Below are 124830 nucleotides of genomic sequence, written 5' to 3' on the forward strand. Positions count from 1 at the left end.
CGAGCCGTGTCTGCGACCTACACCACAGCTCATGGCAAAGCTGGATCCTTTAACCCACTGAGCGAGGCCAGGGATCAAACCTGCAACCTCGTTGTTCCTAGTCAGATTCGTTTCCACTGTGCCATGACGGGAACTCCCAGGCTGACATAATTTCCATCTCAACGTATGTTTCCATGATCACTCTCAAAGCTTCCATCCAGAAATGTGGAAGAAAGACACCACTGCCACTGTTTCATAGAGCAAGTCACATGGCCGTGCCTGACTGTAGAGAAAATGTGGAAGGCAACACTTTTGAGGGCCCAGGAGGAGGAGCAACTAGCTGAAAAGTCCTAAAAAGTCCTAATGCCTACCAGACCCATAAAATTGATTCCATGACCACAAAAGAATTGTGGTTTTTTGTTTTTTTTTTTTTGGTCTTTTTTTGCCATTTCTTTGGTCATTCCCGCGGCATATGGAGGTTCCCAGGCTAGGGGTTGAATCAGAGCTGTGGCCACCGGCCTACGCCAGAGCCACAGCAATGCTGGATCCGAGCCGCGTCTGCAACCCACACCACAGCTCACGGCCAGATCGTTAACCCACTGAGCAAGGGCAGGGATCGAACCCGCAACCTCATGGTTCCTAGTCAGATTCGTTAACCACTGCGCCACGACGGGAACTCCAGAATTGTGGTTTTGAACCATAGTTCAGAGAGCACTAGTTTAAAGGTTCTTTTGTTGATCTTCGATCTAGCACACTACACTCAAAACACCTCTGTGCCAGAGTTCCCACTGTGGCTCAGTGGGTTAAAAACCCAACTAGAATCCATGAGGATGTAGGTTCGATCCCTGGCCTCCCTCAGTGTGTTAAGGATCCAGTGTTGCTGTGAGCTGTGGTATGGGCTGCAGATGCAGCTTGGATCCCGAGTTGCTGTGTCCATGACATAGGCCGGCAGCTACAGCTTCAATTTGACCTCTAGCCTGGGAACTTCCATATGCTGCAGGTGTGGCCCTAAAAAGAAAAAACAAACAAAACTCATCTGTGCCCCGTGCCTCAGAACTATTTAGAGATAGCATCTCTCTCTTTTTTTCAGTGACAGAGACATCTGTTTTTTTTTTTTTTGTTTTTAATGGCAATGGCCAGATCCTTAACCCACTGAGCAAGGTGAGGGATCAAACCGCATCCGCATGGACACTATTTGCGTTCTTAACCCACTGAGCCACAATGGGAACTCCACATTGACGGTTTAACGGATGGGGGGAGCTTACACGTCTGAAGCAAGGTTCTACAGCAACACCCCACCGTGTGGGGAGGACTGGAGGGGAGGACTTGGCAACAGTCTTCACTCCCAGGGGTAGGGGGAGGTTACCAGTTGTAGGGAGAGTTGACGTCAGGTTGCCTCATCGGTTACCAGGGCAGCTAGCAGAAGGGCACACCCCTTACCACTCCTTTGATAAGTCATCAAGGCAGCTAAAGTTAGAACATGATTGGGAGTTCCGGTCGTGGCTCAGTGGTTAACAAACCTGTATCCATGAGGATGCAGGTTCGATCCCTGGCCTCGCTCAGTGGGTTAAGGATCCGGCGTTGTGAGCTGTGGCGTAGGTCGCAGATGCAGCTCCGACTGGACCCCTAGCCTGGGAACCTCCGTGTGCCATGGGTGAGGCCCTCAAAAGACCCAAAAAGACCATCCTCACCTGGGGCCTGAGGCAGGCAGTAGGAGGCCAGGTGAGCAGGTGTAGGTGAAGCAGGCAGTGGTCAAGCAGGGGATGTTCAGAGAGCAAGAGAACAGCCACCTCCTGGCTTAGTGCCCCCAGTTCTTCCCAGGATGGGACCTTCAGCTTCCTCTCCATCCCAGTCACTCTCCGAGGCACACCCGACTTTGCCAGTGTGCCTCCTGGTGTGTCACTGCAAACTCCCGTCGGAGCGGCAGGGACATCAGGGCTCCCTTCAGAGAGGGGAGGGCTGAGGGAGCTCACGTACCACACTGACCTTCGGAAGCCTTTTCCATTGGGCCAGTTATTTAACTTCCTCATTTAGCAAACACTATTGGTAATCATATTCCCAGCAGGAGGCCTATGGAAATCTGATCAGGTTACTTTCCAGCTTAGAACTCCTGCGATGGCTTCTAGTTACTCTGAGCACCCACTCCTTCAGCGCGCGCTGGCGCTGGTCCAGTTGGCTTCCGCCTGCTCTCGAACCTCGTATTTCACAAGTATCCCCTTCTCTCCACGCTGCAGCAACCAGACCTCCTTCAGGTCCTGGAATATACTCCCTCCCATCTCAGGAGCTTCAGTCACATGGCCTGTTCCCTCTGCTAGAGGCCCCCCCTCATACACACAGCCACCTCTGCCTCACTAACACCGCAAGGTCAGGTCTGTTTAAACACCTCTTCCTCCAGGCTAGGTTAGCTTGTCCAGGTAACACTTCTCTTCGTACTTTGCTCGCTTGTGATTTGGTTGTGATTCCTTTGTAATTTCTTGTCTATCTTGACTACTAGACTGTCCATCCCTTGAGAAAAGGACCTTGTCTGTTCTGCTCACTCCTCTCTCTAGTATCTAGGAGTAGGCCTAGCACATAAGAGATGCTCAGGGTACCAACCACACTGGTGCTGGGGGTTAGAGATGCAGAGAGGAAGACTAGCTCCCCGCCCTGAATAATGCTCAGCTTGGGAATGGGGTGAGGAGCAAAAGCACACAAAGGAAGTTTCACATTCATTATACAGTGGGCTGGGGAAGCACAGAGACAGGAACTCAGTCTGCCTTAAAGGAATCAGAGGCGGCTTTCTGGAGGGCGTGGAAATCCAGGCAAGTGAGAACAGACAGAAAAGGGCACTTAGACAAAGACAATGTGTCAGGACGCAGAGGCAGCAGGGGACAGGTTATGCTTGGGATACACAAAGAGCTTGTGAAAGAAGGGAGCACTGGGGAATAGCAGAGATGAAAGAGAATCAACCACCAGGGCAGAGTTTGGACTTGACCCTGCAATCAACACAGAACAAAGGATTGTAAGCAGATAAATGACAGTCAGATTTGGGTTTTTTGCATGTGTCAGTTATCTGTTACTGGGTAACAAATTACCCCCAAAACAGTGGCTTAAAACAACTATTTTATTTGCTCATGATTCTGGGCATGAGCAAGCTAAGCTGGTCTTGGATGGGGTCATTCATGCAGCTTGGGTCATTTGACCACTTAATTGAGGTTAGAAGGTCTTATATTGGTGTCCATCACAGGTCTCCAGCACGCTGATCTGGGCTTCTACACACAGCAGTAGTAGGAAAGTTCCAAGGTGAGCATGAAAGCTCCAAGGACCTTTTTTTTTTTTTTTTTTGTCTTTTATCTTTTTAGGGCCACACCCACGGCATATGGAGGTTCCCAGGCTAAGGGTCAAATCTGAGCTGTAGCTGTTGGCCTACACCACAGCAGCAGTAACACCAGACCCGAGCTGCGTCTGCAACCTGCACAACAGTTCATGGCAACTCCAGACGCTCAGCCCACTGAGCGAGGCCAGGGATCGAACCCAGGTCCCCATGGATGCTAGTCGGGCTCGCTAACCACTGAGCCATGACAGGAACTCCTCTCCAAGGACTCTTAAGGCCAAAGCTTAAAACTTACACAATATTCTTTCCACCAAATTTAACTGGTCAAAGCAAATCATATGGTCAGCCCAGATTCAAAGGGTGAGGAAATGGACTTTGTGTTAGTGTAGGAAGTGGCAGTCACTGAACTGGGACAAGACATGCAACGTCCTGATACCAAGTATCATGAAGGATATGAAGCAAAGTGCTCGTCTTTGGGCTGAATCACCATGATCTATGGAGGAATCTGGAGTTTGGGAGAGCTCCAAAGACATTTGAGGCGTGTCCAGCAGCACCTGGTCATGAGATCGAGCCAGGCAAATAGAACCAGTTAGGCCAGGTGTAAACAGTCAGTAAAGAAAATGACCCTGGGGGAGTTACCACCGTGGCTCAGCAGTAACGAACCCAACTATTATCCATGAGGATTCGGGTTCTACCCATCAGTGCATCTGGGGTTGCCGAGAGCTGTGGTGTAGGTCACAGACAAGGCTAAGATTTCGAGTTGCTATGGCTGTGGTGCAGGTTTAAATAGCACATTAGAAAACCAATGCCCTTACCTTGGCCAAAAGTGAAAAACCAGACATCCAGATAAAGACAGCTTTTACAATCCAGCTGTAAACCAAATCTCTCTTCCATAATATGAAATTCTAGAATAGGCAAAACTATAGTGACAGAAAGCAGATCAGTTATTACCTGGGATCAGGGATAGCGGAAAGGGATTAAGCGCAAAGAAGCACAAGGAAACTTTGTAGGAGGTGGATTTATCATCTATATTTTGATGGTGATGGTGGTTATATTATTACACACAATTATAAAAATTCATTAAATAGTACATTTAAAATTGATAAATTGAGTTGTGATGATCATTGTACAACTATAAATGTAATAAAATTCAGAGTAATTTTAAAAAATTTTTTAAATAAAACTGATAAATTATATATAAATATTAACAAAAGTTTTATTTTTTATTTTTTTACTTGTTTTATTAACTTTTTAATTTTTATTACTCAAATGAATTTATCACATCTGTAGTTGTATAATAATCAAAACAATCCAATTTCACAGGATTTCCAAGCGCATCCCCCACCCCCCGAAAGTTTTTTTAAAAGGGCATCATGCTGCATTTAATCTTTTGGGACTAAACGTTTCATTTACTATTTTATTGCCAAGACTTATTCACACAGTTATGTGTTAATGTAGTTCACCAGTTTTCAACACCTGTAAAATAATCCATTGTATAAATGTTCCAATTTATTTGTCCACTAATGGGCATTTGGGTTTGCTTTGCTTTTTAGGGCCACACCCACAACATATGGAAGTTCCCAGGCTAGGGGTTGAACTGGAGCTACAGCTGCTGGCCTACACCACAGCTACAGCAATGTGGGATCCAAGCCGTTCTGTGACCTACACCACAGCTCATGGCAGTGCTGGATCCTTAACCCATTGAGCGAGGCCAGGGATCAAACCTGCAACCTCATGGAACCCAGTTGGGTTCATTACCACTGAGCCATGACAGGAACTCCTGGGTTTGCTTTTGTGACCAGGGCTGCTATGAACATTTTTGTATATGTCTCCTGGTGAACACATATGACTCTGTCTCAGATTTATCCCTAGTATTGGAATAACTGGGTTATAGGGGTGGGTAAATGTTCAATTATAGGAGAAAATCAAACTGTTTTCCAAAGAAGATTTCTGTTTTTTTTTTTTTTTTTTTTTTTTGTCTCTGTGTCTTTTTAGGGCCATACCCATGGCATGTGGAGGTTCCCAGGCTAGGGGTTGAACTGGAGCTACAGCTGCTGGCCTACGCCACGGCCACGGCAACGTGGGATCTAAGCCATGTCTGCAACCTACACCACAGCTCACGGCAATGCCCAATCTTTAACCCACTGAGTGAAGCCAGAGATCAAACCCGCAACCTCATGGTTCCTAGTCAGATTTGTTTCTGCTGCGCCACAACGGGAACTCTCCAAAGCAGCTTTCTGATTTTCTCGCCTGAGCCTGTCTGTCCCCCTCCCACCCCACCCCCACTTGGATTGAGCCCACAGGAGCAGAGGACCCCTCTCCTGTTGGATTATCGTGCTTAGCACTCAATTAGCACCAGCCTGGATACCCAGGAGGCCAAGGGCAGAAGCCCAGGCACCTGAGACCTCCCAGCCTCAGCAAATACCGAGTGCAGAGTAAAGAGCAGGCAGGCCACATACCACACATGGAGGCTAATTAGGATCCTACTCCCTGGAGCTCCATCTTCCTAGCTTTACTTGATTTTGAGTCTGGGAGATCTTCCAGGGCCCTCAGTTACAATGCAAATCCCAAGAAAGGAGAAGGCTTAACCGCTTGTAAAATCCCTCTCAGCTGATACCTTTAATACCCAAAGAAGGATTAGCAGGAAAGGCATAAAGAACAAAGGGAATGACAGAAAGAGGAAGAGGAGAGGTAAGGAAAATGAGAAGAACCCTTTTCTGCACAAGAATCAGTTTTCCAGAAAAAAAAATTTTTTTAATAAAAAAAGCAGTATCTGCAAGTGACCATAAGCAATTTTTAATATCCCTACACAAAGACAGCCTTCTTTGTGCTAAAGTTACAAAACCAACATGACTAGCAGTCAGGCATCGAATGATGTAATGTTGCCCCAAACACACACGGTGTGAGGTGAGACCCTGTAATGCTGGGAGGGGAGCCTGAGGGATTTGAGGTTTGGCCAGAGCACTGGCACCAGAGCTCAGCCATGGGCCAGGAACAAGTTAAAAACAAAGCAAAACAATGAATATAATAAAACAAGGCATTAGGCAATTCCTAGGCACTCAGAAAATAAGAGGAAAGCTGCCAGGCTGAAGTACGAAGAGGCCTTATTATTGCTCAATTCCAAATGCTACATCTCCGGTAGCTCCCTGGCCACCTGTCCTAGAGGAGCTGGAGGAATATCGCCAGAAGAGTGGACAATGGAAGAAACAAAAAGAGTATCACAGCTGTGTGGCAGAAGCAGCTTCTCCAGCCACTGTGGGCAGCAGCGCTGTTGACAGCAGGAGGAATGGCTGGAATTATTCAGCTCGAGAGCTTTCTCTGCGTAAGTAAGCAGATTATTATGCACTGGCTTAACATTTTTAGTTACTTGTTCCTTAGATTAGATCATGGGCCATATGGAGAAACTTGGTAGGCTTGTTTAGGCCCTTCGGCTACTCACAACGGAGCATGCAGAACTCACCTCAAGTGTGAGAGGGCTCTGAAACCAGAGGCCCACAACAAGGCTGAGGTCCCGGGCTTCGGGTACCTGGGAGCTAGTGCTCAGTAGCAGCAGCTGTGGTACAAATGGAACTAACGATACCTGGACGACACGAAGCCCCTCAACTACAGCCCCAGCTCCATGGACCTTCAACAGTTTTATTGGCTAAATGCTTCTTCCCAAGTTTACAGCTTAAAGAATGGGCCTGCACACTGATTCCTCCTTGGAAGCCCCTAATGGGGCAGGAACCTTTAGCACAGCCTCAGAGAGGGGAGGTGGGGTTGGAAGTAGGGTGTGATAAATAAGAAACCTGCTAATGCTCCACAATTGGAGAGCAGGGGACAGAAACACTCCTACTTCCTATTGCTGAGAACTGTCATAGAAAGACCTGAACAGGGTGGAGGTAGGCCAGAGTGCATCTCTGCCAATGGTCTCAGTTTCCGGTGCCTCCACAAGAGCGCACCCTTTGTCTTCCTAGACCAGGATTTCAGGAACAGGGGATGCTATGTCTTTCTACACATTTTGCAAAAGTACAGAGGCCCAAAATTGGCCGTCAGGTTTGGGATCACCAGCTCCCCAACCCGGCAGGCTGGGAAGAAAGCAAAGGTGTCCGTGAAAAGCTTTCGAAAGTGTGTCAGGTCTTCCACCTGAACCTCGATGCTGTACTGATTGGCCAGGAGCTCGATGGTGCCCTGCACCACATACTCGTTCTGCAAGTGGGAGAGTGAGCAGGTGGAATAGACAACATGGCCTCCTGGTTTGGTGGCAAGGAGTCCAGCCCTGTAACCGGAAAGAGAGAGAAGTAGTGACTAGTGAGCTTCCCAGAAGGAGAAGGGCAAGAGAAGGAGCTGGAAGGACAGGGGGTTCTGCGGTGGGATAGGGAGCCGTGCTGGCCTCTGAAGTCCTTCGCCCAATGACACCACCTGAAAAGTGGTCTCAAGGAAGAGAGCAACTCAACCTTACGCCATGGGCTCTCCTCCGGAAGCCTTCTTCAAATGGTCCCCCAAGCTTTGTCTCTGGTGACGGACAAAACCCTGATGCCAGCTATGGACTGAACCCTTACCCCAGTTCTACGGAGCTTTGACCTCAGTAATTATTTTTCTTTCTTGTGTGTGTGTGTGTCTTTTTGGGGCTGCACCCGAAGTATATGGAGGTTCCCAGGCTAGGGGTCCAATCAGAGCTGTAGCCGCTGGCCTACACCACAGCCACAGCCACGCCAGATCCGAGCCGCATCTGCGACCTATACCACAGCTCACGGCAACGCTGGATCCTTAACCCACTGAGTGAGGCCAGGGATCAAACCCACAACCTCATGGTTCCCAGTAGGATTTGTTTCCACTGCGCCATGACAGGACCTCCGCTCAGTAATTATTTTTCAAACTGTGCTGCTCACTGACACAGGGACTCGCAAGGAGGTCAGAGTGCGGCTTTGTAGCCCCTTCTCCTATGTATGTCCCACCGCATGGTGTTTTTATGTTCCAGAGGACCGTCCATGATGTCTGTCTCCTCCAGGCAGATTCCCAGCCGGAAGACCCCTCTGGTAACGATCCTGGCAAGAGCTTCCGGTTCCCCAGACCCAACTCCCCCACGCCCTCCCAGCACGCTGGCCCCAAGTCCTGAGTTTCTGTGTATCTGTTACTCACGCGAGAAGCTGCACCTGCAACACAGGCAACATCTGCCGTTCCCTCTTCCTCGACCGCTGAAAGATGTTGTTCTCCTCCTCATGGAGGGAGTGGCGGTCTGTGGTACAGGGCACATCCACCAGCACCTGCCCAGGAGGGTTCAAGGGTAAAGTGTTAAGACTCCTTACCAGCCCCTCCTCCTTCGGCCAAGGCTGTTTTGGGCGCCTAGCCTGGCCCCTGAATGCTCCCCCTGCCCATCCTCCCATTACAGAGTGCCTGACAAAGATCTTCACCTTAACCTGGTGAACAAGCAGAGTTCCCGTTGTGGCACGGGGGAAACGAATCTGACTAGGAACCATGAGGTTGCAGGTTCAATCCCTGGCTCTGCTCAGTGGGTTAAGTTTCCGGCGTTGCCCTGAGCTGTGGTGCAGGTCGCAGTGCGGCTTGGATCCCTCCCTGCTGTGGCTGTAGTGTAGGCCGGCAGCTGTAGCTCCGATTGGACCCCTAGCCTGGGAACCTCCATGTGCTGGGGCTGTGGCCCTAAAAAGTAAATAAATAAATACCTGGTGAACAAGTGTAAAACAGTAAGTGGGAAAGCAGTACACCTAGGCATACCCACGGCTGGTCAAAAAACCAAACCAACATAGGAATAACTATAATTGCAAACCTTCATATGCTGCAGCTGCAGAATTAAAATGACAAACGGCAAAAGACAAAAAATAAAACAAAAAAACCTGGAATTCAGAGGAGTTCCTGCTGTGGAGCAGTGGCTAAGAATCCAACTGCAGCAGCCCCAGTTGCTGAGGACACAGGGAGTCGACCCCTGGCTGTGCAGTGGGTCCAAGGATCCAGTGAGTCACAGCTACAGCTCAGATTCAATCCCTGGCTGGGGAACTTCCGTATGCTGCAGGTGAGACCATTAAAAAAAAAAAAAATGGAGTTCCGAGTCCACAGCAAGGAGGGAGCTCCCTTTCATGGCTCAGCAGATTAAGGATCAGCACTGTCACTGCTGCAGCCCTGGTTACAGCTGTGGCACAGGTTTAACCCCTAGCCTAGAAACTGCTGCATGCCATAGGCACAGCCCAAAAACAATACAAAACAAAACCAAAAACAAGACAGAGTCCACACCACGAAGTAGAAGGTCCTAGTAAAGAAACACCTCAGGAGTTCCCATTGTGGCGCAGTGGTTAACGCATCTGACTAGGAACCATGAGGTTGCGGGTTCGATCCCTGGCCGCCCTCAGTGGGTTAAGGATCCCGCGTTGCCGTGAGCTGTGGTGTAGGTTGCAGACGCGGCTCAGATCCCGCGTTGCTGTGGCTCTGGCGTAGGCCGGTGGCTACAGCTCCGATTCGACCCCTAGCCTGGGAACCTCCATATGCCGCGGGAGCAGCCCTAGAAAAGGCAAAAAGACAAAAAAAAAAAAAAAAAAAAGAAAGAAAGAACCACCTCATTCCTTGAGCTGGAGCCCCTGAAATTAAATACCTCAAGGTATAGAGGTTAACTGGAAATAGAACAGCCCTCCCAAACTCCAGCTTTGAATCAGCCTAGTTTCTGACTAAATTAAGAAGATCTGCTCTGATGTTAACTGCCAGCCTGAGGAAAAACAAATCCTCTCTAAACGAACATACCTAGGGGTCCCACTGTGGTGCAGCAGGACCAAATCCGACTGGGAACCATGAGGATGCAGATGCGGGCCCCTGGCCTTGCTCAGTGGGTTAAGGATCCGGTGTTGCCATGAGCTGTGGTGTGGGTTGCAGATGCAACTGGGATCCCGAGTTGCTGCGACATAGGATGGCAGCTGCAGCTCCAATGTGACCCCTAGCCTGGAAAATTCCATTTGCCAAGGGTTCAGCCCTTAAAAAAAACATAATCTAGAGCCTCAGTTTATCCCTACAGTTTTTTATACAAATGTCTTGCAATCAAACAGAAAAATTACTAACACTAGGAGGAATTCTGGAACACTGTGGCACAGCGTCACAGATGTGGCTCAGATCCAGTGTTGCTGTAGCTGTGGCATAGGCCTGCAGCTCTGAATGACTCCTAGCCCAGGAACTTCCATATGCCAAAAGTGCAGCCATAAAAAACAAAACAAAACAAAACAAAAACCCAAACAAGCAAAAACAAACAAACAAAAGGCTTTATCAGAGTTCCCGTTTTGGCTCAGTGGGTTAAGGACCCAACACAGTGTCTATGAGGATTCGGGTCCTACCCCTGGCCTCACCCACTGGGTTAAGGATCCACTGTTGCCGTGAGCTGCAGATGCAGCTCAGGTCCTGCGTTGCTGTGGCTGTGGTTCCCTAGCCCAGGAACTTCATTATGCAATGGGTGCGGCCACAAAAAGAGAAAAAAGGAGTTCCCATCGTGGCTCAGCGGTTAGCGAAACTGACTAGCATCCATGAGGATGTGGGTTCGATCCCTGGTCTCGCTCAGTGGGTTAAGGATCCGGCATTGCTGTGATCTGTGGTGTAGGTTGCAGATGCACCTTGGATCCTGCATTGCTACGGCTGCGGCGTAGGCTGATGGCTACAGCTCTGATTCGACCCCTAGCCTGGGAACCTCCATGTGCTGCAGGTGCAGCCCTAAACACACACACACACACACACACACACACACACACACACACACACAAAGGAAAAAAAAATTATTCTAATTGTTTTTGTTTTTTTGGCCACACCAACAGCATGTAGAAATTCCCAGGCCAGAGATCAAACCCAGGCCACAACAGCAACCCACTTCAGTGACAGTGCCAGACCCTTACCCCACTGTGCCACAAGAGAACTCCAGTATTTAAAACAGTCATGATTAATATGGAAAAGACATAATATTTTAGAGGAAAAGACATAATATTTTATAATTTTTAAATTCTACAGAGCTAGAATTTTTTTTTTAAAGAATCAGAAATTCTTGGAGTTCCCGTCCTGGCTCAGTGGTTAACGAATCTGACTAGGAACCAAGAGGTTGCGGGTTTGATCCCTGGCCTTGCTCAGTGGGTTGTGATCCGGTGTTGCCGTGAGCTGTGGTGTAGGTTGCAGACGCGGCTTGGGTCCCGTGTTGCTGTGGCTCTGGTGTAGGTTGGTAGCTACAGCTCCGATTCAACCCCTAGCCTGGGAACCTCCATATGCCATGGGAGCGGCCCTAGAAAAGGCAAAAAGACAAAAAAAAAAAAAAAAGAATCAGAAATTCTAAAACTGGAAAATACAATAACTAAAATTAAGAACTCAATAGATGAGGTGGGAATGTAAATAAGTGCAGCCACTATGAAAAACATTATGGAGGCGCCTTAAAAAATTAAAACTAGTTCTCTTGTGCTGCAATGGGTTAAGGATCCAGCATTGTCACTGCAATAGCACGGGCTGCTGCTGTGGTGTAACTTCCATCACTGGCCTGGGAACTTCCATATGCCTTGGGCACAGCCCCCCAAAAAATTAAAACTAGAGCTACCATATCATCCAGTAATTCTACTTCTAGGTACTTTTCCGGAAAAAAACAAAAACTCTTTATCTTGAAGGCATCGGCACCCCCATGATCACTGCAACCTTATTTACAACGGCCAAAACATGAAGACAATCTGCGTCCATCAGCAGATGGGTGGATGAAGAAAATGTGGCATATGTATATGTATATATGTATATGTATATATATATATAATTGAATACTACTGAGTCCCTACCACTTGGGACAATACAGACGGACCTTGAGGGCATTATGCTAAGTGAAGTTAAGTCAGACAGAGAAAGACAAATACTATATGAACTCACTTATATGCAAAATCTAAAAAACAAAACTACAACAAAAAAACCAACTACTAATAGACACAGAGAAGAGAGTAGTGGTTACTTGAGGCAGAGGGTGGAGAGTGGGCAAAATGGGTGAAGATGATTAAAAGGTACAAACTTCCAGTTATAAAGAAGTAAGTCCTGGGGATATAATGTATAGTATAATGACTACAATTAACAATACTATATTGTATTGTATATTTAAAAGTTGCTAAGAGAGATCTTAAAAGTTCTCATAGGAGTTCCCGTCCTGGCTCAGCAGAAACGAATCTGACTAGCATCCATGAGGATACAGGTTCAATCCCTGGCCTGCTCAGCTCCAGCATGGCCGTGAGCTGTGGTATACGTCGAAGACATGGCTCAAATCTGGTTTTGCTGTGACTGTGGTGTAGGCTGGCAGCTGTAGCTCCAATTTGACCCCTAGCCTGGGAACGTCCATATGCTGCAGTGTGGCCCTAAACAAAACAAAACAGAACAAAACAAAACAAAAAGTTCTCATGACAAGAAAAAAGCCTGTTGGAGTTCCTGTCGTGGCTCAGCAGAAAAGAGTGGCAACCATGAGACCTTGCTCAGTGAGTTAAGGAACCGGCGTTGCCGTGAGCTGTGGCGTGCACTTAAAACTAACACAACACTATATGTCAATTACATTTTTTTTTTTTTGGTGGCCTGGCATGCAGCAGCTTGATTAGAGATTTCAGTTCCCAGACCAGGGACTGAACCTGGGCCATGGCCGTGAAAGCGTTGAGTCCTAACCATTAGACAACTAAAGAGCTCCCGACATATTTTTTTTTAATCATACCTGTGGCATGCGGAAGTTTCCAGACCAGGGATTGAACCCATGCCACAGCATCAACCCAAGCCACAGCAGTGATAACACTGGATCCTTAACTTGCTATGCCACAAAGGAACTCATATATATATATATATATATATATATATATATATATTTTTTTTTTTTTTTTTTTTTTTTTTTTTTGTCTTTTTAGGGCCACACCCGCAGCATATATGGAAGTTCCCAGGCTAGGGGTTGAATCGGAGTTGCAGCTGCCAGCCTACACCATAGCCACAGTAATGCCAGATCTGAGCCACGTCTTTGATCTACACCACAGCTCATGGCAACCCCAGATCCTTAACCCACTGAGCAAGGCCAGGGATCAAACCTACATCCTCATGGATATTAGTCAGGTTTGTTACTGCTGAGCCACAACAAGAACTCTTCCGTTATACCTTAATTTTTAAAAAGACCTCAATAGGAGTTCCCTGGTGGTTCAGTGGGTTAAGGATCCAGCATTGTCTCTTGTGTGGCACAGGTTAGATCCCTAGCCTTGGATCTTCCGCATGCAGTGAGCGTGGCAAAAAAAAACCCCAAACAAAAAAAACACCCCTCTTGTTTTATCATTAAGAGGGTAAAAAGATGGAGTTCCCGTTGTGGCTCAGTGGAAATTTAATGTCCCTACGTGATAGACACCACTATTACCCTTATTTACAGATGAAAAAGCTGAAGCTTAAACCGAAAGGTTAACTTGCACAAACTTCTCTGGTTGGTGAGTGACGGAACCAGGGCTGCAGTCCGGCCAGAATCCTTGTACTCATCCAAACAACATGCAGTTTACAGACTTTAAGTCAGTAAGAGGAAGAACTTTCTAACATCAGAGGTGTTCCACCCCCGAGCCTCAGTGAGTCCCCATCAATGGAAGCATGAGCACGCAGGCTAAATAATGATGACGGCTGCTACCTGCCTAATCGGCACGGCCACCTGCTACACTAAGCACTTTCCCTGGAGGTGCTCACTGAACTCCCCCAACAGTCTGTACAGCAGTCTCTCCGATTTTACACATGAAGAGGCCAAAGTTCAGGGAGATCAAGCAGCTTTCCCAACATCGATAAGCAGCAGCCTTGTGACTCAAAAACAACGTAGGCCAACAGCAGGGGTCATGTTCTCTCCACTCTGCTCTGCTGCCTCTGTGCCGAAACAGCTGAATAGGAGATGCCCACACACATAGGAAGCAGGTCTCTCAAGGCATAAAGGATTCTATCATAAGCTTTGGTCTTTTAATTTCTTTTTTCTTTTTTTTTTTTTTTTGGTCTTTTTTTCTATTTCTTTGGGCCGCTCCCACGGCATATGGAGGTTCCCAGGCTAGGGGTCGAATCGGAGCTATAGCTGCTGGCCTACACCAGAGCCACAGCAACGCGGGATCTGAGCCGCGTCTGTGACCTACACCACAGCTCACGGCAACGCCGGATCGTTAACCCACTGAGCAAGGGCAGGGACCGAACCCGCAACCTCATGGTTCCTAGTCAGATTCGTTAACCACTGCGCCACGACGGGAACTCCTGGTCTTTTAATTTCTTAGGGTGGCTGAGGCAAGATGGTAAGAACTAGACGGATTAGATAAATGCGTCAGATGGCAACACAGAGACAATAACTATATATATTTTTTGGGGGGAGCGGTTGGCTGCGGTATATAGTAGCTTGATGTGGGATCTCAGTTCCCACACTAAGGACTGAACCTGAGCCACAGCAGTGAAAGCACTGAGTCCTAACCACCAGGCCACCAGGGAACTCCCGAGAAGTATGTGTTTTAAGTAATTTCTTTCTTTTTTGCTTTTTTAGGGCCACACCTGCAGCATATGGAGGTTCCCAGGCTAGGGGTCCAACTAGAGCTACAGCTGCCAGCCACAGCCACAGCCACCGAAACACAGGATCCAAGCTGCATCTGCAACTTACACCACAGCTCGTGGCAATGCCAGATCCTTAACCCACTAAGTGAGGCCAGGGATCAAACCCACAACCTCATGGGTATTAGTCGGATTCGTTTCCACTGTGCCACAATGGGAACTCCTCAAATAATTTTCTTTTTTGGATGCACCCACAGCATGTGGAAGTTCCTGGGCCAGGGATCAAACCCGTGCCACAGGTGTAACCTGCGCCACAGCTTAAATAAACACTTTTAGAAGGTGCCAGTTAAAAGAAAATACAAATAACTTAAAATATGAAATGATTTTCAACCTCATTCATAGCAATAAAGTGTAAATTAGATGGTTTCAGTTTGGCAAAAACCAAAAAGTTGAACAAAAGCAGTGGTGGCAAGATAGGAGGAAACAGTACTCTCTTTTTTTCATTTGTTTCTTTTTGGTTTTTTAGGGCTGCACCTGCGGCATATGGAAGTCCCCAGGCTAGGAGTCAAACTGGAGCCTCAGCCGCCGGCCTACGCCACAGCCACAGCAGCACCTGATCCAAGCCTCATCAGCAACCTGTACGGCAGCTCCTGGCAACGCGGATCCTTAACCTACTGAGCGAGGCCAGGGATTGAACCCACATTCTCATGGATATTAGTTGGGTTCTTACCCACTGAGCCACAGTGGGAACTCCTGAAAAGAGTACTCTTATTCATTGCCAGTAGAAGTGAAACTGATTTAGCCTCCAGAGAGTGATTTAGTAACCTCGGTCGATATCTACAGGGCTAGACCCTACCGCCTCTTGGCCTAGAGCCAGGATGGGGGATATCCACCTGGGACAACAGGATGTCCTAGGTCAGGAATCACTTACCCGGTCATAGGTGTCCCCTTCCAGTTCGCCCCACTTCCTGCCATCCCAGGATGTGACTCGAACTCGATTCCTCTCCCTGACATCTTGAGGCACGTAGCTGTGAAGGACCTTCAGCAGCCTGCCTGTGCGCGACGTGGAAAGATCATTGGCGGCGAGATTGCCTGTGGGAGTGTAAATTTTAGAATTGTTTTTTCTACTTCTGTAAAAAATGCCATTGGAATCTTGACAGGAATTGCATTGATCCATAGATGTTTGGAGTAGTATGAACATCTTACGCCTGAAGGAATAAGAAACTGCAGAGGCCACAGCACAAGAAAACATCCCACCGGCAATGGTGCTGATGGAGAGTCAGAGCGAGTCTCGGGCACAGTCAATCAATGTAGACCCCAGAGGGCAGAGGCTCAATTTCCCGCGCCGTAAAATATGAGGGCTGGACTTGGTAAACGCTAAGTTCCCTTCTTGCCCTAAAATCCCTGTCTCCTTGGGATCCAGAGTCACCTGAGTAAGGATGTGGAATGACGGTGAGGTGTTTGTAATTCAGGATATCTTAGAAAAGCAACTCTCAATACCTCTCCTTGGTCCTTTTACCGATTCTGAGTTCAAGTTCCTCATTGTACAAGGAACCCTATCTCATTCCTTCCCCCTTCTGACGGATTCCCGCAGCACTCAGTCAGATCAGCCCAGCCCAGCACACAACCCCTTGCACTGAACCCATTAAGCCACATCGACATCCCCCCCCCTCCCTCTAGACTTCCAGAAGGCAGAGATCCAATGTGGTACCTCTCTGCACCACTCACCCATAGGGCCTACCTTAAGGCTGGAAGTTAACTCAAACTGTGCAAGCTGGCTGATGAGAACTGGAAAAGAAAGGTCCAGGCCCAACAAAAAGGCTAGAACGCATGGCAAGTAAAGCCTGGCTGAGCTCCAGGGTCAGTATGAAAATCACAGCCCCTATGTGGATATTTCTCAGGCCCCCAAGGAAAAACTATTGCCTATATTAAAGCAGGATGTCAGCCAAAAGATGGCTGAAGTGAACTGAACACTTAAAATGTACGCGGCCCAGGCTGGGCTAGACTACCGTGCAAGACTAGGGCCTGTCCTCAAGAAATTCATGATCTTGAGGAGGAGGAATATGCATGCCCAGTAAAACTCCGATGTAACACTACTGTGATTGATGCCCACAGCGCGGGAGCAAGGAGACAGAGGTGCCACTTCTCAACTGGCCAGCAGAGGTCATGAGGGAAGACCCCCAGGAGGTGGCACACTTGAACTAAGGCTTGAAAGCTAAAAGGGGGAAGACCGGCTAGATAGGGTGGGGGTATTCTAGAGTGACCTGAGCAAAGAGGAAGGCTCATTCAGAGTAGGAGGGGAGCAGCAGGATGTGGCTAAAGCACCTAAAGCCTGGGGAAGAATGACACACTGAAGCTAGAAGGGGCTGCTGCAGCCAGATCTTATCGCTTTAGCTGGCAAGCTAAAAAAATAGAAGTTAATTTTAGAGACAAAGTAAACAGACACAGAGGAGTGAAAGCATCGTGGAGCAGATTAATCAGGGCCCTACTTTAATCAGCCTTCAGAGACCTTGCTCTGCTCAGCAATCATCCTTGGCAAAGTGACAGAGAAAGAGAAAAAATAACTGCAAACAGAAAAAACCCAACAGGAGTTCCCACTGTGACTCAGTGGGTTAAGGACCAGAAGAGTACCCGTGAGGATTTGGGTTCCACCCCTGGCCTCACTCAGTGGGTTAAGAAAAGAGAAAATACACCAGTTTAGCAAGCAAGCACTATCTCACCTCTGACCATTCCACTCAGTGCACCTCTGACCAGATGAGGGGGAGCCCTCCTTGCCCAAGCCCCCAGCCCCCTGACTTACGGCAACAGCCAGTCTGAAGCATTGCTAGTGTCTTTCCCCCAGGGGCTGCACATAGATCCAGCACAGTGTCACCAGGCTGCAGGCCGAGGGCCAGGACAGGCAGCAAGGAGGCAGCATCCATCAGGTAGTAGTCCATGACACCCAGGCTGCCAAGCCTAGAAGAGAGGAACCACCTCCGAGTCAAATTCCAAGTCAGGAGACCCACCCAAGTCAAGGTCACCAATTCCACATGTTCAGGGGCTACTGGGCTCTACTCGGCAAAAGCTCAGTTCTCAGACCCGCATTCACCCGTACTCACTCATTCACATACACAACAGTCAGAGCAGCCTTTTATTTTCTCTATTTTTGATTTTTTGTGTGTCTTTTCGGGGCCGCACCCGCAGCTTATGGAAATTTCCAGGCTAGGGGCTGAATCTGACCTGTGTCCATGACCTACACCACAGCTCATGGCAACGTTGGATCCTTAACCCACTGAGCAAGGCCAGGGATCAAATCCGAGTCCTCGTGGATACTAGTTGGGTCCGTTACAGCTAAGCCATGATGGGAACTCCCAGAGCAATCTTTTAAAACAGAGATCAAAAAAAAAAAAAAAAAAAAAAAAAAGGAGGGGGGGAGTTCCCGTCGTGGTTCAGTGGAAGCGAATCTGACTAGCATCCATGACGACTCTGGTTTGATCCCTGGCCCTGCTCAGTGGGTTAAGGATCCAGCATTGCCATGAGCTGTGGTGTAGGTCGCAGACACGGCTTGGATCTGATGTTGCTGTGACTGGTGTAGGCCGGTGGCTACAGCTCCAATTTGACCCCTGGCGTGGGAACCTCCATATGCTGCAGGTATGGCCCTAAAAAGACTAAATAAATAAGTAAATAAATAAAACAGAGATCAACTCACCCTATTCCAGCCACACTAACCATCCTGCTATTCCTTAATTAAGCCACGCATACTTTTGACTCAGGCTTTTGTAGCTGCTGTGCTTTCCGCCTGCAGCATCCTTCCTCCAAATATTCCTCATTTGCTTCCTCACTCCTTTTTTCTTTTCACAGAGGCACCCTGTGGCATATGGAGGTTCCCAGGCTAGGGATTGAATTGGAATTGCAGCTGCCCACCTACATCACGGCCACAGTAACACCAGATCCAAGCCACGTCTGTGACCTACACAGAAGCTTTCAGCCATACCAGATCCTTGACCCACTGAGTGAGTCCAGGGATCAAACCCACATCCCCACGGAAACTAGTCGGCTTTTTAACCCACTGAGCCACAGCGGTAGCTCCTGCTTCCTCACATCTTTCAGGTCTCTCCTCAAAAGTCACTTTATCAAAGAGGCACTAGCATTCTCTGACCACTCTATCTAAAAAATAGCAAAGCCCCCTTCTCCCATCACCTTCTTTTTTTTTTTTTTTTTTCCCAGCTTTTTAGGGCCACACCCATGGCATATGGAGGTTCCCAGGCTAGGGGTCTAATCGAAGCTACAGCTGCTGGCCTACGCCAGAGCCACAGCAACACCAGATCCGAGCCACGTTTTCGACCTACACCATAGCTCACAGCAACGCCGGATCCTTAATCCACTGAGTGAGGCCAGGGACCGAACCCGAAACCTTATGGTTCCTAGTTAGATTCACTTCCGCTGCACCACAACAGGAACTCCATCTTCAATCTCTTATCTTGCTTTTTTTTTTTTCTTTTTGGCTGCACCCTCAGCATGTGGAAGTTCCTCGACCAGGATCAAACCCAGGCCACAGAAGCAACCAAACCCACAGCAGTGAAAGCACTGGATCCTTAACCCGCTGAGCCACAGGGGAACTCCTTGCATTATCTTTCTTTAAAGCATTTATTATTCATTTTATATGTAGAGGAGTGTGTGTGTGTGTGTGTGTGTGTGTGTGTGTGTACTTTCCCCTTCACTTTCTCCCTATTAGAATGAGGACAGGGACTTTGTCTTGCTTTGTTCACTGTAACATCCCCAACACCTGAAAGAGTGGATGGCATGCGGTAGGAACATAGATTTACTGGGTTACACACTGAGATACAAAGTGCTTCGTGGATTCAGCGAAGAACGTCATCAATTATCCCTGTCAGAGCTACTGTTACCTGAGTTAGGTCTGATGAAGGAATAGGCCTTCATTTTGAAAAAAAAAAGGAGTTCCCGTCGTGGCGCAGTGGTTAACGAATCCGACTAGGAACCATGAGGTTGCGGGTTCGATCCCTGGCCTTGCTCAGCGGGTTAAGGATCCGGTGTTACTGTGAGCTGTGGTGTAGCTTGCAGACACGGCTCGGATCCTGTGTTGCTGTGGCTCTGGCGTAGGTCAGTGGCTACAGCTCTGATTCGACCCCTGGCCTGGGAACTTCCATATGCCACGGGAGTGGCCCAAGAAATGGCAAAAAGACAAAAAATAAAATAAAATGTTTCCTTATTAAAAAAAAAAAAAAAGGAAGAGGAGCATTATAAGCAGAAGAAAAGAGACCAAAAGAACAGAAGCCGCAAACTCGTAGCTTCATTCAGAAACAATGAGAAACCTGCAGTGCTAGAAATACGAGGTGTGGAGTTCCCGTTGCGCTGCAGTGGAAATGAATCCAACTAGTATCCATGAGGATGCGAATTTGATCCCTGGCCTCACTCAGTGGGTTAAGGATCTGGTGTTGCCAGGAGCTGTGGCGTAGGTGGCAGGCGTGGCTTGGATCTGGCGTTGCTGTGGCTGTGGTGTAAGCCAGCAGTTACAGCTCCATTTTGATCCCTAGCCTGGGAATCTCCATATGCTACTGGTGCGTGTGGCCCTTAAACGACAAAGAAAGAAAGGAAGGAAGGAAGGAAGGAAGGAAGGAAAGAAAGGAAAGAAGGAAAGAAAAGAAAAGAAAAAAAGAAAAAGAAAGAAAAAGAAACACAGGTAGAGAGTGCCCTGGGGGCCTAGTGGTTAGGACACGGCACTTTCACTGCCGTGGCCTGGGTTCAGCTGGTCTGGAAACTGAGATCCCACATTAAGCCACTGCAAGCCATGGCCCCCCCCAAAATTTAAAAAGTGGGGGGTGTTCCCGCTGTAGCACCACAGGATTCAAGGTGTCTCTGCAGTGTCTGGATGGAGATTCAATCCCTGGCCTGGCACAGAGGGTTAAAGGATCTGGCATTGCTCCAGTTACAGGCAGATCTGATCCCAGGCCCAGGAACACCACATGCCTTGGGGCAGCCAACAATTAAGAAAAAAAAAAAAAAAATAAGAGTCACTGTCATGGCTCAGTGGTTAATGAACCTGACTAGTATCCATGAGGTTGCGGGTTCAATCCCTGGCCTTGCTCAGTGGGTTAAGGATCTGGTGTTGCCATGAGCTGTGGTGTAGGTTGCAGACTCAGCTCAGATCTCGAGTTGCTGTGGCTGTGGTATAGGCCAGCAGCTACAACTCCGATTCAACCCCTAGCCTGGGAACTTCCATATGCCACTGGTGTGGCCCTAAAAAGACAAAAAAAAAAAAAAAAAAAAAAAAAAAGAAGAAGGAAAAAGAAATACCAGATACAAGATTGAAGTTGGAAAGCAGACAGAAGTCAAAGTTGTAAAAGGCCTTCAACCCTTTGCTGAGGAGTTTGGGCTACAACCTGTGTGCAGTCACTAAAAATTTTTTAAGAAAACGACATGATCAGCCAATTAGAGTTTTAGAAAGCTAGGTGGGCTAGAAGGAACAAGTTAGAAATAAAGACACCCAGGCCATCCTGAGAAAGAAAAATGGAGCTGGAGGAATCAGGCTCCCTGACTTCAGACTATACTACAAAGCTACAGTCATCAAAACCATATGGTACTGGCACAAAGTCAGGAATATAGATCAGTGGAACAGGTTAGAAAGCCCAGAATTAAACTTATGCACCTGCAGTCAAGTAATCTATGACAAAGGAGACAAGAATAGACAATGGAGAAAAGACAGTCCCTTCAATAAATGGTGCTGGGAAAACTGGACAGCCACATGTAAAAGAATGAAATTAGAACACTTCCTAACACCATACAAAAACAAACTAAAAATGGATTAAATACCTAAATATAAGACCAGATACTATAAAACTTTTAGAGGAAAACATAGGCCAAACACCCTCTGACATAAACCACAGTAATATCTTCTCAGATCCATCTCCTACAGTAATGACAATAAAAACAAAAATAAACAAATGGAACTTAATTAAACTTAAAAGTTTCTGCACAGCAAAGGAAACCCTAAACAAAATGAAAAGACAACCCAGAGAATGGGAAAAAAATGTTTGCAAATGAAGTGACTGACAAGGAATTAATCTCCAAAATTTATAAACACCTCCTGCAGCTCAATACAAAAAAAAAAAAAAAAACTATCAAAAAATGGGCAGAAGATCTAAACAGACAATTCTCCAAAGAAGACATACGGATGACCAAAAAACACATGAAAAGATATGCAATTTCACTAATTATTAGAGAAATGCAAATCAAAACCACTACGAGGTATCACCTTACACCAGCCATAATGGCCATCATCAAAAAGTCTACAAATAATAAATGCTGGTGAGGGTGTGGAGAAAGGGAACCCTATTACACCTTTGGTGGGGTTGTAAATTGGTGCAACCACTGTGGAAAACAGTATGGAGATGCCTCAGAAAACTAAAAATAGAATTACCATTTCATCTAGCAATCCCATTCCTGGGCATCTATCCAGAGAAAACCAGGACTCAAAAAGACACATGTACTCCAATGTTCACTGCAGCACTCTACATAACAGCTAAGACATGGAAACAACCAAAATGTCCATCAACAGAGGAGTGGATCAAGAAGATGTGGTACATATACACAATGGAATCTCAATCAGCCATTAAAAGGAAAGAAATAATAGCATTTGCAGCAACATGGATGGACCTAGAGATTACCATGCTAAGTGAAGTCAGACAGACAATGAGGCACCAACATCATATGCTGTCACTTACATATGGAATCTAAAAAAAAGACACAATGAACTTTTTTGCAGAACAGATACTGACTCACAGACTTTGAAAAACTTATGGGTACCAAATGAGACAGGTTGGGGGGCAGAGGGATGGAAATGCTATAAAATTGGGTTGTGATTATTGTTGTACAACTATAAATGTAATAAAATTCATTAAAAACAAAAACAAAAAAGACAGACATCATGGCTCAGCAGCAACGAATCTGACTAGCACCCATAAGGACACAGGTTCAATCTCTGGCCTTGCTCAGTGGGTTAAGAATCCGGCGTTGCCGTAAGCTGTGGTGTAGGTCACAGACGTGGCTTGGATCCTGCACTGCTATTGCCATGGTGTAGGCTGGCAGCTGTAGCTCCGATTCGACCCCTGGCCTGGGAACCTCCATACGCCACGGGTGTGGCCCTAAAAAGCAAAAATAAATAAATAAATAAAAATCCCCTTGATTTATAGGGAGCCCATCAAGACAAGGAAAACAACGCAAACGCAGTGGGCTGCTTCCTCCACTACTGTCAGGGTGACCTCAGGCAACTTAGGAGACCACATGGGTCCTCCCCCATGGATCTGCCTAAAGCCAGTGCCTCTGAACTGATCTCCAATCCGCTCCAAACTATGCCCTCCTCACAGTGACGAAAGTGCTCTTCCTGAAGCATAACTTTGATGGAATAACAGCAACAGTAAGACACACTGATTAGGAGCACTACACTGCAGGTGCTATCCTAGCTGTTTAATGTGCATCATTTCATTGAATCCTTACCATGACCCTGTGAGGCAGGAGAACCCACATTCTAGAGCCAGACTGCTTGGATTTCAAATCCAGCCCAGTTGCTCATCAACTGTATAGCCTTCAGCATATCACTCAACTTCTCTATGCCTCAGTTTCCTCATCTGTAATAAAAGTACCTAACAGATAGGATTATTGTGAAAATTAAAGGAGTAACAGAAGTCAAGTGCTTACAACACATAGAGAGCTACTATGGCACATGGTGAGCTACAGTGTCAGCTATACACACACATATAAATAGTCTTTTGTCTTTTTAGCGCAGCACCCACAGCATATGGAGGTTCCCAGGCGAGGGGTCTAATCGGAGCTGTAGCCACTGGCCTACACCACAGCCACAGCACCAGAGGATCCAAGCCGTATCTGTAACCTGCACCACAGTTCACGGCAACACCAGATCCTTAACCCACTGAGCGAGGCCAGGGATCGAACCTGTGTCCTCATGGATGTTAGTCAGATTCTTTTCTGCTGAGCCAGGATGGGAACTCCCAGTGTCAGCTATTAATACCAATATTTTGGAGATCCCGTCGTGGCGCAGTGGTTAACGAATCCGACTAGGAACCATGAGGTTGCAGGTTTGATCCCTGGCCTCGCTCCATGGGTTAAGGATCTGGTGTTGCCAGAGCTGTGGTGTAGGTCACAGACTCGGCTCAGATCCTGCGTTGCTGTGGCTCTGGCGTAGGCTGGCATCTACAGCTCCGATTAGACCCCTAGCCTGGGAACCTCCATATGCCGTGGGAGCGGCCCTAGAAAAGGCAAAAAAAAAAATAATAATAACACCAATATTTTCCAGATTATTTTCCTAATAAGGAAACCAAGGCTCAGTTATCCAATGACATATGTCAAATAAGTGGTAAAGATAGGTTGCAAACCTAGGTTTTCTTAACTCCAAAGCCTGTTCTTCTAGCCATTGTGCGTTATTACCTTTCCTCTGCCCAGAAACCCTCTTCAGTGGTGCTCTGGAACAGATACTGGCAATTTACGGCAATAAGGACTAAAAGGCGTGAGGTCTGAAGTTACCCCTCCCTAGTAATTCCAGCCATTTATAAGCAACCCTGGGTTACCCGGACTATCCCTTTCCCCATAAGCTCCTGGCATTCAAGACGCCCACACATGCTCACCGCACCCCCAGCCTCACCTCTGACTTCTCTAAAGCACACAGCCCTCCCTCAAACCGGAAGCTGCTGTAAAGCCTCCTATTTCACATCCCCGCTTCTAGCCTTGCCTCTCTTCAATCTACTCTCCACGCAGCAGCTAGAATGACATGTAAAAATTTAAATCCCATCATATCATTCCCCACCTTACAACCTTTCATGGCTCCCGCTTCCTTTTAGAGAAAAAGTCTATGATCCCATAGGGCCTGTAAAGCCTTCATAATCTGGCTCCAGCTTTCTTCAGTAGCCTCATACTCTCATCCCCACCCTATGCCACCAGCTATATATTTCCTACCCAGATTTCAAGTCTTAGCTTAAATTTCACGTTCCCAGTGTTAGATTCCCAACTATTAAGACTTCATAGCATCCTATACTTGTCTTCTGTAGCACTTATCACAATCACAAATAGTTTAACAGTAATCTCCCTCACTAGACCGTAAACTCCATGAGGACTTGTGCACTTAAGAGTACCTGGCATTTGGAGTTCCCGTTGCAGCACAGCAGAAATGAATCTGACTAGTATTCATAATCTGACTGGGTTCAAACCCTGGCCTCGCTCAGTGGGTTAAGGATCCAGTGTTGCCATGAGCTGTGGTGTAGGTCACAGATGAGGCTTGGATCCTGAGTTGCTGTGGCTGTGGTATAGGCCGGCAGCTACAGCTCCAATTCAACCCCTAGCCTGGGAACTTCCATACGCTGAGTTCAGCCTCCTTAAAAAAAAAAAAAAAAAAAAAAAAGAGTACCTGGCATTTGGTAGACAATAAATATTTGCTGAATCAATCAATCAAAGATTAATTCCCACTTCCTACAAGTAACACTGAGCTCTCCCTCTCTCAATTTTTATTTATTTATTTATTGTCTTTTTAGGGCCACACACGTGGCATATGGAGGTTCCCAGGCTAGGGGTCTAATCGGAACTACAGCTGTCAGCCTATGCCACAGCCACAGCAATGCCAGATCTGAGCTGCATCTGCGACCTACACCACAGCTCACAGCAATGCTGGATCCTTAACCCACTGAGCGAGGCCAGGGATTAAATCTGCAACCTCTTGGTTCCCAGCTGGATTCGTTTCTGCTGTGCCCTGATGGGAACTCCTTAATTTTTTTTTTTTTTTTTTTTTTTTGGTTTTTTTTAAGGCCACACCTGCAGTACATGGAGGTTCCTAAGTGAGGGGTCTGATCGGAGTTACAGCCACTGGCCTATGCCACAGCCACAGCAACGCTGGATCTGAGCCACGTCTGCAACCTACACCACAGCTCATGGCAATGCCAGATCCTTAACCCACTGAGCGAGGCCAGGGATTGAACCCGCAACCTCCCGGTTCCTAGTCGGATTCATTTCCACTGCGTCATGATGAGAACTCCAAGGAACTCCTCAATTTTTATTTTCTAACTTTTTTTGTCTTTTTTTTTAGGGCCGCACCTGCGGCCCATGGAGGTTCCCAAGCCAGGGGTTGAATCGCAGCTGTAGCCGCTGGCCTACACAACAGCCACTGCAACTCAGGATCCGAGCCAGGTCTTCGACCTACACCACAGCTCATGGCAATGCCAGATCCTTAACCCACTGAGCGTGGCCAGGGATTGAACCCGTGTCCTCATGATACTAGCCGGGTTTGTTATCCACTGAGCCACGACGGGAATTCCTCCCTTTCTCAATTTTTAAAGCACAAATTAAGCATTTTATTACACAGTCTTTTTTTATTCAACTTCATATACATCTGAGCATTGGATAAGAAGACTGGAAGGTCTCCTTTCTTTTTCCCCAGTCTGGTACTAACTCTGTGTCCCCAAGCCAGCCACGTTTCTTAGGCAAGTCCCACTTCCTCTTTGGTACCATGAGGTTACTTGTCCTACTCACTTTGATGGGAGCAAAATGAGAAAGCAGCCGAAAATAACACACATTTTAACTGGAAAGGGCGAAGTAAATGCTCATGTAAGAGGTTTTGTGTTTTTTTTTTTTCTCACTTAGGCAGAGCAGGTTCAAAGTGCAGGCTCTGGGAGTTCCCCTCATGGCGCAGTGGTTAACGAATCTGACTAGGAACCACGAGGTTGTGGGTTCAATCCCTGGCCTCGATCAGTGGGTTAAGGATCCAGCATTGCCGTGAGCTGTGGTGTAAATCGAAGATAAGGCTCAGCTCTGGCGTTGCTGTGGCTCTGGCATAGGCTGGTATCTACAGCTCCAATTAGACCCCTAGCCTGGGAACCTCCATATGCCACGGGTGCAGCCGCAGAAAAGACAAAAAAAAAAAAAAAAAAGTGCAGGTTCTGGGGTCAGACCACCTGGGTCTAAATATTAGCTGTACCACTTATTATCTAAGGGACCTAAAGCAAGTAAGTGCCTTAACCTCTCTGCATCTCATTTTCCTCAAATGTAAAAGAAAGCCAGTCATTACCCACCTCGGAGGGCTGTTGACGGAACAAAAGGAGGTAAGGCCCAGCATGTGTAAGCACTCAGTCAATATCAGCAACGTTATGATCCCTATTAAACAGGACAGGAGCTGGGTCTCTTCCTGCCTCCTCCCAGCTGACATGTTGGAGAGCCCCAGCCAGGGCTCCGCCCCTACCTGGCGGGAGGGAAACGGCTGACATCCCCTCTGGTGAACGTGAAGCATCTAAGGTTTGGACTGCAGGACCAAGCAGCAGGTGGAGCTGCAGCTTGGCCATCCTCAGGCTCTGGTTCCCCACGGAAGGCGGCTTCATTCACAAAGTCCTTGGCGTTCAGCTGCTCCAGCTCAGTGCTCACATGATCCCAGGCAGCAAAGTTATTGACCAGTGCACCATACTTCTGCTCTGACAGGAGACTGACCCGAATCGACGGCCAAAGATCCCCAAACTGCATGCTGTAGGTCATGTCAAAATTCTGCAGAGCCAGTCGAGTGGCAGGAAATTTGGGCTCTGTGGCAGCCTGAAAAGAACAGAACAGGTCGATTGGCCTTTCCATTTTGCCTCTGTCTCCTTACTGCCCGACCCCATCGGTACCTCAGAGCCCTAGAGCACACGTGGATCCAGCCCACTCCTGTCTTTGCATCCTATTTCTGCCAGCCAGAGAAGACGTGTGTGAGCGAAAAGCAGCGGGGAACTGGCCTTTCTATCTCAGTGCTGTGAAAGGAAGCTGTAGCTCTCACAATAGCTTGTGAGGATCACCAGTGAAGAGGGCACTCCTTGAGGCCTTGGAGAAGACACCTGAGGAGCCTACCGGAGGTTGAAAGAAACTACGAGGCCCTGGGTGAAGCATCAAACTTCAAAACAGAAGATGCTTTCTTTCTGAACAGTCCTTCCACTTTCTAAAGCACCTTCCTTCACCTCTCCTAGTTTAGGTGAGCATCACAACAGACAGCTCTGTGGGATATAGAAAATATCAACATTCTCCATTTGATGGGAAGACGAGGGCAACTTACCTAAGGTCATGCAGTGACTGACAGCACAATGCTCAGAATCACAGGGCTGAGGATCACTCTGGGAAAGTTCCCAGACTCCTGGAAGGTAGGATGAGGCGAGCTCACAGAAGCCTCGAGATACAAACCAAAATGGGGACTTCTAGCATGACTGTTAAGGGGCTTGCAGAGGGACACGAGTCAGGCTTGAAGAGCACAGAAGTAGATTAAACAGAATAGAAAGCCCTTGGCTGAGGTGTCCATAATTTGGTCCTGGTTGCCACAGCTGCCACAAATGCTATAGCTGGCAGCTGTTACGATGAATTTTGCTCTGGCCTGGATTTTTGGTTTGATCAGAACTCTTTCTCTGCCCTCATGACATGTTAGGGCGGGGACTCTTGCTTCGACCATGACTTCTGCCACGGTGGGGACTCTTGCTCTGGCCCCGACTTGTGCCACGGCGGCGTGGACTCTTGCTCTGGCTCCTGCTGCTCTTGGAACTCTTGCTCCGGTCCCGCGATTTGCTGCGGCGGGAACTCTTGCTCGGGCTCCGACTTTTGTTACGAAGGGCACTCTTGATCGGGCCCTGACTTTTGCTATATTGAGTACCTTCGCTCTGATTCTGATATTCACCAAGTTGAAGACTCTCAGTCTTATCCTGATTTACACTTTGATGGGTATTACTGCTTCCGCTCTGACTTCTGCTAAGATGGAAACCCTTCCTCTGACTATTCCAATTTGGGCTAGGGTCATGGGCACTCTCACTCTGGCTCCAACTTGTGCTTTGGTGGGAGTTCTTGCTCTGGCTGTCACTACTCTGGCACTCACTAATAACAACAGTTGAACTACAGCTGACATTAGTGCTACAGCTGGAACTCTTGGATGGAGACAAAGGACAGCTGTAGGGGGTCTGGAGGGACTCCTTGCGGGAGTCTCGAGAAGCCACAGAGTAGACATGGAGGCCGCATGGCATGGTATCCAAGGGGCCCCGGGCTCGGAGGGCAATGGGTAAATTTTGAGGGTCAAAGGGTGTTCTCAAAGGGATAAAAGAATAGATATGGGTAGAACAAGGAGGTGCCACAGGCTGGCGATGAGGTTGAGGTGGGCCCCTAGGAGCGCTATAGGTGCCACAGGGGGGCACCATGGGCTGGTTATGACACTGAAGGGGACCTGTGGATTGATTGAGGGAACCAGGGAGTAAGCAGGGATCAGGGGTGGGGGAAACCATAGAATATACATGGGTATTACAGGGGGATCCTATGGGGGGCCGGGGGCTGGTCTGAACATAATTATTGGGGAAAACAGGGTCACAAGGAAGGCGGAGGGGAAGGGAAGTGGGGATAACTGTTCTCGGGGTTCTAGGCACCACAGTAGGCAGGGTAGTTCCTTGGGGAAGTTCTCTGGGGCAGGGATTTGAGCAAGTTGTGATGGATGTCACCATACAAGAAGGACCAGAGGGACCAGAAGGGCGGGAGGGAGGTGGAGAAGTGCTGACCTTGGGAGACCTGGGCTGGTCAGGAGAAGTGTGCTGGGTGACCAGGGAGTGACATCTGTGGGGAGCACATGGCTGTTTTAATTCTGAGGATTTGGGGGACTTTGTTGGGGGGCAAACTGGGGTAGGAAGAGGGGGTTCCTTATAGCTTCTGCAGGGGGGTGACTGGGGTGGAGATATAAACTGGTTGCCTGCAGGTGAAGGGAAAAAGGCAGAATAAGGACAGTGGGTGGACAGGGGAAGAGGTGGTTCCTGGGGACAAGGAGGACCAGAAACTGTGGTTCCTGGGGTTACACAGAGATAAGAGCTCCCACCAGTCTCCCAGGAGTAAACAGACTCAAAACAAGGCTTCCTGGAAACCTGGGCCTGGGGTGAGCAAGGAGAGCCAGTACTCCCAGGAGGCAGGTGGATGGTACAGTAAGGGCTCCCAGGGGCAGGTATGTGGGCCTCTGGGGGGAGATGGGAATAGTGATAAGAGCCCTCCTGAGATGAGCTGGGACAACCAGATGCACCTGCCTGAGAAGAAAGTGGGGAGCCACAATAACTCTTCCCAGGAGGCGGGTCAAGCTGTGATTTAGGTTCACAGGTGTCTGGACCCTTAAGGTGGCCATGGTAAAAGTTGCCAGTAGGTGGGGAAGATGCTGGGGAAAGAGGAGGGCCATTATAACTTCTCCTTGAGGACCAGGAAGAAAGCAGAGTGGAAGTCATGGGCCCAGATTCCAAAACCCTGTGAGAAAGGGGTGGGGAAATTATAGGTCTAGTTTCCATGGGCCGGTGAGCAAGGGGAGGTGTAACTGCAAGGCCAGCTCCCAGGGGCCTATGAGTAAGAGGAGGTGAAATGATGGGGTAAGTGCCCTGGGCCCCAGGATTGATGGAAGATGAAATCATGGGGCCAGTTTCCAAAGGCATACGAGTGAGGGGAGGGGAGGTCACCGGGTTGGTTACCAGGGCTGCAGGGTGTCCACCACAGTAACAGAGGTAGGTATGTTGGTCAGGGTAAGGGCCTCGGGGACAGGGACGTGGTGTTCTCGGAGGACTGATCCAGCTGCAATAAGGGCTCCGTGGACGGGCAGGGGGTGACCCCACAAGGCGAAACTGGTCAAGGCAAGGACTCGGAGGGGACGAACCTGGTAGGTTAGGCTCTCGGCAGTAGGGCCTTCCTAGGAGTGGAGAACAAGGTTCAAAAGAACATCTTCCTGGGCGCAGGGGAGGCTGTGGGGGTGGGGAGGTGGGTGGTGGGGGCGGGGAAGGAATCCGTCGGGGTAGGGAGAGAGGCTGGCCGGTCATGGAAGAAATTCCCGGGCTGCAGGTGAGACCAAAGAAAGGGTCCCTGGATAAGTGGGGAGAACCCACGGGGGGAGAGGGGTCGCTACACCTTTTGCCTGAGTTTGGCGAAGGGCGGGGAGGGTGGTCGCTGTAACCTTTCCTGGGCGCCAAAGGCAGCTCAAGGGTGAGGAAGGGGTTGAATCCTTTCCCGGAGGGCAGCGGAGACCCAGGAAGTAAGGGTAAGTCAGTATGACATTTTCCGAGGGGCGAGGGCACCCGGGCTGGAAGTTCTAGCAGAAAAGGAGGAGAACAGGTCATGGGGGGGGTAGGAAAGAGGGGGAGGGAGGGGGAGAGGGAAGAAGGGAAGTGGAAGGGTTAGTGGGGGCCCTGGTGATGGTAACCACGAGCCAGGGAACAGGAGGCGGTGACAGAACTAAAAGAATGAGGGCGGGCTGATGACGTAACTTAGAGGGGCGGGGTCAGGAGGCTGCAAACTTAAGGAAAGCCGAAGACTTGTGACGAAATAAAAGGGCGGACAGAAGCGATGACGTAACAGATGTGAGAGAGAGATGCGGAGATGCCTAGTCACGCCCCTTGAAGTGCGAGGGTAAAGGAGGCGAGGCGCCAAAGGCGATCAAGAGGCGCGGGAGTAGCGAGCCCAACTCAGGGTGCGGGAAGTGGGAGGGCTGGAAAAGTTTCTCGAGGGGCGGCGGCAAGAGGCTGCAGTCCCTGGACCTACCCATTTCTTCTTATGCCGTTGTCTCCGCGGGACCGTCGCGAGGTCGGCGCGCTTCAGCAAGTCCCGAGCACTTCTCGCCACCAGCGCCGCCATATTGGTGTGCGCCGCGGGCCGCTCCGACCGGAAACACAACGAGCCGCTCGCACGTTCCGGGGAGGTGGTGCGCCCCACTGGGGACGAAAAAGGAAGAGTTACTGCGGACTCTCTCCAGCGGCTCCGCCCACCGATACTTCGCAAATGCAAAGCCCGCCCAGCTAGAGATCTTATAAAAGGATGCTGGAGAAAAGAGCAACTATTCTCAGAGAGCGGTGTCTTGGTCTGGTTGCTTGGAGCATTGGGAGAGACTCTGTAAAGGCTCCTAACCTAGTTGGGGGATCAGGGAGGATTGAGAGCTGACAGCTGAGTACTGAAAGATATAGTTCAAAAAAAAAGGGTGGCGGGAGCCTTCTAGGCGGAAGAAATTGTATGAAGTGTGACTGAAGATGGAGAAGATGGATTTCATTTATAATTAAGAAAGAGGAGGAGTTCCCGTCGTGGCGCAGTGGTTAATGAATCCGACTAGGAACCATGAGGTTGCAGGTTCGGTCCCTGCCCTTGCTCAGTGGGTTAACGATCCGGCGTTGCCGTGAGCTGTGGTGTAGGCTGCAGACGCGGCTCGGATCCCGCGTTGCTGTGGCTCTGGCGTAGGCCGGTGGCTACAGCTCCGATTCAACCCTTAGCCTGGGAACCTCCATATGCCGCGGGAGCGGCCCAAGAAATAGCAACAACAACAACAAAAAAGACAAAAGCAAAAAAAAAAAGAAAGAGGAGTTCCCGTCGTGGCGCAGTGGTTAACGAATCCGACTAGGAACCATGAGGTTGCGGGTTCGGTCCCTGCCCTTGCTCAGTGGGTTAACGATCCAGCGTTGCCGTGAGCTGTGGTGTAGGTCGCAGACGCAGCTCGGATCCGCCGTTGCTGTGGCTCTGGCTGTAGCCTGGGAACCTCCATATGCAGCAGGAGCGGCCCTAGAAAAGACCAAAAAAAAAAAAAAAGAAAAAAAAAAAGAAAGAGAAGAGTTCCCCTCCTGGCACAGCGGAAACAAATCCGACTAGGAACCAGGAGGTTGTGGGTTCAATCCCTGGCATCGCTCAGTAGGTCAAGGATCCGGCGTTTCGGTGAGCTGTGGTGTAGGTTGCAGCCGCGGCTCCCATCTGGCATTGCTGTGGCTGTGGCGTCAGCTGGTGGCTACAGCTCTGATTAGACTCCTAGCCTGGGAAACCTCCACATGCCGCAGGTGTGGCCCTGAGAGGACAAAAGACAAAAAAAAAAAAAATTAAGAAAGAGAAGTACAGGACTTAACTGATTAGCCCTATCTAAAATAGTACATCCTATATCAACAGTTAATAGCTGCCCTGCTTTTATTCTTAAGACTTATTTCCACCTGATATGTATTTATTCTTGTCTGCTAAATAATAATTTTCAAAAGGTTAAAAACATAACTCTTATAAAAATATAAAATGAACATATGCCAAAGATTTCATTCATCATAATAAATTACTCATCCATCATTATCCTAAATAATGAGGAAACTGGTCTATAGTAAGACTTGTTCAAATGAGAACTTGAGTTTCAGAGATTTAGATTATCAGCCAAAGGAATGCTGAAATGAACTTGCTATTAGTTACAAAAAATTAATATCCTATTAAGCAATAAATTGTAATGTTGGGGATTATCTTTTTACCAATGAAAATAAATTCCATCTCTACTGGACAAAATTCATTTGCGTTTATATGGATAGGAATTATTTGCATTGCCATCAGTTTTCTTACAAAGCTGTAAGACAGCCTAGTCAATGTAAAGTCAGCTAAAGGTACACCCCAGCACTACAGTAAAAGAGCACCCAGTAATTCCTCTTTTGCCCATTTACAAGTTCTGGGCAATTTTTCTGTACATGTCTCCCCTCACTAGAATGTAATATTTAAAAAATCAAGGATTTTGTTTAATTCATTGTTGGATTATCAACACCTAGTGTGGCACATAGTTGGCTTTCAAATACGGAATGAGTGAATGAAAAATGAGAAAGTAGAGATGTGAATGTAAACGATTTCTTCAAGGAGTTTATTATAGGAATTCCTGTTGTGGCTCAGCGGTAACAAACCCTACTAGTATCCAGGAGGATGTGGGTTCGATCCCTGGCCTCGCTCAGTGGGTTAAGGATCTGGCATTGCCGTGAGCTGTGGTGTAGGTCACAGATGTGGCTCAGATCTGGCGTTGCTGTGGCTATGGTGTAGGCCGGCAGCTGTAGCTGATTAGACTCCTAGCCTGGGAGCCTCCATATGCCTCAGGTGTGGCCCTAAAAAGCTTAAAAAAAAAAAAAAGCTCATAGGTATTTAAACCCAGATAAGGATCCAATGATGAGATACTGAATACACTAGAGTGGATGTATCCCAGACACACCTCTTTTCAAAGGCTTACACCAAATACTAAGTATCAGGACCGCCACCACAATCTCCCTGGCGAGGGCACCTTCCCACTCCAAGCTTCAGTTTACCTATCCAGAAATTGGGAGAACAAAGGAGAGAGGGTTGGACGAGATCAATGATTCTCTAACACTCTACACTCTTAAAAATTATTGAGAATTATTGGGATTTTGTCTATCAATGTTTATTTACCAAATTAGAAATTAAAACAGAAAATTTGGGAGTTCTCTTGTGGTGCAGCAGGTTGAGTATCCAACATTGTCAATGCAGTGGCTCAAGTTACTGCTGTGGTTCAAGTTTGATCCCTGACCCAGGTACTTCCATATGCTGAAGGTGCAGCCAAAAAAATAACAAGAATAAGCCTATTACCCTTTAACATAAATATCTTTAGGAAAAATAATTATGTTTTCCTAAAAGAAATTTAGTCAGAAAGTTGCATTGTTTTACAAATCTCTTGCAAATTCACGTCCAACTTAAAGCTGGGATTTTCAGACATTGTTTAATGTGTTGTGATATGTTGTTCTAATTTAAGTATTTGTAGAAAATCCAGCCTTGCTCAGATAAAAAAGAGAGGGGTATTAATTAGTATCCTTTATAAATGTGAATATTTGATACTATACCAAAATTTGACAAGTGGTAGTTTCCTTCAAGATTAGAGGCAGTGTGGAATCTGAAACTATATCAAAAAACTTTTCCTTCTTTGTTAAATTAAGATCTGTTGGTCTACCTTGTACTTTAATCAAATCTTTTGCCCATGTATAAATTTGTCAGATCTTACAGTGAGTATTTGAAAATTATTTTTTCACTGAGTTATGGAAATCCTTCAAAAGCTTTTTTTTTTTTTTTTTTTTTTGATGAGTCTCTTTATTGATTTGTCCTTTTAGGGCGGCACCTGCTGCATATTGAAGTTCTTAGGCTAGGGGTAGAATTAGAGCTGCAACTGCCGACCTACACCACAGCCACAGCAACCCACTGAGTGAGGTCAGGGATCAAACTTGGGTCTTCATGGATTTAGTTGGGTTGGTTTCCGCTGAGCCATGATGGGAACTTGTCCCTTTAGGGCTGCACTCATTGCATATGGTGGTTCCCAGGCTAGGGGTCGAATCAGAGCTGTAGCCGCTGGCCTACAGCACGACCACAGCAATGCCAGATCCAAGCAGCATCTGTGACCTACACCAGAGCTCACAGCAATGCTGGATCCTTAACTCACTGAGCAAGGCCAGGGATCGAACCTGCCTCCTCATGGATGCTAGTCAGATTCGTTTCCGCAGAGCCGCAGCACGAGCTCCATTTGTCCCATTATTGATGTCGGCTTTATCTAAGTTACTGTCTGCCAGACTTCTCCAGTATACTTTCTTCTTCTGTACTTCATATATATAGCCCCTTCCTCACCAAACTTTCAATTGATTCATTTACTTATAATTAGTATGGTTCATGGATTCCTATTTCATTCAATGAATTACAATTCAGTATTATTATTATATATTTTGATGCTCAAGTTCTCCCGATTCCACTAGTGGCTTTAGTGTGCCCTTGTCCTATCATTCTGAGTACTTCCTTCTTTCTGGAACAATGAAATGTTCAGACTTGTACTTTCCCCATCCCAGCCCTGGAATCACCCATTTCTCACAGAGCGGTAGTTCTTTTACTGGAGAATGAAGCCCTCTTTGTGGGCCAAGCTACGGAAGTTATGTATTCCCTACATATACACATGTTGGCATCTACATTTATGTTGAACTCTGTTCATTTAGTTCATACCAATAACACTGAAGAGTTGTTTTTTTTTCCTTTTGACTATTTTTAAATTCCATTTCCTACTAGCTCTCATTATCTTCAATATATTTACTTACTGGATCAATTTCTCTTCAATGTAACCAAAGTCCTATTGCCAGCACGGCCTACCCATGGTTCCTAGTTGGATTCGTTAACCACTGAGCCACGACGGGAACTCCCCAAGACAAAACACTTTTAAAGAAAACCAATCTTGGAGTTCCTGCCGTGGTTCATCGGAAACAAATATCGTATCCATGAGGATGCAGGTTCAATCCCTGGCCTTGCTCAGTGGGTTAAGGATCCAGCGTTGCCATGAGCTGAGGTCTAGGTTGCAGACATGGTTTGGATCTGGTGTGGCTGTGGCCATAGTGTAGGCCAGCAGATACAGCTCTGATTGACCCCTAGCCTGGGAACCTCCATATGCTTAGCATGTGGCCCTAAAAAGACAAAAAAAGAAAAAGAAGAGCAATCTTGTTGAACATTGAGACCAAAACTGTTCCAAGAAATATTAATGATTACTGCTAAGTGTGATAATGGCATCAAGGTAAAACTTTTTAGTCTTTATTATTAAGAGATATATATACTTGCTAGGTAATGCATAGATGGGGGTTGATTATTAGTCTATTCTCATGCTCGACATTTTTTTTTACAGCTGCACCTGTGGCATGTGGAAGTTCCCAGGCTAGGGGTCGAATCAGAGCTGCAGCTGTGACCTATGCCACAGCCACAGCCTATTCAACCCACTTCTGCCATCTACGCTGCAGATCCTTAACCCACTGAGCGAGGACAGGGATCAAACCTGTATCCTCAACAGAGACAATGTCAGGTCCTTAACCCACTGAGCCACAACAGGAACTGCTTGGATTTTTTAAATGAGGAAAAAAAAAAAAAAAAAAAAAAAAAGACAGAAGGCAAGACTGCTGATCACTGGACTTTATTAAGATGCAATCACTGATAATTACATAGATGCTACTTGCCTATGCCAAAATCCTTGAGGTCCACAAGAACTTAGTTACACAAATACGAAACAAATGGCATGTCCAAAACCATAAGGAAACATCCTGATGCCCAAGTGCTGAAGGCTGGGGTGAAGGAATCTGCACATTTATTTCAAGCTGTTAAAGAGTTTGTGGGCTACCTAGATGGGGAAAAAGAAAAGGATGTCACCAGTTGGGATCTTTAATGGTCCTTCATAACCTAGAACAGTATGGGCTCTTCTCACCCCCTCCACAGCTCTCAGCCCTAGTGAACTCCATTTACTTGGATGCTCTCCCCCCCGAGGGCCACACCTGAGCCATATGGAGGTTCCCACACTAGGGGTCTAAGCTGCCCGCCTACACCACAGCCACAGCCACGCCAGATCTTAACCTACAGAGCGAACCCGCGTCCTCATGGATGCCAGTCACATCCATTTCCACTGAGCCATGATGGGAACTCCCTCTCTCCCTTCTAAATGCAACTCTTTCCTGCTTTTTTCATCTTTTGCCTTTTTTTTGGGTCTGTTGTCTTGCTGCCGGCCTATGCCACAGCAATGCCAGATCCAAGCCAAGTCTGTGACCTATACCACAGCTCATGGCAATGCCAGATCCTTAGCCCCCTGAGTAAGGGCAGGGATTGAACCCATGTCCTCATGGATACTAGTCGGGTTCGCTAACCACTGAGCCATGACGGGAACGCCTTATTTTTCCCATAAAACCTACGTACATGTTATTTCCTTTGAGCTTTCTCTATCTAAACAAGCTCCTGTCCCTATCTTCCCCACAGAAACTTATGCCTCCCATATCACAGTGCTTATTAATTCAACAAATATTTATAAAACACTATTATATGCCAGGTACTGATCTATGTGCTAAGTGAGTCACAAAGGTAAACAAGACAGTATCTCCGTCTCCTATGGAACTTAGAGAACAATGAGAAATATACACATAAGGTATCTTCTAAAAGTGATAAAACACTGACGAAAATCAAATGGACGGGGGAGGCCAGGGAAAGTAGCAACTTTCAATAACTGTTGTGCTGTGTCTCCTATGTTGGCTTACAACTCATTGAAGAAAGGATCCATGCCTATCTTTCATTCCCAGGTCTTAAGCTTGTGCGTGGCTCATAAAAGTATTTAACATTTTAAACTATCCATTTCTGCTGCATTAAGTAGTTCACGTTGTCCTGAAACCATCAACCTCCAGAACGTTTGCGTTTTCTCAAAACGAAACTCTGTGCCCATTAAATAATTCCCCATTTTCCCTTCCTTCCAACCTCTGGCAACTGCTACTCAACTTTGTCTCAATGAATGTGGCTACTGTAGGTATCTCAGATAAATGGAATGGTATTTGTTCTTTTGATTAATTTATTTTATTTAGCAGGTCTTCAAGGTTCATCCGTGATGTAGCCTATGTCAGTTTTCCTTCCATTTTAAGGCTAAATATTCCATCATGTGTATATAACATTTCATTGATCCATCCCACCAATGGACATGTGGGTTGCACCCACCTTTTGGCTATTATGAATGCTATGACCATGAACATGAATGGCACAAATACCTGTTCAAGTCCCTGAACAGAATCTCGGTTCTTTTTTTTTTTTTTTTTTTTTTTTTTTGCTATTTCTTTGGGCCGCTCCCACGGCATATGGAGGTTCCCAGGCTAGGGGTTGAATTGGAGCTGTAGCCGCCAGCCTACACCACAGCCACAGCCACAGCAACGCGGGATCTGAGCCGCGTCTGCAACCTACACCACAGCTCACGGCAACGCCGGATCGTTAACCCACTGAGCAAGGGCAGGGACCGAACCTGCAACCTCATGGTTCCTAGTCGGATTCGTTAACCACTGCGCAACGACAGGAACTCCTCGGTTCTTTTTTGAGGGCCTGCACCAACAGCATACAGAAGTTTCCCTACCAGGCACCAAACCTGTGCCACTGCGGTGACACTCCTGGATCCTTAACCTGTTGTGCCATCAGGGAACTATCAGAATCTCTTTTGCGTGTATACCCAGAAGTAAAGCTGCTGGATCATATGGTATTATGTTTAATTTTTTGAATACTTATTTCTTTTTATTGCCAAATAGTATTGTTACGTGGATAAATCACATTTTATCTACCCATTTAGCAGGTTGATAAACATTTACATTGTCTTTAATTTTAGTTTTTCTTTGGTTTTTTTTGTTTGTTTGTTTGTTTTTGCCATTTCTTGGGCCGCTCTTGTGGCATATGGAGGTTCCCAGGCTAGGGATCTAATTGGAGCTGTAGCCTACACCACAGCCACAGCAACATGGGATCCGAGCCATGTCTTCGACCTACCCCACAGCTCACGGCAACTCGGGATCCTTAACCCACTGAGCAAGGCCAGGGATTGAACCCACAACCTCATGGTTCCTAGTCAGATTCATTAACCACTGAGCCAACCCGACAGGAACTCCCCAATTTTAGCTATTATGAATGATTCTATGAACATCTGTCCACAAGTCTGAGTGCAGAATTGTTTTCATTTCTTTTAGGTATATACCTAGGAGTAGAATTGCTGGATCATACATTAACTAATTTCAACCTTCTGAAGAACTGCCAAATTGTTTCCTATAGGGCTATACCAATTTACATTCCCATTAGCAGTGTCTATGAGGTCTGCAGTTTCTCCACATCACCAACACTTATTTTTTTTTTAATAACACGGAGAACTGTGTATGCTTATTTTATATAAATTTTCCCTCTTTCCACTAAAATCATGTTGAAAAGAAACAAAAGTTGAATAACTATATAAACCAGGGGATGGATAAAAATAAAATGAATATACATCAATGGAAAAAATATAATACCTCTTCATAATATTTTATATGTAAATGTGTTCATTATAATTTCTTTTTTTTTTTTAAAACCTGATAGTATACACAAGAAAACATGGTTCTCTCTAAGTAGTATGATTTCAGTTGGATTTTTCTGCCTTTATTATCTAAATTGGGATTGTTGAAACATAAATAAAGTCGGCTAAGGAGAGACGGTTAACTATTGAGGGAGTATTATCTGTTGGTTTAGGGACCCCTTCACATATTTCTCCCTAACTTTCTCATGGAGGTTCCCAGGCTAGGGGTTGAATGGGAACTGTAGCTGCCGGCCTACACCACAGCCACAGCAACTCGGGATCCAAGCTATGTCTGTGACCTACACCACCACTCATGGCAACACTGGATCCTTAACCCACTGAGCGAGAGCAGGGATCAAACTCCCACCTTCATGGATACCAGTCAGGTTCTCAACCCAATGAGGCACAAGAGGAACTCCCCAATCATTTTATTGAGCTTTTGGTTGTTGGTGGTGGTTTTTGCTTTTTAGGGCCACACCCACAGCATCTCGGGATCCGAGCCTCGTCTGTGACCTATACAACTCACAGCAATGCTGGATCCCCGACACACTGAGTGAAGCCAGGGATTGAACCCTCATCCTCATGGATCCTAATTGGATTTGTTTCCACTGTGCCACAATGGGAACTGCCCCAATCAGTTTTAACATAAGCAATTGTGTCAAACTTTGCCTACCCTATAATTTATTACAATATACGAGAATTGGAGTTCCTGTTGTGGCTCAGAGGTTAACGAACCCAACTAGCATCCATGAGGACATGGATTCGATTCCTGGCCTAGCTCAGTGGGTTATGGATCTGGCGTTGCCATGAGCTGTGGTGCAGGTCACAGATGCAGCTCGGCTTCAGCGTTGCTGTGGCTGTGGCGTAGGCTGGCGGCTACAGCTCCTATTCGACCCCTAGCCTGGGAACCGCCATATGCCGCAGGTGAGGCCCTAAAAGAAAATATATATATATATATATATATATATATATATAACACAAGTTTACTTTTAAAATAATAATGATAATAACCTTGTGTAGCAACTACTATGTATAAGGCACACAGGAGGATATAACTTATTTTAAAAAGTAGCCTTTTGGGAGGAATTCCCACTGTGGCTCCCAATGGAATTCCCAGTAGAGTGTCTGTGAGGGATATGGGTTCAATCCCTGGTATCGCTCAGTGGGTTAAGAATCTGGCCTTGCTGCAAGCTGCAGCAAAGGTCACAGATGTGGCTCGGAGGCCAGGAATTTCCATATGCCACAGATGTGGCAATAAAAAGAAAAAAATAATAAAATAAAAAATAAATTAAAAATTTTAAAGTAGCCTTCTGGGAATTCCTGCTGTGGTACAGTAGATCAGCGGCACCGGCAGTGCTGGGACACAGGTTCAATCCCTGGCCTGGCACAGCGGATAAAAGATCCAGTGCTGCCGCAGCTGTGGCTTAGGTCACAAATGTCCTTAGAGCTGATGCCTGGCCCAGGAACTCCATAAGTCTCCAGGCAGCCAAAAGAGGGAAAAGGAAATATTTACATATATATAGCCTTTTGTACTTAAAATACAAAATCCGGTTTCCCCACTGTTTAGCAATGCAAATTAGGATATCACTTTTCTTCTCTGAGTCTCAGTTTCTCATCTGTAAGATGGAAATCCTTGTCTCCAATGAAAGTGGAAGAATTACCTAAGATTAGGTATGTAAAGTGCTTAGTACTGTCCCTAGGATAGTACCTGGTCAGCACCAAGCCTTCTCGGGCCCCTGTACGAGCTTTCCCCTCCCGGCTTTAGGAGAACTTACGCAGTGGTCTCTTGCATGCAGGAAGTCAAAGAGCTCCTCTGTGCAATCCTCCTCCGTCTGTGACCTGGAGGATACCCGCTGATCACAGAGCTCCAGCCGCTCCCGAGCCTTTATACATTTCTCTATCTGCTCGCATTGCTCTCTCACTGTTGTTAGAGGATCCTAAAGAAGAAACAAGCAAAAAAACAAAGCGGGGTTTTAGGAGGAGACCCACAGACCGTATCCTTTGATTCATACAACCACCAAACCAAGGTGCTGCCTCTGAATTACCGTGCAGAAGGCCAGCTGGCAGAGCCACACTGCCACCAGAAATGGCAGAATGGGGTCTCCCATTCAATTCTGATGCTAAGTAGTATGGGAAAGTTTCATAGTCCTGCCTTCCAAGGTTGCCAGTATGCACTGAAAGCCTCAGTCCTATCTGAAAAACAAGGTGGTAAAGGAAACCTGGCCAAACCTGAAGTAGATCTCTAGGAGGCCTTACGTGTTAACACAGCATTTTGGGATATATGGTGTCTGTGAATTTCAATTCCCCTTGTCTGACAACAAGGCCTATGCGCCCCAGCTGCCTAGCTAGAAAGCCAATGTTAACATGGACAAGGACCATCTAAAAAAACTTCCTCCGAGGATGCTTTATTAAACCACAACCAGCGTATGAACACCAGGCCCTCAAGATGCGACTCTGCTCTCCAATACCGTAACTGGAGAAACCCCAAACCCAGAAAGACTCAGCTTCCCAGGCCCACCCCCACCCCTTAAACACTACATAGGACGTATTAAAGGCTTTTTCCATTCCCATTCTCTTCAAGGTGTCAAGAATCCTAAAAACGCCCTTAGAGTTTCATGAAACTCAAACTTTCTTTTACCGAGATGATTCCAAACCTGAGACAGCTCTTACCACTAATTCTTCCTCCTCCTCTTCCTCCTACAAAAAGAAAACAAAACATCAGCAGAAAATTTTATGACACATATATTCCACATCATGTTGATAGCTTTTTTTTTTTTTTTTTTTTGAGCCCACGGCATAGGGAAGTTCCTTGGCCAGGGATCGAATCTCAAACCACTGCAGTGACAATGTCAGTTCCTTAACCCGATGTGCCACAAGAGAACTCCCATACTGATGTTTAAATCACTGAAAATAGGTATTACATTAATCATGTTTTTACAACTTAGTGTATTTATGCTGCTTTGACATTTTAAGGGCTTTGTTCATCTTGAAGACAGACCCTCCCAGGGCTGGCTAATTTCTACAGCTTGCAAACAACTTACCTGGGGGCACATCCTTCATATGCAAATCAACCAATCCAACTTTATCTAACTCTCCAGCAGGAAACCAATTATTGCCCCTGCCCTAATCACATGAGGTCTAAGTATCATCCCAAAGCCCACCAAGAAACTAATTTTAAACTTGCCAGAGCATGCCTTTCCTGCCTCACCCATTCCTTCTGCTCCTGATGGGTCCAGGCACTTCCCCCATGCTGCCTGGGTAATATGGCCTGCCCCCTTCTTGGCAGAACTATAAGTAATAAATGTTTCTTTCAAAAATCGTTGTCTTGGGAGTTCCTGTCGTGGGACTCAGTGGTTAACCAATCCGACTGGTAACCATGAGGACGCGGGTTCGATCCCTGGCCTCGCCCAGTGGGTTATGAATCCGGCATTGCAGTGAGCTGTGATGTAGGTCACAGACTCATCTCAGATCCCACGTTGCTCTGGCTGTGATGCAGGTCAGCAGCTATAGCTCCGATTTGACCCCTAGCCTGTGAGCTTCCTTGTGCGTCAGGTGTGGCCCTAAAAAGACGAAAAAATACAAACAAACAAACAAACAAAAAACAAAAACAAAAACAAAAACAAAAACCCGTCGTCTCATGGAGTTCCCACTGTGGTGCGGTGGGTTAAGAATCTGACTGCTGCAGCTCAGGTGGCTACAAAGGTGTGGGTTCGATCCCCAGCCCCACAAAGTGGGTTAAAGGACCCAGTGTTTGTTGCAGCTGCTGCTCAGATTCAATCCCTGGCCTGGGAACTTCTGCATGTCATGGGTACAGCCATAAATAAAGTAAAAAACAGTTGTCTCCATACTTGTAACCTTACTCTACCTGATTAGAACAAATCCTGGGTAGAGTTCAACAAGGAAACACAATTTCATGTTCATTAGCAACAAACCTGTGTGTACAACACTCTAAAAGTTTATAAAGCACTTCACATCTGTCATGACTTGGTTAATTACAACAGCCCCTTAAGGGGTTCCCAGTTTAGGAATAAAAAACATTAATTAGGTTCCAGTAGTATCAGAAACAGTTTAACTTGAGTTCCTGTCATGGTGCAGTGAAAACAAATCCAACTAGAAACGATGAGGTCTCAGATTCAATCCCTGGCCTCGCTCAGTGGGTTAAGGATCCAGTATTGCTATGAGCTGTGGTGTGGGTCACAGACGCAGCTTGGATCTCGTGTGGCTGTGGCTGCAGCGTAGGCTGGAAGCTATAGCTCTGATTAGACCCCTAGTCTGGGAACCTCCACATGCCACAAGTGCAGCCCTAAAAAGCAAAAAAAAAAAAGAAAGAAATAGTTTAATTTAACCCTTACACCCCAAACCAATTTAGGAAGCTAACATTTTCTTGTAGACTCTGACCTTGAATTGGGAATGCGAAAATGACCAAATCTAAACTCCACTTAAGCTAGAGCGTAACTTAAGATAGCTTTTCGGTCACTGCTTTCTGCCTTGCTCAACTTCCAAGACTCTAAAGAGACTGTCTCTATAAGTTTACCAGAGGGCTACACAACTCCACAAGTTTGAAAACATCGGACCCCACCTATTTATTTCTGATTCAGAGGCACAACCTCACTTTCCTTTCTTCCAAAGGGAGCAGTGTAAAAAAATTCCCCTTGGGAGCATCAGCATGGGCCTAAATCTTTGGGGCACAGTAAACCCCAATCAGTATCTCAACCTGTCAAAAGTAAGGCATTTAGGGGAGTTCTCGTCATGGCACAGCGAAAACAAACCCGACTAGGAACCATGAGGTTGTGGGTTCAATCCCTGGCCTCACTCAGTGAGTTAAGGATCCGGCATTGCTGTGAGCTGTGGTGTAGGTTGCAGACGTGGCTTGGATCCCGAGTTGCTGTGGCTCTGGCGTAGGCCGGTAGCTACAGCTGTGATTAGACCCCTAGCCTGGGAACCTCCATATGCCGCGGGATCAGCTCTAGAAAAGGCCAAAAAAAAAAGACCAAAAAAAAAAAAAAGCTGGGAGTGAGGGATAGGGCAGGTTCAACTGTAACCCAGGCCATTTGCTCTCACAATTAGCAAAGGTGTCTTCTCAACATGAAGACGTTATTTAGAATATAATATTCTAGTTTTTCATTAAATTTAAGACTTAACTCTGCTCTTTAAAAAAATTCATCCTGAAAAAGTTTTCCCAAATACTGAAATCACATTCTGAGTTGGAAGCCAGAAATTAGTATCCTAGAAGACCTTTATATCATTTCCCTATTAGCAATGCTACTACACTGATCTTTTATTCTTCAATAATTTTGTGTCAAAAGTATCATGGCATATTTTGGAAAAACTAATCCAAGTCTGCATATGGAGTCCCTTCATGTAAAACTTCCTGTCAATGAGAAGAAACAAGGTGACGCTAAATCAAAAGATTCAGTCTCCAAGAGGTATAAGTTCTTCAAAGTAAACCTCAGTTTTCTTAATTTTAAAACTGACTACTAGGAGTTCCCATCGTGGCTCAGTGGTTAACGAATCCGACTAGGAACCACGAGGTTGCGGGTTCGATCTCTGGCCTTGCTCAGTGGGTTACGGATCCAGTGTTGCTATGAGTTATGGTACAGGTCGCAGATGCGGCTCGGATGCAGTGCTGCTGTGGCTCTGGCATAGCCCAGCAACTACAGCTGATGTTAGACCCTAGCCTGGGAACCTCCATATGCCACTGGTGCAGCCCTAGGAAAGGCAAAAAGACAAAAATATAAATAAATAAAACTGACTACTTGTTCACTTTCCTTTTTCTCACCTACTGCTGTGGTCAGTGAGCCCTACTGAACTTTCTGGTTTAGTTCCAGCTGAACTTCCTGATGCTGGCTCCATTCCTTTCTGGTACTCTCTCTGAAAATAAGAGTTGAAAAAGGGAGTTCCCGCTGTGGCTGAGCGGATTATGAACCCGACTAGTATCCATGAGGATGTGGGTTCGATTCCTGGCCTCACTCAGTGGGTTAAGGATCCAGCATACTGTGAGCTGTGGTGGCTCAGATCTGGCCTTGCTGTGGTGTAGCTGCAGCTCCGATTCAACCCCTAGCCTGGGAACTTCCATATGGTGCGGGTGTGGCCCTAAAAAATTAAAGAAAGACAGAGAGAGAGACTAGAAAAAATTATGGGATAAGCTAGTCTCTAACTTTTCTGAACCTATAAGCCCAGAATAGCTGCTGGGAAGTGACCTGAGCACAAATAATAGCAAGGAAATGTGCTGAAAAACAAAAAGCTAGCTGGGGAGTTCCCGTTGTGGCGCAGTGGTTAACGAATCCGACTAGGAACCATGAGGTTGCAGGTTCGGTCCCTGCCCTTGCTCAGTGGGTAAACGATCCCGCGTTGCCGTGAGCTGTGGTGTAGGTTGCAGACGCGGCTGGGATCCCGCGTTGCTGTGGCTCTGGCGTAGGCCGGTGGCTACAGCTCCGATTCGACCCCTAGCCTGGGAACCTCCATATACCGTGGGAGTGGCCCAAGAAAGCAAAAAGACAAAAAAAAAAAAAAAAAAAAAGCTAGCTGGCTTCTGTAAAATGGTGCAATACTGTGACTGAGTTTTGGCTCCGGAACCATGCTGCTTGGGTTCAATTCCTGCCTCCCTGATTCATTAGCTGCGGGTCCTCAGGCAAGATACTTAACGTCTCTATGCTTGTTTCCCCACCTGTAAAATGACAATACTGAGTACCTAATATTTCACAAGACTAAATGTGGGGCTTAAATGAATTAGTCCATATAACGCGCCTGAAACGGTAAGCCGCCAACAAATGATGATTCTTACACGGGCATTCTCGGCTAGCAGAGCGCTCCCTCTCCCATCACGGAATTACGCCGCACATGCCCACACTGTGCCCAGGGCACCTTCCCCCCTATACACACACACCCAAAGAAAAAGAAATCACTTTTTCACGGAAACTAGCGTAAGGCCAGGTGCCCGGAACAGCCACACGAGACATGGTAGGGATTCCTGACCCGAGCTGAGGCAAGGTCTCAGTTGGTCCGCTTGCGCTCCAAACCCGTCAAACCAGGGGTTCTGACCACCTGACTGACTGCAAATACAGACACTATTTTCATAAAAGCTTGGTCCACACAGCATTTCCATTCTGGTTAAGTCTTCACTACATTCCTAGAATTGGGAAGCCGAGACCCAGAGAAAGCCTAGTCATCTAGGGGCCCAAGGTCACTCGACGACCTCCGGGGAAGGGTCGGGGGCACCAGCTTTCCCGACCCTGCAAACGCAACGGGGAACCCAGGGCCCAGAAGGCCCTGGCGTGTTTGGGCGGCCTAGTTCCTGAGCCTCAGGACAGTGAAAAGGGTCGAGTCGCCCTCCTGGTCTTACCTCCTTGGGATCTCCAGACCCGGTCAGCATCCTTTGCTCGTCCTCCAGCCCCATGTCCGGCTGCGGCTCTAGACTCAGCACGAGCAGCAACAGCGGCACCTATTCCACTTCAGGATCAAGAAGGACTAGTAAGGGTCACTCGGCGGATATCCGGCGACCTGGCCGGAAGTGCGGCAGACTCGTCGTAGTCGCGAACACACGCTCCGATTGGCATGTACTATCGCCCAGAGGCAGGGGATAGGGGTAGCTGGTACTGGCACTAGGGGAGGATTGGCTAAGGAATAACCCCTCAGTCACGCCACACCCAAATATATTGACCTTGGCGCTTATTTGCAATATCGGATTCTAAGGAACTTGGGAAATATGCAGAAGCTTTCGATGTTCCTTTAGCCTAGTTCTCGTTCTTCCCCACATCGCTGATGGACGCGTCCTAACTGCTGACCTTTTCAAGATGGCGTCCCGAGAGTGCCACCCTCGGGCTCGCGCACCTCCCCAAGATGGCGGCGCCCGAGGCCTGGCGCGCCCGGAGTTGCTGGTTCTGTGAGGTAGCGGCGGCAACGACCATGGAGGCCACGTCCCGGGAGGCGGCGCCAGCGAAGAGCTCGGCCTCGGGCCCCAGCGCTCCCCCCGCCCTGTTCGAGCTGTGCGGGCGGGCGGTGAGCGCCCATATGGGGGTTCTGGAGAGTGGGGTGTGGGGTAAGTCGCGGGGTGAAGGGCTACCTCTGGCAAGGAGCGGAGGCGGCCCCGCAACCGGGGGGCGCGGGGGGCGAGGCCGGGAGGCCTGGGGCAAGGCCCAGCCCCGGGCACTGGAAGGCATATCGTGGGGTCGGAGCGTGAATTCCGTGACTGACAGGGCTGAGGCAGTAAGGTCGGAGACCAAACCAGCAGGTGGACCCGCACCGCGGCCTGGCTGGGGGGCGCGGGTGGCGAGGCCAGGAGGCCCGGTCTGGGACGAAGCAGGCAGGGCCCGGGCTGCGGAGGCGGGACTGCCGGCCCGGGCTGTGGGCACCGAAGTGACACTCGGGCTGGGCCGGGCTGCAGAGTCTCGGATGTTGAACGGACGGGCAGCGGGAGACCTGCTGCTGGGGGGCGGGGGCCGAGGCGGGGAGGCCCGGCCCAAGGCCGGGAGGCCAGGCCCGGGGCCACCTCAGCTGACCGACGGCGCGGGGCCGCGGGTGTCCGCAGGGCAGACTGCGGGCTTCGAGGCGCCGGAGGCCAAGCCGCTGGGCGAGGGCGGCCAGTGGGCTGCAGAGTGCGGGGATGAGGCAGCGGGAGAGGCCGAAAGACGCGGGGCGCCGAGGCCTGTCCGACGGCCCGGGGCCGGAGGGAGCGATCTGTGGCCCGGGCCTCGGTGCCAAACGGACTGAGCGGCAGACTGACGGGCAGGGCACGGAGCGCCGGAGCCGCTCGGATTGGCCGCGGCGGCCCGGGGATCCCGACCTGGAAGGGGGCGCGGCGCCGCTAGGAGGCCCGGGTCCGAGTGGACTGAAAGGAGGCCCCGGGCCCGAGAGCGGCCGGCCCGGCCTCGGTGGAGAGCGCGCGGGCTGAGCAGCAGAGGCGGGCGGGCTGGGGCCCCGGGATGAGGGCCGGGGAGCCTGCGAGGACCCGCGGCCGGGCGGGCCGCGGCACGGAGGAGGGAGGCCTGCAGCCGGACGGGCCGGAGGAGGCCCGGCCGTGCGGGGGGTACCGCCCGCCGCAGCCTGGCAGCTGAGGAAGAGGACGCGGGTCGGCGACCTGGGCACGGGGAGCGAGTGAAAGAGAGGAAAGTGAGGGCCCTGGGGGGAGGCCTGGCGCGCGGGGCGGGGTGGGGGAGCCCACGGAGGCCGCGGGCCTGACACTGCGGGTGGGAGGGGCTGGGGCCCCGAGGCCAGGGCCGAAGTTGCCCAGGACACGGCAGGCCGGGCCGCGGGCCGGGGAAGAGGGAGCGGAGGGAGCGGTGACAGGAGAGGAGGCCCCGGGCCTTGAGGGGGAGGGGGGGAAGAAGAGAGAAGAGAAGGGTCTTTTCAGGAGGAAGCCCCCCCCCCCCCCCCCGCCCCGTGAGTGAGGTCAGCAGTGGGGACCTGAAGTCCCGGGATGGAGGGGTTGGGTAATACTGGGAGGAGGCTGATGTGGAGAAAAGGCTGGGGGGTTTAGGGGGTTGGGCCTCCAGGAATAAGCCCCAAAGTTGTCTAGGGGTTGGGGAGGCACAGCGATGTAGGAAGGCCCTTGGTGAGGTGGGGGTCAGGCAAGGCTTTGGAAGAGGCCCAAGTGTCTGGTCTGGTGGGGGAAGACCGTCTGAAGTCCTGGGGTGGGGGGAGCCCTCCCTGTATCAAAAGCTAAGAAGAGTAGAGTCAGACTGGCCTGTAGGGAGTGAGAAAATTCTCAGTGGCTCTGGCCAGGAGACTCAGAAAATCCTGGGGAATGTGGAAGACTGCACAGTGGATCTGGCTGTGTCAGCCTGGAGCTTCTAGGACACTAAAATTGGCTAGGAGGGAAGAGGACTGGGGGTGGTGGGCCAGGTTGGGAACGGGAAGCATTAAAGGTGCCGGCTGGAAAGAATAGGGAAGAGCCTGGCTTAAAGTGAATGGAGAAAGGAAGAGAGGAGTTTGTGGATAATAGGGGATCAGCATCCCTGTGTCTGTCGAGGGGCTGGCTAAACAGAAGGGAGCTTATTGGAGGGAAGCGGAGGAAGAGCTCCTGTGGCCATAGGTTAGACCCTTCGGAAGGGTCATGTAAGAAGCCTGCTAAGCGGTGCTGTTTTGGAGGAAGGTCTGTGTGGGCTAACAGCCAGGAACGCCTTCCTGGAAGTATCGGACTAGCATTTCTTTGTATAGGGAGAGAGAAGGGGAAGGTGAGTAGAGGCAGCAGGAAAAGATATAAAGAGGGATAGAACAGGTATGTTATACCTTGAATGCCAGGATGTGGAACTTGAACTTTATCTTGAATGCAGTAGAGAGACTGCATTAATTAAGAGCACTGGGAATTAATGCTTTTCTTTAGCAGGTACACTGAATACCTATCACGAACAAAGAATTGTACTGAGGTCTTGGCTATCAATTCATTTATTCCACAAGTAAAGATAAAAGGAGATCCTGGAAAATAAGTTTTCAAAGAGTTGCCTTAGGTATGGTATACTCCAAAATCTTGGAGTTTCCATCATGGCTCAGTGGAAACGAATCTGACTAGTATCCATGAGGACACAGGATCCATCCCTGGCCTCACTCAGTGGGTTAAGGATCCGGAGTTGCTGTGAACTACAGTGTAGGTTGCAGGCGCGGCTATGGTGTAGGCCAACAGCTGCAGCTCCGATTAGACCCGTAGCCTGGGAACCTCCATATGCTGCAGGTGCAACCCTAAAAAGACAACAACAACAACAAAATCTCAAGACTTGTTCTTGGCAGGATAGAGATGCTGTTGACTTAATAAGAATAATAATAGCTAACATTTAGTGAGATTATGGCCAGTCATGGTCTACAAAAGATTGCAAGCGTGATCTTTAGTTTTTCATAACAATCTTATGAGGTAGTTGTTATCTCCATTTTAAAATTGAGGCTTGGAGTTCCTGTCTTGGCTCAGTCGTTAACGAATCCGACTAGGAACCAGGAGGTTGCTGGTTTGATCCCTAGCCTCGCTCAGTGGGTTAAGGATCCAGCGTTGCTATGAGCTGTGGTGTAGGTCACAGACGCGGCTCAGATCCCGTATTGCTGTGGCTCTGGCATAGGCTGGGAGCTACAGCTCTAATTGGACCCCTAGCCTGGGGACACCCATATGCTGTGGGCGCGGCCCTAGAAAAAGACAAAAAATAAAAAAATAATAAATAATAAAAATAAAACTGAGGCTCAAAAACATTACTTTGTCCATGAATTCATAATTAAGTGGCACAATCAGAATTTCACTCAGTTTTGTCCAACTCTAGAGACTAAACCATTTAGCCACAATATTGTAGTGCCTTTCAGATAGATCTAGGGAAGTCAGCAAGGGCAAGTTTTGTTTTAAAGATATATTGAATTTAGGAGTTCCCGTTGTGGCACAGCAGAAACGAATCCAACTAGGAACCATGAGGTTGTGGGTTCGATCCCCGGGCTCGCTCAGTGGGTTAGGGATCTGGCGTTGCCACGAGCTGTGGTGTAGTTTGAAGACACGGCTCAGATCCTGCATTGCTGAGGCTGTGGTGTAGGCTGGCAGCTGTAGCTTCAATTAGACCCCTAGCCTGGGAACCTCCATATGCCGCTGGTTTGGCCCTAAAAAAAAAAAAAAGAAAAAGATGTATTGAATTTAGGGAGTTCCCATTGTGGCTCAGTGGTAATGAAACCAGCTAGTATCCATGAGGATGCAGGTTCAATTCCTAGCCTCACTCAGTTGGTTAAGGATCTTGTGTTGCCATGACCTGCGGTGTAGGTCGAAGACACTATTTGGATCCCATGTTGCGGCATAGACCAGCAGCTGCAGCTCTGATTCAACCCCTAGACTGGGAACTTCCATATGCTGCGAGTGTGGCCCTAAAAACAAGGGGAAAAAAGATATATTGAATAGAGAGCCTAATTATTTCTACTCTTCATAGGAAAGTACTAGTTCAGGGTATAGTAGGAGCCCAAAGGATGAAAGTGGCCACTGGAAGAGGGGGAAGGGAATTCAGGAAAGACTTAATAAAGGGCATGTGATACATGAAAGATGAGTAGTTGGTATGCTAAAAGTGGCAAGGACATTCCTCCTGGTGGAGAGAATGGAATGACGAAGGCACAGGGGCAGAAAACAGGGAGTCAGGTAAAATGAAAAAAGTCACTTAGTAAGGCTGAAGTGTAGGAGGCAAAGCAGAGACCTGGAGAAATTAACAGGGCCCAGATTTTAAAGGCCTTTTTAAAATCCTTTTTAAAAGTCCTATATTCCATAGGACTTTTTGAACGCAGAATGATTCATTATACTTGGGCAGAAGTGAACTACCAACTCCTAAATGAGCCTGTCAGCTTGCTCTGTGGAACTATCTTACCCTCAAAGATATGCATGCCCCTGAAATTCCAGCTGCGAACTAAATGGCTGAAGATAAGTAGACCAGAGTTTGAATTAGACTTAGGTTAGCTTTTACAGGTTCTACTTGCCAAATGAGAAGTCTCTTTCTGTTTTCCTTTCCAGTAGGAAAAATAATGCTTGTAACCCTGGGAGAAAAAAAGTAAATTTTGTGTTTGGTTTTTGTAGCCCTCCCAGGCCCAATACTTCAAAGCATCTTACCTCTGCTCAATATATATTACTTGGAGAGGATTGAGGAAACTGCCCTCAAGAAAGGTGAGTGTTTTTCTGTCTTTCTCTCAGTGATTGTAAGCAAGGCACCATGATGTTCTTCAGGTAAATATCACACCTGATACCTGCATAGAACTTCATGCTTTTCAAGAAGTACCTTCACACCTAGTTCCTTATCTGATTCCTCAGTGTCCTGTGAAACACAGAACAAACATGTGATCCCTGTTATACTAATAAAGGTGAAACCACCGGCACAGCACAATTAATAGCAAAGCCAGATAGACACCAGTTTTTTTTTGTTTGTTTGTTTGTGGGTTTTTTTTGATAAGCAAGAAATAGATTTACTAAGATAAGATGCTTTGGGGAGTTCCTGTCATGGCTCAGTGGTTAACAAATCCAACTAGGAACCATGAGGTTGCGGGTTCAATCCCTGGCCTTGCTCAGTGGGTTAAGGATCTGGCGTTGCTATGAGCTGTGGTGTAGGCTGCAGACTCGGCTCGGATCCCGTGTTGCTGTGGCTCTGGCGTAGGCCGGCAGCTACAGCTCTGATTCACCCTTAGCCTGGGAACCGCCATATGCCGCTGGTGCAGCCCTAGAAAAGGCAAAAAGACAAAAAAAAAAAAAATATATATATATATATATATATATATATATGCATCCTATAGAGGATGCTTGTGAGAGGTACAGGTGGGCAGACACGAAGGCTCTGCCAGAACACAGTTTTTTGAATCTTAGCTTTTCTATTTTACCCAGCTGCCTCCCAAGCCCCTCATTGGACACCTCTGTTAATATCTAACATTTATCTAACTAACCTGCATGTTCCAAACACTGTCATAGGCACTTTACTTGGAGAAACTCATTTAGTATTTTCAACAACTTTGTGAAATAGCTATTATTAACTACATTTTATAGATAAAGAAACTGAGATGCAAAAAAATTAAGCAATTTGCTCAAGTCGCACAGATAGAATATGGTTTGCAGATATTTAACCCAAGCAGTCTGTCTTTCGAGCCGGTGCGCTTTACCACTCTGCCATATTGTTTCTAAAAAAGGACATTAAAAGGCCGATGTGCTTCACTCATGGTGACCAAGGAGCAGCCAAATAAATGTGGTCTTTCTCTCTACAGGCCTCTCTACTCAGGCCATTTGGCGCCGACTATGGGATGAGCTGATGAAGACAAGGCCTTCCAGTCTGGAAGTAAGTTAAGGCACCAGCTTGAACTCTGGCCTGACTCTGCACAGTGAAAGCAGGAACAGCACACAGACATAAGCAGTGTATTGGTAAAGTGCAGGGGCAGGGATGGAATGAATTTGGGAAGAGAGTTCTGATGGCTTGTTCTTTTCCATTTGACATTGATCACTGATGTGCTTACTCACCATATTTGCAGGTGATGCAAAACAGGGAAAGGTAGTGATCACAGTGGATGGCAGAACCTGATTCAGGTCTTGGCAGGGCTGGAGCAGTGGTCAGACCTAACAAGACGAAGTTTGATAGAATAAATCACCTCTTCACTTGAGTCTAAAAAATTCCAACTGCACTCTCAGGGTAATGGGGGGAGGGGTCTCGCCTAGCAGCAGCTTGTATAGAGAAAATTTCAGGGGGTTTCAGTTGACACCGTGCTGGAGCCACTCATGTGATGACTCTGTCCTGAGCCATGTGAGCTAATGTAACTGAACTGTAGACTGAAGGACAAGGGAAATGGTAGATCTGCCTGGCTCTGCAGTGGTCAGGCTGTGCCTGGAGTTCGGAGAAAGAAGTCAAACCTCATCATGTGAGTCACTTTTGGAAGACTGGAGTTGTTTTTCCTGAAAAGGAGAAGACTTGGGGAACATGAACTGTCTTGAAATATGTGAAAGAAGGATTAATAGACTTGTCCTGGGTGGCAGCTAAAGAAGGATACATTTTTGCTAAACTAAATGTGGAATGTTTAAACTCTGAACTTATTGGCGATAAAACAAGTTTAACTCCAGAGGTAATAAGCTTCCCATCACTGTTTAATATTTAATGGATTCTGGATAGCTACCTCACACAAGGGTATGGTAGAAGAAATTTAGCATTGTTAGAGGTGGCGGACAAGATATCTTTCAGGGCTCCTTTTAGCCCTGAGATTCTGTTATTCATGGGTTCAGATATAACTCACTTTAGCTCTCATTGAAGCAGAATTCCTTTTGCTGCTCCAAAATTAGGTGACAGGACAGATTGAGTTCAAGAAACATTTGCTAAAACTTACTACATACCATGTCTTATGTGATATGCTAGAAGTACAGACACAGTCCCTGATTTTTTTTTTTTTTTTTTTTTTTTTTTTTTTTTTTTTTTGCACAGTCCCCAATCATGAGGAACTACCAGTTTAGTGAGGAAATGTGCAAACAAATACATCATGTATGGGAGGGCAAATGGTATGATCGAGTAGAGTGAGGAGATGGAGGGAGAAGGGAGCAAAAAAGTCTCTCCTAGGAGTTCCCGTCATGGCGCAGCAGAAATGCATCCGACTAGGAACCATGAGGTTGCGGGTTCGATCCCTGGCCTTGCTCAGTGGGTTAAGGATCTGGCGTTGATGTGAGCTGTGGTGTAGGTTGCAGACACGGCTCGGATCTGGTGTTGCTGTGGCTGTGGTGTAGGCCAGCGGCTACAGCTCTGATTAGACCCCTAGCCTGGGAACCTCCATATGCCATGGGTGTGGCCCAAAAAAGACAAAAGACAAAAAAAGAAAAAAAAGAAAGTCTCTCCTAGGAAGAAGTATTTGAACTGGGCTTTATATGGTGAATGAGGCCAAATGATAAGAAAACAAGCCCTTATCAGGAACTGGAGATTTAATTTTAGAGGGTACACTAGATTTAGTAACATCCGACTGTATATACTTCAGCTTCTCTACTTCTAGACCTAAATGCAACTTCTAGAGTTTCATGTAATAACATTGAGTGAGGCCCAACAAAATTCTCAGGCATTGTGTATAGAAATTAGGCCTTATGAGGAAGAGAAGGGAACTCAAGAATATTAGAAAACAGCAACAGCTTCCTGCAACCTTCAAAAAAAACACGAGACTTAGTCTTTTACAGTGTCTCCCGAGTAGTGTGGTTGACTAGCAGGTGATGGAGATTATAATCTCTCTCTTTGAGAAAGCTTTTTTCAACATTATCTCAAGCTTGCTGGAGTGGAATATCTACTTGTTATCTGTTTCCTTGTCTCAGAGTATTTCAGAACATTTAGGAAGCCCCAGGCTTATGGCCTAATAGTAGCCTACACAGAAGTCCTGACTTGGAGCATATCCATTCCAGGGGGTGTCTTCTTCCACGTTCCACTTTTGCAAAACAGTAACTCTCACTTGATTCATAATTCAAGCAGTTACTGGTGACTACTCAGTTCTAGGCACTACGCTAATTTCTAGGTATACAGTGATGAGCAAGATAGACAGAGCCCCCTTATAAAGCAATAGTAATTCAAACCGTGTAGTATGAAGAGATCTATGAAATAAAACAGATATTCTGGAGACAAAGCAATGGGGAAATAAAGGATTATTCAATAAATGATTCTCTAGTAACTGGCTAACCATTTGGAAAAAATAAACTTAGAACCTCACTTCACAATATACTCAATTTCTGTATAGGTTAAAGATTACACTGTAAAAAGTAAAAATACAAAGCAATTTAAAAAAAGAATAAAGGGTGGAGCATGCTAATCACTAAAGTGTGCAGAACCAAAAAACAAAATATAGACACATTTCACCATATAAAATGCCAACACTATAAACACAATTTAAAAGGTACATAAACTAGAAAAGAATGTTCGCAACTATATTTGCAAAATAAAAGGATACAGGAGTTCCCGTTGTGGCTCAGTGGAAACGAATCTGACTAGCATCCATGTGGACACAGGTTCAATCCCTGGCCTCAATCAGTGGGTTAAGGATCTGGTGTTGCCATGAGCTATGGTGTAGGTTGCAGATGCGGCTTGGATCTGGCATTGCTGTGGCTGTGACGTAGGCCAGCGGCTACAGCTCTGATTTGACTAGCCTGGGAACCTCCATGTGCCACGGGTGCAGCCCTAAAAAGACAAATAAATAAGTAAATAAATAAAAGGATACAGAGAATAAGACACAGGTGAATATCCTAGTAGAATAAAATGAGTAAAGATTTGGACAAATCACAAAATATGCAAAAACCTTCAATAATGTAAAAAACGTTGGAGATCCCATTGTGGCTCAGGGGTAACAAATCTGACTAGTATCCATGAGGAAATGGGTTCAATCCCTGCCCTCACTCAGTGGGCTGAGGATCCGGCGTTGCTGTGAGCTGTGGTGTAGGTTGCAGGTGCTTTTCGGATCCTGCATTGCCAGCAACTGCATCTCCAATTTGACCCCTAGCCTGGGAATTTCCGTATGCCATGGGTGTGGCCCTAAAAAGACAAAAGTAAAAAATGTTCAATCTCATTAATAATAAATGAGAAAGTAAAATTATACCTCTTAAATTAGTGAAGCCTTGTTTCAATTTGGTTTTGTTTTAGAAGATAATTCCAGGGTGGGTAGAACTTGCGTTTTCACATGCTTTTGGTGGAAGCAGAAATGTTACAGCTTTCTTGGTGGGCAATCTGGTAAGCATTGCCAATAGTCTTTAAGATACTCAAATTCTTCAACTAGAACTTTTAAGAAGTATATCTTATAGTATATAAAAATTGAGAGGGAGGAGTTCTCATTGTGGCTCAGCAGTAATGAACCTGACTAGTATTCATGAGGATGTGGGTATGATCCCTGGCCCCATTCGGTGGGTTAAAGATCTGGCATTGCACTGAGCTGCAGTGTAGGTTGCAGACTCAGCTCGGATCTGGCATTGCTGTGGCTGTGGCATAGGCTGGCAGCTGCAGCTCTGATTCAGCCCCTAGTCTGGGAACTTCCACATGCCTTGGGTATGGCCCTAAAAAACAAGCAAACAAAAACCCAGACAGAATTCTCTTTATAGTTTAGCAAGCTAAGGATCCAGCGTTGTCACTGCAGTGGCTTTGGTCGCTACTGTGGCACCGGTTCAATCCCTGACCCAGGAACTTCCATATCCTGCTGGCACTGCCAAAAAAAAAAAAAAAAAAAATTGAGATACTTACAAAGATTTATTTCCAGATGTTCATTATAGCAAATTTTAATATAAAAAGCCAGAAACAATTTTAAGTATTTAATAATATGGAAATTATTAAATATAGTACATCCATATTTTCAAAATATTAATAAAGTCATTCTAAAAGTATTTATGTGGTGGTAAAAATGTTTAATCACATTGTGGTATAATGTTAAAAAAAAAAAAATCCCAGCATTTGAAACTGTTTAGAATTGTCTCAGTGTTAGCAAAACAAGTTATCTATAACTTGTCACATATATACTTCCTTATATTTCCACAAATAATATTTCTGTTATCAGAAGAACAGTGGATGATACAGTTTATGAGCATTTGCAGACAGTATAAGAAAATCTTTAGCTCTCCCTGGTGGTACATATACTTCTTCCTTCCCGACCAGTGTCTGAGCTGCCAGCGCACTGTGGATGGGCCAGGGATTGATGGTGTTGGTAAGCAAATGTCATTTCACCTCTTTGGTGGTACCTCATTTCCCCTACTCTCACCCAGAAGAAAGTATTTAAATCTCTGCCTCGTCTGAGCTGTCGTATGCAAGATATCTCAGGTGTTGCTCCGTTTTGAAGTTTCAGCATAGAATCTTCTGCAAGGAGGTGATGGACTAAAATGCAGTGAATTGCTGTCTGCTCATGCATTAATTCATGAGAGAGGCCACTGAGATGTCAGCTAACTTTAGATGCTCATTTAATTTTCACAACTCGGTCAACTATAATAAGATTTAGAAAAAACCTCTGATATAGATATAGGTATATTCCTCACTTTACAGAGAGGAAAAGTGACTGCCTAAGGTTACATACAGTTCATGGGGGGGCAACACACACCTGGGATTCAAGTTGAGGCAGCCTGGCTGTGGAGTGCATGCTCTCACTATGTCAAGCTGCGCTCGCTGTGGCTATCACATGTCTGGGGTCTTCAAATTTGTCCCAAATTTTAAACTGGAACAAATATTTGAAATTTGCTCCAATTTCACATATTCTCCCCTGTTGTCTTCATACACCAATAAAATATCTGAAAAAGCCCAGTATTTAGTTATCTATAGCACATATGCCACATGCCTTACGGTCAGAAAAGGTGGAGCCATCTTGTCTCATCGTCACATCTTTGTCTAAATTTTAGGCCCAGATCTCTTAGTAACCATCTCTTTCTCTGGTGAAGTTGAAGCCTGCAAGTATTTTTCAAGGCTTTGAGTGTGGCCCAGCAAATGTGTAAAAAAAAAGTGTAGCTCGAGGCAGGATTTGAAGGATTCAGGAAAACCCTCTTTGCTTCCACTTAAGGCAAGTAGAGATTTGGTTCCAGGCATTTTTTCCTGCTCCCCTCTTGCCCCAACACTGCTTCTGGAGAGCCCCTTCTCTCTTATTGATGCCACGCAGTCAGCTCAAATGAAGCCTTTCCTAGTTTTTACCACGGCAGGCACAGTCTTAGGGAATGGCTCAGGAAGGGGAATGATGCTTGCCCGAGAATAATAGAGGCCAGGTTCTGCTAAGGACCTCAGGTAAACAGGGTCAGTCTGGTACGAGGGAATGCATGGAGGCAGGGCAAATACCAAACGAAGTGTCTTATTTTTGGCCTTGGGGAACCTCAGGCCCCACTGCCTTTGCTTCAAGCCCAAGAAGCACCCTGCTTAACAGGCTCCGCCTCCATCAAGTCCATTTCACACTTCCTGTCTGAGGTAATTCTCATCAACAGCAGCAGAGGTGGCATTTCGTATTTTATAGTTTACAAGTGCTTTAAATTTGTGTTTGTCTCATTTGATCATAAACCTGTGAAATAGGTGGTATTATCTACATTTCACAGATGACGAAGTTCAAGGAGGCAGAGTGTAGTGGCAGAGCGGGCACTTTTATCAAAGTCATTGGACTTTCTAAGCACATTAGGAGAGAAGGGGGGCTTAGAGAAACATTTGTCTGTGTGTCCTTTTGAGGTAGGTAGCAGTAGTTGCTAATCTCTGATATACATCAGAATAAAAAAAAAAAAAGATGCATAGACCTTACCTCAGATGTAACATAACAGAATCAACAAGTCTGGGTACCTGGCATATGAATTTTGGGAAAAAGCTGCGCAGTAGTCCTCTTGTGGTACAGCAGACTGAGGATCCAGTGTTGTCACTGCAGCAGCTCAGGTTGGATCCGTGGCCCAGGAACTTTTGTATACCATGGGCACTGCCAAAACCAAAACCAACCAAACAAAAAACTCCACAGTAAATTCTGGTGTGAACCAAAGGCTAAAAATCCCGTGTTCAGTTTTTTTCTTCTTGGCCACATCTGCAGCATGTTCCCAGGCCAGGGGTCGAACCTGTGCCACATCAGCAACCTGAGCTGCTCCAGCAACAGCGCTGGATCCCTAACCTGCTTAGCCACAAGAGAACTCCCAAAGTTCTAAATTTATCAGAGTGGAGTTCCTCTTTGACTCTGATTTTAAGGGCGTGGCATTGTCACTGCGATGGTTCTAGTTACAGCTCTGGCACGTGTTTGATCCCTGGCCCGGGAACTGCGTGTCATAGGTGCGCCTCCCCCCAAAAAAATACCAAGACTTGGTCCCTCCTCTCCAGGAATTTCTGATCTGGTTGGGATAAGATGTGAAGATGTGTACCCAGGCAGAGACGCAACATCACGAGACAAATGTACCGATGTGTGAGACTTGAGTAGTCCCAACAGGAGAGCTTTAGGGAGGGGTAGAGTGGGGGTGGAAGGGTGGGGGCAGACCAAGACAATGAGACTAACGGCCTCAGAGAGCACTTTCAGGAAGTCTACTTGGCTTGGCAATGGGGAGCATTTCTGGCAGATGCAGGAAAGGACACAGAAGAGAGGTTTGGGTCAGTGAGGTGGCCAGTTTGGCCAGAGCAAAGCATTCATGAACAAGATGTGGGAGATACAGCTTCTCAGGCAGGCAGAGGCCCTGCCAGGCTGGGGAACTTCCAAAGTGCTGTAGCCCTGATCCCCCAGGCAGTTGGGTAACACGAGGGGTTTTAAAGAACAATTAACATAAAGATGAATCCAGGAGTTCACTTTGTGGCTCAGCAGGTTAAAAACCCAACAGTGCCTGTGAGGATTCAGGTTCAATCTCTGGCCTCCACTCTGTGGGTTAAGGATCCAGCGCTGCCAGAAGCTATGGCGTAGCCTGCAGATGTGGCTCAGATCTGGCGTTGCTGTGGCTGTGGTGTAGGCCAGCAGCTGCAGTTCTGACTCAACCCCTACCTAGCCAGGAACTTCCACATGCAGCAGGTGCGGCCATTTAAAAAGCAAAAAAACACAGAGATGAATCTCGTGGACTCATGCAAGTTTGGGAAGGGAACAGAGAGCAATAAGCTAATGAAGTTGCCAGCTGGGAGGTGATACGTGTCTGAACAAAGACGGAAGTGTTAAGAATGGAAAGTAAGGACCAGGTTCTAGAAACAAATATGCAAGAATTTATAGGATTGCTTCACTTGAGAGGCACTGTCGCAAAATACTCTGGAACCAGATTTTCTGGGCTAAAATCTTAATCCTGTCACTTCGCCGTGTAACTACAAACAGTCACCACCTTTGTGCCTTGGCCTTCTTACCTATAAAATGGATCCAGTAGTAATACATACCCCAAAGATGTGAGGATTGCATGAATTTGCATAAATTATTTAGAATGTTACCTGGCTTAGTATAAAGCTAGCTCCCAGAAGGAAGGCAACTAAGTTGCTAACAGTTCTGTGGGTAGCACTCTTAGCATCACAGCTGTCTGGAATGTTCTCTGCTTTCAGAGTGTGACCTGTTGGCGAGCCAAGTTTATGGAGGCCTTTTTTTCCCATGTTCTACGTGGGACCATTGATGTGTCTTCCGACAGGCGTCTTTGTGACCAGCGCTTCTCGCCTCTCCTGCATAGCTCCCGCCACGTCCGGCAGCTCACCATCTGCAACATGCTGCAGGGGGCAACTGAGCTGGTGGCAGAGCCCAACCGCAGGGTTCTGGAGACCCTGGCCAGCTCCCTGCACACCCTCAAGTTCCGACACCTGCTCTTTTCTGATGTGGCTGCTCAGCAGTCACTTCGGCAGCTGTTACACCAGCTTATTCACCATGGGGCCGTCAGCCAGGTGTCGCTGTACTCCTGGCCTGTGCCTGAGTCAGCCCTTTTCATTCTCATCCTCACCATGAGTGCTGGCTTCTGGCAGCCAGGCCCCGGGGGCCCCCCCTGCCGCCTCTGTGGAGAGGCCTCCCGAGGCCGGGCCCCATCCCGAGATGAAGGGTCTCTCTTGCTGGGCTCACGCCGGCCTCGCCGGGATGCTGCTGAGCGATGTGCTGCAGCGCTGATGGCCTCGCGGCGGAAGAGCGAAGCCAAGCAGTCGGCCAGAGCCACACCCGCCACTCGTGTAACACGCCGGAGCACACAGGAGAGCCTGACAACAGGCGGGACAGACCCTAAGAGGGAGCTGCTCCCTCCAGCCACCTCCCATGAGGCTCCTGGCCCCAAACGCCCACCCTCTGCTCCAGCCACCACCTCCTTTGCCTCTGCCTCTTCCTCCACATCATCTAAACGGGCTCCAGCTAGCTCAGCCCCACAGCCTAAGCCTCTGAAGCGCTTTAAGCGAGCTGCAGGGAAGAAGGGTGCTCGCACCCGTCAGGGGGCTGCCGTAGAGTCTGAAGACCTGTATGACTTTGTTTTCATTGTGGCGGGTGAGAAGGAGGATGGGGAAGAGATGGAGATCGGGGAAGTGGCCTGTGGCGCTCTGGGTGGATCCGAGCCCGGCTGCCTGGGGCTCCCAGCGCTGGAGGCAGCCCAGAGGTTCCGCAGCATCTCCACCTTGGAGCTCTTCACGGTTCCCCTCTCCACAGAGGCGGCTCTGACGCTGTGCCACCTGCTAAGCTCCTGGGTGTCTCTGGAGAGCCTCACACTTTCCTATAATGGTGAGTGCCCTGGAGGGGCAGGGGTTTGGTCTCCCAGCAGCACCACCTGTGCCCAGTCCTGTGGAGGGGGGTGGGTGGGGGGTATGATCAGGAAGCCAGAGATGTGGCCCTGCCTGCCCCACAGGGAGGCAGAAGGCACACACACGAAATAGTGGCCGACTGTCAGTGCTCGGCAAAGTGAACACCAGGTCTACAGGCTTGACCTAGCTGGAAGCAGGAGTTCCTGAGGGGCAGTGAGACTCTGAGGAACGAGGCTGTTTGAGGTACAGTAGGCAAACCGAGGCAGGGCTGAGGTTGGCTCTCACCAGTCTTATCGAAGCAGCTGTACAAAAAGGCGTGGGACTTTTTTAAAAAATCAAACCAGCAACCTGCAAAGTCGTCCTCACTTCTTTCCCACCTGGTGGTACCTGGCTAGCCTAACTTCAGTTCTGGCTAAATCCAGTAATCTGGAGTTCCCATTGTGGCTCAGTGGAAACAAACCTGCCCTGTATCTGTGGCACCCGGCTTCAATCCCTGGCCTCGCTCAGTGGGTTAAGGATCTGGCATTGCCATGAGCTGCGTTTTAGGTTATAGACACGGCTCAGATCCCATGTTGCTGTGGCTGGGATGCAGGCCAGCAGCTATAGCTCTGATTCAGTCCCTAGCAGGGAACTTCCATACGCCACAGGTGCGGCCCCCCAAAAAAAGAAAAAAAAAAATCAGTAATCTGGAGTTCCCGTCGTGGCACAGTGGTTAACGAATCCGACTAGGAACCATGAGGTTGCGGGTTCGGTCCCTGTGCTTGCTCAGTGGGTTAACGATCTGGTGTTGCCGAGAGCTGTGGTGTAGGTTGCAGACACGGCTCGGATCCCTCGTTGCTGTGGCTCTGGCGTAGGCCAGTGGCTACAGCTCTGATTCAACCCCTAGCCTGGGAACCTCCATATGCCGTGGGAGCGGCCCAAGAAATAGCAAAAAGACCAAAAAAAAAAAAAAAAAAATCAGTAATCTGCCTAGGTTGCTGAACACAAGTCACATACCTGCAGACTGGTGCTACTTTATACAGTCAGTCATCAACCTCATGTGAACCTTGTTTGCAACATCACCTCCAATCCTTACTCTATTTCCAAACCCTTCCCCCTTCTTTCTCACCTCCCTCTTCACAGGGAAAAGAGAGGCCATCACACACGAACTCCTTCAGCTTGTTAACCAACCTATAAACTCCTACATCTGCACTCTTCCTCCCCTCCCAGAAATGGCTGTCTCATCTAAGGCTAACTCTTCTACCTGTGCTCTAACCCACACCCTCTCACCTCCTTAGGGGAGTTGATTTTTCTTGTCTTTTTTGGCTGCCTTGTGAAATATGATGTTCACAGGTCAGGGATCAGATCTGAGGTGCAGTTGTGACCTACACCTCAGCAACACCAGATCCTTAACCCACTGTGCCAGGCCAGGAATCAAACCCGTGTTCCAGTGCTCCCAAGACACCACCAACACCGTTGTGCCCGTCGGGAACTCCAGAAAAGCTCATTTTCAAATGTCTCAGTAATAAGAACTTTTATATAATGTCTATTGTCTGGCATATTTTAAGTATTATTAACTCATTTAAACCTTCAGCAACTCTGAGGTCAGGTGATTGCTCAGGGTGGGTCAGTAAATTGTCGAGCTAGAATTGAAACCTAGGCAACCTGGCTCCAGAATTCATGCTTTTAAACCACTGGGTAATGCTACCTCTTCTCTCACTCAGGAATCCACCCAAAACTACCACTGCCACCTTCCTCTATCCCATGCTAACCGCTGTGCTCATCTCTCCAGCTCTTCACAGTCCACCTTAAGAGTCACTTGTGGAATTCCCGTCGTGGCACAGCGGTTAACGAATCCAACTAGGAACCATGAGGTTGCGGGTTCGATCCCTGGCCTTGCTCAGTGGGTTAACGATCCGGCGTTGCCGTGAGCTGTGGTGTAGGTTGCAGACGCGGCTCGGATCCCACGTTGCTGTGGCTCTGGCGTAGGCCGGTGGCTATGGCTCCAATTCGACCCCTAGCCTGGGAACCTCCATATGCCGCAGGGGCGGCCCAAGAAATAGCAAAAAGACAAAAAAAAGTCACTTGTGCTCTGCTCTCACAGCCCCTCTGCTGCACTGAGGGCATAGGGCTGAATGTCATCCTTGTTGCTAAGTCCAACATACCTTTCAGTCCTCAGTTCTCGGCAGCATCTGCTGCTAAGTATTATTTTCTTCTTGAAATAGTCTCATTTCTACCACCTCAAAATATTCGGATTATTTTTCTTCTCCCTTCCTGGACATTAATGTTCAGAGTTCTCCGAGCTTTCCCACTTTATGCATGCTTCCTGGATGACTGTTCGTTCTCGGTTTTATTTTTTGTCTTCTTAGGGCCACACCCGCGGCATGTAGACGTTCCCAGGGTAGGGGTCAGATTGGAGCTACCAGCTGCCAGCCACAGCCACAGCCACAGCAGATCCAAGCTGTGTCTGCGACCTACACCACAGCTCACGGCAACGCTGGATCCTCAGCCCACAGAACAAGACCAAGGATCAAACCTGCATCTTCATGGATGCCAGTCAGATTCCTTCCCGTTGAGCCACGATGGGAACTCCCATTCTCTTGGTTTTAAAGGCAACTTTGCTGAAGACATTCCCATTTTGACATTAGCCTAGCTCTTTCTTCTATACTCCAGACCTATTTGTCCATCTGATTAGTACACAGCACAGGATTCATACACCTCCTTCATCTGAATGCATCTTCCTTCTAAACTGACCTTCCTCTGTTCTCAGCTGATATCACAGATGACTCAATTGCCCAAGAGGAACCTAGATTCTCTTACTCCACATGTTTGGTTACCAGGTAGTATCTTTACAATCCTTCAAATTCACTTCTCTATCTCCACATCCTTAGTTCAGAATACACTACTTCTCACCTAAACCCATCATTTTAGCAGTTCCTCCTGACTCCATACATTCATCTAAAAATTCTTCAATGGCTTATTGTCACCATACTTTTTTTTTAATGGCCGCACCTGTGGCAATATGGAAGTTCTTGAGGTAGGGGCTGAATTGGAGCTGAAGTTGCAGGCCTACGCCACGGCCCACGGCCACAGCCACACTGGATCCCAGCCGCATCTGTGACCTATGCTGCAGCTTGTGGTGACACTGGATCCTTAACCCACTGAGACCAGTGGTTAAACCCACATCCTCACAGACTATGTCAGGTTCTTAACTTGCCGAGCCACAAAGAACTCCACTGTCACCACACTTAGTTTTACTTATAGGGTCATTCTTGTTCTCAGCCATTTACTTCCATAATTGAATCTTTTTTTGTTTTTTGGTCTTTTTGCCTTTTTCTAGGGCCACTTCCTGCGGCATATGGAGGTTCCCAGGCTAGGGGTCAAATCAGAGCTGTAGTCACTGGCCTACGCCAGAGCCACAGCAACGCGGGATCCGAGCCGTGTCTGCAACCTACACCACAGCTCACAGCAATGCCGGATCCTTAACCCACTGAGCAAGGTCAGGTACCGAACCCGCAACCTCATGGTTCCTAGTTGGATTCGTTGACCACTGAGCCACGACGGGAACTCCCCATAGTTGAATCTTAAAACACTTCCCTCCCTCACACTTTACACGGCAGTATCGAGCATTTTTCAGTTCTTGGAGCCCACCACCCTTTCTCCCTCAGGTCTTGATACATATATTTAGTCTGCTAGTCACCTTTCTTCCTCCTTTTAGCCTGTCTCTTTAAGTCCTGTAGGACACAGCTGGAGTTGTTACTGGTACAGGCTGGACTGAGTCTTAAGTACCCATCCCTTGTACTTCCACAGTTGTCTACGCCCAGGTCCCATCACATGTTTTGTTAACAGCCTACACAGGCAGGAACAAGATCCGCTGCTCATGACCATCTAGCAGAAGCCGTATTTACCAAGTGCCGGGTACATCAGCAGGCGCTTGTTCAGTCCAGGGAGAGAAATGTGTGGATTTCAAGGAATCAATTTGGTTCGTGGCGTTCATCCGCTGTCCTAACCTCTCAGGATCCTACGCCCTTTTCTGCCCCACTCCCATCCAGTGACTCTTTTGAAAGTTTTCCTTCCTGGGTCACTGTCCTGCTCACTAGTTTCAGCCAGCAGCCACATGCTTCCCACCACATCCCATCTTCTGCTTTTGTGACTCTGTTCTGACTGATGTTTGCGGGCATGGCCCTGGAGACATCAGTAAGCAGCTACCTGAGGAAGAAGCAAGACAATGAATAGTTGAGATGGATTTAAAATAATCTGATTCAAAGCTCAGATTGGGTAGTTATCAATATTTGAAGTTGTCTCTAAATGTTCTTCCTGCTAAAACTCCCACAACTGACCTAATCTCTTTCCTGCCACAGGCCTGGGCTCTAATATCTTCCGCCTGCTGGACAGCCTGCGGGCTCTGTCAGGCCAGGCTGGATGCCGTCTCCGGGCCCTACATCTCAGTGATCTGTTCTCACCACTGCCCATTCTGGAGCTGACACGTGCCATTGTGCGAGCCCTGCCCCTGCTACGGGTCCTCTCCATTCGTGTTGACCACCCCAGCCAGAGGGACAACCCTGCTGTGCCGGGGAATGCAGGGCCCCCTAGCCACATAGTTGGGGATGAGGAGATACCAGGTGAGGCACTGTGTGTGTGTGTGTGTGTCTGTCTGTCTCCATACACATGTACAGGTCCACCTGTGCAAGGAAGAGAAAGGTTCTTTACTCCAGGCCTGTTACCACTCATTCCTGGCTTATCCAGAATCTGTTCCCTCTTCAGAGCCTGCTGTTCTTAGAGATAACCATAGGTTAGACTGGTCCCAGACCAACACAAGCCCAGCAGGAAGTGACCATGGCAAATCAGTCTCCAGAACAGAGCTCACCACTGGCCTAGCTTAGGTCCCTGTGCCATACCTTACCTCCTGTCCCATCATTCTGCATGCGCTGTTGTACGTGAGTCTGAGTCGTCTCGTCTTCTGAGATTCAAAGCCGTTAAGGGCAAGGACTAAATCTCACGTGAGCACAACGCCTAACATGTAGGCGCTCAAGGACAAGCAGTTGAATAAATGATTTTTCAGTAAACCCTTTAAGGACAGGACCTGCAATGGGAATGAAGTAGATACGGCCAGCCAGCATCTTCTCTCCCTACCATATCCAGAAAACTGCCTGGAACAATTGGAGATGGGATTTCCACGGGGAGCCCAGCCAGCCCCACTGCTCTGCTCTGTACTAAAGGCCTCAGGTTCTCTGCAGCAGCTGTCCCTGGACAGCGCCACCTTTGCCTCTCCCCAGGACTTTGGGCTTGTGTTACAGACACTCAAAGGTAGGACTCAGCGAGTGGTAAAGGGGGGAGGAGAGGACCCTGCATTGTCCTTCGGGAAGCTAAGGTCCACCCCCCCCCCCCAGAGTACAACCTCACCCTGAAGAGGCTGAGCTTCCATGACATGAACCTGGCTGACTGTCAGAGCGAGGTGCTCTTCTTGCTCCAGAATTTGACTCTTCAAGGTAAGTTCTTCCTCCAGAACCTGGGCGCTTGTGGGGCCTCAGTGCAGCTCTACCCGTCTGAGTAAGCAAGCCGCTGTCCTTTTCCTGGCCTTATGTCCTCGACTGTAAAGTGGTTCTAGAACCTGCATCACCATCCTTCCAAGCGGCCCCCAGCTCAACTCTTCCAACACTAAACACGGGGCGTTGCTCACTCGGAGAGCGCCTTACCTTCCAGTGGCTGACACATGGCGGAGGAAAGGGGGAGGTGTGCTGTCAGGTCCCTCACAGACTTCTGTCTGGTGCCCATCCCTGCGTGAAGGCAGTGAAGGGGGACCTGTCCACGCAGAGAGCCGCCTCTGTGGGCTCAAGCTCTGGTTTGAATCCTGATTCAGCTGCACCCTTGCTTAGGATTTTGGACACATTCTTTTCTTTCAGAGACGCTATAAAAACGTCCACACCCCTTGCTAAGATCGCCCCTCTCGGGTTAGGAGACAGCGCCAGTCCTCACGCTGCCGTCAGAACTCACTCCACTTTCTCTCGACAGAGATTACCTTCTCCTTCTGCCGCCTGTTCGAGAAGCGCCCAGCCCAGTTTCTGCCTGAGATGGTTGCTGCTATGAAGGGCAACTCCACACTGAAGGGCCTCCGGCTGCCAGGGAACCGCCTGGGTGGGGGCAGGGCCCTGAGAAGGGAGGGGGGACGCGGTCCTTTGACCCGGAAACTCAGGGATGCACAGACCTCTCCACTAGGAAGCTGGGAGCTGGGATATAGTTGTGCCGGGGCTTCAGGAGGCTGGGCTCTTCCTCAGCCGGAACTGGGTCGGGATATCTCGCTCCCTGTGCTTGGGCAGAGGTGATGAGCGCTCCCCCTTCTCCCCAGGAAACGCTGGCCTGCTGGCCCTGGCAGATGTTTTCTCAGAAGACTCATCCTCCTCCCTGTGTCAGCTGGATATCAGGTACACACGGTGGGGGCGGTGGTACACATGGGGGTGGGAATAACGCAAGGCGCCGCAGCGACAGAGGTCACGGATCAGCTGCTTCCTGGGGGTCTAATCCATCTCACCCCTACCAGTTCCAACTGCATCAAGCCAGACGGGCTTCTGGAGTTCGCCAAGAGGCTAGAGCGCTGGGGCCGTGGAGCCTTTGGTCACCTGCGTCTCTTCCAGAACTGGCTGGACCAGGATGCAGTCACAGCCAGGGAAGCCATCCGACGGCTCCGGGCCACCTGCCATGTGGTTAGCGACTCGTGGGACTCATCCCAAGCCTTTGCAGATTATGTCAGCACCATGTGATGGGCCCACGCCTCCAAGGCCCAGGCTCAGTACCATCAGCTTGCAGGGGCTGAGGCATGGGCTGCCCAGAACTCCCAAACACCAATTCTGTCTCTCTCTTTCTGCCACCTGTTTTTCTCTTTTTTCCTTCTTCCCTCGCGCTGAGGTCCTGGAGGGTTTGATGATGGAACCCAGCAAAGAAAGGCATTCCCACAACTGGGTTTAGAGCCTTTGGGCCCGTCCCCAGTACCCTGGGAGCCTTGGGCCGGGAGGTTACAGTGGTCATCTGTTGCTGAGGACAGCCCCCCCCGGACCCGGGATTCCTGCTCTCCCTCCTCAAGCAGGCAGCCAGGCTTTAGAGGCGTGCACAAGTGCCCACGACCCGGCCTCTCCTCTGCTGGGCTCACCATGCCGTCCCCAGGCCTCAGTCCTCTCACACCTTTATTCCTTCCTTTTCTTTTTTAACCAAAAGGTTTTCTTATAAAAATAAATTTTGGGCAAACATCATGCAGCCCTTCTGGATGATTTTTCTCTCAGAGAACAAAATTCAGCCGTGCCCCATGGGACAGGGACCCCCTCTCCCCTCTCCTTCCTCCAACAGCCACACCCAGAGCAGCTGGTTATTAGCGGAGGCCCCGCTGCTCCTCGTGGGAACGCTGGTGAAAGACGAAGGTGATGGCAGTGGAGGCAGCGTGCCAGGCAGCCTGGAGTACCTCATCCGCGAGCCCCCGCTTATCAGTGCTGTGGTTCCACTGAGCCAGGTCTGAGGTGCAGTCAGAACCGTCGGGGGGTGGCCACACCTGCTGGTTGTTGACACAGCGACGGCAGCGCAACCTGCAGACAGAGGACAGAGCTGTGGCTTCCTGTAGGTCCCCTCTCCAGGCTGTGGAGGGTGGTCCGAGATGATGGCCAGCAGGGGCACGCCACCCACCTGTCATGTGTGTCACTGAGGCTGGCCTCATCCAGGGTAAAGAGCTCCTTCAGTTCGCCTAGAGAGAAGTGCCGCTCCACATCCTGCTCCTCGTCCACCACGCAGCTGCTCAGTGCCTTCTTGTGGCTCTGACGCTGAAAGATCTTCTCCTCAATGGTTCCTGCCTGGGGGGACGGGGGCAGGGAAAGCCGGGGGCTGAAACTGTAGCTGCCCAAGAGACGGGCGATGGATGAAAAGGAAGAGTCCTGCAGCAACACCTCAGCCAAGCTCACCTGCCCAGTCTTTTTTTTTTTTTGCTTTTTTAAAGGCCACACCCGAGGCATATGGAAATCCCAGGCTAAGGGTCAAATCAGAGCTGTAGCTGCCAGCCTGCGCCACAGCAACGTGGGATCCAAGCCACATCTGTGACTTACACTAGGCTAATGGCCACGCCAGATCACTGACCCACCGGGCAAGGCCAGGGATCAAACCCGCGTCCTCACGGATATAGTAGGACTCATGTCTGCTGCGCCGTAATGGGAACTCCTCCCAGTCTATCTTTGGAAGTATGACTTGTATATGTCTGCCCACCCAGCGTATTTTCTGTATTGATGGAGGGGGTCAGGGCTTGGCTACACTTCAGGGCGAGCTGACGTTTGAAGCAGCTTGACAGAAGTCTCACTACTCAAGGAAACGTCATCTGGGTGCCTTATGCCAGGCCTCGTGCTAACACTAGAATACACAGGAGAACCAAACATGATCCCTGTTCTTCAACTCAGGCTAGCAGGAGAGACAGACAAATAAAATAATGGCACAATGACAGAAATCTGTATAGGAGACCCAAGGGCCCACAAGAGGGCCAGCAGAGTGGACCAGTGCTGAGAAGCTGAATCTTGGAAAACGAAGAGAGGGCGTTCTCATGGCTCAGGGGGTTAAGGATCCAGAGTTGTCACTGCCGCAGCTCGGATTGCTGCTATGGCACGGTTTTGATCCCTGGCCTGGGAACTTCTGCATGCTGTGGTGCAGCAATAACAATAACAATAATAATAATAAAGAATTAATAGGAGCTCCTGCTGTGGCACAATGGGACCTGTGGCATCTTGGGAGTGCTGGAAGGCAGATTCAGTCCCTGGCCCGGCACAATGGGTTCAAGATCCAGCATTGCTGCAGCTACAGTTCAAGTCTCGACTGCTGCTTGGATCTGATCCATGGCCCAGGAGCTTCAGAGACCTTGGGGCAGCCACAGATGAAATAAATTAATTAAATAAATAGATGGTTTATAAGAGAAGAGAGAAGGCTTTCTGGGAATAGGCACAAAAATCAATAAGCCTGGCCTACTGGAGGACTGTTCCGAGTTCAGCCTCTCTAGAGGAGGGTAGGAGTATAGTTAAGCCCCAAGAAAGTCCCATACTGGAGAAACCTGGATTCCGGGCTAAAGAGCTTGGGCTTCTCCTGGAAGTAAAAACCAAAATCCGAATTTTTAGAAAGCTCATTCTGGAAGTAGCTGTGAAGAATGGGTTATGATAAGACCAAAGATAAGGAATTAGAGGAGTTCCCATCATGGTTCAGTGGACATGAATCTGACTAGCATCCCTGAGGACGCAGGTTTGGGCCTCGATCAGTGGGGTTAAGGATCCGGCATTGCTGTGACCTGTTGTGTAAGTCGCAGACATGGCTCGGATCTGGCGTGGCTGTGGCTGTGTAGGCCAGGGGCTACAGCTCCGATGAGACCCCTAGCCTGGGAACCTCCACATGTGGTGGGTGTGGCCCTAAAAGACCAAAACAGTATTAGGAAGCTGCTGCAAAATCCGAGTGAGAGATGATTATGACTCTCGCGTGAGATGGAGAGGAAGGCTAGATGAAGGAAATGTCAAGAAGGTTAAAATCAATGGTAACTGGAAGCTGGTTAGAGGCAGAGGATCGTCCCGTAGGATGATACCCAGGTTTGGTTGGATGGATGATGAGGGAGTCGCTAAATGACAACATTCACAACAATAGCAAAAAGACCAAAAAAAAAAAAAAAAAAAAGGAAGCCAACAGTACCCTGAAAGCAGGTCCAGCGGCATAACTGTCACGATGAGTGAGTAGGGACAAGGAGGCGAAGGAAATCTGTAGGCTTTGGAAAAATATGACAGCGAACAAATGGAAAGTAACTCCAGGCAGTCACTACAATAGGACAAGGGGTTGAGAAACCTGTTTTTATTTTATTTTACTTTTTGTCTTTTTGCCTTTCCTAGGGCCACTCCCGAGGCACATGGAGGTTCCCAGGCTAGGGGTTTAGTCAGAGCTGTAGCCACCAGCTTACGCCAGAGCCACAGCAACGGCAGATCTGAGCCGCGGCTGCGAGCTACACCATAGCTCACGGCAACGCCAGATCCTTAACCCACAGAGCAAGGCCAGGGACCGAACCGGCAACCTCATGGTTCCTAGACAGATTCATTAACCACTGAGTCACGACGGGAACTCCGAGAAACTTGTTTTTAAAAGTGAGAGCTACCTGACCATGTTTAGAGACTTTAGGGGATACAGGAAATCGATCAACTAAGAAAGAATGGGAAGGGGTCTAGAAGAGCTGGAATGGTGAGAGAGGCAGCAAATGGTCTCTGAGAAGGGAAGAGAGGAAGGGAGGCAAGAGGATTCAAGTCCGGCAGCTCACCGTTCCTCTGTGAGGTAGAAGACAAAGTCTCTGCAGAAAGGAAAGATGGGGTGGAGCTCCCGTTGTGGCACAGTGGAAACCTATCTGACTAGGAACCATGAGGTTGCGGGTTCGATCCCTGCCTCGCTCAGTGGGTTAAGGACCCGGCGTTGCTGTGAGCTGTGGTGTGGGTCCCAGACGCGGCTCAGATCCTGTGTCGCTGTGGCTGTGGTGTAGGCCCGCAGCTGGTAGTTCCGATTTGACCCCTAGCCTGGGAACCTCCATATGCCATAGGTGCGACCCTAAAAACAAACAAAAACAAAGGAAAGATGGGGTTAGGTAGGAAACTTGAGAAAGTGGTAAAAGCCTGAAGTGGCTGTTGAAGGAAGTGAGATTCAGCCCAGCTCAAAAGGAAGGACGTCCATTTGTGGCAGTTGCAGAAGCTGTAAATGCAAATCTTATCTAGTGCAGAAGCTAAGAAAAGCTCTAATGATCCATGTGGAGTAGGCATTAGGTCAAGAGAGGCTGAAAGGATTCGGCCCAGGCTGAATAGAGAGGGGAGTCAAGCTGGACTGGGAGGAGGTCGTGCGGCAGGGGTACAAGCGACATGAGGTGGAGACAGATGTCGGCAGTCTGAGAAAGCTGCAAGGACAGGAAGTGAGCGTCGAATGAGAGCTACTGTTACAAGTTCCAGAGTGTGGCCTTGGGAATAATTATATCAGGGGAGTTAAGAAGGTCATTAGAGATGAGGTCAAGGAAACATGAAGGCCTGGGAGCTGGAAAACTGCGTGGTCCCTGAAGCCAGCCAGGGTGACAGCTGGATCTGGGGAAGAGATGAAGAGACTGAACTGGGATCCAGAGCTACTGCCGAAGCAGGCAGGCAGCAGAGGGTAGATGCCTGCAGAGAACAAGAGGGCAGTTAAGTAAGGCAACAGGAGCTTCAACAGAGAAACTCCAGGATGGGTGCTCTGAGTGAGCGTGGAAAACTTGGCGAATGCCAGTGTGTTACATACACCTTCTTGGCCCCAAGGGCCATGGGGGGTGAGAAGACGACCACGCACGCGGTTCAGAAGAAACCAGGTATGAGAAAAAGCAGGTGTCTTGTGAAAAGGATGAGGCCACAGGGCAGTTTGTTAACCACTGAACAGGCATCCAGAGAGCACAGTAAGAAGGATTTGAAGGAACAGAGTAGAGCAGGGGAGGGAACAGAAGCATAAAGGGCTCCAGACTAAGCCCATCGCCTGGCCACTGCTCCAGGCAGAGGGGCCAAAGAGAGGCAACGCCAAACAACCCAAGGTGGTCCTGAAGGTCTTATTCCATGACACCCCTACCCTGGCCACTACCACCATCCTTACAGACAGCAGGCGATAGATATAGCAGGTCTTCTTTTGACCGTCACGCCAGACCCGGGCCATGGCTTGTTCATCGTTGGCTGGGTTCCAGTCAGGGTCAAACATGACCAGGCGGTTAGCCCCGATGAGATTGAGGCCACAGCCCCCAGCTTTGCTGCTCAGCATGAAGACAAAGTCTGGACTCTGGAAAGAGAGGAAGGAGAAGAAGAAGTTCTCACAGCCTGGATGAAGAAATCTCACTCAGCCTGGCCAGCTGTCTTCTCTCCTGCATGGATACTCTCGTGAAGACCAGCTTACGTGCCCATTTACCAGCCCACAAAGTCAGTTCCCAGATGGCCATCGCCAACCAACCACCCTAACCCTATGTACCCTCAGGGGTGGGGGTGGGGAGAATCAAGGGAGACCCTAGAGCAGAGCCCCTTTAGAGAGTCTCTCTCCAGCCTCAGTTCTGATGTTACGGCACTGGTGCTGTGCGGGCAGGGCCTGGGCGCTTACCGACGGGCTGTTGAAGCGCTCCACAACCTTGGCTCGCTTCTTAATGGACATTGTGCCATCCAAGCGAACATACAGGTACCTGAAGGGGAATCCAAAGAGCAAATCCAGAAGGAAGCAGAGCCCCTTGGAGCCCGAGCTACTGAAAGGACTGAACTAACCAGGCTTCATAAACAGCCTAAAACCCTAAACACCCAAAGCCCAGGGCTGTCCTGTGGAGTGTCTGAAGGACCAGGGGCTCTTCTGCTTGGAGATGGAGCTAGGGCCAGGGCAGCAATAAGGGAACAGCTATCTTCTGGGAAGTCCCTCCGACACCCACATCTTGGCCCATATCCATCAGTCAGAATGCCCACTTTCCTAGGGGGACAGTAGGAGAGGTACCCTTGGAAGCTCTTCCCTACCTTCGGGCCCGGCAGAGTTTCTCAAAGAGGTCCAATGTCTGAGTGTAATTGGACACCAGCACGACTTTGTCACTGCTGCGGCTTCGGGTCACCGCCAGAATGTAATCAAGGACCAGCATCTTACCTGGGGACATCAGTAACCATCCATCAGCCCCCAGTGGGCCATCCCAGCGGCCCAGGATTCTTGATCTCCTGCCTTGAGACAGGACAGATGGAGCACAAAGAGAACCTCCCACACCTCTTCCCAGAGGAGCCCAAAGACTGGTGGGAAAGGACTCACCTGACAGCTGAGGCTCTAAAGCCTTGGAGCTATAACCAGGGGGAAAGAAGTCCAAGGCACCTGCGAAGCCATCTTCCTCTTCCACACACTTGTCATAGATTAGAGCTGGATCTGAAAAACAAAAACCCACAAAACTCCAAAATGCCAGCCACATTGCTTTCAGAAATTTCCACTTCAATACTCGTTAGAATGCCTTCTAGAAGCCTGCCCAGAAAACCTTCCTCAGTGCCAGCCTTGTTTCCAAATTCCGGGGTGCAGCAAGTGCCATCTGGGATCATGAGTGGCAATCTCGTTCTCTCGTGTGTTCTGTGACCTCCCAAGAAGAGGGAGCTACGCCAGAGAGGGCAAGGTTTGTTATCTTCCCTCCAGTCCAACATTCTACACGCACACGTGTGTGCCCCCACGCTCGCGCACAGTCCCACCCACGCCACGCCTCAAGCACGGGCCAGGCAAAGGATGGGCTCCACTGCCGGAGCCGAGGCCCCGGTTTAGAGCACACGCTGTGGCGCTCGGACCGCGGGGCGGGCTACAGTCACACGTGGCCTCTTAGGAGAACTGTGGGCAAGTTTTAGTGAAGGTGGCTGCACCTCCTCGCTGCTCTCTCTCGCAGAGGACCCCAGGGCAGGGATCCAACTCACGGTTACACAGCTTCTTCAGGGACGTGATGGAAGAGAGAGAAGACACACTCATCTTGCCCTCACGCAACTCTTCTGCTGGCTTGGCCTGTCTCAAAAACCTCTTGTATAATTCAGTCTGAAGGGGTGTCAGCCTGGAAAAAAAAAAAAAAAAAAGGCAGCTGGGTCAGTGGGGAATGCTGGACCACCCTTCTGCCCTCTGAGGACACTCTGGGAGCCCAGCCATCTCCCAGGGGTTGAATCTTTCCTCACTCACTCCACATCCCTCGGTTGAATACAGTACCTGCAACAAACCACCTGCTCAATCTTCACAGGCAGGTATTTAGAAAGGATATCAGATGTCCTCCGTATCAGACACCTGGGGAGAACAGGAGCAAAAGGCAGGGGGATGGTAAAACGGCTCCACTAACTACTGGGGTAAAAGCTGCCACCCCTGGAACAGGAGTCATTCTCTTCTGTGGCATCAAATGTCAGACCCATCATACCTACGGCAAAAATATCTCCATCGGGGTCTCAGTCATGGGAACGACGTAGACTGACACCTCTCTCTCCTCCCCACAAAAGTTACCTGGTCTTCAAGAGAAGGCAAAGTCTCCTGCTGAGCCAGGCGCTCTGACACGGAAAGTAAGCTGCAAACCACCAAGTCCTTACAGGAGCTTCTGCTCGCATTTGCCCAAATGCCTGCTGCCACATGGCCTGAGGCTCGAGGAGAGGATGCCCATGCCGCCCGGCCAACCAGGAAGGACAGGGAGCAGGCACCTATGAAGCAGCTTCTAAGCGCACGCTGACCCTCTCGCCACCTACACCTGGGAGGGAGGTGGCAGCTGGCAAGAGCCAGACTTTTCAGGACGTAAATCAAGGGTACGAATAACAGAGGAAGGCAGAATGGCCCGCCCCTTGAACCATGTGGCCCTCACGGAAAAAGCCCTGCCAGCCTTGGAGCCACACCCGTCCTCCAGGCCTACCACCTGTCGCAGAGGCTATAGGAAGGGACGCCTGATGCATGTGGTCTGAGACGGACGGACAGGACAGGAAGCCTCTGAGGTGCTAACGATGCTCTAAGGGATATTTTCGGCTCAGAAAGTCCAACAACAGCTAAGAGCTTCCTCACAGCAGGATGATGCTAAGCAGCACCAAACCAGACCGCAGGACCCAAGGCCAGGCAGAAGGCAGGGCTAGACCCCGTCATTTATTCAGTGGCTACCATCAGGACAAGATCCTACTCCCTCCCTAGAACCCCAGCCCTCGTAGTCGAGGACCCAAAGGGCTGGCCTTGGATGGCTTAGGAGGCAATTCTAACGACTTGATGTGGGGGGGACGCCGAGAGATGCTCGCGTCTAGCCCAGCTCTGCCCGTCCCGTTACCTGTTCACAATGCTGGTGAGCTCCCGCAGTCGCTCCTCTCCCAGCCGCCGGTCTTCCTCACTGGCCGCTGCATCTCGACCCTTCAGAATCGGCAGTTCAAAACGCTTCTTGAACTCATGGGCAGTTCCTAAGCACAAGAGGGAAGGCAAATCAAAGCATTAGAGAATGTAGAAAAGGAAACATTTTCCCACTGCCTGTCACGGCAGACCGCTCTGCCACCAACCCACCCTCCTACCCCAACAACACAGCTGAAGACATTATGGGCGATTTCTGTTGAATGGATCAAAGCGCTACCATGGCAGCAAAGACCTGAGAGGCCAAATAATGAGTAGATCAAAACCCAAGTATATTACTAATTACATTAAATGTAAATGGACCAGATAAGCTGACTGTCGCACTGGATTTTTTTACAGCCCACCTATATACTACTGCCTATAAGAGATGAAGTAGTATGTACAATTAAGTACAAGACAGCCTCCAACTTATTATAGTGGTTCGACTTATGATTTTTCAACTTTATGATGGTGTGGAAGCATTCAGTTGAAACCATACTTTAAAGTTTTAATTTTGATCTTTTCCCAGGCTAGCAATGTACAATACCCTACTCTCTCTCCAAGGTGCTGGGTGGTAGCAGTGAGCTGTAGATTCCAGTGGGGCACATGATCACAAGGTTAAACAACTGATATACTTATGTATAACCACCCTATGCCCACATAACCATTCTGTTTTTCACAAATTTCAGTAGATTACATGAGATATTCAACACTTAATTATAAAACAGGCTTTGTGTTAAATGCTTTTACCCAATTGTAGCCTACTATAAGTGTTCTGAGCACATTTAAGATAGGCTAGGCTGGAGTACCCGTCGTGGCTCAGTGGAAATGAATCTGACTGGCATCCATGCAAGTTTGATCCCTGGCCTCACTCAGTGGGTTAAGGATCCAGCATTGCCATGAGCTGCAGTGTAGGTTGCAGACGCAGCTTGGATCTGGAATGGCTGTGGCTGTGGTGTAGGCTGGCAGCTACAGCTCCAATTCAATCCTTAGCCTAGGAACCTCCATAGGGCATTGATGCACCCCTAAAAAGACAAAAAAAAGTTGGAGTTCCCGTCGTGGGTTCGATCCCTGGCCTTGCTCAGTGGGTTAACGATCCGGCATTGCCGTGAGCTGTGGTGTAGGTTGCAGACGTGGTTCGGATCCTGCGTTGCTGTGGCTGTGGCTATGGCGTAGGCCAACGGCTACAGCTCCAATTAGACCCCTAGCCTGGGAACCTCCATATGCCTTGGGAGCAGCCCTAGAAATGGCAAAAAGACAAAGGAAAAAAAAAAAAAAAAGTCAAGGCTAGGTTGCAATATGCAGCATCAAATGAATTTTTGTGTGTGTGTGTCTTTTTGCCTTTTCTAGGGCCGCACCAGCGGCATATGGAGGTTCCCAGGCTAGGGGTCTAATCAGAGCCACAGCAACTCGGGATTCAAGCCGCGTCTGCAACCTACACCACAGCTCACGGCAACGCCAGATCCTTAACCTGCTCAGCAAGGCCAGGGATCGAACCCGCAACCTCATGGTTCCTAGTCAGATTTGTTAACCACTGTGCCACAATGGGAACTCCTAAGTGCATTTTTGACTTAAGATATTTTCAACTTACAATGCTGAAAATAGAAACCACACCTCAAATCTTTAATTTATGATCTTTTTAGTGGTACAGAACCCCATCATAAGTTGAGGAAGATCTGTACTGATACATGCTACAATGCGGATGAACTTAAAACATTATGCTGAGGAAAAGAAGCCAAACACAAAAGCTCCCACATCACATGATTCCATTTATTGGAACTATCAAGAACAGGCAAGTCCAGAGAGACAGAAAGCAGACTGGTCGTTAACAGGGGCTGGCGTGTAAGTGGGGACAGGGAGTGACTAGTTAATGAGTATAGGATTTTCTTTTGGCCAGAAATAAAAAAGTTCAGGTAGGAGTTCCTGTGGTGGCTCAGTGGGTTAAGAACTCGACAGTGTCCGTGAAGATGCAGATTCGACTCCTGGCTTCATTCAGTGGGTTAAAGATCTGACACAAGCTGTGAAGTAGGTCACAGATGCAGCTCAGATCCAGCACTGCTGTGGTGTGGTGTGGGCTGGCACATGCATTTCCAACTCAATCCCCTCCCCTGACCCACAAAAGAGGAGCTCCAAAAGGCCAAAGCACTATTAAAAGGTGTCGAACTTTCATTCAACATTAGGTAAATTCGTAGTTCCCGTCGTGTCTCAGCGGAAACAAATCTGACTAGCATCCATGAGGACCCGGGTTCAATCCCTGGCCTCGCTCAGTGGGTTAAGGATCTGGTGTTGCCCTGAGCTGTGATGTAGGTCGCAGATGCTGCTCGGTCCCTGTGCTGCTGTGGCTGTGGCTCAGGCTGGCAGCTTCAGCTCCAATTTGACCCCTAGCTTGGGAACCTCCATATACCACGGGTGCAGCCCTATAAAAACAAACAAAAATTAAGTAAATGTAATGAGATACCATTAAACACCCACCAGAATGACTATGTTTTTTTAAAAAAAACTTTTCCTAAGATAAATGTTGGTGATGATATAGAGCAGAAGCCAATAAACTATAGCCATGGGCCAGGCACCTGTCTGGAAATAAAATTTTATTAGAACACATCCGAGTCATTCATTTACATCTTATTGTTGCTCTCATAGTAAAACAGCAGAGCTGTGTAGTCGTGACAGAAACAGTAGGGCCTATGAGCCTAAAGTACTTACCACCTAGCCTTTTTTTTTTTTTTTTTGTCTTTTTGCTATTTCTTTGAGCCGCTCCCGCGGCATATGGAGGTTCCCAGGCTAGGGGTCTAATCAGAGCTGTAGCCACCGGCCTACGCCAGAGCCACAGTAACGTGGGATCCAAGCCTTGTCTGCAACCTACACCACAGCTCACAGCAACGCCGGATCCTTAACCCACTGAGCAAGGGCAGGGACCGAACCCGCAACCTCATGGTTCCTAGTCGGATTCGTTAACCACTGCGCTGCGACGGGAACTCCCATCTAGCCTTATAAGAGAAAAATTGTAGGGAGTTCCCCTGTGGCTCGTGGTTAACAAACCCAACTAGTATCCCTGAGGATGAGGGTTCAATCCCTGGCCTAGCTCAGTGGATTAAGGATCCAGTGTTGCTGTGAACTATGGTATGGTGCATGCCGGAAGCTGTAGCTCCAATTTGACCCTTATCCTGGGAACCTCCACATGCTGCAGGTACAGCCCTAAAAACCAAAAGACAAAAAAAAAAAAGAAAAGAAAAAAAAAAAAAATAGCTGGCTTTCAATGTAGAGACACAGGAATTCTCATATACTGCTGGTATAATCATTTTGGAAAACCAGAGTATCTACTAGAGCTCAACGCATGCACAACATATGACCCAGCACCTCCATTCTTGTAGGGGGTGGGTTGGGGGGGCCGCACCCATGGCATATGGAGGTTTCCAGGCGAGGAGTCAAATCAGAGCTACAGCTGCTGGCCTACGCCACACTCACAGCAATGCAGGATCCGAGTCTCTTCTGCAACCTACACCACAGCCCGTGGCAACGCCGGGCTGAGCGAGGTCAGGGATCAAATCTGAAACCTCATGGTTCCTAGTCGGATTCATTCCACTGCACCACAAGGGAACGGCCATTCTTCTTTTTTTTTTTTTTTTTTTGTATTATAGTTGATTCCAGCAACTCCATTCTTATGAGAGAAATGCACAGATACAACTTAGAATAGATTTACAAGGAGATCCTGCTGAGTAGTATTGAGAACTATGTCTAGATTCCCATGTTGCAACAAAACAAAGGGTGGGGGAAAAAAAATGTATTCATGCAACGATAACTTGATTCCCCTTGCTGTACAGTGGGAAAATAAAATAAAATAATAAAAAAAAGAAATGCATACTATGCTCAGATAAAAACACATACAAGAATGTTCACAGGATTATCATTCAAAAGAATTAAAAACTGGAAACAACTCAATTGTCTATCAATGGTAGAACTGATAAATGAATTCTAATATATTCATAAAATGGAATGGTATACTAAAATGAGAAACTACTGCTATGGGCAACAACAGGAATGAGTCTCATAAACATAATATTGAACAAAAGAATCCAGAAGCAAAGGAAAATTCACTGTATGATTCTGTTCACTAAAGTTGAAAAAAAAAAGGGCAAAAATCAATCATGAGCGTCAAAAGACTGTTTACTTTGGAACAAGGAGAAAGTAGTGATTAGAAGCAGGGTTGCTGAGATGGGGTAGTAATCGATCTGGTGACAGATACACACACGTGTTCACTTCGTGAAAATACGTATTCTGCTCTACTGGTTCTCGCCTAAAGTGATTTTCCTGAGCACTGGCAAGCTGGGTAGCACCAACAAACCCTTCCACAGCTGTCTATGCAAGAACCGCCTAAACTATGGTTGCCAGGGGCTGAGGCAGTGGGAAACAGGGAGTTACTGCTTAATGAGTACTTTCCGTTTTGCAAGATGAAAAAAGTCATGAAGACGGATGGTAGCGATGGCTGCACAACAAGGTGACACTAAAAAATGGTTAAAAACAAGACTGTTCAAGTCAGAGTCCACTCTGAGGCCAAAGCTCTTGTGAGGCACCTAGAAGGTTAGGAGCAAAAATGCCCGAGGGTAGTCGCTCCATCCTCAGCTCTGAAGCGGTAAGAAAGGGCCAGAGGAGGCCTCGCTGGGTTGCTCAGCAAAGCCAAGGTCTCCCAGCAGCTTTGCTACTCCCTGCCAAGAGAAGTCTCCCTACCAGAGGCCCTAGTGGCCCAGACAGAACCAGCACTTTCCTTCTGTGCTCAGCTAGTTATACGCCCGAGGCTAAGGCAGGGCCCCTCTCCAGTAAGATAGCATAGCCAGATTCTTACCTAGGAGGCCCGAATTAACAAAATGGACCAAGCTGAAATACTCAAGGAGGTCGTTCTGGATGGGGGTCCCAGAGATGAGCACCCGCCGGCTGGTGTTCAAGCTGTTCAGGGCCTGGTAAGTCTGATTCTCGGAGTTCTTCAGCCTGTGTCCCTGCAAGGAGATGAACTCTCACTCAGGCCTGGGCACAACGTGGCCCCTACAGTAGCAAAGTCTTATATGGACGGGAAAAGAGGAATCGTAAGCATTACAGGTCCTGGGGGCATGGGAACTGGGCAGGGGCAGCAAGGGTGAGAGTTACCCGCTCTCTGGGGGAGAAACGTCAGGCTCATGACACAGACCTTGAGCTTCTAGACCAAGGCTACATCCGCCAAGCAAGGATTCTGTTTCCTCCCCTCCCCAAGCTCCAGAGCCTTGGCAGCTTGCCTAGCCTCTTCATAGATCATTCGGACTTTATGAGAGACCCCTGCTTTCAGGAAATGCCCCCTCCCCACCAGCCTAACCATCCCAGAACCTTCTGAGTCAGATGCCTTCTATATACGGGTTTTTTTTTTTTTTTTTGTCTTTTGTCTTTTAGGGCCGCACCTGCAACATACGGAGGTTCCCAGTCTAGGGGTCCATTTGGAGCTGTAGCCGCCGGCCTATGCCGGAGCCACAGCAATGTGGGATCCGAGCCGAATCTTCGACCTACACCGCAGCTCAGGGCAACGCCAGATCCTTAACCCACTGAGCGAGGCCAGGGATTGAACCTGCGTCCTTACAGATGCTGGTCAGGTTCGTTAACTGCTGAGCCATGACGGGAACTCCCAGATGCCTTCTATGTTAATCTCCCAGCCATGTCCGAGCTGTCACCGCTAAGGGGGGGCACTTGGCCCGGGCTCCTCCTCTCTTTTCCCCAGAATCCGCCCACCTCAGATACTTACAGTAGGGGCCTCTTCCTGCCTCCCTTTGCATCTCTTCCCTAAGCCCTCTTCTCCCTGTCACCCACCCGCATACACAGCTGTCACTTATTTCAAGAAAATGGTAAAGGACCCTATCACCCTCCCACTTCCCCAAGAACCACAGGGGCAAGGCACACAAAACACAGTCACCAGCGAAAGAATGAACGAATAAGCCAGCCTTTCGCAATGCGATGAAACACTCTCCTGAATCTCCCATCTGTGGGATGAGTCCAAGCTCGTTAGCTTGGTCCTCAGCAGTAAGGCCCCGGCCAACGTCCCGGACACTCTCCGCAGCGCAGCTCCTCGCCCTCCCAACGCTGGACTTCCTGAGGTCCCTCTGCCCACCAGCTAATTCTGCAAATGTCACCTCCTGTACAAAGTCTTCTTCAATGACCCCAGGCTGCTGGGCTCTCTCACCTCTGGCACCTGTGGCACTCTGTACCCAACAGCTGTGCCCTGAATCCGTTTACTGTACCAAGCACTATACTGAGCCTTTTACCTATATCCTCTTCCATAATTCAGATGACAAGCCGCTGAGTGGAACTCATAATACCCTTTTACAGAGAAAATGAGGAGGTTCAGAGAGGTGAAGACTGATTCAAAATCACACTGGCAGCAAGCAGCAGAGCTGAGATGGAACTCGGTGTGCGCGACCCCGAGCTGCACTCCACCGCTCCGCCTCCCGTCTGTGGTATCCACTCCAGCCACACTCCCCTGCGCTCTCTCTCCTCTCCTAGGCCGAGGCCACATCAGATTCGCCTTGTAACTTAGTGCATGAGGCAGAGCCCCAAACAGAGCACTACTCAGTGAACGCTTACTCAAAGGACCAGAGTGAATAACTAACTACTGAGGAATTGACACGGCATTTTAATTTTCTGGCCATGCTCACGGCATGTGGAAGTTCCTAGGCCAGGGGTCAAACCCACACCACAGCAGTGATCAAAGCCACTGAAGTGACAACACTGGATCCTTAACCCACTATGATAAGAGAACTCCTAGAATTTTCTTAAAAAAAATGGATGTTCCCCCAAGCGGTGGCGTAGGTTGCAGATGCGGCTCAGATCCAGCACTGCGGGCTGTGGTGTAAACCAGCAGCAGCAGCTCCGACTGGACCCTGAGCCTGGGAACCTCCACATGCCGTGGGTGAGGATCAAGTGCGGCCGGGAAAGCGGATCAACCACTGTGTCCCTGTAAACAAAGCTCCCCGAGGGCGGGCATCACAGGGTCCCCATGGCCTGACACAGGACAGGTCCTTAGCAAGTAACTCAGTGAACAAATTGAGCTGACACACTGCCCCTGTGGGTCTCCATGGAAGGGAACAGCCAACCCCAGCTCCTACGGGACCTCCCTGGCTCCAGATCCAGCTCCTGCCACCACCACCACCTACAGACTTAAACCCAAACCCTGGCATCTTGGCCAATCAAATGGTCAGCCAGATGGGAAGTTGTTTGTCAAAGTTCTTATTTATAAGCTGCTGCTGAATTTCTGTTCTGGCAGAGTTCGCTTATTCCGTTTAAAAGTACAAATGATACCAAGATTAAACATCGCCACTTCCCTCTGAAGCCTGAGCCCCTGAGTAGCATTCTTGTTTGTGATGCACTTCCCCAGCATCCTTCATCGGACCTGCTTTGTGTTCTCATACTCGTAAAGGACACACGTGTGTCTGTAAGGCACGTGGGGACAGTCCTTCCACAGCCAAGTCAAGCTTCTTCCTAAACCAAGCTTTGGTTACATGCAAGGCCGTAGGGAGAACCAAGAGCCAGGACTTAAAATCCCAGACCTGGATTTAAGTCCCAGCAGTGCTCTGAGCTTCCAGGCTCCGAATCTCCAAAATGGAGCTGATGATAATGTCAATTACTGTCCTGTTCACGTACCTTACAAAACACTCCTCTATCCCCTTTCTTTCTTTCTTCTTCTTCTTTTTTTTCCTTGCAGCACCCGTGGCCTGTGGAAATTCCAGGGCTAGGGATCAAACCCATGCCACAGCAGAGACAAGGCTGGATCCTCACTCAAGCTGCGGAGCCATCAGAGAAGGCCTATACCCTCTTCTTGGTCTGGATCATGATTCTTTCAGGTAGACCCTTCATAGATCTACTCTGTAACGGAACTGGGTCTCAGAGCAGTCTCACTGGCAGTCGTGCTTACAAGTGGCAAAGCCAACACCTATTCCAAGTACTCTGATTTGCCCTAACTCAAGATTACTGTGTGACTCAGTCATACTTTGTACAGTTATTATGCTGTTGCCTGGGGCGGAACCTTCTCTTTCTAGGATGTGAACAGGACAAACTCCTTCTAGAGGAGGCCATCTTTTAGGACTTCGGCTTCTTCAGGTCTCTGACAATAAAAGGTAGATGAGTGGAAGGGCGGCCCAGGACACTACAGTGCGGCAAGAGGCACTTGGGCCCGGCAGAGTCAGCTCATAAAACAGGAGGAAGAGAAGAAACACCATAGAGAAGAAAGCTAGACACCCTCCAGGGCTCAAGAGCCAGAGCCTGCCTTCCCTTCCCCAAGGCCCTAGCCTCCCCGCACAGTGACGAAGCAAATCTCAGGGCCTTGAGTGGCACGGGGCAGTCACCTGCATATATCCCACCTCAATCTGCTACATCCCTTACTCCTGGCAGGGAATGGCTCATCGGGGTACTGGCAGACATGCCAGACAATGAGAGAAGCTTAACTGCCATACAGACTCACAACGAGCAAGCATGGTACCCCAAAGTCAGCTTTCCTTCTCTGCCCCTCCCCCAAAGACCCTCAGATACTAGAGTAATCTACAGTCCTCAGAGCTCAATCAAGCCTGCCTATCAACATCAGATGGGGCCAGGTCTTACAAGCTGCCACCTCTCCACCGAAGCCCCAGGGGTGTGTAAGGTGATCTTACTTCCCTGAGAGCAAACAATGGTAGTGGCCTCAGGGAGCCAAGCCCTCTCAAAGACCTGGGCAATTCCTTACACTGGGAAGCTCCGGGCCACCCTCGCTCCTCTCCGAGTGGTGGTATTCCACTACCCTTCGTGCCCGAGGCTGAGGAAGGCCAGAAAGCAACGACTGCCCTGTTTCCCTTAATCCCGGAGAGTCAACACAGATGCTGAAGGTGCATGGACCATGCACCTGGACTTTCTTATCTCTGCGGCCTCTGGGACTGCAGAGTCAGCCAGGCTAGAATAAAAAGCAGAGCTTTCCTTTGCCAAGGTCTTCAGACACAGCAGGCCCTGTGAGCAAAGCGTGCCCTCCATCAGCTCCTTGAATCCTCACAATAAGCAGGGAGCTATCACTCCCTTTTACTGACGCAGAAACAAAGGCCCGGGTGGTGAAGTGACTCGTCCCAGGTCATGTCACCAGTAAGTGGCAGAGCCAGGATTTAAATCAAGAGCTCTCTGAGCCTGCTCCCTTAAACACTGTCTCTCCTACCACGTCTCCCTACCCGTCCAAATCCCTCCCACCTTTCAAAATCCTTTGGTCTAGGAATGCTGTCTAGATAACAAAACCAGTCAGCCCATAGCACCTCCCCGGATGGCAATTCTCAGCAAGAAGACAGCGACGCTTTCTCCTGCCACCGGGACTGCTGAGAGTCGAGTACCTCATCACATATGACCAGGCCAACACTCCCTTTCTGGAGGACCCCAACGTGGAGGCGGAAGGTCTCGTAGGAAATGATGAGGATGGGAGAAGGCACTCTGGCTCCCCGCTGGTTCATGAATCCTTCTAAGTAAGACAGAAAAGTTGTTAAGGAAACAAACCTTAGAATGTGCTAAAGTAAAAGCAAATTTGACAATTCTTTTTTTTTTTTTTTTTTTTTTTTTTGGTCTTTTCTAGGGCCGCACTTGTGGCATATGGAGGTTCCCAGGCTAGGGATCTAATCACAGCTACAGCTGCTGGCCTACGCCAGAACCACAGCAACGCCAGATCCGAGCCACGTCTGCAACCTACACCACAGCTCATGGCAACGCCAGATCTTTAACCCACTGAGCAAGGCCAGGGATCGAACCTGCAACCTCCTGGTTCCTAGTTGGATTTGTTAACCACTGAGCCATGACGGGAACTCCGACAATTCTTTAATTTAGCCTGGAAATAACCATTTCGGTTCTTTTCCAGGAGAATTCTCTTCTCTGCCAGCCGCGCCCTGCCCTCAACCCTGGCCATCAGTGAGGATGCACTAAGAAAGGAGCAGGTGGTACGGAGGATGCAGCCACGTTTGCTACGGTTCCTACCCAGTTTTTGGTCTATCTCGTCCTTCGATCCTCCGTCGATGGCCAGAGGTTGGATCCTCCCTCCAAGCCACTTCCCCACTTCATTGTACCAGTTCTTCACCAGGCTGGAGGGCGACACCACCACTGCCTTATCAATCTCCGGCTTGCAGTCCGGACTCTGGCGCAAAAGCGTCCACATCAGCGTGATGCACTGCAGCGTCTTGCCCAGGCCCATCTCGTCGGCCATGATGCAGCCGTGGCTCCCGGGGATGCGGCGGCTGGTGACACACTCCCACAGGAACCTCACGCCCTGCGGAACAGCAGCACGCGGCCCACGCTCGCATCCACGCTGCTGGCGTCCCAGGGCGGCCGGCCTCTCAGGCCCCGCCGGGGCCCCACCCCAGCCTCAGCCCGGCAAGCCCTCCGACCTCTCTCTGATGAGGCCTCAAGACCTTGCTGAGGACAGGATCGACGACCACATGAACGGGGAGCTTTTCCCTGAGAAAACAGAGCCAAGAGGTCCGAGCTCAGACATGGGCAAGGGCACGCCCTCCGAAAGCTGCGTCCTGTTGATCCAGAGGCCGCTTCTCGGCCTGGTATAAACCACAGCAAACTCCTCTCACGGTGAGAAAGTGGGAGGGTGGGGAACACTACGTCCTCACTGGGCAGGTGCTGCCCCCCCGCCCCCCTCAGTAAGCTTGGTAGGCATGAGTGAAGAACCCTCACCCGCTGGACATGCCCACATGTTCTCCCCCGGGTACTCTCCTCCCGACCTGCCCACTCTCTGGAAGGTACAGCAGCCCTGAGGGCACTCTGAAAACCCATGCAGGTCCCAAGGCGAAATCACACCGAGATGCCCTCTGCCCCCCAGGTCATGCACTTACAGAGGACCAGACCTGCTCAAGAGATGCCAGTGCACCTACTTGTCAAGCTTCAGCTGGTCATGGGCGCTCAGTGGGGGAGGCTCGTACAGAACCAGGGCACCTTCTTCCAGGGGGTCATGGAGGGCCCGGCGGACCCCGGCCCTTTTGAGGCCCAATGCTCGAGAGCCCAGAGGACCTGGAAACCAACAATTTGTCCCCTGAGCCTCTAAGCTGAGGAGCTCCAGCAGGCCCAGCTCGAGTGCCTATACCCTTCACATAACCTTTCCCAAGCTTCTCCCCAAACCTCTCCCGGTGCAGTCCGGGCACCTCTGCCCAACCGTGAGCCCAGTCTGCCTCAGACCAGTTCCTCCCATTCTTCTTCTCCCTGTGACTGCCAACGCCTGGAGGCCGATCTTGTTCATCTCAGATCAAGTCAGTCCTGGAAAGGTCTGACACCCTCAACGGGCCATTTAAGACTGAGCGCTCTTGAGAGCTTGCCTCCTCCCTCCCAGCCGCCAGGCTGAGCACAGCGCTTGGCTCTCCGTAGGGCAGGGAGACCCTGGAGAGCCTCCCAAACCAAGGACAGAGCCCACCGCCTGAAGGAAGTGCTACTGAACTCACTTGGACCGAATGAAGCTTGGGTCTATCAGACACCTGGCCCATCCTCACCCAGAAGCTGAGTGGCAGTTAGTCTTGGCAGCCCTGCCGAAGCTATGCACACAAACTTCAGGCAGGGCCAGGAGACCCCCCATATGTAGTCGCCACTGGACTGGCATCTTCAGTTCAAAGGGAAACTTGCACTTACAAGAGCAGAGGTTTTAATCTACTCGGCCGTTCCACACGGGACTAATTCAAGAAACAGAAGTCCCCGTTTTTACCTTGGTAATTTGGAATGGGGATTTTGAAAGGCTTTGACAGAATGCTCCGAATAAACGCTTCCTAAAAAGAAAAGAAACAGGGACTCAGGACTGATCGGAGATGTTACGGGGTATTATTCTTATAAATGCAGTCGAAAGTGCCTATCTACGCATCATAATACATTTAGAACGTTGTATTTTGCTTATGTCTCATTCAGATGTATCTAGAACGGAAGGAGACGTGCTCCATATTAGACGATTAGGTTTGGTACAATGGCTTTCATCTTTGAGCTTTTGCAGAATGTTCTACAAATCCCCAGGGACAAGAGTGCCAAAGCAAGTACCCAGCTTCGGTCAAGCACAAGGCTCGGAGCCATTAGCTCACGAAAGACTGCATCAAGTGAGGACACTGAATATTCCCCAGGCTGCGCTGCCCCCAAACACCACAGCCTTACCCAGTCCCAGTCCTAATAGAACTCCACGTCTGAATTCAACCACTGCCCTACAGGGCTACCTCTTCCCAAGCACACCTCACATGTTCTGGGTCATTTCAACGCGCACATCAGTCTCTTTGGGAACTAAACAGCCCTTCAAACAGTAGGGGCAGGAGTTCCCACTGTGGCGCAGAGGAAACAAATCCAACTAGGAACCACGAGGACGCAGGTTCGATCCCTGGCCTCGCTCAGTGGGTTAAGGGTCTGGTGTTGCTGTGAGCTGTGATGGAGGCTGCAGACACGGCTCGGATCCCACATTGCCGTGGCTGTGGTGTAGTACCCCTAGCCTGGGAACTTCCATAGGCCACAGGTACAGCCCTAAAAAGCAAAAGAAACAAAAATCACAAAGAGTAATGGCAGCAGGAGTAATAGGAGCAGCAGTATTAGTAAAAGAATATCGACCAAAAGATGAAAACAATAACGATGACGAACAACACACGCCAGACACAGTGCCAGGCCTTGTGTCCAAGTCACCATGCGAGCCTCAGCAGCAGCTCCATGAGGTCCATGTGTTACTGGCATCCTCAGGTTACAGATGAGCAAACTGAGGCTGGATGGTTTCCCAAGTTACCCAGCCATGACATCTGTAGGACTTTCCTCACTCCAGGGCCCTGACCTGTAACCAGTGGCCAATATAGCTTCCTAACCCAAACGGTTTGAGCTACGACCCAAGACAGCAAGGAGAAAACAAGAGCAGAAGTCCTAAAGGCAGTCTTAATGGAACACATAAGTAGGAAACTAATAAAAGATACTCCCTTCTCGCAAAAAGACATTTTTATAGAAAAAGATGCAGGCCTTCTTGCCGTGAAATGTTTATCATTTTATTCTGATCCATTTCTATACAGATTAAAAACTAATTTTTTTTTCAACTAAATGTACTTTTTTATTTGTTATTGATGTGAGTCTTCTTTTTTTTTTTTTTGAAGCTGCACTCGTGGCATATGGAAGTTCCCAGGCCAGGGGTTGAATCAGAGCTGCAGCTGCCACCCTACACCACAGCCACAGCCACACAAGATCTGAGCCTCGCCTGCAACCCACACCACAGCTCACGGCAATGCCAGATCCTTAACCCACCGAGCAAGGCCAGGGATCAATCCCGCATCCTCATGGACCCTAGTCAGATTTGTTACCGCTGAGCCACAGAGGGAACCCCTTTTTCTTTTCTTTTCTTTTTTTTTTTTTTTTTTTTAACTGAAGGTCCCTTACTGGTCCTGCTTCCATGAGCAGCTATGACCAAGGGAAAGGGGGAAGGGGAACCAGGTGGCACTAAATGTAGTTTAAAGAGGAAAAATGTGGAGTTGCCGTTGTGGCTCGGTGGTTTACGAATCCGACTAGAAACCATTATATTCTGTGATAACCTATATGGGAAAAGAATCTGACAAAGAATGGATATGTACAACCAAACCACTTTGATGAATAGCAGAAATTAATGCAAGATTGTAAACCACCTACACCTCAATAAAATTTTTTTAACGGAAAAATAAATAGCACAGTAAAGGCAGGGTTGGAGAAAGACCCAAATTCTTTAATTGCACATTTTTTGCAGCTGAATAAAAATTTTTGACTATTTTTAATTACCACAGCAATGATAATGAGAAACTCACATCTGAAAGATGCTAACGAGGAGTTCTCACCGTGGCTCAGTGGAAACGAATTTAACTAATAACCATAAGGATGCAGGTTCAATCCCTGGCCTCGTTCAGTGGTTTAAGGATCTGGCATTGCTGTGGCTGTGTTGTAGGCCAGCAGCTACAGCTCCAATTCAGCCCCTAGCCTGGGTACACACACATGGTACCCGCATCCATATGCCTTGGGTGTGGCCCTAAAAAGACAAAAAAAAAAAAGTCAAAGGAGAGGAAAACTAAGGAGATGAACTCTAATTTATTTCCTAACTTGGCATCAATTCTGCTCTCAATTCTGAAACTGAAATACTATTTTCAAGATTACCAATATAGGAGGCTAGTATTGAGGCTCCAAGTAGCCAAGAACTTTTGCTCCAAATTTAAAAACCAAGACTTTTAACAAAACCCAAGAGCCACAAGTTCTGCAGGCAGAAGTGCCAGCTTGTGCAACTACCGTGGGACGAATGCAAGGGGCCATGACCAAAACATCTGCGGGCACAGCCAACAAGACTCGCGGCGGCCTGGCCTGCGAGACTCTGGTCTGCCAACGCTCAGCAGGTTCTGCCAGAGGCCGGGGGAGAGCCCGCTCTCACTTTGTTCTCTTCGTTACGGAAAATTCCTACCACCCCTTCCTTCTGATGCTAGAAGAGGGAGAAGAAGCACCCTCCTCCCCACCAAGGCCAAAACTTCCCTCTTCCACACAGATGCGCTCTATGAGGTCTGCCGCACAGGGTCTCTTTCCGCCTCGCCTCTCCTCTCCTCTCTCCCACCAGCCGTTTGAAACGTGCTTGCTCCCTCCTACCTTAAAAACAAAGTGTCCTTTGACCTCTTATCTCCTCACCGTCAAACCTCCGGAAAAAGCTGTCCACCTGCCCTTCCTTATCTCCACTCCTATCTTCTGCCTCTTCCACTCTTAGGAACCGATTCTGGCCGAGGTCACCAGGGGCCTACGAGACCCTAACCCCAACGGATATGGCTCTACCGGATCAGACAAAAGCTGGCAGCTCCCTCCTCTGCCTCTGACTGCCAAGACACCCCTCTCCCACTCTTCCGACTTCTAGGACCCCACGCTCAGTCTCTCTCTTCCTCCGCACAATCCCCCCAAAAGCCGCTGTTCCTCAGGGCTCGGCCCTACTTCACCCGGACACTCCGATGAGCTTTGGAGGTGTCAAATAACATCTCTATGCCAATCACCCCAAGTCCATTTCAAGGCCACAACACCCTCCCAGGCACCACACCCACATTTACAACCACCTCCAAACCCAGACATCCTGCAGGCCTTCAAACGCAGGGCGTCTATGGCTGGAGTCTTGTCTCCAGGGCTGCTCTGACTTTGGTCCCTCCACGGCTCTCACACAGGCAGTTGCGACTAGAACTCTTCCCTCTCTCTTCACCTGGCAGCCCCCTCGTATCCTTTAGGACTTGACCCCATCGGCACGTCCCACCAGCCTCCACTGTTAGACCCCCTGTCGTGTACGCACTCCCACCACCCCGGCCCTCATGCCATATGGTCGGTTCTCTAGGACAAAAGGAGTCCTGAAGGAACAGCTCCAGAGGACTCCACACCACTTTTATTTAGTTTGTCTTTTTAGGGCCACACCTGAGGCATATGGAAGTTTCCAGGCTAGGGGTCCAATCGGAGCTACAGCTGCTGGCCTACACCACAGCCACAGCCACACCAGATTCGAGCCGTGTCTGTGACCTAACACCACAGCTCAGGGCAATGCCAGATCCTTAACCCACTAAGTAAGGCCAGGATCAAACCTGCATCCTCATGGCTACTAGTAGGTTCATTACCGCTTAGCCACAACAGAAACTCCCACACCACTTTTTATTTTATTTTATTTTTTTTTTGCTTTTTAGGGCTGCACCCGCAGCATTTGGAGGTTCCCAGGCTAGGGGTCCAATCAGAGCTACAGCTGCTGGCCTATGCCACAGCCACAGCCATATGGGGTCCAAGCCGAGTCTGTGGCCTACACCACAGCTCACGGCAATGCCTGATCCTTAACCCACTGGATGAGGCCAGGGAAGGAACCTGCAACTTCATGGTTCCGAGTCAGATTCGTCTCCCCTGCGCCACGACAGGAACTCCCCCACACCACTTTTTAAAGCTCAATAAATGATGTATTGCTTAGCAAATTATGTACATAAGATAAAACGATCACAAAAAGCAAGAGCTGATGAACATAATTCAGGACAGTGGCGACCCCCTGGGAAAGGGAAGAGGGGTCACGACTTGGATGACTTCCAGGGCTGGATGGGTCCCGAGAAGCTTGTTTATAATTTACATACACTCTACAGGTTATATAGTTTATGTTTATCAAACAGTAATAAAATGTTTGTAAATGCTACAAATAACTAGCCTCCATCAAAATGGGACCGTAAAGAGTTCCTACTGTGGCATATCAGGTTAAAGATCTGGCGTTCTCACTGCAGTGGCTCAGGTCTCTGTGGCGTGGGTTCAAGCCCTGGCCTGGGAACTTCCACCTGCCACATGTACTGCCAAAAATTAACAACAACAAAAACCCCACATCGGGGTTCCCACTGTGGCACAGTGGGTTAAGAATCGGCTTAGGTCGCTAGAAAGGAGAGGGTTTAATCCCCATGGAACAGTGAGTGGGTTAAAAGATCCGGCACTGCGACAGCTGCAGCTGGAGACACAGCTGCATCTCAGATTCAGTCCCTGGCCCAGGAACGTCCACATGCTGCGGGTGCAGCCTTTATTCAAAAACAAAACACACATCCCTGTAAAAGATTCTCCTCTGCTCTCAGTACCACTCTACTGCTGGCACCAGATGTGTGGGTTTTCCACACACCAAGCAATTCTTCACAGGTTTCACTTGGGCCCAACAACTTAATTCCTACACCATCTTCCAAGAGAAAGCATCAGATCCTAAAGGGTCCAGTCCCAGGGGACTGCCTTCCCAGCACTTCTGATGCAAATCTCTCGTCCAGGTGGTTTCCTGTGCTTCTGACCACAGCCTGTAAAATCAAATGTTCCCACAAGCCCTTCCTCGGCTTCATTAATTTGCTAGAGCGGCTCACAAAACTCAGGAAAAGCTTATTTACTACACGAGCGGTTCCGCACAACGGATGTTAAAGACAGGAATGGAAAGGGAGAGGGAGAGACACACAGAGCGAGGGCGGAAGGGTCGCGAGCATCAGAGCTTCCCCCCCACTGGAGTTTTGGGGGTTCTCCCTTCTTGACCTGCTCACCAACCAGGAAGTTCTCCAGACGCTCCCAATTAAAGCTTTGGTGTCACCAAGGCTTTTTTACACTGGCAGGACCAATTAAACATTGGCCACGGATGGGCTGGTTCCCCGGGCAACCAGCCCAAGGTTAAGCGCTTAAGTCATCTCATTAGCAAACTCAGGTGTGGCTGAAAGGGGTTTGTTAGGAATAAGGGAAGATGCCATTATTACTCTTATCACTTAAATTCCAAGGATTTTTGGAGCTCTGGGTCCCTCAGAAAGTCAGGAGGAAAAGGTTTTGGATGGAGCTAGGCAGATCTGACTACTCAGTAACTTTGAGCAAATTACTTAATCCTCAGAGACTCAGCTTCCTCATCTCAAAGAATAAAGTTACATGAGGAGTTCCCGTCGTGGCGCAGCGGAAACGAATCCAACTAGGAATAGGAACCATGAGGTTTCAATCTCTGGCCTCGCTCAGTGGGTTAAGGATCTGGCGCTGCTGTGGCTGTGGCGTAGGCCAGCAGCTGTAGCTCCAATCGGACCCCTAGCCCAGGAACCTCCACATGCCGTGGGTGCGGCCCTAAAAAGCAAAAACAATAAAAAAAGAATAAAGTTACATGAGATAATGCACAAAACCTGCTCTGGTGATGATTATGTTAGAGTTTACTGTAAGGCAGAGCTGTAGGACTCTGGTACTTCTTAAAAACCATAAGCAGAGTCAGGGACTTAGTTCTCTAACTGGCACCAACACCCCGCCAAGGCCTTCACTCCCCTGCACCCTCTCATCCTCAGCAGTCTGAGCCACCTGAGATCTGGGGCCCAGGTCGCTGTAAACAAGGGGAACTCTAAGTCAAACACACAATCTCTAAGGAAGAGACCAGGCCTTTTCCAGGCCCTGGGAGCTGTGGGCAGGCCCAAAGCCGCCACTGAAGTGTCTGCTGGCCCCAGTGTGAGGACTGAGGGAACCTTCCCAGACAAAACAGCGGGGATACACAGACCCTGGCCGGTCGCAGTGCAGACTTACATGTTGACTGCTGTCCAGACACGGTGGTTGATTCGTCAGCTGAATCAAAGGTTTCCGGAAGGGAGACAGGAAACACTCCTGGCTCTGGGTCTCATTGCTGGCTTTCCGTTTCTTAGGAGTCTAGGAGAACAGAGGAAGGTGAAGTCTGAAGACACAGAGTTGGCCACAATGGCAACTGGAGTTTAAAATGCTTATTAAGTAGAGTTCCTGCTGTGACACAGTGGGATCGGCAACATCTTGGGAGCGCTGGGACCCAGGTTTGATCCCCAGCCTGGCACAGCGGGTTAAGGATCCAGCACTGCGGCAGCAGTGAATGAAGTAGCCTGTGAAGGGCAAGTCCAGCAGTAGCATGAGGTCATGCTGGCCCCAAATCTTAGCTCCAAAAGCTCCAAGGAATGACGGAGCAACCGTGTGCTTCCCTCCCTGAATTTATCAATGGAGGGACAGGAGTGCAGCTGATCCCAGCTCAGGCCACTCTCCAGTCTGTCCACACCATGGCAGTGAGAACGCCAGCACCAAAAGCATTTTCTGGAGCAAGCCAGCAGCAGACCACAACAAGTGCAACCCCAAGTTCAAGTCTGAGACCCATGTAAGTGGCAAGGGGCAGCCAATGTGCCTCTCTCACAGCTAGAGGACCCTTCTGCACGCCAGCTACAGAGCCAGCCCCACTGAGCCATCAGACAAGAACTCACTCGTGCCAGCTTGCCAAGGTATTTGAAGCTATAAGACACACCTGAAACCAAACACCAGGGGGTCTCCTTTTCCCCCCACCCCCCCAAGGGAGCCAATCATCTCTTGTTTCGGAACATCCTTTACTACCGGGAAAACTGAGGCATGTGAGCTTCTAGTGAGCCCCTGAGTATCATTTTATTTATCTGGTTAAATGCCTGACACACAGTAAACAGTCATTGAAAGTTCTGAAGGGGTTCATTCCATGGAACCCAGGATTCCTTGCTGCTTAAACAGTCCTGCACCCCCACCTTCCCTGTCCCCTTGAGGGCAGAGTACTTACCGCTGCTCCAGGTTGCCAATCTTCACCATCAGAGGGTCTAACTTCCGGCTTTCTTTTGGCCAGCTGGCTGGGAGCTAAGCTCCTCCTCTGGAAGGAAAGAGGCAGTGGAGCCCATCAGCCCTAGCCATTGGGCTAGCCAGTCTCCTCTAGTCCCATACTTACCATCCTGCGCCCAGGAACATAAAACGTCAGGTACCCATTAGCCAAAGGTCAAAGGCACCCAGCAGCTGAGGACGCAGAACCAGCCTGGTAAAAGGAGGGCCGCTACATAACTGAGAGCATGGGCTCTCAAAGAGGAAGCACGGACGGAGGGAATCCAGCCAGGGGCTGAGGTCTGAGCCCAAACTCTGAGAGGGTCGGCCGCCAGTTAGCCAAGGCGGGAGAGCAGGCCAAGAAGGAAGTATCCAAACAGAAACGAGTAGAGGTCTGGGATGGGGGGAAGACACAGATGGAGCACAGGGCGGAGTCAGGATAAAGGTCCCCGGGGGATGTGAAGGCAGGGGACAGTTGCGGGGGGCGGGGTAATAACAGGCCAGAAGAGAGGCTGGGGGAGCCGGAATCCGAGGCCTGGGAACGGCGAGTCCGGACAACGGGATTTCCCGGCTCGGAGTGCAGATGCTGGACAGCGGGAGGCAGGGCAGGGATTCAGGCAGAACAAGAAGACCCGCGCTTGGGAGGGGAATCCAGGAGTGGCCGGAATGAAGAGCAGAGCGGATTCCCCGCGCAACCCCCCGGCTCAACCTTCCTCTTTCCGAAGCGCGCGTTAACAGCCGCCCGGACTCCCCGGACCCGCCAGGCCCGGTCAATCGAACCTCCCGCGGCGGCGCCGCCGCACCACCCATTGGCTGCGTTCGATGCGTTCGGCGCTCGCGACCCAAGGGGAGGGGCGGGGCTCGGGCCTCGGTCGCCGAGAGCCGCCGGCTCTGGACCTGGAGTGGCTGAACGGACCCGCGGGGGGTGGGGCTTAGGGGGAAGGGCGGGGCCCGCAGTGGCGGGAGCAGCGGGCCAGGTGGGCGGGATCGGCCGGGCCCGCGGGGCTTCGGGGCGGGGACGCGGGGGTTTGGCTCCAGCTCCGGGCGTTTGAGGGAGGGGGTGGGCTGCTCCGGCAGCTACTGTGGTGGCAGTTTTGCTCAGACCGCGGAGGACTTGCCTTCTGCCCGCAGAAGCCTGGGAAAGGCGCACCTGCCTGTGCTGCACCTGGAGTGCAGCTGGGGGTTGGAGTCCGTTGCAGCTCCCTTCACCCACAGACTGGAGGAGGGAGTTTTTCTGCCTGGTCTCCCTACCACGTGGTCGACTTGGGCAGTGAAGGTCTCCAGAGGACGTGATTTTAAGGTCTGGAGTATCTTTGAGGAAGCTTTTCTTTCCTAGGTAAAAATGGGTGTGTGTGGGGGGGATTCATTTAATTTTTTATATGGGAGTATAGTTGATTTACAATGTTATGTTAGTTTCAGGTGGTTTTGTTTTTATTTGTTTATTTTCTCGCTAGGGGTCCAGTCCGAGCTGCAGCTGCCGGCCTGTGCCACAGCCACGCCAGATCTGAGCTGCATCTGAGACCTCTGCTGCAGCTGGTGGCAAAGCCAGATCCTTAACCCGCTGAGCGAGTCCAGGGATGGAACCCACATCCTCATGGATGCTAGTCAGGTTCTTAACCCACAGAGCCATATGGGAGCTCTAAATTTTTAAGGCTTCATGTATTGATCCTTTTAACATTATAAAATAACCCTCTTAGAGTTCCTGCTGTGGTGCAGTGGGTTAAGAATCTGACTGCAGTGGCTCAGGTCACTGCAGAAGTGTGGGTTTGATTCCTGGCTCAGTGCAGTGGGTTAAAGGATCCAGTGTTGCTGCAGCTGCTGCATAGGTCAAAGCTACAGCGCAGGTTCAATCCCTGGCCCTGGGACTTCCATATGCTACAGGTGTAGCCATAGGGGAAAAAAAAATGTCCCTCTTTTTCTCTGGGGATACTCCTTGTCTTAAAGTTTATTTTGCCTGATATTAATTTCCAACATTGTTCAGATCAGTGTTATATTTCTCCCAACCTTTTACTTTCAACTTATTTTTATCTTTGTATTTAAGAATATCTCTTGTAGGAGTTCCTGTCTTGGCGCAGCGGAAACAAATCTGACTAGGAACCATGAGGTTGCAGATTCGATCCCTGGCCTCACTCAGTGGGTAAAGGATCCGGTGTTTCCTTGAGCTGTGGTGTGGGTCGAAGACGTGGCTCAGATCCTGTGTTGCTGTGGCTGTGGCATAGGCTGGCAACTGTAGCTCCGATTCAGCCCCTAGCCTGGGAACTTCCATATACTGTGGGTGTGCCCCCCCCAAAAAAAGAATATCTCTTGTAGAGAGCAATAGTTGGATCTTGCTTTTTTATTCAGACTTGACAGCCTTCATTTTTTATCTTTCTTTCTTCCTCCCTACCTCCTTCTTCCTTTTCCTTCTTTTCTTCCTTTTTCTTTCTTTCTTTCTTTTCCACCCTGGGCCAGGGATCAGACCCGAGCTTCAGTTGCAGCAATGCCAGATCCTTAGCCCACTGTGCCAGGCTGGAGATGGAACCTGTGTCTCAGTGCTCCATAGTTTCTGCTGATCTTGTTGCACCATAGCAGGAACTCCAGTCTCTGCTTTCTAATTACAATGTTTAGGCCACTTACATTTAATGTAATTATTGATAAATTTGGACTTAGGACTGCCGTTTTTTTTTTTTTTTTTTTTGGCATGCCCACAGCATATGGAAGCTCCCAGGCAAGGGATCATACCAGAACCACAGCTATGACAATGCCAGATCTTTAACCCATTGAGCCACCAGGGAAATCCAAGACTGCCATTTGCTCCTTGTTTTATATCTGTCTCATCTATTGCTAGAAAAAGAAGACAAAAATTCACCAAGGATATAGAAGACCTGAGCAATACTATCAACCACCTTGACCTAATTACATTTATAGAACATTTTACCTAACAACTGCATAATGCTTGTTGTTTTTATGGGGAAACAGAACATTCACCTAGATAGGCCATCTTTTGGGCCATAAAACATACTCAGTAAATTTTTAAAAATTGAATCCTTCAGGGAGTTCTCATCATGGCTCAGTGGTTAACGAATCTGACTAGGAACCATGAGATTGTGGGTTTGATCCCTGGCCTTGCTCAGTGGGTTAAGGATCCGACGTTGCTGTGAGCTGTGGTGTAGGTCGCAGACTTAGCTCAGATCCCGAATTGCTGTGGCTGTGGTGTAGGCTGGCCGCTGCAGCTCCAATTAGACCCCTAGCCTGAGAACCTCCATATGCCGTGGGTGCAGCCCTAGAAAAAGAAAAGAAAAAAAAAATTGAAATCCTTCAGAGTATATTCTCAGGAATTAACTTAGAGATCAATAAAAATAAGCTTTCTAGGAGTTCTCTGATGGTGCAGCAGGTTTAAGGATCTGGTGTTGCGACTGCTATGGCTTGGGTTGCAGCTGTGGCACAGGGTTGATCCCTGGTCCCAGAACTTCCCAGTGCCACATGTACAGCCCCCCGAAAAGTGAACACTATAGTCAGGAAATGGCTGCTTGTGGGCAGAAAGGGGGGATTACAATTGGAATGGGGCGCATGTACAAGACTTCTGGGTAGATTCTAGGTCTTGACATGACGGGGGCTATAGGAGTGTTTGTCTTAGAATAATTCATTAAGCTCTGCATTTGTTTTGTGTGTTTTCCACACTTGTGCTTTATTTTACAATGAATAGTTTTTAAAAGAATAACAAGGCAGTGTTATGAACAACTTGATGCCAATAAATTCAACAACTTAGTTGAGACAAATTCCTTGAAAAACACAACTTACCAAAACTAACCAAAAATGAAATTAAAAGCTGGAATAGCTCTATATGTCAAAACCTCCTCCATAAAGAAAACTCCAGGCGCAGATTATTTCACTGATGAATTCTAGCAAATACTGAATAATAATACCAATTTTACACAAATGCTTTCAGAAAACAAAGGAGGAGGCAACACTTCCTAACTGCTTTTAAGAGGCCAGTATAACCTTGATACCAAACTTAAAAAAAGTTTATCGGAAAATTGAACAACTGTATTTTGTTGTATTGAGGAATTATTAAGTTTTAGGTGCAATAATGGTAATAAATATCTTTTAGAGATACATACTGAAACATTTACAGATGAATTGAAATCCTATCTTGTTTTGCTTCAAAATAATCTCGGTTGAGGGAGAGTAGTTGGGAGAATAAATAAACCAAGATTGGCCAGAGGTAATAATGATCGAAGCTGGATGGTGGGTGCATGGAAATTCATTGTACTATTTTCTCTATTTTTGTTTACGCTTGAGATTTTATATAATACATAACAAAAAAAAACTACAAATGATTAAAGGATATTAAATATATAAAAACCGTAAGTTCACAGCAATAATTTAAAGAGAGCAAAATAAAAATCATTGAACACCAAGTTACGAGGACACCAACTTACTACTTTGAAAGGAATAAATAAAGGAAGAGATTGAAGAATTCATCTTGCCATTCTGGTATGAACATTATTCAGGGTAACCGAATGGTCCCGGAGAATGTGAAAAAAGTTTTTCTGTACAAAATTAGAATAAAAAAACAATAACATTAGAAAATCGTAATTTTGTAATCACTAGTGAAATCACCAATTCATAAAATGGTCATTAACGGATGATAAAAACAATCTGGAGAACAGCTGACAGGAGACTATGTGACGCAGGATCAGGCTTTCCCCACCTGAAAATGGGAGAAGCCTGGGGCCTGAAATGGGCAGTGGGGGCAAGTCATCCAACCAGGAACCTGTGCTCCTGCGTATGTGAAAAATAAATCTTTCTTGTGACTCTAATATGGGGCAGTTGATCATAGAAGTTACTGTAAAACTATACCATTTATATATTAAAACACAGACGCATGTAGTTCTTTATATTTTCAAAAATACATACATATCCAAACACCTACTGAACACATTATGCTTGGGTTAGGGAGGGGAATGAGAATAGGGATCAGGGATTAAAAGACAAAAATAAAACAAAAAAGGGGCCTAGTATGAACTGACGATGAGAGTTCACCGTGCCTGAGGTGCATGGTTTAACTATGAAGGAATAAAATACAGGTTAAAAGAGAGACAGCTAATCTACCCTTTTCTAGAGAGAGCCCAAGCTGGTTAGCTGGTAATTATCTTCTGTCTTGACGCACACACAGTGGTTCCAGAGAGGAGGCAGTGCTGAAGACAGAGCCTGGTGGAACCCTCTGCCGTGTTCACCAGGAGAGTCTCAGGCCTGAAAAGTTCCCTAAACGGAGAATTTCTCCCGATTCTGACCTTCGCTCTCAGCTTCTTTGGTTATGGCAATGCAGGAGGCATTGCGCTTCTCCAGACATGGGGCTGGGACCTGGGTATCTCCCCTCTTGGCACCACTGCTCACTCCAGACTGGAGGAGGCTGGACAAAGCATAGAGGCTTATTCTTGGCCTGAGTGCATCGTCCTGCCCACGCGCCATCTCTGCTTGGGGAAGGCTGAGTGACGGCCCTTCCTCCGAAGTTGTCCAAGTCCTCATCCCCAGAATCTGGGAATATCCTACTTTATATAAAGGAACTAGGAAGATATGTTCAATTAAGGATCGTGAGATGGAGAGACGATCCTGGATCATGCCAGTAAGCACGAAGATATGTAATCACAATGCAATTCTCATAAGAGGTGACAGGAGGATTAGAGAAAGATGTAAGGATGGGAGCAGAGGTAGGAGGAGAAATACTGTGCTGTCGGCCTTGAAGATGGAGGAAAGGGCCATGAGCCGAGGAATGCAAGCAGCCTCTAGAAGCTAGAAAAGGCGAAGAACTGACTGTCCCCTAGACTCTCCAGAAGAGGCCTGCCAACACATCCAACCTTAAATTAGCCCAATGAAACGGATTTTGAACGTGTGACCTCCAGAATTGCAAGATCATACATTTGTGTGGCTTTCAGCCATTAAACTTGTGTTACTTCAGCATTCCCATCGTGGCTCAGTGGTTAACGAATCCGACTAGGAACCATGAGGTTGCGGGTTCGATCCCTGGCCTTGCTCAGTGGGTTTAGGATCCGGTGTTGCCGTGAGCTGTGGTGTAGGTTGCAGATGTGGCTCGGATCTCGGATGTGGCTCTGGGGTAGGCTGGCGGCTACAGTTCCGATTCAACCCCTAGCCTGGGAACCTCCATATGCCGCAGGAGCGGCCCAAGAAACGACAAAAAGACAAAAATAAAAATAAAATTTGTGTTACTTTGTCACAGCAGCAATAGGAAATATGTACAATGGCCCTGCTGCTGGGAAGCATAACCTGTTCTAGGAGAATAAGTTCTAAGAGAGAGGGGAGTAGGGAATCAGAGGCGGCTTCCTCAAAGTCCCTGTGGTCAGACTGACCTAGGTTCGTACCATAGTTCATTTATTACCTATCTGTTAATAATGCATTGCTGGAGTTCCCTTCATGGCTTTCAGTTAATGAACCTGACTAATATCCATGAGGATGCAGGTTCGATCCCTGGCCTCACTCAGTGGGTTAAGGATCCGGTGTTGCCGTGAGCTGTGGTGTAGGTCACAGACGTGGCTCAGATCCCGCATTGCTGTGGCTGTGGTGTAGGCCGGCAGCTGTTGCTCCGATTTGACCCCTCGCCTGGGAACCTCCATATGCTGCGGGTGCGGCCCTAAAAAGCAGAAAAAAAAAAGCATTGCTAGGAATTAAATAGAATATTTCAAATTACCTATTACTACCTAATTAACCACTTTTTAAATTACAAGTCACATCTCCTTGTGGGTTTACATACATTCATTCCTCCATTCATGAAACAGGTGTCACTGAACACCCAGTACGTGCCTGGTACCACGCACAGTGAGCCCGTGTCCACTGCAGGCTCCAAGCATTTCTCACCTAAGCTGCCACTGGGCTTCCAGTCAGGCCAGTGCTCACCTTTACTGCCCCATCCTGAAGGCAGGCTCTTACACTTGCCCATTCAGTTGGTCTCATGTCTCCTTGGAGGACTCCTCCCAACTAGGCCCACCCCTTACCCTCCCAGGTGCTGTTCTGCAGGTGCCAAGAATGGTCTCATCTCTGCCTTTACCCTGAGCCCTGACGAAAGTCCCCAGTATGCTCCCTCTGATCATATTTTCCTTTTTTTAGGGCCACACCTGTGGCTTATGGACGTTCCCAGGCTAGGGATCGAATTGGAGCTACAGCCTAAGCCACAGCCACAGCTACAGCCACACAGAATCTGAACTGTGTCTGTGACCTCCACCACAGCTCACAGCAACCTGGATCCTCAACCCACTGAGTGAGGACAGGGATCGAACCCGCATCCTTATGTATATTTGTCGGGTTCGTTTCCACTGAGCCACAACAGGAACTTCCATATTTTCAAGATTCCATTTTCATCTCATTCGCCTCTGTTTTTCTGCGTCTCTCCCTTTTCATCCCTTCTCTTTCTCTGAGCTCCCAAAACAGGTCCCCTCTATAACCCAGAAAGGTCTGAACTAACCCGAGAGCTAAGCCTTAAGCAGTCAGTCCAGAGGCAGGGAGGAGGGACCAAGGATGTGTGTCTACTGGGGACCCTGGGCTTTCCTGGTGGCGAAATGGAGTCTAAGGTATTGAGACAGGATGCCCAGACCTACCTGGAGTTCCCAGGCAGCCCCACTCACCCTCCTCTCCAGTGCCTCGACCTCCAGATGCCCATCCAACAGAGCTGTAAACCCTTGGCCTCAGAGCTCCCCAACTCCACAGGACCTATCTGGATTTCGTCCTCTCTCATCTCCCACCCACGTCCCCACCTCTAAGGCCCAAATCTGCAGCGCTGGAGTTCTGCCCCCTGTGGGCCTATTTTCCCTGCCTTCCCAGAAAAACAGCTGGTTCAGGATGGATTTTCCTTATATCTGCAGTCCAGATGAATGCACCCTTTACCCAGTCCTGGTCCAAGCTTCTCTTTCCTCGGAGCCACAGCTTTCTCTAAACACCGAGCTGCCTCTTTAGGGCGGGATAAAAACCTAAGCATTACAGCAGGAGGAAGAATGCGTTCAGATCCTTTAGGCTTGGGTGACATTGACAGATCAACACTGTCACCCGAGTGTTGTCACGGATTTACCGTGGGTGACTCTGGGCAAGTTGCTGCCTTCTCCAGCCTGTCTGTGCAGTGAGGGGTCTGGTCTTTAAGGAATATCTCTGAGCCTGAAGGTTTCACCCAGCTACCCCAGCAATGCTACATACTAGCCACAAGGGGGCGGACGATCCCTTCAGCTCAGAAGTTAGTCCATAAAATCAACAAGGAAGCTGCCAAAAGGAATACAAGGGTTCCAATAAAAAGATAGTTACCCAGGGCACTACAAACTGGCAACAGAGTCAAGAATGGGAGAAGGTATTTGAATTCCCAGCCTATGGGGAAGTCAGGAGCTCCAAGACCCGTACGGGTGGTAAGGAGAGGGCTGGCGGGCAGCAGAGGAAAAGAGACTAAAAGCATTCCTCAGGGATTTCAGTCACTTGGAGAGGACGGGAGGAGAGAAGGTCTTTAGGGGAGAGCCGCCAGCTGAGTGTGTTGCCCCCCGAGGACTGGAGTGGGAGGTTACAGAACAAGACTTGACTTCAGTGTTCAGGGGAACAGGCGAGGACCAGCTTGGCTTCTGCCCCTTCTGCAGCACAGAATTAAAAACAGAGAAAGTGTAGGAGCTATTCTGGGATTTGAGGAAGACTCCTCCAACTCAGGAGGGCACAGCGAATAGGCAAGGATCACCTGACATCCTTTTTTCTCATTCCTGCCTTCTAATCACCTAGTTGCAGGACCCAGGAAAGAGAGACCGGTTACCTGGGGTTCAAAGGGTTAACCTCCAAGCATTCATACTCTGACGTCAGCCCCAGGCCTTGTCCCTCCCCTCACTCTGGACCTGTCACCTCCTTGAGCCCCAGGTTGGCAGCTTCCCTGAATTCCTTTCTTGGTATAATTCACTCGGGCCCTAGGACCCAGGCCCAGAGCCAGTGCCCTGCTCCCTCCCAGGTCCCAGGAGGCTAGAGCTTGCTCTAAGGGAGGAAGGGAAGCAGCCCTTCCTTCAGGCTTTCCCCCCTCCCGGGAGGTGGGTCCTGGGACCAAAGAGCCTCTGTCTTTCTCTGCCACGCCCCCCATTGTAACCCAGACAAGGGGATTCCTTGTGTCCGTGGCCCAGCTTGAGCAGGCATCCTAGTGACCAACTGGTGGAAGGTCTGGGGCAGGATGGGGGCAGGGGAATCAGTGGATCTGAGAAGATACCTCCCCCTTTCAGAGATTCTGGTACACCCCACGCCGCTCCTCCCTCAGGTTCCCAACAGCAACAGGGAGCAAAGGCTGAGGGACTCATCTACATATAAAAGGCCTGAGGCCTGAAGGGGAAATGGAGACGGTGTGGTGACACAAAGGCCGAACCTCCCGGCAGCCAGATTCGGAGTCAGAATAAAAGAACGGGGACCACGCTGGGGCAGGGTAAGACAGGGGCCTGGGGCGGGGCAGGCCAGACTTGGGAGCTGTAGATGAAGGCCCCTGCCAGTTTCCTCCCTAAAAGCACGAATGCTGGCACCAGAGAGGCACATGACCAGAGAGGGAGTGAGAACCCCTAGGATAAAATGAGAAATCCCACTTAAACAGTAAAAACACTTCTGGGAAAAAGGACAGACAAGTGACTGAGAAACTTTCCTGCCAGGAGGGTGGGATGTTCCCCCTCCCAGAAGTAGTGAGAGGGAGAATAAATGATGTGGTCTCACTTAGAAGCAGGGTCTCAGACCCGCCCCATGCTGACCTATCACCACTAAGAGATGGGCTCAGAGGAAAGGCTAACCCATCGTGGCAGGAAGTGATGTCACTCAGACAGGAAGCGGTGGGTCCACCAACCCCACAGCCTTTGGGACGGCCGTCCATGGAGGGTTAGCCCTGAATGTCCATGTCCCTCCCCCATCCTCCATCTTGGCCAAGAGCGGGGCCAAAGCTCCTAGACGTTGGGTGTGGTAATTTTTTGGTTGCTGCACCCACGGTATAGGGAAGCTCCCAGGCTAGGGGTCGAATTGCAGCTGCAGCTGCTGGCCTACACCACAGCCACAGCAACGCCAGATCCGAGCTGGGTCCGTGGCCTACACCACAGCTCGCCCAACGCCAGATCCTTAACCTACTGAGCAAGGCCAGGGATCGAACCTGCATCCTCATGGTTACTAGTCAGATTCATTTCCGCTGAGCCACGGCGGGAACTCCTGGGCGAGGTAATTATAACCCCATCTCTTCGTCAGTGATTTCCCAGGGATGCTAAACCCTCAAATCCTTACCTAGTTGGAAGGAAAGAGGAAGAGATACCATCACACTTGGAGCCACAGGTCAAGCCTCTGGGGTTAATGTATCTATGGAAATAGCTCTAGGGACCCAATAATTGAAGCATAGGAAGAGCCTCCCCAGGGACAGAGGGATGCTGAGGCCAGGTTTCCATGGTAACTGATTTCAATGCAATCTCTTCCTAACTCCAGATTGAGGGAGAATAGATTCGAGGGAGACCAGGGCCTGGCGATGAAAGAGCCATAGGAATACTAAAGGGTGGAAGAGTTGTTACAGGAAGGTCACATCGTCCTGGCACTGGCCCCAGTACCAGTGGGCCTCAAAGCCCAGCTTGGCACTCTCATCCTCTGGCGGCTCGGGAGGTCCACCTTGGAGCCCCTCCCCTGGGGGCTTCCACAGAGCCCTCAAACTCCCTAGCCTGGCAGCTGTCAGGTCCAGCTCAGTCCTGGCCCTCTCCCCAGTGGGTATAACCTTTGCCCAGTCCATCTCGGGACGGGGAGCCCCGGGGGGGCCCTGTTCATCCAGCTCGCTGGGGGCCACCGTGTCCAGGAAACTGCCGATGGAGACACTGTCCAGCCGGTCAGTGGAGCTGGCGTCTGGCAGGCTGTCCCAGCTGCCTCGCCTTGAGCGGCCTGGGCTCCCGCCCGTCAGGCTATATTGGCTGCTGGTGAGGCTGCTGCAGTGGCTGGTCAATGTCCCCCGCTCCTCCAACAGCCAGCGCACCGCCTCGATGCCCTCGTTCAAGGTCACCAGCTGCTGCAGGATCTTCACGTCAATGGCTCGCAGGTAAGCCTAGGGGAGTGGGAGAAGCAGTCAGTCCCAGGTTCAGCGCCATGGGTTTTCTGCAGTGTTTCTGGAGGCCCCCGCCTTGTCATCCAACCAAGTATGCTCCACTTTTTTTTTTTTTTTTTTTGGCTTTTTAAGGCCGCACCTGGGACATACCGAGGTTCCCAGGCTAGGGGTCGAATGGGAGCTACAGCTGCCAGCCTGAACCACAGCCACAGCAACATGGGATCCAAGCTGCATCTGCAACCTACACCACACATCATGGCAACACCAGATCCTGAACCCACTGAGGGAGGCTGGGGATCAAACCCGCCTCCTCATGGATACTGGTCAGGTTGGTTTCCGCTGAGCCATAGTGGGAACTCCCTATGCTTCACTTTTAAGAAGCATGGAAATAGAATGGATTGGAGTGTGGGCTTTAGAAGCAGATGGACTGCTCATTAAAATCTCAGTTCGACAACTAACAGCCACCATACGACTGTGAGCAACTTTCTTAGCTTCTTTGAGCCTGGGTCTCCCTGTTTGTGAAACAGGGATAAATGGCACAGGGTGGCCGTGAGAATTTCGAAGTGCCGTCTACTGAGTAATGAGCACTGTGCTGGCACAAAGTAAGGTCTCAGTATTAAAGCATTAAAATCCAATCCTACTAAGATTTGAACTTCGTAGATAGGGTATTAACTATTGAGCCAGTCCAGATTCACCAGAAAGACTTAGAATCGGTCATCCAAAGAGTAGCCTGAGAGGGGTCAGGTGTTAATTGGAAAGCACGCTGGGCCTAAAGGAGGCGGGAGCTGGAGGATAAAGAGGGCGTTAATCTGCATCCCCGGTCCCTTCAGGATGCTGGTAGCATCTGCCACAGGACGGAAGGCTTGGCTAGAGCTTCAAAGAGCTTTTTCCTCTACTCTGCCCCGGTCTCCCTGTGTGGACTGACTTACTAGGTAATCTCTAGGGTCCCTTCCAGCTCAGATGCACTGAGTTCTCTTCCCCCAGCACAAGTCTGAACCTGTCTGTCCCTTGCTCAAGAACCTGTAGGAGCCTTGCGCGGCTCTCAGAGAATAAAATCTAAACACTTTGGCGGCAGGGATTCAAAAGCCTGTCACGGTCCAGTTCTTGCGCATCCCTCTAACCTAACTGCTAGCATGTTTCTATGGGAACTCCAGGTCCTGCCACGCAAGACTTTCTAAATTTCATTTTATTTAGTTTTACTTCTAACAAAAGTAAGAGAGGAGTTCTCTTGTGGCACAATGGGTTAAGGCTCTGACGTTGTCATTGCAGCAGCTTGGATCGCTGCATGGTGCAGCTTCAATCCCTGGTCCGAGGCGTGGCCAAAAAAAGAAGCAAACAGTCCTGCAAGATTCATTATGAAAAGTATCAGCTCCCCCATCCTAGTCCTAAATCCCACTTCCCAGAGACAACTACTATTAATTTCTTAGCTGTTTGTTACTTACTTTCTAATTTTCAAATAATATGCTACTTAACTAATTTTTTTTTTACTTACTGATTTTTAAGTTTTAGGGTTTGTTTTTTTTTTCTCTTTTTAGGGCTGCATCCACAGCACACAGAGATTCCCAGGCTAGGGGTCAAATCAGAGCCGTAGCTGCTGGCATACACCACAGCCACAGCAACACCAGAACCAAGCCGCATCTGCGACCTATACCAAAGCTCACGGCAACGCCAGATCCTTAACCCGCTGAGGGAGGCCAGGGATAGAACCTGCGTCCTCATGGATGCTGGTCAGATTCGTTTCCACTGAGCCACAATGGGAACCCCGAGTTTTAGGTATTTTCTATTGACCTTGCACACAATGGAAGGTTAAGGATTTAACCCTTTCATCTTACTCCTTATTTCTCTGCCATCCCCATACCCTTCCCATCTCCCCGCATCCCCAAAATGTGCAATAAAATTACTTATTCAGCCTTTCCATTTTAAGAATTGGAAATGCTATTCACAACTAAGCCGTGTGGTTTACTGTGGCTACTTTTCCTCTCACACTTTATGTTTTCCTTTGTAAATAACAATTATTATCGTTGTTATTATTACACGACTACTGCTTGGCTTAGTCTGGGATATCGTTATCAGTAAGCCATCCCTAAACTCTCTCCCAGTTGTCTGCGTTTCCCTCTCAGGGCTTTTTTTCTTTTTTTGGGGGGGGTCTTTTTGCCATTTCTTGGGCCACTCCCACGGCATATGGAGGTTCCCAGGCTAGGGGTCCAATCGGAGCTGTAGCCACCGGCCTACACCACAGCCACAGCAACTCGGGATCCAAGCCGCATCTTCGACCTACACCGCAGCTCATGGCAACGCCGGATCCTTAACCCACTGAGCAAGGGCAGGGACCGAACCCGCAACCTCATGGTTCCTAGTTGGATTCGTTAACCACTGCGCCACGACAGGAACTCCTCAGGGCTTTTAAACATATGTTCTATCTATTCCGTCTTCCTCGAGGCAGTGCTCTAGAAGCCTCCTGATCTGCTCTAACCTGTCTCCACTGCACAGCTGTCTGCCAGGGGTCTCCCTTCACGATCACCTTGGGGATTCCCTTTCCCTGTCTCCTGAGTTGGATCCCCTCTTTCCTGGATCCCACATCTTCTTTATTGATTTACTTCCTCATGTGTATGTGTGGTGCTTTTCTTTCAGCAGCTTCCTGAGAAAGTCGGCACAGACTATACCTGCACAGGAGGTATATTTATTGAAGCTTCACGTTTTAAAATGTCCCCCCCCCCAGAAAAAGTTCCTATTCTCTTCTCACACTATTGACCTTTCGGCTGAGTACAGAAATCTAGGTTGAAAAATAATAATATTTCTTTGGAATTTAAAGCATTGCTTCATTAATCTCTGCCATTCTGACTCCCGACTCCCTTGGAAATTTTTATTTTTTTTAAGGGCCGCACATGAGGCACATGGAAGGTCCCAGGCTAGGGGGTGAATCATAGCTGCAGCTGCCTGCCTGTGCCACAGCCACAGCAACACCAGATCCAAGCCGAGTCTTGGACCTACACCACAGCCACAGCAATGCCAGATCTGAGCCTTGTCTGCAGTCTGCACCACAGCTCACTGCAACACCGGATCCTTAACCCAGTAATCGAGGCCAGGGATTGAACCCGCAACCTCATGGTTCCTAGTCGTATTTGTTTTCTGCTGAGCCATGAGAGGAACCCCCTATTTCAACTTCTTGACCCGCTGAGCCACAACAAACTCCCAGCTCTTATAATCTATAAACGCGTGTCCTTCAGTTCTGGGAAATTTTCTTTAATTATTTCACTGAGGATTATTTCTTCTCCAATATATATATACTTTTGGCCTTTCGGGAAATACTGTGATTTGGATAGAGAGCACTCTGGACTGATCTCTATGTTTTGTTTTTTTTTCCTCTTCCATCTCTTCCTATATTTATTCTGGTTTCTGAAATAGTTCAACATTTCAACCCTTCTATTGAGTTTTTCATTTTTTCCTATTATGTTTTTATTTGCAAGAGTTGTTTCTAGGAGTTCCCTTTGTGGCTCAGCAGGTTAAGAACCTGACTAGGGGAGTTCCCGTGGTGGTGCAGTGGATAACGAATCCGACCAGGAAACATGAGGTTGCGGGTTCGATCCCTGGCCTTGCTCTGTGGGTTAGGATCTGGCATTGCTATGAGCTGTGGTGTAGGTTGCAGACAAGGCTCGGATCCCACGTTGCTGTGGCTCTGGTGTAGGCCGGCAGCTACAGCTTCAATTGGACCCCTAGCCTGGGAACCTCCATATGCTGTGGAGAGCAGCCCTAGAAAAGGCAAAAAGACAAAAAAAAAAAAAAAAAAACCTGACTAGTACCCACGAGAATTCGGGTTCAATCCCTGGCCTTGCTCAGTGTGTTAAGGATTCAGAAGCTGCAGCATAGGTCAAAGATGCAGCTCAGATTTAGCATTGCTGTGGCTGTGGCGTAGGCCGGCAGCTGCAGCTCTGATTCAACCCCTAGCCTGGGAGCATCTATGTGCTGCAGGTGTGGCCCTTAACAGCAAAAAAAAAAAAAAAAAAAAAAAAAGAGTTGTTTCTGGTTCTCTGAATATTTTTTTACAACTTGCTGTTTTTGTTCCTGACTGCAATACTATCTCTTATCTCTTTAAGGATATAAGTAATGATTTTTTTAAGTTCTCATCTCCCTGTATCATCTCTATTTCATTCAAGTTGTTTTCTTTTTTATGGCTGCACCTGCAGCATATGGAAGTTCCCAGGCTGGGGTCAAATTGGAGTTGCAGCTGCTGGCCTACGCCACAGCCACAGCAATGCTAGATCTGAGCCATGTCTGCAACCTAACTGCAGGTCATGGCAACGATGGATCCTTATTTTTTTAATTTATTTTATTTTATTTTTGGTCTTTTGTCTTTTTAGGGCCGCATATGGAGGTTCCCAGACTAGGGGTCGAATCGGAGCTGTAGCCTCCAGCCCACACCACACCACAGCAGTGCAGGATCCAAGCTGCATCTGCAACCTACACCACAGCTCAAAGCAACGCCAGATCCTTAACCCGCTGAGCGGAGCCAGGGACTGGACCTGGGTTCGTTACTGCTGAGCCACAGTGGGAACTCCTCAAGTTGCTTTTTTCTGTTTGTATAGGTCTATATAGTAAGAGAGTTTTGTCAGATGTCTTAACAGTCTTTAGCTGCTGCTCATATTTCAGTGGTCTCTAAAAAGCTGCTGGACACTCTGTGCCTGAGGCTTGTCAGTTTGGAACCTCAGGAAGGGTTATCTGGCTAGGCTGTTGGGTTGGGTGAGGCCTGAAGGCAGTATCTTTTGTGTTTGATTGTTTGTTTCTCTTGGGTTCATCAGATTCACTATATTATACCCATCAATTTTTTTTTTTTTTTTGGTCTTTTTTTGCCATTTCTTTGGTCATTCCCGCGGCATATGGAGGTTCCCAGGCTAGGGGTCGAATTGGAGCTGTAGCCACCAGCCTACACCAGAGCCACAGCAACGCAGGATCCGAGCCACATCTGCAACCTACACCACAGCTCACAGTAACGCTGGATCCTTAACCCATTGAGCAAGGCCAGGGATCGAACCTGCAACCTCATGGTTCCTAGTCGGATTCATTCACCACTGAGCCACGATGGGAACTCCACCCATCAATTTTTTTTTTTTAATTTTATGGCCAAATCTGCGGCATATGGAAGTTCCCAGACCAGGGATCGAACTCACACCTCCACAGCAACCCGAGACACTGCAATCAGATTCTTAACCCACTGCACTACCGGAGGAACTCCTGTATTATATCCACTGGAAAGTACACTGTAAGCAAAGTTGCCAATATTCTGGGAGCCAACTAAGGGGGAAAGGTTGGAAGGAGTATTATATAATATTTAGTATATTTTAATTTAATCCCCCTTGCTCTCGAATTCTGCTTGGTATCTTCCGATCTGGAGAACTTCAGTTCTGTTATTTTTATTTACTTATTTATTTATTTTGCTTTTTTTTAGGGCTGCATCCAGGACATATGGAAGTTCCCAGGCTAGGGACTGAATTATTTTTTTTTATTTTATTTATTTATTTATTTATTTTTTGTCTTTTTGTCTTTTGTCTTTTGTTGTTGTTGTTGCTATTTCTTGGACCGCTCCCGCGGCATATGGAGGTTCCCAGGCTAGGGGTTGAATCGGAGCTGTAGCCACCGGCCTACGCCAGAGCCACAGCAACACGGGATCCGAGCCGCGTCTGCAACCTACACCACAGCTCACGGCAACGCCAGACCGTTAACCCACTGAGCAAGGGCAGGGACCGAACCCGCAACCTCATGGTTCCTAGTCGGATTCGTTAACCACTGCGCCATGACGGGAACTCCATAGGGACTGAATTAGAGCTATAGCTGCCAGCCTATGCCACAGCCACAGCAACGTTCAGTCTGAGCTGCATCTGCGACCTATGCCATGGCTCACAGCAATGCTGGATCCCAACCCACCGAGCAAGGCCAGGGAGCCAACCCGCATCCTCATGGATACTAGTTGGATTCGTTTCCACTGTGCCACAATGGGAACTCTGGGTTCTGCTATTTTTAAAATATATACTACTGGATAAATATTTATTTATTTATTTATTTTTTATTTTTTTGGTCTTTTTGCCATTTTCTTGGGCCGCTCTCGCGGCATATGGAGGTACCCAGGCTAGGGGTCAAATCGGAGCTGTAGCCACCCGCCTACGCCAGAGCCAAAGCAACTCGGGATCCGAGCCACGTCTGCAACCTACACCACAGCTCACGGCAACGCCGGACCGTTAACCCACTGAGCAAGGGCAGGGACCGAACCCGCAACCTCATGGTTCCTAGTTGGATTCGTTAACCACTGCGCCACGACGGGAACTCCTGGATAAATATTTATTGAATTACTCAGGAAAGGCCTGCTTTACTCACACCTACAATGATAAGCCAGAAATAAGACCATGTATTTTACATGGAGAAAAACATAGACACTGGAGTCAAGCAGACGTGGATTCAAATTCCACTTTTCCCATCAACGAGCCATACGAAATTGCACTATTCTTTTCTTTAAACAATTTTCTTCATTGTAAAAAGATGATACTATCTATTTAAAGGTTTATTTTGGAGTTCCCGCAGTGGCTCAGTGGTTAACGAACCCTACTAGCATCCATGAGGTTGCGGGTTCCACCCCTGGCCTCCCTCAGTGGGTTAAGGATCCAGCGTTGCCATGAGCTGTGGTGTAGGTTGCAGTCGCAGCTCAGATGCCGCGTTGCTATGGCTGTGGCATAGGCCGGCAGCTGTAGCTCTGATTCGACCCCTAGCCTGGGAGCCTCCATATGCTGCGGGTGCGGCCCTAAAAAGACAAAAAAAAAAAGAAAAAAAAAAGGTTTAAGAAATAGAAGGAACATATGAACATGCATGGCATATTGTCTGACAAGTATTCATCAGTCAATAAAATGGCAGCTATTTGGCTTCACATATTACTATGGTTGACTTATCTAGTACAGCATAGCACAGAAAATTTTGTACCTGAAATTATTTGTTTTTGGAAGAACATCACAACTTGAACTCAATTAAACAAATGCTTATTGGGTACCTGGATTTTCTAACAATTACAAAGATAACAGAGACTCTCCCTGCTTAACAGAAGCTTATGTTTCAATAAGGAGATGTGGGCACAAATAACTACAGGATCACAGACCTTAAGGACTATTTGTGACACATGATGAAAGAGATTATCTTCAGTTATTTCATACTATGGACAAATACATTAACAGTGAAACCATTTAACCCGTGACCAAACCAAACATATTAAACGAAACCTCTTGGAGTTCCCATCGTGGCTCAGTGGAAACAAAATTGACGAGTATCCATGAGGACAAAGGTTCGATCCCCGGCCTCGCTCAGTGGGTTAAGGATCCGGCATTGCCGTGGGCTGTGGTATAGGCCAGTGGCTACAGCTCTGATTCAACCCCTAGCCTGGGAACCTCCATATGCCGCAGGTGTGGCCCTGAAAGGAAAAAAAAAAAACTACTTCTTATACTGAAAATGCTTCTCCTACCATGCTTTCCTCTCCTTCCCTCCCTTCCTCTCTTCCTTCCTTCCTCTCCCCTCCTCCCTGTGTTGTTTTCTTTCCAAAATTTACATTTCCAGTCTTCTGCTAGGATAAAGGATTGGTGGGCACCTTGTTGCCAGTCAAGCAGGGCATCATAGAGCATGAGTCTTAAACAGACATTCATCCACCCTTATGTGTTCAGCTCTACTTCTGTCCCCAGTTCCAGGCATAGCTGAGACCCACTCTTGAGACCTTGAGACTGTGGTGCAAAATGGATTGTTTTTCAACTCTCCTCATTGCTGGCTTGCCGTTCAGCTTTCGGCTTCCAAAATGTTGTTCCTATCATCGTCTCTCCTGTTCTTATCATCATGGCTTCTTGGATTTGAAAGTAATCCTTCTACTGGCTTTTCGTGGCATTTCAGGTAGGAATGGTGTAATGCATATGTTCAATGCGCCATCTTGAACTGGCAATCCTACTGGCTTTATTCAAGGACCAACTCAAATGTCACCTCCTCTAGGAAGTCTTCCCTGCACTTTCACAAGATGGAATTAATTAATCCATTCAGCCATGGAACAATATTTATTGTTGTTGGGGATTTTTGGGGTTTTTTTTTGGCTGCCCCAGGGCATGTGGAGTTCCTGCATCAGGGATCAGATCCGAGCCTCAGTTGCAACCTTCACCACAGCTGCAGCACGATCTTTAACCCATCTCGCCAGGCTGGGGATTGAACCTGCGTCCCAGTGCTCCAGTGATGCTGCCAATCCCGATGCACCCCAGTGGGAACTCCAAATATTTTTTTATAGGCATGGCATTGTGTAGGTAAAGCAACACCATTTCTTTCCGTCAGAGAGTTCACAGTCTAGTGGGTAAGATAACACAATCACACAAGCACTTAATATTCAGTGTAGCAAATGCCAAGGGACACGAATGCCACACAGAGAGTAGAGGGTACCTGCAGGCCATAACCCAACCGGGGGAGTAAAGAAATGCTTCCTAGAATAAGGGACATGAGCTGAGACTTGAAGGTCAAGTAGGACTTGCCCAACAAAGCAATGGGGAGCCTTTCCAACCAGAGGAAGCAGTTTGTCTTCTCCAGTTCAATTATGTCTTTCTAGGAGTTCCCATCACGGCTCAGTGGTGACGAAGCTGACAAGTATCCATGAGGACACGAGTTCGATCCCTGGCCTCTCTCACTGGGTTAAGGATCCGGCATTGCCATGAGCTATGGTACAGATCTCAGACGCGGCTTGGATTCCTTGTTGCTGTGGCTGTGGTGTAGGCTGGCAGCTACAGCTCCCATTCGACCCCTAGCCTGGGAACCTCCATATGCCGTGGGTGTGGCCCTAAAAAGACAAAAAAAAAAATTTGTGCCTTTCCAGAGCACAAGTCTGATGATGTCACTCTATAATGAAGACTCTTCCAGGAAGCCCTCCCTTGGTTCCAACAGCACCTGTCATCCTCTACTAGGGTGGTTTGGTTTGTCCGTCTCCCTGCTTCCCTAACCCAGACTCCTGAGAGCAGCAGACCATGCCCGGTCCGTTTATGGTGCTTAGCCTAGGACTGGGTAGGTCAGATTCAGTTCTGTGATTTTCTCGGCCCCTCTGCTGGTCCTAGGGTTTTATCATGCTGTTGAGAAATGAATCTGAGGACATGAGTCTATAGTTCTGGGACAGTGGGATTCCCTGACTGTGACAGCATCAGTCCCCAGAATAGAAGAAAGCGAGGCTTTCTTGCCAAAAAAAGAAATGCTCATTTTACACCATCTCTTTGGAAACAGAAAGAGGATAAACAGCTCAGAAGACATGCAGTCTCTGAAGCCACTTCAACCCGATTCTCTTCCCAGGGAGATTCAGGCTCCTCATTCCTCCCCTTAGCACATCACATCAGACTCTGCCCAGCGCTAAGGTCACGCGTCTGGCTCACTCAGGGCTCGATCTAAATCAAGCCCTAGGATAAAAGCCCAGAGATCAGAGTCCTGGCTCCCTGGTCCTGGACTGAGATTCCCAGAATGTTGTCACCAGGAAGACTCGCAGAGATCACCTGCCCCCCCACCCCCACCCCCACCCCCACCCCCATCCCGAGAAATAGAAAAACAGGCGAAGAGAAGCAGGGCTCTGCTCGAGATCACAAAATGAGCCAGGACTTGAACCCGTGCCTTCTCTCTCCTGGCTCAAAGCTTTTGCTCAAACTGCTCAGTGGGGGTGGGTTGTCATGACAACAGTTCTGCGGGTGGGAAGATTAAATAGGGGACATTGCCATTGTTTCCCCCTCCCACAGATCCCAGAGTCTGTCTGGTTCACTCAACCTTTGCGTAAGCGAGGGAAGCAGCCCAGAGGCAGGGGATGACCTTGGCCTCCAGAGTGGGCCTGCCCCCCTCCCTGCAGGGAAACTGGGAGAGGAACAGTTGAAGGACGGTGCTTAGAGGGCCTGGACTAGCTCTGCCACAAGGAGCTCAGAGGAAACCCACTGCCTGGCCCCTGGTCCTCCCTGTGTGCAACCCAGTGGGTCGTGCAGAGGGCATAAAGAGACCAAAGACACCTGAGGCCCGGGGGGGAGAAAGGAATCCATGGGGTACATAGCGCCCCCGGCCCCCACCCCCTACCCCGTACTGGTCCCCCGGAAAGCTCCCTCCCTCGTGCTCTTCACGGGCAGCTCAGGGCCCCAGGCCAGGTTGGTCAGAAATGCCCAAACAGAAGTTGTTTGTTTTTGTTTTTGTTTTTTGTCTTTTTTTGTCCTTTTCTAGGGCTGCACCAACGGCATATGGAGATTCCCAGGCTAGCGGTCAAATCGGAGCTGTGGCCACCAGCCTATGCCAGAGCCACAGCAACGTGGGGTCCCAGCCACGTCTGTGACCTACACCACAGCTCACGGCAACGCCGGATCCTTAACCCACTGAGCAAGGCCAGGGATCGAACCCACAACCTCATGGTTTACTAGTCAGATTTGTGAACCACTGAGCCACGAAGAGAACTCCCCAAACAGAAGTTAAACGTACCCGCTTTGGAGTTCCCACTATGGTGCAGGGTGTTAAGAATGATTGCAGCAGCTTGGGTCACTTCGGAGGCGGGGGTTCAATTCCCGGCCTGGGGCAGTGGGTTAAAGGCTCCATTGTTGCCACAGTTGCAGTGTAGGTCACAGCTGTGGCTGGAATTCAGTCCCTGGCCTGGGAACGTCCATATGCTGCAGATGTGGCCATTAAAAAAAAAAAAAAAAAGTTAAATGTACTCCTTAAAGTTTATAAACAATAATCTCCAAAGGCAGAAAAGAGAGCCAGAGAGACTAGGCATGGCTACTCCCTGGCTCCCACTGTCAGCGCAGGCAAGCATGCTTAACATGTGTAAGCGTGCTTCCTCTGTGAGACGGGAAAATGATGATTGCTTTTCTAACTCTAATGACAGCAAAAAACGTTTCATGTGTCTGGTGCGAAGCAGGTCTCAATGGCGAAGCTGTAAAGCAAAGGCAGATCATTTGGGTTCAAAGCCTGGTTCTGCTTTTCACTTTTTGTATGACTCTATACCTCAATTTCTTTTTCTTTTCTTTTTTTTTTTGTCTTTTGCTTTTTCTAGGGCTGCTCCTGCGGCATATAGAGTTTTCCAGGCTAGGGGTCTAATCGGAGCTGTAGCCACCAGCCTACACTAGAGCCACAGCCACGCCAGATCTCAGCCATGTCTGCGACCTACACCACAGCTCACGGCAACGCCGGATCCTTATCCCACTGAGCGAGACCAGGGATCGAACCTGCAACCTCATGGTTCCTCATCAGATTCATTACCCACTGCGCCGTGATGGGAACTCCTACACCTCAATTTCTTTCTTTTTTGGGAGGGGGGCACATGCAGAAGTTCCAGGCCCAGGGATCAAACTCAAGCCACAGCAGCTACAAGAGCCATAGCAATGACAACACTGGATCCTTAACCCGCTGAGCCACCAGGGAACTCCCTGTACCTCAGTTTCTTCATCTGTAATATACCATCTACCTAATAAACTGCTGTGAGGACTCGTAACATGCTCAACACAATGCCTGGCACTTGTACTTGGTGAAGTCAGTTTCCAGAGCAAGACACTCTGAGTAAGCTCTTTCTAGGCCTTGAGCTAAAGTTTGCACAGCGAGACAAAGCTGGACCCCTCGCTTGGATCAGCACAATTACAGCCCTACTCTGGAGAATTTAACAACTGCTCCAACCTTCCAGGCCAAGTAGACACAGGGCATTCAAACCCTTCCCCCAGGAAGCCTTCCCTGATTGCTTTGCCCACAAAGCTCTCCTCCCAGCCTCTGAGGTTGTCAGGGAGCCTCCATTTCCACCCTCTCCCCATGCTCCACAGTTCAGCCTGGCACAGAGCTGGGCACACAGTAGGGCTCCAGGAAGACCTGTCCGCTGACATATTTACTGTGGGTTCCTGTTTCTGGGCCAGAAAGTGGCTGGCAATTCCTCAGTTCCCCAGAATTGGCTGCAAAGTGGTGGCAGGTGTAAATCACCCCCTTCCCCGGAACTAGGGAGCCTGGGGAGTGTGTGCCCAACTGCCCTTTTGGCTCTGAATCTAGATGAGCAGCAACAGGAAAGGGGAGTTTGGGTACCTGCTTCTTTCGCTTCTCCTCAGATGAGATGCAAATATCCAGTATACTTGGGGGTTGGCAGGAAGGAGACTGTGTCAGAAGTGATGGGACCCCTAGCCTGGGAACCTCCGTATGCCTCAGGTGCAGCCCTAGAAAAGCCAAAAAAAAAAAAAAAAAAGGAAGAAGTGATGGGACCAACACTGCTGGCGCTGCTCCTGTGTGTCTGCTAAGGTTCTAGGAACTTTTGAATATTTTAAGTGGGTGCGGGGGGGCGGGGGGGTGTTGAGGAAAGAGGATGTTTTTAGTGGCCCTAGTCCAGGCAGTTTTCACCCATATCGCTTCTGTGCGAAATCTTGTGGTGGATACTGGGGCCTGAGAGGAACAAACCCTGGGCCCAGTCTGCAGAAGGAGAAAAAACTGGTCGCCCTGTAATGGTGGCTAGGCCGGGAGAGGTGGCCTCCAAGTCAGGGGGAGCCGGAGATTTGTGCTGCGCCAGGTTCTCAGGGCTTCCCCGTCCCCTCCTCTCCCTCCCAATTATTTGGCAGGAAAAAAAAAAAAAAAAAACTTAGAAAAACCGGCACCTCCTATCCTGATTCCTCAGGACCCATGAACACCCCACCCACCCTAGGTGGGGAAGGCGTTCAAAGGACCCCAGGGTTTAAAGATTGATTAGGTCGGAATCCTGAGGACTTGGGCGGGGAGTTTTAACTCCCTCCTCTCCAGCCCAACTCCGAGAGCGCGAGTCCATCCCTCCCAGCCCCATGCTAGGGTCTCCGGCCCCCTGGCCCATGGAGCCCACACTCACCAGCTCCGTCCTCAGCGCCATGATCTTGTCCCCCAGGCCGTGGCCGGTGCTGGGCGCCCCTGGGAGCAGCAGGGCGCCAGAGGTGCCCGGCTCCCACTCGCCTCGCAGCCCGCGCAGCAGCCCTTCGGGGGTCTTCCTGCCCACCTTGCCCTCCACGTCTCGAAGGTCAGGCGTCTGGGACTCCGCAGTCCCCTCCATGCGGGTCTAAGGCTGCACAGGGATGGGCGACCGGAGCCGGGATCCCGCTCCTGGGGGTCCTCCTTCCTCGGCCGCTAGTACGGAACCAGTGGGTCCCCGCCCGCTCAGTGCGGGGGCGGGAGGAGGGCGCCGTAACCCTCAGAAAAGCCGCGCAGAGCTCTGTGTGTTTGTGCGTGTGTGATTGCGTGTGTTTGCGCGCGCTGGCTCCGAAATGGGTGAGGCTGGGCGATCCTGCTTATGCACCTGGAGGAGAGCTCAGCGCCTGCTCCCGACTCTGGCTCTCAGTCCAGCCAGGTTGTCAGCAGGCGCCCAAAGAATGTTTGCTGAATGAAGGTTAAGCATTTGCAGTTAGGGATGTGGGATTTTAAGGAACAGTGGTAACAGAGATGCAGAGGGTTTTGGAAGGCTTCCTAGAGTAGAGGAGCTGAGTCTGTAACAGTGGAGGAATTTAGCTACCCACTGATGCACGCACACACAAAACCAGTGTAGCCACTAAATTTAGACTATAAGCGTGGAAAGTCAAGTTCTTCTGGCCAATGAGGGGCAGCCAGTATTGAAGCTGAAGGGGTCCAGATGGGCTACATCGTGATCTTGAAAACTGATGCCTCTCAAACTTGACTATGCATATGTGAAGTTTCTGTGAATCTTGTTAAAATGCAGATAACTGTTCCATCCATCTGGGGTGGGGCCTGGGATTCTGCATTTCAAACAAGCCCCCTGCTGACGGCCCTGCTGCTGGTCCAGGGACCACACTTGAGTAACAAGGTTATAAAGATGGTTCTGTGCGTGGATTTTATTCTACGGGCAGTGAGGTGCCATAAAAAACTTTTTATGCTTTAGCTTGATTTTGATTTTCAATCCGAGTAATTCAAGCCCATCATTACAGAAAGATGTGTAACGAAAAGATAGCTATTACCACCATCCTATTCTTTGCCGCCTCTAGTCGCACTACCCAGAGGCAATTACTTTTAGCTATTTTTTCCTGGTGCTTATACTCATAACTCCAAAATAGGTTTGTAGCACTATGTCTTAACTTTCACATGATCTGCTACCTGTTATGAAAAATATGGGTTTACCTCACAATCTGTATTTCCCTTCTTCCATTGGTCCCACACATTTCTATCGTTATTTACTTATTTATTTATTATGACTGCATCAGCAGCATATGGAAGTTCCCAGGCTAGGGACTGAATCCAAGACACAGCCGTGACCTATGCCGCAGCTGCCTCAATGCTAGATCTTTTAACCCACTGTGCCAGGCAGGGGATCGAAACCCATGCCTCTGCAGTGACCACAGCCACTGCAGTCAGATTCTTAACCTACTGCACCACAGTGGGAACTCCTACATATTTATTTATTTATTTTCTCTTACAGCCACACCTGAGGCATATGGAAGTTCCTGGGCTAGCGGTCAAATTGGACCTGCACATGCAGGCCTATGCCACAGCCATAGCAACACCGAAGCCCAGCCACATGTGAGAACTACACCACAGTTCATGGCAATGCTGGATCCTTAACCCACTGAGCAAGGCCAGGGATTGAACCCACATTCTCATGGATATTAATCGGGTTGGTAACCTGATGAGCCATCATGGGAACTCTCCTATTTTTTATCTTTTAATTAAAAAAATTTTCTTTGGGCGTTCCCGTTATGGCTCAGTGGTTAATGAATCCAACTAGGAACCATGAGGTTGCAGGTTCGATCCCTGGCCTTGCTCAGTGGGTTAAGGATCTGATGTTGCCATGAGCAGTGGTGTAAGTTGAAGACGTGGTTTGGATCCTGAGTTGCTGTGGCTCTGGCGTAGGCTGGCAGCTGTAGCTCTGATTAGACCCCTAGCCTGGCAACCTCCACATGGCGTGGGCGTGGCCCTAGAAAAAAAAAATTCCACTCAATGCACGTGGAAATTCCCAGGCCAGGGAGTGTACTTGAGCCACAACAGTGACCCAAGCCTTTGCAGTGACAACATGGGATCCTTAACCCTTGCACCACAGGAGAAATCCCATGGAAGGGTTCGTTTTCATCATAAACATTTTAAGAATTTTTGAATTGGAGTAGAGTTGACTTACAAAGTTGTAAGTCAGGAGTACAGTGAAGTGAATCAGTTATACATGTACACATATCCACCTCTTTTCAGGTTCTTTTCCCATATAGGTTATAACGCAGTACTTGAGTACATCTCCCTGTACCACACAGTAGGTTCTTGTTACCTGTTTTATATACAGTAGCGTGTATATGTCAATCCCCACTCCCTAATGTACCCCCGCCCCAACATTTTCCCTTTGGTAACCATAAATTTGGTTTCAAAATCTTTCGGTCTGGTTCTGTTGTGTAAGTTGTTCTGTATCATTTTTATTAGATTTCACACATTTGTGATCACATATGATATTTGTCTCTGTCTGACTTACTTCGCGTGGTATGATAATTTCTAGATCCATCCATGTTGCTGCAAATGGCATTATTTCCTTCTTTTTCATGGTTGAGTAATAGCCCATGATATGCTTCTATTGTGTATATGTCCCACATCTTCTTTATCCCATTCTCTGTTAATGGACATTTAGGTTGCTTCTAAGTCTTGGCTATTATAAATAGTGCTGTAATGAACATTGGGGTGCATGTATCTTTTCAAATTATGGTTTTCTCTGGGTATATGCCCAGGAGTGGAATTGCTGAATCACATGGTAGTTCTTTATTTAACTTTTCTTTCTTTCTTTGCTTTGCTTTTTAGGGCTGCACCTGCAGCATATGGAGGTTCCCGGGCTAGGAGTCAAATCAGAACTATAGCTGCTGGCCTATACCAGAGCCACAGCAATGTGGGATCCAAGCCGTCTCTGTGACCTTTGCTACAGTTCACAGCAACGCTGGATCCCTGACCCACTGAGCAAGGCCAGGGATCCAACCCGAATCCTCATGGATACTAGTCAGACTGGTTTCCTCTGTGCCACCATGGGAATTCCTCTACATTTACTTTTTAAAGGAACCTCCACACTGTCCTCCATAGTGGTTGCAGCAGCTTACATTCCCACCGACAGTGTAGTTCCCTTTTCCCATGAAAGGGTTTTAAATCAGAGGTTGACAAAATAGATTTGCTTTTTTGAGAAACTACTCTGGGTTTTGCAAGGAGAAATGATTAAAGGGATAAAAACCTGGAGTCAAGGAAACTGGCTAGAAGGCGAGACACTAAAATTTTAGCCTGGACAGGGGCTGGTTGTGAGGATGGAGAATAATTAGACCAGAATGGAGGACTCTTTAGGGGATAAGATTGATAAGATTTGGTAACTAGTAACATTCGTTTACTTATAGTGGCCTTCAATAAATATTTGTTCAGAAAACAAATGATTTCCAAAAACATTATGGAGAGTTTCCTATGAGTTACTCACTGTATGTGGTACAAAGAATATAGTGGTTCACGGAGAGACCTGGACTGGTTGCTGGAGAGAGATGCGGAGTCGAGGGTGACTCCCAGTTATGTGACCTGATGACATTCACGGAGGATGGGAACCCAAGGAGAGGACTGAGAGTGGGAAGGGATGATTCCAGCAGGAGTTGTGTTGAGTTGGAGGGTTTGTGAAAACGTCCATCTGGCAGTTAGACACACAGGTCAGCCTGGCGCTCAGGAGAAAGGCTAAGGGTGCAGATGTTAGTTCAGGAATCTAGATGGTCAGAGAGGTCATGAGAGTGGGTGCAATTTTCTTTGGAGAGTGAGTTTGAGGAGAGAAGAGGGCCAGGGGGGAACCCCGAGGGACACCTTTTTAAAATCCTAGTAAAATACATTGGGTTTTCTTCTGTTCTAATAAGTACATATTAAGAGAAATCACGGATTGCTTCAACTGTTAACATTTGGGGGATACAGCCCCACCCTTTTAGGAAGAAGACGGAATATGGAGAGCTAAAAAAAAAAAAAAAAAACAAAACTAACGGGTCTTCTGGCTTCCTCTGCCTCCTTTCAATCCGTTATCCACAAAACAGTAAAGGTTCTCTTAAATTGGATTACATTGCTTCCCTGCCTAAAACCGTGCCATGGCTACTCACGCACTTCAAATAAATATCACCATCACCTGGAAACTTTTTAGAAATGTAGAATTCTGCTCTGCCCCAGACTTCTGAATCAAAAGCTCTTAAGAACGGGACCGGCAATTTTTTTTTTTGTTTCTTGTTTTCTATTTCTTTGGGCCGCTCCCGCGGCATATGGAGGTTCCCAGGCTAGGGGTCTAATCGGAGCTGTAGTCCCCGGCCTACACCAGAGCCACAGCAACGCAGGATCCGAGCCGCGTCTGCAACCTACACCACAGCTCACGGCAACGCCGGATCGTTAACCCACTGAGCAAGGGCAGGGACCGAACCCGCAACCTCATGGTTCCTAGTCGGATTCGTTAACCACTGCGCCACGACGGGAACTCCCGGGACCGGCAATGTTTTAACAAGCCCTCCAAGTGATTGTGAGGCAAGCTAACGTGCGAGAACCTGTGTGTTAAGCTCAGTGCTTTGCAGGAGTTAAACTCTGTGTTATTCTTGTCGGTCCAGCGAGGGCTTCAGAGTGGAATCTGGGGCCAGTCTGCCTGGGTGGGAATTCCAGCGCTCCCACCTTTGTGATGATCCTGGGCCTCCTTTTCCTTGTCTGTCAGGGTGGGATGGGGGAGCACCTCGCTGCAGGACAGGATGGAGCTGCTCTGGAATCCAGCGAGTTAATAAGGTGCTTCCTTAGAACAGGGGCTGCATAGAGGGAGCGCCGTATAAGGAGCGCTCCTCCTTCCCCAGAGAAGGGGACCCAGGCTGAGACGTGCACCGACTGGCCCAAGGGCTAAGCGGGTGGTAGAAGGAGGTTTTCAATCGCCCCTGGTCTCCAAAGGCCGCGCCCGCTC

The 124830-nt window shown here is 48.8% G+C and overlaps 6 protein-coding genes across 21 annotated transcripts; 1 reads left to right on the forward strand and 5 right to left on the reverse strand.

Annotated features, from left to right (window-relative positions):
• Positions 1-6024: 6024 nt before the first annotated feature.
• NSUN4 (NOP2/Sun RNA methyltransferase 4) lies at positions 6025-31460 on the reverse strand. Of its 5 annotated transcripts, XR_014808423.1 has the most exons (7): positions 31331-31460; positions 27024-27364; positions 17589-17743; positions 15720-15880; positions 10022-10216; positions 8414-8538; positions 6025-7550 (listed from the first exon to the last, which is right to left on the reverse strand). XR_014808423.1 is itself a non-coding variant. In XM_003128022.5 (6 exons), the coding sequence occupies exons 1-6, from the start codon at positions 31421-31423 to the stop codon at positions 7274-7276; spliced, it is 1152 nt and encodes a 383-aa protein (XP_003128070.3). In that variant the 5' UTR covers positions 31424-31460; the 3' UTR covers positions 6025-7273. The 5 variants fall into 5 exon arrangements, 2 of the variants coding, with proteins under 2 accessions (XP_003128070.3, XP_084821330.1); XR_014808425.1 differs by lacking the exon at positions 31331-31460 and having other exon boundaries at positions 26857-27302; XM_003128022.5 differs by lacking the exon at positions 10022-10216.
• On the reverse strand, positions 27910-30997 carry LOC146402998 (sperm head and tail associated protein-like). Its single transcript, XM_084965209.1, is given in 2 exon segments — positions 27910-28525; positions 29670-30997. Coding segments are annotated over 2 exon segments (1731 nt in total). The 5' UTR covers positions 30910-30997; the 3' UTR covers positions 27910-28034.
• A 5021-nt stretch (positions 31461-36481) lies between the features above and the next one.
• Positions 36482-46885, reverse strand: UQCRH (ubiquinol-cytochrome c reductase hinge protein). 2 transcript variants are annotated; one of them, XR_014808434.1, is made up of 5 exons: positions 46756-46885; positions 42084-42110; positions 41459-41606; positions 41189-41350; positions 36482-36701 (listed from the first exon to the last, which is right to left on the reverse strand). XR_014808434.1 is itself a non-coding variant. In XM_005665459.4 (4 exons), exons 1-4 carry the CDS (start codon positions 46807-46809, stop codon positions 36669-36671), a joined length of 276 nt encoding a protein of 91 aa, XP_005665516.1. In that variant the 5' UTR covers positions 46810-46885; the 3' UTR covers positions 36482-36668. The 2 variants fall into 2 exon arrangements, 1 of the variants encoding a protein (XP_005665516.1); XM_005665459.4 differs by lacking the exon at positions 41459-41606.
• A 346-nt stretch (positions 46886-47231) lies between these two features.
• Positions 47232-69201, forward strand: LRRC41 (leucine rich repeat containing 41). 3 transcript variants are annotated; one of them, XM_084965180.1, is made up of 11 exons: positions 47504-47643; positions 49735-49858; positions 51928-52014; positions 53097-53167; positions 60818-61958; positions 66319-66579; positions 67100-67264; positions 67348-67446; positions 67970-68092; positions 68304-68379; positions 68496-69201. In XM_084965180.1, exons 4-11 carry the CDS (start codon positions 53141-53143, stop codon positions 68713-68715), a joined length of 2112 nt encoding a protein of 703 aa, XP_084821306.1. In that variant the 5' UTR covers positions 47504-47643; positions 49735-49858; positions 51928-52014; positions 53097-53140; the 3' UTR covers positions 68716-69201. The 3 variants fall into 3 exon arrangements, with proteins under 3 accessions (XP_003128072.3, XP_084821306.1, XP_084821305.1); XM_003128024.6 differs by lacking the exons at positions 47504-47643; positions 49735-49858 and adding an exon at positions 47232-47451; XM_084965179.1 differs by lacking the exon at positions 49735-49858 and having other exon boundaries at positions 47504-47623.
• On the reverse strand, positions 69119-96647 carry RAD54L (RAD54 like). Of its 3 annotated transcripts, none has more exon segments than NM_001123183.1 (18): positions 69119-69528; positions 69626-69789; positions 73595-73774; positions 74087-74165; positions 74485-74608; positions 74765-74875; positions 75403-75533; positions 75683-75757; positions 76764-76890; positions 81657-81807; positions 86170-86294; positions 86801-87089; positions 87208-87277; positions 87703-87838; positions 88521-88581; positions 94832-94951; positions 95844-95930; positions 96006-96446. In NM_001123183.1, coding segments are annotated over 18 exon segments (2244 nt in total). In that variant the 5' UTR covers positions 96009-96446; the 3' UTR covers positions 69119-69317.
• Positions 96648-99512: 2865 nt separating this feature from the next.
• On the reverse strand, positions 99513-120057 carry LURAP1 (leucine rich adaptor protein 1). Of its 7 annotated transcripts, none has more exons than XR_014808431.1 (3): positions 119773-120057; positions 106053-106922; positions 99513-101881 (listed from the first exon to the last, which is right to left on the reverse strand). XR_014808431.1 is itself a non-coding variant. In XM_003128025.5 (2 exons), the coding sequence occupies exons 1-2, from the start codon at positions 119968-119970 to the stop codon at positions 106401-106403; spliced, it is 720 nt and encodes a 239-aa protein (XP_003128073.1). In that variant the 5' UTR covers positions 119971-120057; the 3' UTR covers positions 99513-106400. The 7 variants fall into 7 exon arrangements, 1 of the variants encoding a protein (XP_003128073.1); XR_014808430.1 differs by having other exon boundaries at positions 106017-106922; XR_014808429.1 differs by having other exon boundaries at positions 99513-101886; positions 106017-106922.
• Positions 120058-124830: the final 4773 nt, after the last annotated feature.

This window comes from Sus scrofa, chromosome 6 (assembly GCF_054392235.1).
Source record: "Sus scrofa isolate SSC_HxYL_T2T_F1_AM1 chromosome 6, Sscrofa_HxYL_maternal_Yorkshire_Landrace_v2.0, whole genome shotgun sequence".
NCBI lineage: Eukaryota > Metazoa > Chordata > Mammalia > Artiodactyla > Suidae > Sus > Sus scrofa.

Coding starts and splice junctions, on each gene's coding strand:
- NSUN4 (XM_003128022.5), bottom strand. CDS start 31,423: ATGGCGGCGCTGGTGGCGAGAAGTGCTCGGGACTTGCTGAAGCGCGCC. Junction 15,881..17,588: donor GCTTCAGACTGGCTGTTGCC/GTAAGTCAGGGG, acceptor ACACTCCCACAG/GCAATCTCGCCGCCAATGAT. Junction 8,539..15,719: donor AAGGGGACACCTATGACCGG/GTAAGTGATTCC, acceptor CCTCCTGGGCAG/GTGCTGGTGGATGTGCCCTG.
- UQCRH (XM_005665459.4), bottom strand. CDS start 46,809: ATGGGGCTGGAGGACGAGCAAAGGATGCTGACCGGGTCTGGAGATCCC. Junction 41,351..42,083: donor AGGAGGAGGAAGAATTAGTG/GTAAGAGCTGTC, acceptor TTTCTTCTTTAG/GATCCTCTAACAACAGTGAG. Junction 36,702..41,188: donor TGCATGCAAGAGACCACTGC/GTAAGTTCTCCT, acceptor TTCCCCATCTAG/GTAGCCCACAAACTCTTTAA.
- LRRC41 (XM_003128024.6), top strand. CDS start 47,253: ATGGCGGCGCCCGAGGCCTGGCGCGCCCGGAGTTGCTGGTTCTGTGAG. Junction 61,959..66,318: donor CCTCACACTTTCCTATAATG/GTGAGTGCCCTG, acceptor TTCCTGCCACAG/GCCTGGGCTCTAATATCTTC. Junction 68,093..68,303: donor GCTGCCAGGGAACCGCCTGG/GTGGGGGCAGGG, acceptor CCTTCTCCCCAG/GAAACGCTGGCCTGCTGGCC.
- RAD54L (XM_084958012.1), bottom strand. CDS start 87,026: ATGGCCGACGAGATGGGCCTGGGCAAGACGCTGCAGTGCATCACGCTG. Junction 74,609..74,764: donor TTTAGAGCCTCAGCTGTCAG/GTGAGTCCTTTC, acceptor TGATGTCCCCAG/GTAAGATGCTGGTCCTTGAT. Junction 73,775..74,086: donor AGCGCTTCAACAGCCCGTCG/GTAAGCGCCCAG, acceptor CTCTCTTTCCAG/AGTCCAGACTTTGTCTTCAT.
- LURAP1 (XM_003128025.5), bottom strand. CDS start 119,970: ATGGAGGGGACTGCGGAGTCCCAGACGCCTGACCTTCGAGACGTGGAG. Junction 106,923..119,772: donor TGGCGCTGAGGACGGAGCTG/GTGAGTGTGGGC, acceptor CCACTCCCCTAG/GCTTACCTGCGAGCCATTGA.